General features: G+C 38.2%; 1 protein-coding gene across 2 annotated transcripts; it reads left to right on the top strand.

Annotated features, from left to right (window-relative positions):
* The first annotated feature begins 25,937 nt into the window (after positions 1 to 25,937).
* On the top strand, positions 25,938 to 143,435 carry LOC114666958 (brain-enriched guanylate kinase-associated protein). Of its 2 annotated transcripts, XM_028822011.2 has the most exons (7): positions 25,938 to 26,142; positions 78,183 to 78,308; positions 115,604 to 115,765; positions 119,802 to 119,868; positions 133,190 to 133,297; positions 141,225 to 141,308; positions 142,078 to 143,435. In XM_028822011.2, the coding sequence occupies exons 1-7, from the start codon at positions 26,129 to 26,131 to the stop codon at positions 143,422 to 143,424; spliced, it is 1,908 nt and encodes a 635-aa protein (XP_028677844.1). In that variant the 5' UTR covers positions 25,938 to 26,128; the 3' UTR covers positions 143,425 to 143,435. The 2 variants fall into 2 exon arrangements, with proteins under 2 accessions (XP_028677844.1, XP_028677845.1); XM_028822012.2 differs by lacking the exon at positions 78,183 to 78,308 and having other exon boundaries at positions 25,939 to 26,142.
* The last annotated feature ends 744 nt before the right edge of the window (positions 143,436 to 144,179 follow it).

The raw sequence follows: 144,179 nt of genomic DNA, 5'->3' as shown, positions 1-144,179 counted from the left end.
TTTCTATCTTCCACCAGGTGAGTAGAAAATATTAGATAAATTCATTTTCTATATACTGTAACAAAGGCGCTATATAGGCGCCCGACCCAACACAGATAGACCTAGAGACACGTATAAAACTAATACAGACTTTTATTTTCTTCACCCGTGGGCGCACGTCTTCCCCGTGACCCACAGGCAATACACAGTCCACAAGCACAATTACGACACAGCAACAATCCTTTCTCCTTTTTACCACCACTCCTCCTCAAGCTTCATCTCCTTCCTCCCAACTCTGGCTCCTCGAGTGGTGGTGGCTGGCCCTTTTTATATCCCACCCGGAAGTGTTCCAGGTGCTTGACCACCTGGTCCTAATTGCCCTTCCGGGTAGGGCTGAAGATACGTCCAGCTGGGCTGCTGACTCCATGCAGCTCCCCCTAGCGGCCATCCGAGCCCACAACCAGGCTGTGGAGGACTCCATCTCCCATGGAGCCATGCGAGAGGTTGGGGGATCCCTGTCCACCAGGGAGGCTGCCACCAAGCGTCCCGGGGGGAGTATTGAGCTGCCCATGGTTGCTCCCCTGGAACAGATGCAGAAGGGGCGTCCCTGCTGGGCATGTCCGCAAAGTCCTGAGATCATAAGAAAGAAAATTCAGGCGCTTTCCCACCACAGGGAGCCTATATGATACAAGCCCTGCCTGGCATCTTTTGTGTGTTCTGTTCCCACAGCACAACAGGAACTGTAACCTGAATGCAAAATATGCGACATGCAAAGAAGAGATGAACAAGAATTCACAGGGGACTAACCGCACCTTATTTCTTTAAACCATTTGTGACTTCACAGGGGAAATTATTCCTCCAATGGGGTGAATGACAGAGAACACCAGAGTGGCAGCTAGGAAGAGTGATGCAGTGGAAGTTCGGCACTCCATCTTCACTGACAACTCTCCAAAGTCCAAACTAGTACCAGATTTGTAAGATGGTGCCAAAGCTTGTGGTCAACCAATCAGCACAATTCATCACCCAAGCTCCACATAAGATAGTTCCTGGTTCAACAAAACGTACATACACTGAAGAAGGAGCTAAAAAAGTACCAGGAACTATCTACTAGGATCTACAAATTTCTGCAGTGGGAATGCTACAAAACTTTCTGAGTTTCTAAGAAGTCCTTTATTCCTGAAAAATGGGAAACCACCGGTTCATAATGGCTGCAGGTGCTCCTGCACTTCTGTATTACAGTATAAAAATTTGGACGTGAGCGTCAGTAGGCTTTGTACCCAAGTTACCTGAACTCTTCTAGAACATTTCAGTAATTATTTACTGCTCTGATGCTGATCTTTCTGATCATTAAATAGGTGATTACAATAGCATATGACAAAAGAATTCATAATTAATTGCACAATTACGGTATTTAATGGTTTCTCTGGGGTGTCACTTTCTCTTACACAATTTGGCTCAAAAACTAATCAGCACATCGTCATCTCATAACAGGGTTAGGTTTTGAGTCTGGTATTTTTCTGTGCAGCCATTTTAGCTCTAGAAACTGTCCTCAAGTAACTGTGATACACAGACACACACACACACACAGACAGACACACACCCATCATTGAGGTATCGATGTGTTCATAATCAGGGGACCCTAAAACATCAATGATTTAACAAAATGGATTTATATTAATCACTTTTACTTATTTGGCTGAATCCTTTATCCAAGGCAACTTACACCATTTATGATAGTATTGGTTACATTTCCTTTTGGTTTTTCCAACTGGAGCACAAGCAGGTCATGTGATTTGCTCATGGCCACACAGTGACATAAACCTAAACCTTTCTTGAAAACCACTGATTGAAATTTTTGACAAATCTAAAGCTTTCACTCGTCCCCTATAGACAATAGGTTATGGTGGGGGAGGATGCAAATAGGTTCATAAGCCCATGCACTGTATATCGCAAATAGGGAAGTGCTAACAGTTTAGGAGACTGCAAAATTAAGTCATCCATTGTCTTTGTTCATGTAATTCAAGAGTTCTGACCGATTTTGCTTTTATCTGGTAGTGTTTCAAGTTTGTCATAATGAGGTAAACTGGATACCATGCTCAGTATTTAAGCAGCGTTCACTTTAAAGCTTTTCATGTCCCTCTAACACTGTGCTCAGTAGCCACAAATAACAATGTTCAATCTTTGCCACGCCAGCCACATTTACACCTGGAGAACAACAATAGAAACTGAATGATCAAGGTCAAAACTGTAGCGCTTTGACCACAGACACGCCATATTTCCACACATTCACGGGGAAAGCTGTACAGCCATCTGAAGCAAAATTATCACAAAAGTGTGGATAATTATTGCCTTACGTACGAGTATTTTAAAATTAATTCTAAAGGACATACTGTAGGTGCAGAACAATGGAAACTATAATAAGAAATACAATTAGAAAAGTACTGAAATAAAAGTAATATACTAAAAAGCAGCCTGCATGAGTTTATGAGAGGAAGATCTTGCCATACCAGACTTTTAGATTTTGTCGAACAGGAAACTGCAATAGCTGACAAAGGCAAAGCATGCAACGTAATTGGCTTAGACTTTCAAAAAGTCTTTGATGCAGTCACCCCACACCAGACATTAATTCTAAAACTAGAAACTGGATACATCAGAGGTAACCCATAAAACTGGATCTCAAGTTGGTTACCCAGCAGGAGACAAATAGTACAGATAAGAAAAGACTGCTCCTCTTAGAGTGAGGACCTTAGTAGAGCCCATCAGGGGTATGTCCTTGGTTACGGATTTATATTAATCACGTTTAATTATTTGGCTGAATCCTTTATCCAAGGCAACTTACAACATTTATTTTACAATTGGTTACATTTCCTTTTGGTTTTTCCGATTGGAGTACAGGCAGATCATGTGATTTGCTCATGGCCACACGGTGACAGTGTGGGATTTGAACCCATAGCCTTAGGGTTTGAAGTCCACTACACCACACATTCTGGGTTGGCTTGTGTTAGTTGAGTTGGGAGTCTGCACTAGCAGTGTTGCCACACTCACCACATGATTCTGGTATAGTTAGCAAAAGTTAGCAAACTTTTGAAGGAATGGCAGACATTGTGAAGGCAGCATAAACAATTCAAGAAGACTTGGACAAGGTTCAGTAGTCGGGAACATTTGAAAACACAGTTTATTGTAGAAAAATATAAAGTGCTACATGTGGGCAAAGCAAACATTAGTTATAAATAGAAAATGGGAGACAATGTCCTAAGGGAAGCAGCCTCTGAAAAGGATTTAGGGGTTTAATGTTGACACAATGTTCAGAAACAATTAAAAAGACAAATAAAATGTTAGGTTATACCGTAAAAACTGTTGAATACAAATCAAGGAGCATTATACTCAGACTATACTGTGTGTTGTGTACAGTTCTGGTCACCACACTATAAGAAGGACTGAGCAGCATTTGAATCTGTGCAGAGGAGAGCAACTAAGTGCCTCCCAGGACTTAAGGACGTTTCATACTGTGACAGACTCCAAGAATTCAACCTGCATGGGGACGTAATCCAGGTCTTCAAACTCCTCAAAGTCATTGATAAAGTCGATCTAGAAACATTCTTTTGGCTTAAGGGTGAGTAACGTACTCGAGGACATCAGTTGAAATTAAGGGGAATTGCATTTAGGACTGAAGCCAGGACGCACTTCTTTAATCAGAAAGTTGAGGAATTTAGAATAAACTAAGAAAACATTGTTGAAGCAGAAACCTTGACAACCTTTAAGAAGTACCAGGGTAAGATGCTGGGACAGCTTAGCTATTAGCTAAACAAGCGAGCCAGATGGACTGCATGGCCTCCTCTTGTTTGTCAAATTTTGTAAGTTCTCATGTTCTCTTATTCTCTCTTCTTCCATGGTGCACCTGTCTGATGGCCTTAGAGGGCATCCAATACATGCAAGGACCTCACTGCCCGTTTACTGTCCCTTGCAAGTGTATGCTTGGGTCTTTTTGTTCTCTGCCTTGTGCCATCCTCTCCTGCCGGGCACTCCTTTACCAATAAGTAACCCATCACACTTCGAAATGCAGAGTGTTTGCTAACAGGCTATGCAGAGTAATTGCTGAAGACTAAAAAGGTAAAATTGAAAAAGGCACAGGCAAAATACAGAAGAATGAACTCATTTATTTTACAACTTTAATAGCCAATTGTTGGCTTGAATTAATTCAGAAGTCTAAAGGAAGAGTGTGGCTTAAACCAGAATGATGGCATTAATTTTTAAGACGACCATTGCAAAAGTAACATGATTCTGAACTTTATGTCCATTTCACTAATATAAATGCTGATGCATGTAATATCGCTAGAATAAATGAACTAATTTGACTTTTTTTATTGGAAGAAGAAAAGAGTCCAGCTGTGCACTTCTATTTTAATTGCTATAAGGTTTTCTAATATCACAATATTACAGTTTTGAAAGTTACAACACTACAGAATAATGAGTGCAGACTATAGAAAATAAAACCAGAGGTATGTTTGTTTGAAAGCAAACTGTGCATATTTATGTTATTACTGACCTTTTACATTTCTGTTGAATAGTAGTGCACATGCATATATTACTATTATATACTGTATTTTTAATGCATTGGCCCAAGGCAACTTACAAGTTCCAGATACATTACCCTTGCGACCATACAGGATGAGTCAAAATTATGTTAACATTTGAATAGCGGAAACAATTTATTCACAAAACATACTTCAAATGTGCAAGATGATTTACAGGAATGTCTCAACTTGTTCGCCATTGTGTTCAACATACAAAAAATGACAAGCAACAGTACTATTTAAAGCATGGACACACATTTCACGGGGAAAAGATGATACCACAGTCCGTATTCTGTCCTTCAGGTCATTGATATCAGGAACTCTCCTGCTATACACACTCTCCTTCATTGTACCCCATAACCAGAAATCACAGGGGGTCAAATCAGGAGAATGTGGAGGTCATGGCAATGGTCCATCACGAACTAACAATCGACCTGGAAAGGTGTGGTCGAGATTAAAACAATCCATTAGTGTTAACATAATTTTGACTCACCCTGTATATACAGTATTTTTGTTTTACCACATACCTATTAAGTGACTTGCTCAGGACCACACAGAGAGTCGGGGGCATGCGTTGAACTGGCGGTCTTGTGGTTTAAAGCCCAATTCTTTAACATCTCCACTACTGCACTATATAAACAGCTACAACAAGACATGATCATAATTTTAGAAACTTGTTCATTCATTTTCCAGGCTGCTTATTTCCAAAGAGCACCACAAGCAGACAGAGTTTACTTGAGTCACAAGGCAGGAACTGGCCCTGGGCACTCATTCGCTCACACCACCCACACTGGCTCAAACTGGACCCATAAAAAAGTCTCTAGCAAGCGTAATCTGCAAGTCTGTAGATAGGGAAAAAAGTATAGGCAATGGAAGAACACGCAGACTCCATAATGGACTCTGGTGTTGGGGGGGGGGTGCTGCAGCCTATCCTAGCTAGCATAGAGCACAAGGCAGGGACCAACTCTGGCCAGTGTGCACAGACACTCAATCACACACTAGGGTCCATTTAATATCACCAATCAACATAACATGCCTGTCTTAGGACGATGGAAGGAAACCTGAGTGCCTGGAGGAAACCCTCACAGACATGGGGCAAACATGCAAATTCCATTCAGGATGTGAATGGAATGTGAGGACCCAAGATGTGAACCCCAGTCTCTTTACTTTGGGGCAGTGGCGCTACCACTGTGCCACCCACTATAGATTGTGCCATGTTCTTTTAACTAAGTACATTCTTAAAACACTGGTACAGATGATAGATTAGTGGAGCCAGCATGTAGGCAGAGAATGCCATCAGCAGCAAAGAAAGAAAGCATAATTAGGTAAGCCTGAAATGAAGTCCTCCATACAGTACGTACTTTATTCCTATGCACATCCATCTGTCCTTCTGTTTGCCTGTGGTTATACTGTATAATATTAATACTGATAATATCATATTGATAAAGGTAAATGAAAATGACACAGTTTTATGATTCTCGAAATGCAGGATATTTATCCATTTTTAATCAGAGGGTTGCAGTGGTCCAGTGCACACTCCACCAGGGCTGGGTACAACACAGGAACCAACCCTGCATAGGTGGCTAGTGTATCACAGGGTATGTTTAGACACACACACACACACACGCGCACACACACACATTGATCCTGCACTAATTGGGAGTTTCTGCTTTGTAAAATATACATATCTTTGGAAAGTGAGAGGGAAAAACTCCTCTCAGGCCAGGAGTGAAAGAGGGACACCATGGACCAGCATGCCACTCATTGGTTTTTCAATTCACTTCTTTCATGTGATTTAAGAATTATTTAAGGTGTTACATCTTAAGTTTATACTATTCACATTAAAGTACTTGAACAAACATGACTTTTGATCTGATCTAAGTGGTGAAAGAGAGCTTTTCGTTAGTTTTGTTGGAAAACTCATTGTCCTCAGTTTCATTCTGTCTAATGAGTTTGAATTCTGGTTTGTAATCTGTAATATGCTATCCCTACTGTCCTTCTCTCCTTCTCTCTCCCTCTTTCTCTTGTTTTCTCTTTGTCCTTTAAATTCATGTAAGGTTGCGTGACTGAATGGTCTCATCTCCTTCTGTCGCGTGGCAGGTGCGGTAACGCGCTGTATCAGTGCATACTCCCAACTTCAGCCTCTTATGTTCTACAGCTCTTCAAAATAAAGGTGCCAGAGTGGTTCATCAGAGCGATGCCATAGGGAAACCATTTTTGGTTTCCAAAAGACCCTTCTACGTGAAGGTTCCAGAAAGAACCTTTATTTATTTGGATCCATAACTGGCACCTTACAGAACATAACCATGAACAGTTGGTAACAGATTTGTTAAATACCAATAATCATGAGTTTAAAAGGACTCTCGCTGTGTACAATAACACAGGCTAAGTCCAGGTTTTCTTAATCGGTTCGTGTTCTGTTAGGTAGGACACTAAGTTTTTTTCCCATATTAGGAAGCTTATAAGAGCCAATTTCATATGCAAAGAACTCTTCCCAGAATGAAATGCTGCTTTGTAAAGCAATAGTTCTACGAGAAATCATACAACCCAGTAAAGAACTATAAAGTGCCATTAAAGAACCATACAAAATATTGTGCAAAAATAATTTTAGAAATGCATACAAAATTAAATATTCTCAACTTACTTCAAGTTCAAGTTCAAGCACTTTATTGTCATTGTGTAACACAACAAATTAATTAATTAAATTCAAGGTTATTGGGTGTCCAGGCCTATCCCAGCAGCACTGCAGAAAACAGCCTTTGTAGAAGGGGCTCATTCAGTCAGGGCCAATTTGGAATCATCAGTCAACCAAACCAATTCAGAGGCAGGGAGGACACCAACCTGATGCAGGACTCATACCCAACAGGCTGGATTCTTAAAGTGGAACCAATACCCATAGCAGCACCATGCCACTTAATATACAGTAGTATGCATAGTTAAGGCTCATTATTATTTCTTAGCCAACTATAGTATTTCATTTTGTTTCATACATGCTCTATTTTTATGCCACGTGCCCCACATTAAAGCAAAAAAAAAATTCGGACATGAGCATCAGTAGGCTTTGCGCCCTAGGAACCAAATTACCCAAACTATTCTAGAACATTTCAGTAATTGTTTACCGCTCTGATGCTGATCTTTCTGATCATAAAATAGGTAATTACAATAGCAATTCATGAGAAGAATTCATAATTAATTGCAGAATTATGGTATTTCAGGGTTCCTCTAGAGCGCCTCTTTCTCTTGCATGATTTCGCTCAAAAACTAATCAGCACATCGTCATCTCATAACAGGCTTAAGTTTCAAGTTTGGTATTTTTCTGACCAACCGTTTTAGCTCTAGACCCTTCCTCAAGAAACTGTGACACATAGACGGACACCCATCATCCAGATATTGATGTTTTTGGCATCAGGGGACCCTAAAACATCGAGATCTCTTGCAAACCAGAGATCGAAATTTTTGACAAATCTAAAGCTTTTGCTCATCCCCCATATGATGGGGCAGGGTGGAAAGCCAAAACAAAAAGAAAAAATACATATATATACTGTGCTATATATTGCCTTTGATTCTTGTAAGTCTAAGCATTATCCTCTGATGAAGGCCCCTGGTAGAGGCTGAAAGCTCAGGTATAAAAACTACTTTATGATACGTGATTCATTTTCTCCCTTTGTGGATCTCCAGCTGCAAATATGCAAACCGTATCACAGGCCTTCTCTTCCACTATATATATATATATATATATATATATATATATATATATATATATATATATATATATATATATATATATATATATGTATATATATATATATATATATATATATATATATATATATATATATATATATATATATATATTATACTAGCCATGTGCGCCCAACTACGTTGCGCGTGTTAAAGTTGTCTGTGAAGGGCTCCCTGTTTAAACGCGGCTGCCAGTCGTGAACCGGGCCCTTCGTCGAACAGCATTATGATTTTTTATAAGGGAAACAAAATTACAAAAGAAAACCCTTGGACATTGATTCGATAGGAACGGCCTACTCGGAATCACTGTCCAAATAGTAATTATGTGGTGGTGTAGGAGCATTTCTGCTTCTCTCCGTTCACAGTCCGTCTCGTTTTCACGATGCTGTCGTTTCCTCTCACGATCTCTTCTCAACCTTTCTCCAATCTCGCAGGTTGCTTTGTGGCAATCCAAAGAGTAAGGCAATATACACGGAGCAATGGTTATAAAAGGGGGACACATAGGTATCCAGGCTCTTTAAAGCATAAATAGGGATCACTTCACTGACATGTGAGCAAGCCAGGGTACAACTGTGAGACACGCAGCACTCGCCGGCTACAATGTAACAATAATAATTTCCGGAACGTGCTGTTACGTTGTCATTCATTTTACCCACTGTCTTTCTTTCATTCATATGTTACGTAGGCACGTACCTTTTATCTTCGGCAATCTCATTCTCTAACCAGGCCTCAGGAGCTAACCAGCGTAACACTGTCCACCACCCCTTTCATTATTCCGGCACATTGTTGACATCCATGAGTAACAACAACATACTAAACTGGAAGGTGGTCTATGCATGCATGGAATTTGCGGACAAACAAAGATCAAGATCCAAATGAAAATTATATATAAAGATTAGTTAATTTAAAGCACAACAATTTGTTTAGTTTGAATGTCTGTGTTTTGAGGTGTGACTGGAGTACTACAGTCTTCAGTAGTATAAGCCTGGAGGAGATTCTTAATGCAATGCCTATGTTTTAGCTGTCTCTCCACTGTCATCTAGTGCTTCTTCTTCTAATTCATTCGCGGACAAACAAAGATCAAGATCCAAATGAATATTACATATAGATATATATATATATATATATATATATATATATATATATATATATATATATATATATATATATATTGTGGAACATGCCCTGGACACAGACAGGCAGACACGTTTAGATCACCCCACACACGTTTATTTACAAAGTCCATATTTACAATGAAGTGCTCACAAGCCCAAAGTCTCCAAAGGTCCTGGCCACAACACAAATGCCTTCTCTCTCTTCAGGCTGCCTCCTTGCCTCCTCCCATACCTCGTCCTTCTTCCACCCGACTCAAGTGAATGAAGGGAGGAGGCCCCTATTATAATCACCCGGATGTGCTCCAGGTGCTTCCCGACAATCTTCCATTGGCACTCCCCAGTGTGGCGGAAGTGCCGGCTGCGCACCCAGAAACACTCCGGTTGTCCCTGATCCTCTTCCCCCCAGCACTTCCAGGTGTGGCGGAAGTGCTGAGGTCCAGGGCTCCCAAGGCATTGGGGCGCCCCCTGGCGGTGACCACGGGCCTCTACAGGGTCCCCATAGCCGCCAGGGCGGTCACCCCCACGTGGTCTGGGGAAGGCGTAAGCCCTCTTCCGGTCCTCCGGGCCATCCTGGCTGGGTCGCCCCCCCAGCCACCTGCGACACTGCCCCACTGCCAGCGAAGACCCGTCAGGTGGAGCGGCTCATCCCACGAGGGCAGCTCATCCCTGAAGTGGGTCCTACTCTTCAAGCTCCAGGGTCCGGTCCTGTTAAACAAAGAACAGAAACAGGGGTGGAGATGCTGCCTGGACACCACCACCTGGTGTCCTGTCATGCCTCGCACAGGCAGCGCTCCCCCTCCTACCGGCACCCCGGGGCCTGCTCCTTCGGCACCCCCTCCGAGGTTTCCGTGCCCCTTTGGTTGGAGCTACTCGTGCCTCCATAGCCTCCGCTAGCTGTGACTATATATATATATATATATATATATATATATATATATTCACGGCATTCGTAGTCTGTGTCACAATCTGATTGTATGGGTGGTTACCTACTACATGCTGTCAAATAAACGAACCACACGCCGTGGCGCAACGTTAGGGGCATTGCCTCTGGCGCTGACGTCCGAGGTTCGATTCCCGAGAGGGAGTGCAGTGGAGTGTGTACACCTGATGAGCCCAGAATGAGGGCGAAACACGTGTCGTGTACTCTTTGCATTTATTTGACAGTAAACTATTTCAACCATTCTATGATCTGCTCCTCACAAACTGAGGGCACCGTGGCGGATGTTAGCAGATTGCTGACCAACCACAAGCGTTACCTGGTAGGTAACCACCCATACAATCAGATTGTGACACAGACTATGAATGCCGTGAATGTAATTACCCCGATCTACATGCTGTCAAATAAACGAACCACACGCCGTGGTGCAATGTTAGGGGCATCGCCTCTGGCGCTGACGTCCAAGGTTCGATTCCCGAGAGGGAGTGCAGTGGAGTGTGTACGCCTGATGAGCCCAGAATGAGGGCGAAACACGTGTCGTGTACTCTTTGCATTTATTTGACAGTAAACTATTTCAACCATTCTATGATCTGCTCCTCACAAACTGAGGGCACCGTGGCGGATGTTAGCAGATTGCTGGCCAACCACAAGCGTTACCTGGTAGGTAACCACCCATACAATCAGATTGTGACACAGACTACGAATGCCGTGAATGTAATTACCCCAATCTACATGCTGTCAAATAAACGAACCACACGCCGTGGCGCAACATTAGGGGCATCGCCTCTGGCACTGACGTCCGAGGTTCGATTCCCGAGAGGGAGTGCAGTGGAGTGTGTACACCTGATGAGCCCAGAATGAGGGCGAAACACGTGTCGTGTACTCTTTGCATTTATTTGACAGTAAACTATTTCAACCATATTTCAACCATATATATATATATATATATATATATACTGTATAAGTGTAGCACCCTCCTAGTTGGGTATAGTAGTGAACTCAGAAGTGTTTACTTGATGCTAAGTGCGCGCGTGGCTTTCGGCGCCACAGGAGAGCGGGAAGGGCACTCACACGGCAAGCATGTGGAGGCCTCACCTGTCGAAGAGGAAAACGCAGCCGTGCAGTCAGGTTTTTTTTTTAAGCGATACAGAGCTCGGTGATAAGGACTTTTTGGAGGACCGCCACAGAGGCACAGCTGGCACAAAATAGTCTGACATGATTTATCCCAGAAGGAGAAAATGAAAATAAGCAGTGTCAGAAATATCACAGGAGGCAACAACTAATCAGGGAACGCAAATAAATCCCGCATTAAGACGAAGCTGCTTGCGTCATCTCAGACGGAGCTGTGAGATTCCGTCTTTGTTTTCCTCTTCTACAGGTGAGGCGTCCACCTGCTTGGCGCGCGAGTGCCCTTCCCGCTCTCCTGTGGCGCCGAAAGCCACGCGCGCACTTAGCGTCAAGTAAACACTTCTGAGTTCACTACTATACCCAACTAGGAGGGTGCTACATATATATATATATATATATATATATATATATATATATATATATATATATATATATATATATGGGAGACTGGAATAGATAGGGAAAAACGTATAGGTAATGGAAGAACACACAGACTTCAATGTGTGGTAAATAGTGTGGCCACAGTTTCAGAAGAAAATTACTTAAAGAGAAAATAAAGTAAACATAGCATGTTCTGCATAAGGTCATCACTAATCAATGAATACCTCGTAGAAGACATCTCATTCAGATCTTTTCCAGCCTAATGACTATTTGCTGCCAGAACCAGTTCTAACTTTCATTGACCCTAACTGTGATAAAAACAGGTACTGAAAATGAATGGATGGCTGGAATTCAAAGTAATAAAGCAGGGAGCAGAATCACAACAAAGGAGCAGGGAGCAGAATCACAACAAAGTGACAAATCAGGACAGTAGGATTCCCACTGATTTTACAACATCAGGAGCAGTTCTGCTAGACTGTGCAATAGCTTTTTTCCTCAAAAGTCTGACTCCTGAAGACCATGCTACCTCCTTGGACTGTCTTCACCAAAAACTGCTCTGCCCTATTTAATTCTCCCAGCTGCTTCTTTTACCTACAATGTTATGTTTACATACCAACATTCTTGTCCATATGTACATCCTTACTCTCTAAACTCAATGCATACTTGCAAAATTGTTCATATTTGCACAGTGTAATTGCACTAAAGATTTGCACATATAATACATGTTTACACTATTAATCTGCCATTTTTGCACTATTATTTCTTATAGTCCTTAGTCAATAGTCTGCATTTGTTACAGCCTCCCTGATGTGCCTCCCTCCCTTTTTGATAGATATATTTTCATATTTAGGTATAGGTATTTGTATATTTGTATTTGAATATTTAGTATACATGTGAAGTTATACGGTATGTGTAGATATTATATTATTTATTTCCTCCTCCCATTCATCCTCTTGTGATCTGTCTGAAGTGCTGTCTGATTGTGCTGTTGTCCTGTTGTGTTGTACATTGCACCTTTGGTCCTGGAGGATGTTATTTCGTTTTACTGTGTGCATTAATGTATATGGTTGAGATGACAATAAAGCTCGACTTGACTTGACATGTTTATGTGACAACAGTCAATGAACTTACTTAATCTAATTCAGGATCTCTGTGTAGTGGAGCCTTCCCCAACAGCACTGAATGAAAGACATTAAGCAAATCTAACAAAGCATACTTACACATGGATACCAAAACCTCACTCATAGCAAACAATTTAGACGTGCCAGTCAATACAATCCACATGTGTTTAGGATGAAACCAACAATAAGTCATGAAACAAACAACATGTAGACAAGGAGTGCATGAAAACTCAACGCATGGAATTTGAACACAAGATGTTGGAACTTTGAGGCCATAATACTAAACACTCAACTTGTCACAGCTCTAAGTACTAAGTCACAAACGATTTACACCATATCAGAAGGTGTCGCTTCTGCTCTGTGTGAGAAGAGGTGGTCAATGCTACTTTACTCAAGACATATGATATAGCAGAACCAACATTACTCATGGTACACAATCACCAAACAAATTATTAGGGACACGTGTGCAGCTGTTTATCTGTGCAATTGTAATTACCTAATGACGAAGATACTGGTCAAGATCTTCAGTTCATGTTCATATCAAACACCAGATAGGAGAAAAAATGCGAGTCGGTGGTTTCAGCCAATTGTTGGTGCTAGACGGACTGGTCTGAGTATTTCTGGAACTGTTGATCTCCTGTGATCTTCACACACACCAGTCTCTAGACTTTATGATGTAAAAAAGAAAAAAAAAACATCCAGAGTACAGCATTTCTGTAGATAGAAATGCCTTGTTGAGGTCAGAGGAGAATGACCAGACTAGTTTGAGCTGGCAGAAAAGCTACAGTAGCTCAGATAACCACTCTGTACCACTGTGGTGAGCAGAAAAGGATCTCAGAATATACAACATGTTGAACGTTGAGTCCAATGGGTTACAAAAGCAAAAGAACATGTCAGGTTCCACTTCTGAGGCTGTAGTGGGCATGGGCTCACCAAACCTGGGCAGCTCAAGACTGGAAAAGCCTGGTCTGGTGAATCTCAGTTTCTGCTGAGGCACATAGATGGTACAGTCAGAACTTGGTGCCAATCGTATGAGTCCATGCACCCAACCTACCTTGTGTCAACAGTCAAGGCTGGTGGTGGGGGTTTAATGGTGTGGAGACGGTTTTGGCCCGTTAATTCTAATCAATCATCACTTCAATGCCATGGCCTATTGGAGTATTATTGCTGACCACTTGCATCCCTTCACAGCCACAGTATACCCTTCTTCTAATGGCTACTTCCAGCATGATAATACACCATGTCATAAAGCAAAAGCCATCTCAAAATGGTTTCATGAACATGACAATAAGTTCAGTGTTCGTCAGTGCAGAAGTGCAGAAATTGTGGGATACAATCATGTCAGCATGGACCAGAAACTCAAAGGAATGTTCCCAACATCTTGTGGAACCCATGTCACAAAGAACTATGGCTGTTCTGAGAGCAAAAGGATGCCCTACCAGGCATTAATATGGTCTTCCTAACAATTTGCTCAGTGAGTATATTAGGGTGCAGATGAACCAGAGCAAAACGTTAGTGGCAATGTTGGGACGATATTAGAGATCTCTGTATGTGTTTAGGTCAGCACTCTATAGAATTGTAACGTATATGAGAATGGCTCGCTAGGTCAGTAAATATTAGGGTACATCATGACCTAACACCCTGGTTTACACCAGCTGACAAACTGGGTAATGTTAAGATGAATCTGAATTTAGGCGGGCTACCTGCCTCAGGAGTATCATTATGATAGATGCAAATGGTGCAGGAGGGATGGAGTGATATTATTTACAATAGATTCCCATCAGTTTGTAAGATGGGATGACACTGTTTTATCTAGATGATTCCAAAGGAGAGTAAGACTAAACATCACTGCATACTAATGTTTCACGTCACCATGTCACAAACTCATAGTGGTTTCATAAACATGACAATGAGTTCAGTGTTCTTTAATGGCCTTCCTAGTTACCAGATCTGACTCCAAAAGAATACATTTGGGATCTGTAGCAATAGTAGGGAGCAAGTTAAGGAGACCCTGTAGAGGTGGAGATATGCTCTGGAGAAGAGAGGAATAAAGGTCAGTAGGAACAAGACTGAATACATGTGTGTGAATGAGAGGGAGGTCAATGGAATGGTGGGGATGCAGGGAGTAGAGATGGCGAAGGTGGATAAGTTTAAATACTTGGGATCAACAGTACAGAGTAATGGGAATTGTGCAAGAGAGGTCAAAAAGAGAGTGCAGGCAGGGTGGAATGGGTGGAGAAGAGTGTCAGGAGTAACTGACGGTTATCAGCAAGAGTGAAAGGGAAGGTCTACAGGACGGTACTGAGACCAGCTATGTTATATAGGTTGGAGACGGTGGCACTGACCAGAAAGCAGGAGACAGAGCTGGAGGTGGCAGAGTTAAAGATGCTAAGATTTGCACTGGGTGTGACAAGGATGGATAGGATTAGAAATGAGTACATTAGAGGGTCAGCTCAAGTTGGACGGTTGGGAGACAAAGTTAGAGAGGCAAGATTGCGTTGGTTTGGACATGTGCAGAGGAGAGATGCTGAGTATATTGGGCAAAGGATGTTAAAGATAGAGCTGTCAGGAAAAAGGAAAAGAGGAAGGCCTAAAAGAAGGTTTATGGATGTAGTGAGAAAGGACATGCAGGTGATGAGTGTAACAGAACAAGATGCAGAGGACAGGAAGATATGGAAAAAGATGATCTGCTGTGGCAACCCCTAATGGGAGCAGCTAAAGAAGAAGAAGAAGAACAGGAGACTCACAGCATGAATGTCCTGCTGACAAATCTGTTTAAATTGGGTGATGCAATCATGTCAATTTGGACCAGAATCTCAATAATGTTTCCAGCATATTGTGGAATCCATGCTACAAAGAATTGTGGCTGTTTTGAGAGCAAAAGGAGACCCTACCCAGTATTAGCATTAGTGGTCCTAATTATTTGTTCATTGAGAGTATAGTGTAGCAGAGGGACTCACTAACTCTCAGCTCATGATACCCACTATAGTATTGAGAGTGATTTACACTTTCGTAAGACCTTTACTATAGGGGGAATGAGTCACTCATACTTTAATCCAGGGTTTCTTACACTTTTTTCTTGCAACTCAATCTTACCCTACTCATTTCTCAATGACTGTCAGAAGAACACACGGGTTCACCTGAAGTTTCATTGCTTGGTCATCATAAAGGAGCAAAGTATATTGCTTAATCAACCTGTGGTGACCCACCACGACACATTTCACAAACCACACACAATCCATTCTCTTTAAATACAATGGTGATGCACGCCCCTCCAAGACCCAACAGTGCCAACCTGCAACTCGTAGTTTAAGAAACCCTGCTATATTCAACAGCATATACTGTTATAGAAGGAATCATGAGCACTAAGCTAACATGTTTAATGCCAATGCATCATGACCCCATTGTTTTAGGTTTGAGTCCCTGCCTGCTCACCAAGTTTAGTTTTCACTTTTTCTGCACGTCTCTGTGTTATTTATCTTCAAAGACTTGCATGATAGGTCAGTCAGTCAGTCATTTTCCAACCCGCTATATCCTAACACAGGGTCACGGGGGTCTGCTGGAGCCAATCCCAGCCAACACAGGGCACAAGGCAGGAACAAATCCCGGGCAGGGTGCCAGCCCACCGCAGGACACACACACACACACACACATGCACACTCACACACACACACACACGCACACACACACACACTCACACACCGAGCACACACTAGAGACAATTTAGGATCGCCAATACACCTAACCTGCATGTCTTTGGACTGTGGGAGGAAACTGGAGCACCTGGAGGAAACCCAGGCAGACACGGGGAGACATGCAGGTCTCCTTACTGCGAGGCAGCAGCACTACTACTGCGCCACTGTGCTGCCCCTGCATGATAGGTTTATGAGCAATTCTAATCTTGCTTCATATGGGCTTGTGTCCTGCTGTGGACTGCAAAATTATTCAGAATAGGCTCTGGACCCCTGCAATCTTCAAATGGGCTAAGTACGCATGAAAATATTATGCTATGATTCACTACTACTCTACACAAGACATTCACCTTAGCAGAGGGACTAACTAATATATTGCTTATGACATGTACTATAGCAGGGATAGGTACTAATATATTTCTATGCACATACTACAGAAGAAGGAACCATATTTTACTCAAAAGTAGTAAAAAAGCAAAGGGAAACATTTGCACCCATTGTTTTCATGACACATTCTGCTGAACAAAGAACCACAGTTTTCTGACGACTAACATTGTAATAAAGGCAGTCAATTCATTCTGTTCGTGACATGTAGCAGAGAAAGACACTCATTCAGTGCTAATGATATAAAATACAGCAGAAAGAGTGATTTACATTTTCTCACTCCATACACAGGGAATCAGACATCATTCTACTTAAATTTTTTGCTTTATCAGAAAGAGTCAATCTCAAACTATTTGTTACAAATTATATAACGAGGTGGCCAACTCCGATCCTGGAGAGCCGCAGTGGCTGCAGGTTTTGTTCCAACCCAGTTGTTTAATTAGAAGCCAATCGTCACTATTGACAGATCTTATTTAATTTCACGGCTTATTAATGTTTTAACTTTGCCATGTCAGTTCATTCTTAATCATAGATTTTTTCCCTTTCTAATGATACATGTGTCATCCAAGTGATCTGAAGCCTAAAATGGATGAGTAATTTTCAGTTCTTCAATTTCTCTTCAGTCTTCTTCTGAGTATTTCATTAAACCAAATAGTGAATGATGAATACAGATGGGTTGAAATGGAGAGGTAGAACTGCTGGTTCCTTTGTCATTTGCATCTTATTGCTAATAAGGAGCAGTTAAAACAATGAATACAACTGTTTAAGATTAAAATAAGCAATTAAGGGTTCAAAATCTTAACAAGTGAGACAATAAATATGAAGCAGAAAAATGTCACTTGAGCAATTTCTCATAAAGCAATTGGGTTAGAACAAAAACCTGAAGCCACTGCTCAGCCCTGATTAAAGGGTCAGAGTCTTAAATAGCAAATCAATCAAATGAAGTTCATTAGTAGCAAAAAATAGTCACTAATTAAGAAGATAGTTAGAATAAAACCCTGTAGCCACTGTGGCTCTCCAGGATCGGAGTGGCCACCCCTGTTATATAAGAGACGATAGGTAACTCTGGGTACCAAATATGTCCAATATGGACTAAAATATGGGTGGCCCAAAGGAGGCCGATCAAAGTAAACCATATGGGGCTCATTTGGGTTTCTATACTGTTACTGATTGTCTGGTATAGGTGTGCTGAGAGCAAGGAAAAACCTGGACAATTTCAGCCCCTCAATACCCAAGGTGTGTTTTGAGACCCCTGGTCTTGATAACCTAAGCCTGAAGCAATGATTTAAAATAATAAAACATATTTTAACTTACATTTACTTATTTGGCTTACACCCATAACCAAAGTAACTTACAATTGGTTACATTTGCTTTGTTCCCAATTGGAGCACAGGCAGGTGAAGTGACTTACTCAGGGTCACACAGTGACAGTAACAGCATTTAAATCCATAACCTCAGGATTTGAAGTCCAAAGCCTTTTATCCAATATGTTACACTTAGATGAAAAATTTACTAACAGAATAACAAACATTTTTTAGATTTAACTTTCGTTAAGCTCAAAATGTCATTTAAATTGCACCAAATTTTATACCAAGAAAAAGTCACTCAAGCTAAACTTCCATAGCCTGCGAAGTCATATCTTGTGCAGGAAAAAAAATGTTTTGCTGTTCTTTTAGTAACATTGTAGTGTACTGGTTAAGGCTTTGGATTTCAAAACTTTAAACTGTGGGTTCAAACCCCATCACTGATGCTGTGTCACTTCACCTGCCTGTACCCTAACTGGAAAAACAAAAGAAATGTAACCAATTTTTTTTTCTCAGATGTAGAAAGCTGCCTTGGATAAAGGCATCAGCCAAAATTCTCTATGTAAATTAATAAACCTCTTGTTATTTTAAATGGCGCTTCAGGTTTAAGTACATGGTGTCTAGGCCAGAGACTCACAAACTGTCCAGGTTATTTGCTCACTCCCACTACACCCATTAACAGGGAATCAGTAATAGTGTAGTAAACCCACATGATCCCCATATGATCCTTGGGTACACCATTGATGGGTCACACATATGGGATCCAAATTTTGGCCCATATAGGATCCACATGGGCTTGCTACCTTGGAACCCCATGATGATCTCCAATAAGACATTTAAGAATCACTTTCCGACTAGTGTAGATAAGGAACTCACTCATTCTCTGCACACAACTTAAAATAAAACTGAGTCTCTCATAGCAAAATTCTTTACTGTAGCAATAGAAGTGTTTGAAAATAAAACACATTACATTTCAGAAGTGTTAAATTTACAATATATGTTGACTAGCTTCAGCTCACATCATAACTTTAAATGGCAGAAAGAGATCAATCCTTGTCATTGCCATGCACGCTGCCTCACTGTGAGTGGTACTCATGCTCCTCTAGTACCCACAGCAGCACTCAACTCAAAGCCTACAACCACAATGACATCTGCGTTATCTGCCATCTCACACAGCATTGCCTCTTTGTTGATGACTAAACCTAAAGCTAATTTTTAGTGACTCAGACATAACCTGAGAGGTCACAACAAATTAAAACATTATTTTAGGGTAGTCTTTTTCACTTTATTCGCATTAAAAACAAACAAAGGAGACGATGTAAAAATTACAGCTAGAGGGACTGTTGTAACATTAGCCATTTGTCTTGATTTCCTCTCCACAGATCCGAAAAATGTGGGTAAGTTTAACTAAAAGTGTTGAAAGTTTCTAATCTTATTGTGGATTAGGGCTGAGTCTATAGCATGTAGATGTGACTGTGTTTAGCGAGCATGAAAGGTTCGAGTGTTAGGAAGTGCTTTTTATACTGTTTTAGTTTGTATAGTTTTTGCCTGTGTATGGCATTTAAGCATATGAATTATGCAAAATGTGATTTTTGAGAAGTGGCTCTCATTATGTATTGCTTGTGTATGAGTCTGAATGTGCAGCTACAAAGCATCTAAGTGTTTGTCTGTATGTGATGGGCAGGCAATATATAACCTAAAACCGCAGGATTTATAATTGTGTCTCTGTGTGGAAGATATGTCAGATTAGTATTTTTTGAATAAAATATGTCTGTGTTTTAATGTATCTTGTGTTATGAATTAGAGCCTGGGCTTACTTGTCAAGTGGTAAGGCAAAAAAAAAAGAATGTAGCTCGAAGGAGACTGTTGAAATTAAAGTAGTGTATGTGATTTGTATATGTGTAGGTTTGTGTGCATGATTTGTATACTGCATTTGTATACTTATTCTGTGTCTTATTATTTAGCTTATTGCATGGATTGTATTTTCCCTTATTCATGGAACATGTACACCTTTTGAATTTGCCAGCTTGTGCAGCACTCCAAGATTATCTGCTTAAAAAAAGGTTCAATAAAAGAATCAACTGAATTAAACTGGGTTGGCACAATGATTAGCATTGATTTCTCATCAGCTGTAAAAGCCTAGATTCAAATCTCACTCGGGTCAGTGTCTGAGCGGAGTTTACATCTTCTCTCCACATCTCTCTGCTGTGTGATTTTTTTCTCCACAGCCACATATATGCATATTGTTAGTTTTAAATTGGACTGGTCTGTGTGAGCGAATATGCCCTGTGATAGACTGGCACCCTGTCGAGGATGATATCTGCCATGCACCCAATGCTATAGGCACTGGCACTGTCGCCATGTGATCCTATATTAGAATAACCAAGTTCAGAAAATGAATTAATTAATTGAATTTAATGATAGCTTTTGAGGTTTTGCTCTAAAAATGTGTCATTTCAAAGACTAAATGAATACTTCTTTGTGTATATGCATGTTGTGAGAGGAGATATCTGAAATCTAGATGCCACCTTATATGCAAGTCCGTGACCTGTACTAATAGGATCGACCCTTGTTACAAGGGTACTGCTGCACATTAAATTGCCCCCTGAAATTAATACATACACATCTGATAGAGCAGATATCTGTGAAAATGCACATCCAAAATCAAAGAGTGATTCACAATGGGTCAATTTTTAGGTCAGCAACAAAAACAAGAGCTGAATCCTAAATAAAGATGAAAAAAATCATAACATCAGAAAATAAAACCATAAGAGATACCACAAAATGAGAATATAAAATAGTTCAGGACAAAGTGCCACCTCTGAGTGACTGCAATCACTGGGCTTAGTCAAGGGTGACCTGTCCAGAGAGGGAAATTAGTCCTTTGTCTGTGGTGGGAGGTTCAGTTAACAGGGGGAAAAGTGAACAAAGCTATAAAAATGTCAAAAGGTAAACTTAAACCTAGCTGTTCCCCCCAACCCCCCCCCCCCCCCCCCTCCCCCCACAGCAAGCAATTCTGGCCGCAAGTGTGCTGGTTGCAGAGTTTAATGTAAAGTGAGGCAGTACTGTAAAGCCTGAGCGGGGTATCAGTTCTAGGGTCACCACTTGGAGTAGCCTGAAATCACTAACACCACTGGCGCTGCGAGTAGACAAAAGCATAAAAGGAAAAAAACACACCACATGGAAGCTTAAGAAAATTCTACAATGTAACAGCTGTGGATTATGACAGACCACTCAGACAAAAAATAAAACAATGTGATGGGTGTCCACTGTCTGTATTGTGTGTGACTTAGAGCGACCACCAATAATGTCTAACAAGTGTATATTAATAAATAGTTTGCCAAATTAAAAGTGTGTGTAGGAATCTTGAGCAATAGAAGAATGTGGATTGTGAAAGAAGGCTCTACTCTGTTGACCAGTGCAAATGGCCTAGAACTGCTAAGCCTGTTCAGAGAGTTTTAATATTGCTAATTAACCTAACATGCATGTCTTTGGGGGGGAAACTCAGAGTACCATTTGGAAAATGCTTTCAAACACTGGGAGAATAAAAAAATCGCACTGGCAGGATCTGCATTCTTCAAGAGCTATGAGGAGGGCCTACTCAAGCATTTTGTGCTGCTCTAGATGAAGCTGTAAATTCCACCACCCATTAATCACATGCCATACCATTAGCATTGAGTGTGCTTTGATGAGATAAAGATGAAATTAAATTATTTTAGCATAAGGTTGCAATGTAACAATATGTGGAAAAAGTAATGGGGTCTGAATTATTTTTGAAGGCACTAACACCGATCAGACACAACACTATAACTACTGACTGGTTAAGTGAATAAACATTGATTATGTCATCAGAATGGCACCTGTCAATGGGTAGAATATATGAGGATGAATCAAAAATGATCTGCACTCCGGTAATATGAAAACTTCTGTTGGCAACACTGTCTTATCAGCACTTTCTGTATAAGGTCCCTGTCTCCCCAGTCACTGCTGTGCAGGTGTGAACGTGTTACGTCAGATCATTTGTAACTGTGATGAGTTAAACAATGGTTCCCCCACTTTTAGTTTGCATGAAAGAACAGCAATGTGCAGTGATTCATTTCTTGTGGTCTAAGGTTGTGCCTGGTGCCAATATTTATCAAATACCTTGTGCACAGTATGGAGAAAGTGTTTTGTCGTGAAGAAGTGTATATGAATGGATAGAAAGTTCAAAGAAGGTTGCACAAGTTTCAGCCATGAAGAAGGAGCTGGACGCCCATCCACTTCCACGACTGATGACAACATTGAGTGCGCACATAAAATAATTCTGTTGAATGGATGAGTGACAGTAGATTATGTGGCCAATCATTTACAAATCAGCAATGGCTCTGCCTATGCAATAATCCACTACAGACTTGGATTTCGAAAGAAGCCCTATGAGGACGAAGATTCGCATCTAATGAAGAGGTGAAGACAGTGGTGCAGTTGTGGCTCACAGCTCTGTCTAAAACATTTTTTAATGAAGGAATACAAAAGCTTTTTGACAGATGGACAAAGTGTATTAAAAAGCAGGGAGATTATGTTGAAAAATTATGTATTTGTCTTTTCTGAAAATTTATTAAAATAAATTCCACAGTCAGAGTGCGGATAATTTTTGACTCACCCTCGTATAAGGCAACAAGTGAACAGTCAGTTTCTGAAGATGATGTGTTGGAAGTAGAAAAAAATGGGCAAGCGTAAAGATATGAGTGACTTTGACAAAGGCCAAGTTGTGATGGTTAGAGGACTGGGACAGAGCATCTCCAAAATGGCAGGTCTTGTGGGGTGTCCCCTGTGTGCAGTGTTTAATACCTACCAAATGTGGTCTAAGGAAGAACAACTGGTGAGTCAGCAATTTGGATCATGGATGTCCATGGCTCATTGAGGTGCATGGTGAGTGAGGGCTAGCCCATCTGGTCCAATCCCATGGAAGAACTACTGTAGAACAAATTTTTCAAAAACAATACTGGCCACGAGAGAAAGGTGTCAGAACGAACAGAGCATTGCAGCTTTGCAGCTTGCTACTTATGGAGCTGTGTAGAAGCAGACTGTTCAGAGCACTCATGTTGACCCTGTCCACATCTGAACTGGACCTTGGAGCAATGGAAGAAGGTGGCCTGGTCTAATGAATCGTGTTTTCTTTTAGATCATGTGGAAAACTGGGTGCTTGTGCATTCTTTACCTGGGGAAGAGATGGCAGCAGACTGCACTATAGGAAGAAATTGAGCCAGTGGAGGCAGCATGATGTTCTGGGCAATATTATTCTGTGAAACCTTGGGTCCTGGCATTATGTGGATGTTACTTTGACATGCACAACTTCCATAATGACTGTTTTAGACCACATACAGCCCTTCATGCACTATTCCCTGATAGCAGTGGCTTCTTTCAGCAGGATATCAAATATTTTTAAATGTTTTCTATTACTTGTCTTTGACAGGTAACATTTTTTTATATTATATTCTGTTATTTTACATTATCTAACAAACACACAAATGACTGGTCCATATTATGATGAGGTTTTCTGGATCTTTCACTACTCAAATTATCCATCCAGCCATCCATCCATCCATTTTCCAACCCGCTGAATCCGAACACAGGGTCACGGGGGTCTGCTGGAGCCAATCCCAGCCAACACAGGGCACAAGGCAGGAACCAATCCCGGGCAGGGTGCCAACCCACCGCAGGACACACACAAACACACCCACACACCAAGCACACACTAGGGCCAATGTAGAATCGCCAATCCACCTAACCTGCATGTCTTTGGAATGTGGGAGGAAACCGGAGCGCCCGGAGGAAACCCACGCAGACACGGGGAGAACATGCAAACTCCACGCAGGGAGGACCCGGGAATCGAACCCAGGTCCCCAGATCTCCCAACTGCGAGGCAGCAGCGCTACCCACTGCGCCACCGTGCCGCCCATTACTCAAATTATTCAATTGATTATATCAATATAAAATAACACTATCATAGTAATGTAAAACAGGTATAATATAGATAGTGTTAAATATGCAATTCAAGAGATGTCAAGGTTGTAAAGTGTATGCTGACCAGCTCAGCGATGAAGTAGAACTCCAGCCTTGGTGTACTGTATTTTGATTCTATTAAATACTAGCAGGATAAGTAACAGACACATTAGCGATCCTTCTAAGACCACCCGTAACGGCAATGTACTGCACCTCCAAAATAAAGCAAAAACGCAAAGAAAATATATGTGTGTCCAAAATTTTGCATCAACCCAATGTAGACATATGGATGAAAAAAAGAAAAAGAAAACACTTGTTGAAAGGTGAAACCGTGCTAAAACAAATGTAAAATGGCAAATGTACACCTAAACGATACAAAAGCAAAGACGTTAAATTTAAAGTGGACTGCTGTGAAGATGAGTGTGGTGCGTCCCGGGATGTAGAAGACCACCTATACAGGACTTATGTAGGTTTTCAATTGTTATTAATAATTAATTCAATGTATATAGCGTTTTTCTAACCAACTAAAAGCGATTGATTTAGAAGACCAAACGTTCATACTAAGCGAAAATGTTATAAAATAATACAATCGGGTTAATGGGGTCGTGCAGTTGCGTTGAATCGGACTGTGTCGTACGTCAACGTTAGTATTGTTTAAAAAAAACATAGCCCCTTACCTGCGGTGGGTTGGCACCCTGCCCGGGATTGGTTCCCTGCCTTGTGCCCTGTGTTGGCTGGGATTGGCTCCAGCAGACCCCCGTGACCCTGTGTTCGGATTCAGCGGGTTGGAAAATGGATGGATGGATGGATAGCCCCTTACATTTTGCTGCCATAGACATCCGCCTAGTTGCCCTAAATGTTAAAGACGATCCTGGCTATGAGATAGCAGTGCTTACTATTGTGCCAACGTAAATGAATGCATACATAATTGTATAAGTTGCTCCGGATTTAAGTCTTTATAGATGCAATGCAAATGCAATACATGAACGTCAGATCTGTGAAAAGCATCGTGTATCATTATAAATTCTGCGCCCAATAAATAATTGAATAAATTTTATGCTTGTGACTTTGTGAATGTTGATACTTTCTGGAGCAAGTAAGCCAACACCTTGACAGCAAGTGCGTCTCTTTGTTTTGTGTATTCTAAATGTGGGTATTGTCCCAAAGGCAGGGATAAGTCATGGCAGGATGCATCTAAGCTTGTGTTTGTGATGATTAGGTACGTGAGGGCATAGGCTTATGCGAATTTGGCTTATTGATGAAGTCAGAAATATGGTTTGTAACTCTGGTCTCGTGCTTGACAATCGTTTACTCGATTATGTCAACCTCTTTTGTAAGTCGCTTTGGATAAGCAAATAGATGTAGATGATATGCGTGCCCAGTGGAGCACACCCAACAATATCGATGCTACCAGGACGGGACGCACACTAATTCCTACCTTCTCTCAAGTATCTATTACAGCGTTTTAAATTAAAAGAAGGACTAAACACTAAAATGCTTGCTATATACATGGGGTTGGGGGCGGATCCCTCCAGTAGGATTCAACAGATCTACACACCTGTTACTCGAGGCCACGCCTCCTTTTTCTTGCGCGTAGCGCACCCCTCCAGCTACTTGCCTGCCAGTTGTGTCCCGTGCCGCGCATACTCCGCTGTGTGCGAGAGAGATAGGCGCGCAATGCCGCCGCTGGTCCGAGAGCTTCGGAGGCGCGCGAGGAGTGCGTGCGCCCGCGCAGCTGCTCACTCGCTCATCTAATCTCGTTTGATTCTTTTCAGGCCTCCGACGGCGAGATGCATAAAATAAGGTAAGTCCTGCTTCTTCACTTTTTACTCGTTTACTTTCTGTGTTGAATTGTTTGCTGCCGTGTGTGGGCCATGCCTGATGCGACGTGGTGGCGACTCGTGGACGCTGCAGCCACTCTTGGCTGAGCCAGCACACGCGCCTGGAGGTACGTTGGTGTGTAAGTGGCTGCCGCGCGTGGAAGCGGGCAACGTGTCTACGGCAACCGTGTCCGCATCCATCTCCTTCGCGGCCAGCAGCAGCTGCTCCTTCGCCGCGGTCAGGCGGAGTGCCTGTGTCGGGCTTTCTAGGAGCTGCTTCTCCGCTGCTGGGATACAATTCTCTTATGTGTTCTAAAAGAAAAACTAAGCAGAGCTTAGTCGTGTGCCCATTTAAACAGCAATAATTATTCTCGGCAGACGCGTGAGCTTATACCATCGATCTGATTAGTATTGACACTGCCATTGTTTTTGGCTGCACTGGGATTGGCGCAGTTACAGGTACTCCTTTCAGTTTAGCTGGCATTTAAGCCATTTACGTTGGAAACCACATCAAATATCGTACATATTGTGAAAAGTGCTTTTCTCGGCATTGTCATTCTTAATATTTTAGTTATTAACAGTAGCCAGTCTGATTCGTCTTCTGCAGTTAATGCTGTATTATGTTATCAGCAGCAGGAGTTTTAATTTCGCTGTCACCATTCAAATATATTGTTGTCTCATGCTCGTCTTTTAAACAAGCTGGCTGCCTGTTCCCCCATGTGTTGACACATTTGTTAAGCGATTGCCAGCATTACGTGAGTTAACGGTTCTGCCTTGTGTGCTGAGGGAAATAGGCACATCTGAGCAAAACAGTAGTTTTCCACAAAAATTGTAGAGGAGGGAGTAATCGTTTTCCACGCTATACGAGAAGACAAGATAGAGTGAAGGCTGTTCTTTTGCTTCACGGTAGCACCGACATGACAGGTTTGAATTGTTTCAAGTGTCTATGTCAAGGGAAGATGTTGTTGCATGCCACACAATGCCGTATGCTTTGGCAAGGGCTCTTTCTTTATGAAGTTTACGTGTATTCCCTGTGCTTATGTAAGTTTCCTCCTGCAGTCAAAAGACTTGCTCATGTGATGATTCCTACATTACATTTGCATGGTGTGAACATACCTTGTAATGGACTCCTTTCCATTTCTCAAGAGAGGGGGCCTGGCTACTGTAGATGCAGCTGTGTATTTGGGGTGGGGTGAGGAGTACAACATGTGGGTTTGAAATTATGAATGATTTTTATTTTTTCTTGTCTATATGTTCATTCGTTAATTGTTCTGATGCATGGTCATGGGGATTTGGAGCCTATCCATGCACCTTTAGGTGAAAGAGAGGAAGAAATCCTGGAGGAGTCTACAGGGTAGTACACAAACTCACCACAGACAGAATCCAGGCAAGAATTTGAATCAAAGTCTCTTAAACTATGAGAGAGAATTGCCAACCAGTGCCGCTGCTTGTATGTTTTCCCTGAAAGTAGTTTTTAGTTGCAGTTTGCTATTAGTCTGTCCTTTTTTTTTTGGTCCAGCAACTCTTATTTTTCTGAAACCTTAGCCAAGTAAAAAATACACCCTTCAGTTTTAAACTACTTCTTACTAGTGAGTGTTATGGTAGAAATAAGCTTCAATGGATAGACTAGACTTCACTTTCTCCTGCAGGTGAGCCCATCCCTTCCTAAGGGATTCACTGGCCAGCTGTGAGATATAAAGACTCCATGACTTTGGCAGTGCCTCGAGGTCTCTTTCCAGTGGCTTGTGTCCTATAGACCTATAAGAGGATACCTGGCTGATATCCAGACAGCCTTGCCAGCTTGAAAATCAAAGCCCAAGAGCCCCTCCTTAAACAGTGATAATTGAGACCCGCTGTCAGTCGTTCTGGGGGTGCCGCTAATCTGTGAGACAGACATGACTGGACTGCTGCCATAACCTGATCAGGTGTAATAACAGCTGATGACTGTGACAAGAGATGCAGTTAAAAATGTATTCACATTATTTAAGTGTTTTGCTGTCTTTACATGTTATTAGGATTCAGAATCGGGTCATTAACCTCATTATATGCCCTGGATTATCACAGAGGCTATTAATATTCAACAGCTGCAAAACTGTCAGCATGTGAGAAGTTTAGATTGGGAAATTGTGCAGCTACGCAGACATTTTTCACAACACTTATTATCACCTGAATGCAGTAAGGACAACAGATTGACAAAACCACTAACAACCTCCGTGTGCTGCCAGAATCACATCTTCACTGCCTTCAAACTTTGCTGTTCTGCTTTCTGCTATCACTCCTTTTGTTTCATTTCTGGGTGAGCCTAACCAAGAATATGTGTTTGCAGTTCATGGGTGGAATCACGCTGCCATAAAGCAAAGGGAGAAACAAAAATTACTGAGGTGGCAGAAGCCTGTTGTGTTAAAAGTTTTCAGAAAAGGGTCACTTGTATTTATGTTGGATGGAAATGTCTATAAGGTATATTTTAAATTTTTTGTTGCAATCTGGAAACAGCTTAAAATGAGTTTAAAAAAAAAAAAAAAAAAACTTTTGTGAAGACAAATTACTCCGTTCAATATTGTTTGTCAGTTTTATGTTCTCCTAATGGGTCAAAATTAAAGCAGTGTTTCAGGGCTTAATGAGAAAAAAAACACTACCAGTGCAGAATTGTAGTTGTTGGATGCTAATAACAAGGCTTAGCCTAATTGTTCAGAGGTATATTAAAGAAAATTGTCTATGTCATTGTAAATATCAAATAATACATTATTTGAACTTTAGTAAACAATATTTCAGTTTGAAGTCATTCCAAGAAAAGACAAACAGGTATGGGATTTCATTTGGATTTTTTGAAGCTGTATTATAGATCCATTTATTGTGTTTTCTGGTCTTGAATAGTCATGTCAGCCCATCCTGCCTTGTGGTGTTCTTATATCATGAAGCTGTGAACACAATAAGCACCTTGGTTTTGAACAACTGTTATACCTTAAAAAGAGCTGTAAAACTTACAGCCAAATTTTAGACCGGGGTCACATGAATTGTAAATAAATAAATAAATAAATAAATAACACTATGTGTTTGCTGGTTCAGTCCTTTCTAACTAGCTCTTTGACCCAAAGTGAATCACTTTTGTTACTTTACCAATCATATTATTATTGTCTAACATGTAACACAAGTGTGCATTGTTGTCAAGTACCTGCAAAAAAAAAGTTTCCATTATGTTGCGCACATTTGCACCTGTGCTGTAGGAGTTCCAAGTTGGATTGTTTTAATTACTAATTCCCACTACCAACAATGAATATTCCAATAAGAAAGAGGAACATTTGAATCAGCAGGTTTTTTTTTTTTTTTTTTTTTTTTTTTTAGAATAAGTGGATGTGTGTAGAATCTATATGCTTGCGCATACCAAGAATATGACACAAAATAGCCCAATGTGCAATATACAATTATTGCCATGACTTTTAGTATTTTGAACATTTGTTTAAAGAGAGACAAAAATGTGGATTAACTGACAAATCCCTGCTAGCTAGAGTGGAAACCTGGCTAAGGTCTATACTGTTGCACCACAAGGGTATTTTAATGCCACATAGGTGATATTGGATCTTGGTAAAATGCAAAGATTTTGTTCTATCTGGAATAGTTGTGGCTTTTAAAAATTGAAAATGTTCTTTTGTATGTACATATATTAAAATGTTTCTAATTGCTGATTGGTATGTCTTATTTATTGACTATATTAATTTTGACGTGGAATAAGTGTCTCATTGGCCTGAGTTGGAAAAGGTCTGCTATGTTTTAAATAGAAGAAGAAAATATTGTAGTTATCTTAGGAAGGATTTAATCATTGGTTTATCATTTTATAATTATATCTTTCACCGTTACGCTATTTTAAAATTTTTTAATAAGGCTTGTGTTGTAGAACAGGGGATGGGCAATGTCTGTCCTGGAGGGCTGCAGGTTTTTTTTTTACAACTCAATTGATTGGCAAGGAGTGGTTTCTAATTAATGTCAGACCTTATTCAATTTTATGTCTTGTTAGTTTGCAATGTAGGTTCTTATATCATAGATTTTTTTCCTTTCTAAGGATATCATCAAAATGATTTGTAGCCTAAATCAAATAAATGGAAATAAGTTAGAGAGAGAACTGCTGGCTCCTTTGTCATTTGCATCTTATTAATAATTAATTCTTTGCATTTATATAGCGCTTTTCTCACTACTCAAAGCGCTCAGCAATTGCAGGTTAAGGGACTTGCTTAAGGGCCCAACAGAGCAGAGTCTCAATTGGCATTTACGGGATTCGAACCGGCAACCTTCCGATTGGCAGTGCAGATCCCTAGCCTCAGAGCCACCACTCCACCTTATTGCTAATAAGGAGCAATTAAAATAGTGAGTTTAGCTTTTTAAGACTAAAATAAGCAATTAAGGGTGGGGAACAAGCAATATCACTAAAATGAAGCATCAAACGGTCACTTTAACAATAAGTGCTTTATGAGCAAAAATTGACTTCACGTTAAGAACCTGGGTTAGAACAAAAACCTGCAGCCATTGCAGCCTTCCAGGACCAACAGGGCCCATCCCTGTTCTAGAACCACATTTGTTTTTTAATAATTGACTAATAAAATTATTCTTTATCTCAACAAATTTTATACAGTATAGCTGAGGGATTTGTAACTGAGGTCTTATAAGAGTAGACATTCACACTTTTAGTAAAAAGTAGCACCTTATACGTTTGTCATACCGGTGTATATTTAGTGGTCAGCCTGTTATTGCTGGTTATTTTGTTTTTCTATTTTTTTTGTTTTTGGCATCGGCTTTACTTTTAAATTGTTACCAATGGATAGATTACTCTGCAGGTAGCTTTTCATGTCCGCATCTCAAGATTTCATCTGGGAGAGGCAATAGTTAGTTGTGAGGCATTTGATTAAAACAGTGGAAAACAAAACAAATCCCTTTAGTTCCCATTTTAAAATGGATTTTGTTGTACCTCACTGCTCATTTTAGCATTACTAATTTTACACTTCAAAGCCCAAGTCAAATGTCTTTATTTATACATGAATATTATCAAAGACAGTTGTCACATTTGTATACACTGAGGATACTTCAGTGTTCTCTTAACAACCTAAATGGGAGGTGTTCAAAAGCAGCTGTCACGTGTGTTACATTTTATGTTGTCTGCCTATGCAGCAGTTCCATCTAGCCAGTAAAAAAATTTGGGGAACAGTTTGTCAAAATGGTTTCTGAATTATGTTGTGGAATAACTACAGACTCTTGCAGCTGTCTTAAATGTGTTTGTTGTAGAGTCCATCTACAGATTGAATACTGTTGTACCATGTCTCTTTTTTTTATAGTATTCATTTATACAGTATATTGTATATGAAATACCACATACTGTGGCAAAAAATTGAATTACTTAAATTTTTGAATATATGAATGTAGTTTTCATCGTGTCTGCTTTTACACCATAACTATTATATTATTTAAAAGAACATGATGTAACAATTTATTTTTCTTGCTTTCACAGCAATGGTGAAAAAATAATTTAAATACAAATACATACTGAGCTTTTGAAGAGCTTTTTTTCTGTTACAGACACAAATAGAAGGATAATCTTTGTGTTGCTAGTTAACCTACTCTACGTTTATCTAGTTCTGTCATGGAAAAAAAAAACATCTGAAGAAATTATAGACATTTTGAGGTTATATGTACTTATTTGGGCAGCTGCATTTTGTAGACTCGGGTTGCCATAGATTAAAGGAAATAGGAAATTTCAAACAACGATCAGATTTAGTTCTTATTGGAAAATTAATGTATACAGCTTGTTATCCATTATCCTTAGTTCAGATCAAAAGTGAACAGGCTATATTTTGGAGCATATCCTGCAGCTGTTCCACGCTAAGTTTACAGTCCAAGCTAGGGAAAGCACATTTCTTGCACACATACTTTTAAATGTTATTTGTCAAAGAATTCTACACTGCTGCTTAAAATGAGTTTAGACTAAAGGTCCTGGGTTTGGACTTCTTCTTTTTAAGCAATATCTTGGGCTACTTTTTGTTGCTTTGTACCTTTGAAATGTTTTGTTTGAGCTATTAAGTGTTTTAGATCAATATTGACTCCCAAGGAGAAAAAAAAAATCCTCAACCATTAACCAGTTCTGCCAGATTGGTCTCCTGGACGTGGAAGGAAAGATCCTCTTCAGTGTTGTGGCCCAAAGACTCTCAGCGTTATGGTAGAATAACAACTATGTTGACATCTCAGTACAGAAGGCAGGGATAGGTGGCTTTTCAGAATGTTTGGAACACGCTGACATCATTTAGTACCATGTGTAGACAGCCAAAAATGAATAGAAGGGTCTACATGTGGCTTTCCTAGATCTTGCCCAATGCCTTTGGGTTAGTTCCACATGAGATTCTGTGGGGAGCATTCAACTTCCATGTCCCTGAAGGCATAACAAATCTGGTCAAAGCCTACTTCCGGGGCATACAATTCTGCATTACAACATAGGACAGTAACACTACCTGGCAACAGCTTGAGACTGATATAATGGTGGGTTGCACCATCTCTCCCCTAGCCTTCACCATGGTGATGTAGCTCATCATATGAGCATCACGGTGGGTGGTCAGGGGAACGTCTGAAAAATGGTCTACATCTTCCTCCAATCAAGGCGTACATGGAAGACATGGTGACAGTTACAACAACAAAAGCGTGCACCAAACGTCTGCTGGATAAATTCCATGAAAACATCAAATGGGCATAAATAGAGATAATCCCAGCAAATCCCACATCATTTCCATTGTCAAAGGCCAGCTCACCAACAAGAGGTTCTGCATAAACAATGAGCCAATACCAATGATCCCAGAGAAACCCATCAATATCCTTGGGCATTGGTGCACCATAGACTTCAAAGGTCACAAACGGGTAGAACAAATCGGGCATGGCACAATTAGTGGCCTTAAGAAAATTAACAACACTGTTCTCCCCAGAACATTGAAGCTATGGTGCTTCCAGTTTGGTTTGCTGCCCTGTCTCATGTGGCCAGTTATCTACAAGGTTACACTCTTCCCATACCAAATGGCTGGAGGGATTAGTGAGTGCACAAGTGAGGAAGTGGCTTGGACTATTCAGGTGCCTTAGTAGCATAGGCCCGTATGGAAACGGAGTCCTCTCTCTGCCTATATCAAGCCTTATGGCAGAGAGTAAACGGCCAAACAAGACTGGATATGACACTCGAACAGTCCTGTGACCTAGGGGTGGGCGGTATGACCAAAATTCTATATCACGGTATTTTTCAAAATTATCCCGGTTTCACGGTATTCAACGGTATTTTTTTCCCCATACATGAGTGGATGTTAACCACATTTTCCACTGCAATTACTGGCTAAGAATAACCTATTCCACTGTCAAGAGCACTGTACATTGTACAAAAAAAAACATTTTATTGTGCACAGAAGTATTAATACAGGTTTGCATTGCCCCATAAAGTGATAGTTTTCAAGGGGGTGGCACTAATGAAGAGAAGGAATCACGTTGCATGACAGATGCAGTCAAAATATTGAACAAATTTTGCAAAAACTTAAACTATAATTTTGACAACATATTTTCAACCATCCAAAGAGGCAGTTAGACTTAGTAAAATATCCAGAAGTGCTTTTCAAAAGTTGTATTGCACTGAACATGACTTAGAAAAGGAATAAATAGTAAATATTTTTTGTAAACCAACTACACTTTCTGTTAATGTTAACAATCTCTGTCCACTGACACGTTAAAGTGACTTTTTAAACAACTTCACCATCATTAAACTGCATAATATTTAAACTAATAAATAATAACAATAAAATAAATAATAGTATTATTACTGATAGTTGCACTATTACTTCAAGGCTTCAAGACCAGGTGCATTACACAATATTCACCAAATTAAAATAAAATAAAACAAGTGCAACTTGGTGATGACATCTTTACCAACTAAACCATCATTTAGGCAAACTGCATTAATACGGACTGTAACTTGCATTTATAATGCTATTTGTGGTATAGCCCTATGGAATCATATTAGGGCCATGGTGAAGAAAAAAACATACGGACACGGAAGAAAAAACAAAACTATATGTCGAGAATAAAGTTGACATTTCCACTTTATTCTCGCCGTTTATGTCGAGATTAAAGTCGACATTTCCACTTTATTCTCATAGTTTACTTCATAATTAAAGCAGAATGTCGTAAACTAAACTTCTTCCTAAAATCAATGTTTAATTTACTAGATTTTGTCAAACCCCGTCATAAGTTAATGCAGCACATTAAATGCTTTGTGTTAAGTGTTCCCCGACCCAGTTGTTAATCACTACGCTTCTTAAACTGACTTCCTCCGCACTAAGATGAGACGGCGATCACCACACAGAATCCATTCACTTCATTATATTCTTGCTTTCTGAAAATTTAGAATGCTAAGATAAATACTTGATATCATTTTCATGATGAAATGCATTAAAGCAGGTATTAAACATGCACGGTAGTGAGGCAGTAGTGCTGCTCCCTCGCAGTAAGGGGTCCCCAGGTGTATGTTCAGTGTAGAGAACTTTATGGCAGGTGTGACGAGGCTCCAAAAAACTGGATGTATGACTGGATATCGCACAGGTTTAACTTAAATATTGTGTAAATGTTGGGTTTGTGATCTGGTGGTCGGAGACACGAACACAGAATTCAATGCATGTTCTTCTGAGCGGGCTTTCTTTATTGCACGCGTGCTGTCTCTGTCTGACGTACCAAAACCCCAGTTCCTATCCTTCCTTTTTCTTTCTCCACATAACCAATCAACACAATAAATGTCTTTGTGAAATTAAAACTAGTTGTAAACTTAGCCCATGGAGTGTTCAGAACTTTAAAAATATCTTCATTATATATGTTTAATTATGCCATCCATTCAGGGTTGCGCCCATCCCTGAACGAGTCGCCAGTTCATCGCAGGGTGAATACGAGCAAAACATACACAAGCAGGGTCAATATAGCATAACAAAACCCCACATCATACATGACTTTGAAAGGAAACTGAAGCACGCCGAGTAAATCCACCAGAAAAACATGCAAATGCAAGGCAGGGTACATCCGAGACACCCTTGCTGTGAGGCAGCGGTGCAACCTCCACGCCACCGTGCCCCCACATGATTAATGCATGCTTTAATGCATTTCACCATGAAAATTATATCAAGTATTTATCTTAGCATTCTAAATGTTTAGAGAGCAGGAATATCATGAAGTGAATGTATTCTGTGTGGCGATCGCTGCCGGCGCCTCCTCTTAGTGCAAGAGGAAGTCAGTTTAAGAAGCTCGGGGAACACTTAACACAAAGCATTTAATGTGCTATATAACATGACGGGGTTTGAGAAAATCTAGTAAATTAAATATTCATTTTATGATGAAGTTTAGTTTACGATGTTCTACTTTAATGACAAATTTCGAGAATAAAGTCAACATGTCGACTTTATTCTCGTCATAAGCGTCGAGATTACAGTGGAAATGTCGAGAATAAAGTCAACATGTCATCACACTATTATACAGTACCCAGGTAAATTACACTGTATTGAAAACAAATAAAACAAGTACAACTTGGCTTGCAGTATTATCCAGTAGTATAGAAACAGTATTTACACATTTGAACATAATGGTCCACATCCGACCTTTTAAAACCAAAGTATCTCCAGGAAACGGACGTGATTCCTTTTTTTCGGCAAAAGTTCTTTTGTGTCATTATGTTCAACTTTATCGTCCGCTTCAGTTTCGGAATGTTCTCTGTCCATTTTCACAGCGCAATACCTACACTACCACTACCTATTTAGTGGAGTAGCAGTGAAAAAGAGCCCCTGTGCAACAAATCTGTGTTTAGCGGTGTAGCAGTGAAAAAGGTCCCCACTTGAACAGTTTTCCACTGCGCCACGTTCCGAATGTTGTTTAGGCAATTTAAACCGGTGTTGCGGTATAACAAAAATCCTTATCATAAAAAAAAAAAAACGGTTTTTGGTATGAACCGGTATACCGCCCAGCACTACTGTGACCCCTTCGTAAGAGTTAATCTTAGTGACGGGGAGGAAATAGGACACTGCTTCAGCAGTGGCAGAAGCAAAAGCCATCCTCGGATATTGGGACATTGTGGGGCAAGTCCAACGTGGCAGATGGGGGCTTGGTTTAAGACCAACAACACTCACATGGCAAAAGGCAAAACCAAATGAATGCTGGTATTTGTTGGTAGAGGAGGTGTGCTGCCAGGAGGAAGCAACCAGAAGTGCCAGATCAGTTTCCTAAGCCCAACAACACTTCTGGATGAAGTTGGATGGCATAGAGCCACATAAAATCACATGGAGCAAGCTGTGGAACATGGAAACAAACAGGCTAAATTTCATCGTCAAAGCCACATATGATGTGCTGCCCTCGCCAACAAACCTACATCTTTGGTATAGAGGGGATCCAGCATGTCACCAGTGTGTGGCCCCGGCAACCCTCAAACACATCCTGATGGGTTATATGAACAGCTTAACGCACGGAAGATGCACATGGTGTCATTACCAAGTATTGAGGTTCTTGGCCTCAACACTAGAGAACAAGAGTGTCAACCAACGCCATCCCCCTAAATGCCCAGACTACCTTCATGGAACTAACATCCTTCGTCTGGGAAGGGGAGAAACAGTGAACTGATTCCTCATCTCTTGATTTACAGTATGCATGCTGAATACAGCCAGGGATTGGGAAATGCATGTCGACCTAAATCAGGTACTCTCCTTTCCATCTGAAATTGTATTTACCATTCTGCACCCAGATTCAGTCTTCTGGACTAACTCCTGCAATTATGTTTTCATCATTGAGCTGACAGTCCCTTGGGAGGATGCCATTGATGAGGCATATGAAAGAAGAAAGCGTGGTGTACCAGTCTTTCAGCTGAGGCAGAGGAGCGAGGCTGGAATGTTAAGGATGCACTGAGTCGAGTTGGGCTGCAAGGCTGCTAGAAGAAGTGGGTGTCAGAGGGCAGGCCTAGTGGAAGTTAATTAAGGAACTTGTCACCTACGCTGAAAAAAGCAGTTATTGGCTGTGGCTGAAACGAAAGGAGAGTATGGGCTGCCAAATGACCTCTTATTAGCCATCTGACGCATACCCTGTTCTGATCAGTCTGTGGTGGGCCAGCCTCGGCTTGGGCTATCTTGTAGGAAAAGCCAAAACACCTTATGAGGCATGGGTACTCAAGTGATGATGTGTCGTACTGGTGGAAACAACACTAAGTGGTCATCATCAATGTCATCCTATCAAAGAAGGCATCTTCAACCCCATTCAAGGCAAGTGCTTTGCTGAATTATCTGGGATTGTAACACCAAGTCCTATTAAACAAACTGAAATATGCTGCACTCTGCTCTTTATAATTAATAGATTGAATCTCTACTTTGCTTGACAACATGTCTTACTCACAATTAATCTCATTAGAGGGTATGATTTATTTTTGTATAGATGAACATAGTTTTGCTCAGATCTTCAGAAGTAAACCTACACACCCACTGCTCTAAAGAACTAAAGGAGTACATCAAATGAGCTCAGTAAACTTTGCAAAAGTCATTTACTTGACTGTTAACTTTTTGTCTCCACAACCTTTAATATATAGTTTGCAGATACCATGGTTGTAGGCTGAATTACAGTTTCCAGAAGTTTGCCCATATGCTTTATTCATGTACATTAACGTAGTGCTGGGCGGTATACCGGTTCATACCGAAAACCGTTTTTTATTTTTTTTATGATATGGATTTTTCTTATACCGCAACACCGGTTTAAATTGCCTAAACGACGTTCGTAACGTGGCGCAGCGGGAAACTGTTCAAGTGGGGACCTTTTTCACTGCTACACCGCTAAACACAGATTTGTTGCACTAGGGCTCTTTTTCACTGCTACACCACCAAATAGGTAGCATTCCAAAACTGAAGCCGACGATAAAGTTGAACATGATGAACCGAAGAACTTTTGCCGAAAGAAAGGAGTCACGTCCGTCGCCTGGAGATACTTTAGTTTTAAAAGATCAAATGTGTAAATACTGTTTCTATACTACTGGATAATACTGCAAGCCAAGTTGTACTTGTTTTATTTGAAACTTGGTGGATTATATATAGAAAAGCAGCCGGAACCGAAAAGTACAATGAAAAGTTGACGTGGCTCAGAGGTGCATGTGGACTGTAGCAGAGACGAAAGCGACTGAGGCGGTGTTTGGTGAGGTGTTGCATGCGGGCACATGAGCAGGCAGTGTGCATGCCTTGAGAGCGAGGGTGGATGCAGGAGGAGGGTTAGAGTTGGTGGGCGGGGCTCTGTCGAGCGTATCCCATGGACGTGGGAGGAGGGTTAGAGTTGGCAGGTGGGGCTCTGTCGTGCGTATCCCATGGTCCTAGAGTTGCCAGATAGAGGCATGTCTTTTTGAAAGTTTGGCCCTGAGCCTTATTAATTGTAATTGCAAAGGCTAATCCAACAGGAAATTCTGCATGTAAAAGTAAAAGGCAAATTTGAATCTGATGGGGTCAGGGAAATCCGGGGAATGAGGACAGTTTGTGAGGTAGCAGCTGCAATAGTTTTACACTCCAGTACATTGCGGTGAATGCTGGTAACAGTCAGGCGGGTGGGCAGTCGGGCAAGCCAACAAAAACACTATGCTCTTAGTATGGTATGAATCAGGTTTTTGTAGACAAAGGTTTTCCCTGTTCCTGCAGGACCATCTAAAAAGAAGCATGTTTGTCGCGGATGGGAATCGCTGTATGACGCGTGTAAAACAGTTTGCGAGGGCGGACGCGGTCGTGCGTATCCCATGACACAGGAGGAGGGTTAGAGTTGGCAGGCGGGGCTCTGTCGTGCATATCCCATGGTCTCTGTCTTGCGTGTCATGGTCAGCTGCTTAGTGAATTGTTGGTGGGCGTGGCTCTCTGTCTTGCGTGCCATGGTCGGCTGCTTAGTGAATTATATATATAGATGGTGTCTTTCTCGGGTGTAGAAAGCCGAAAGAGAGTTATGTTTTTGTTACATTTTGTGCATGTGTGTTGTTTACCTGGGGAAGAGATGGCAACAGGGTGCACTATGGGAAGCAGTCAAACCAGCGGAAGAGGTTTTAGTGGTCTGAACAGGGGTTTTTCATGTGGATGTTACATTGACATGTACCACTTATCTGAAGATTATTGCAGACCACATACACCCCTTCTTTACAATATTATTCCCTGATGGCTAATCTCTTTCAGAAGGATAATGTGCCCATGTCACACTCCAAACATTGTTCAGGAATGGTTTGATAACATAACAAGGAGTTCAGGTTGTTGACTTGGCCTCCAAATTCCCCCGATCACAATCCAATCAAACATTTGTGGAATGTGCTGGAAAAACCAGTCTGATCCATGGAGACCCCACCTAGCAACTTACAGGGCCTTAAGGATCTACTGCTGACATCTTGGTGCCAGATACCAGAAGATACTTTTAGAGGTCTGGTGCAGTCCGTGCTTCTATAGGTCACTGATGTTTTGGTGGGGGTGGGGGGACTACAGGGTATTAAGCAGGTGGTTTTAATGTTGTGGCTGTCTGGTGTATAATTCATGATTTTAGGCAATTCCTCCAGCTTTTATATAAGTTGTGTATACATTAAAAATGTACCTGTCTTTTCAGGTATGGTTTTGATTTTAATTGAAATGTTACCTGCCAGTCATGTACTCATCTAGAATGTGTTTGTCTTCTACCTGCTGTTTTCAGGACAGGCTCCAACCAATATACACTAAAATCTTTAAATGGCTTAAGTCATAGGTAGATTATTGGCTGTTTCTTGCCAGCAATTGTTGGCTGATTGCTGTTAAAATGCTATTCTAGTTAAGGTTATTAAAAAAAAAAAAAATCACCAGAAAATTAGTCCATTGTGAGTTTTTGCTGTAGCAACACCTGTGCTATATGCTTCTTTTCACCATTGCCATTTGCTGCTTACCATCACTGACTGCTCATAGCAGCCTGAGTTTACATAGACTGGAATCAAGTTTTCATCAGTGACAAGTCAAAATTCTTGATAGGGCTAATGTTACAAAACAGTACACACACACTGTTTAACATTCTTAAATGGCACATAGCCTGGATAGTGGGATATAGGGTGTAGGGCTGTCTTTGATACCTGGTCTCATTTGTTTGGGTTGCTTGACCCCATCCCATTATAGGCAAAAGCACTTTCTTTCAGCTCTGATGAAGAAACAAAGAATTTCGAAAAAATTCTTAGCCAATAGAGCATCAAGGTATGCATACAAGAATGATGGCTTCATGGAATTTACTGAGCCAGGCATATATAGTAAAGGTCTCTTTTACAAATAAGTGAAGTGTGCATAACCAGCAGTTTGTTTATATTGGAACATTTTTTTAAAATTTGTTTTGTTGTTTTTACCAAAGTACAACACCATGAAAAGATTCAAATGTGGTCCTCTTAGTAGCGTTTGTTGTTCATCAATTAAAAATTAAAAGCAAAATGAAATCTACCCATTTGTTTACTTCATATACAGAGCTCCAATAATCAAAGGGAATTTGTCTATTCTGGCTGCTGTGGCTTCATAGCACAAACCAGTCCGGGTTTGAAGTGCATTGTGGGGTATGCATAAGTACATACCCATACTTGCAACAATTTAGTTTTGCCAATCAAGCCAACAGTGTGGCTTTGGAATAATTAGACTGAAACTGTAGTCGCTGGGGAAAACATACAAATTCTACTCAAAGCGAACCCCAGGTGGTGGTCTAGTTGGGTTCAGTCCTTGTTATTTGGTATCATTCTCTTCAGTGGAATTATGCTTTGGTTTTTGTTTATACAGCAAGTTTAAAAATGCATTTTGAGCATGTGGCAGGGTTTGCATTGTAAATCTTGAGGACTCCACTTTTGACTTCTTAAATGCAAGAGCACACTGCTGTCTCATGTCATTTTGGGATGAAGATAATTTCTTTCTTTAATGAATTACAATGAGAATGTGTTTGTATATCCTTTCCTATGGTAGAACTGAGTAAAGTAGAAATATGCCAACAGTTAAGATAAAGGTGTAGAGTTTTTATTTTTTAAGAATGTATTATATAGTTCATTGAAGTCCTAGACACACGTTTTTCTTCTTTGGGGTAGGCTTGGAAACCTCCTCTACTCTTCACTTTTTATGTCTGTATTCACTAGGGTAATGAGTGTTGTGCAGCTACTGTACCTTTTATTCATTTATTGGGAAGCATTTAGAAAAAAAAACAAGGAGATTACAGACTAGCATGGCCTAGAAACAGATGAGGGAATTTTCTTTCTGTTCATTTTAGAGTACTTTGTCTCTATCTATCTATCTATCTATCTATCTATCTATCTATCTATCTATCTATCTATCTATCTATCTATCTATCTATCTATCTATCTATCTATCTATCTATCTATCTATCTATCTATCTATCTATCTATCTATCTATCTATCTATCTATCTATCGGAAGTACTTGTATTGTGTAGTAGTATTTATTCAAGAATTTATTTTTGTTCTATTTTCCTGGGTGAGGGTTGCAGTAGGTAGATGCTGGGCAAAGTAGTCCTCCCTATCCCATCTCGATCTGTCTTTAGCAAACACCCAGCAGAACTGGCACTTTCTTCATCATTATAGACCTGTGCCGCATTTCTATAATTGATGCCACTGTACAGATTCATTGGACAAGCACATGAATAAGACCCATGCTACTTAAACACCTCCGGTTGAGACAGTTCACCTTTTAACTGCATGGAACAAGTTATTATTTTCCTCAGAGAGGAATGTGACCTGAAGTCCTCTGCTATTTTGAACTTTATTTATTTTATTTTTATTTTATTAACTGTCCCTTGAATGGACAGCCAGTTGGTGAGTGGTGAGTCAGTTTTGTCCATCGAGCTCCTGGAGAGGCATTGCTTTATTCATATAAGTGCCTGCAGCTGTAAACTTGCTGTGTTGTGAATTAACTCAGACTGTTGAAAAAGATTAGCATTTTAATTTAGCAGTGAGCTAAACAACATACACATAGGTTTAATGACTTGCAAAGCTTCATGCTGTTAAAACTTGTAGACCCTGAAAATCATAGATAAGCAGTTTAAGAATTTTAGTTTGGTTGGATTTGGAAATGTAAATTACTTATTTTTGATTTTTGAGTAGGTGATAACTGTTATAAATTGTTTGGTTTTGAAGTGGGGGGATGGGGACTTTGCTTTCTCCAGCAAAAGACTTATAAGCCACATGTCATTTTATAATAGCTTATGAACACACATCATTGGATTCAATTATTAAACACTTTCTCAGAAAATATTTTTTCCTTTTTTTCATTGTGTGGTGGGCGCATGCTCCTAACCTCCCTCCCTCTCTCTCTCTCTCTCTCTGTCTCCCCTAACCAAAGTATTAATATTCAAGTATAATCACATAATACATGTAGCATTGTGGTCTTTGCTGTCCATTAGCATTAATGAATTTATGCTCTAAACATGACTTTTGCATACGGCTACATCTCCCCTAATGATTTTTTTTCTTGTATTGCATGGCTTTTTGGAAAATGCACTATTTTATTAATTGTATTTAAAGCAAATAACTTTCCATATAATCAAGTCAAACTTAACAAACCAAAATTCAATCCCTACCCAAGAGGAAGAGAGGAGAACCAACAACCAGAGTGAATCTTTAAAAGCAGCAAAAAAGGAAGAGTATCATTTTCCCCCGATTATTGACACTAATTCTAAAGTTATTGATTAGATCCTGCCAGATTTTCAAAAAGTTCTCAGCAGATCCTCTATGAAAGAATTTGGTGTTTTCCAGTTTCAAATAGTATAGAACATCAGTTACCCACTGACTTAAGAGGTGCGGTGGGATTGTTCCAATTGAACAAGATAAGTCAACCAGCAAGTAGTAAGGTATAGACAGTTACTGTTTGTCCTTCTCCATTTTAAGCCCATCTGGGAGCAACAACAACATTTATTTATATAGCACATTTTCAAACAAACAATGTATCTCAAAGTGTTTTACAAAATGAAATAAATAGAAGTTAATATAAAACATAAACAAGATTAGGCAATTATGTTATACAGTATTAACAAAAATAAAGGTATGGTTGAATTGCCAGGAGGACAGAAAAAAAAAAAACCTCAGCTCCATTTCTCCTGGCTGGAGGTAAAAAAACAAAATCTACAGGCATTCCAAGGCCAAAAGACTACCCAGTTCCCACTGGGCATTCAACATAGATGCTCTAAATCAGTCCTTATGGTTTTCAGGCCTCACATGGGAAAAATAGTAGATGGTGGTGGTCATGGGCATCTGGGACACTTGCCATTTAATCCATAAACACATGGGGCAGCATTGTATTTTGATCAGGTCGTGGTGATGCAGATTTCCACCACAGAAGTACCGGAAAAGACAGCAGAGACTAGTACAGATTAGTACAGATGTGGATCCTTAAAGAATATGATACTTCTCTAACCATATAGACTAACAGGGATGCAACTAAAATGTAGCTATGAAAAAGCCATTTTAAAACAGTGTTTTTTAGCAGTTTTTTAAATTGTTCTACTGTATTAGCTTGGTGAATTTCTATTGGTAAATTATTCCACATTTTAGGTGCATAACCACCTAAAGCCACCTTGCCATTTCTTTTCAGGTTGGCTCTTGGAATTATAATTAGGCCTTCTTTTGAAGATTTGAGGTTTTGACTTGGCATGCAAGAGGATAAACATTCCAAAATATAGGATGGGGCGAGATTATTTAAGGCTTTGCAAACAATGAGTAGTATTTTAAAGTCGATTCTAAGTGACACAGTTAACCAGTGTAACAACGCTAAAACTGGTGAGATGTGCTTGGAAATTCTTTTTCTAGTTAAGATTCTGGCTGCTGGATTCTGCACTAACTGTAACCGATTGATGTCTTTCGTAGGTAGTCCTGTAAGGAGTGCATTACAGTAATCTAGTAGACTGCAAACAAAAGTGTGAACTAATTTTTCAGTGTCTTGTAAAGTTATAAGAGGATTAACTTTAGGACTACATTTTTCACTTAAGGAATACAGTATACCTAATCTGATTAATATATGATATTAAAATGTAGGGCAGAGTCAATAGTTACCCCTAAATTCTTTAACTCCGACTTCATTTTTAAACCTAAGGGATAAAGTTTATTTCTAAAGCTTCACTTTATCCACTTTTGCCAATCACTAAGATTTCTGTTTTTTGTGTTTTATGTTAATATGGTGCATGCCCAAAGCAAATAACTCAGTGACGCTGGAACTCAATTGCAACGTTCACAAGTTGAATCTTGCCCTGGATACATTTTGGACAATTGTAAACAAGATAAATACACTTGATAAAAGATTATAAGTTGAATTATTGAATATTTTGCACATATGAAGCTAGAATGTATTATATGTAGGAGTGTATTCACTCATTTTCTGAAATATTAAGTGAAAGGTCTTTTCCTCACCATACCATGGGATTTTGAAAGGAAGGGGCTTTAAAAATTTTTATACTGTCATATGAAAAAGTTTGGAAATCCCTCTTAATTCTTTGGATTTTTGTTTATCACTGGCTGAGCTTTCAAAGTAGCAACTTCATTTTAATATGACATGCCTTACGGAAACAGTAGTATTTCAGCAGTGACATTAAGTTTATTGGATTAACAGAAAATATGCAATATGCATCATAACAAAATTAGACCGGTGCATCAATTTGTGCACCCCAACAGAGATATTACATCAATATTTAGTTGAGCCTCCTTTTGCAAATATAACAGCCTCTAGATGCCTCCTATAGCCTTTGATTAGTGTCTGGATTCTGGATGGAGCTATTTTTGACCATTCTTCCATACAAAATCTCTCTCTAGTTCAGTTAAATTTAATGGCTGCCGAGCATGGTAAGCCTGCTTCAAATCATCCCATAGATTTTCGATGATATTCAAGTCAGGGGACTGTGACGGCCATTCCAGAACATTGTACTTCTCTCTCTGCATGAATGCCTTTGTAGATTTCGAACTGTGTTTTTGGTCATTGTCTTGTTGGAATATCCAACTCCTGCGTAACTTCGACTTTGTGACTGATGCTTGAACATTATCCTGAAGAATTTGTTGATATTGGATTGAATTCATCTGACCTTCGACTTTAACAAGGGCCCCAGTCCCTGAACTAGCCACACAGTCCCACAGCATGATGGAACCTCCACCAAATTTGACAGTAGGTAGCAGGTGTTGTTCTTGGAATGCGGTGTTCTTCTTCTGCCATGCAAAGCGCTTTTTGTTAGATAGATAGGTAGATACTTTATTAATCCCAAGGGGAAATTCACATACTCTAGCAGCAGCATACTGATAAAAAACAATATTACATTAAAGAGTGATAAAAATGCAAGTATAACAGAAAATAACTTTGTATAATGTTAACGTTTACTCCCCTGGGTGGAATTGAAGACTTGCATAGTGTGGGGGAGGAATAATCTCCTCAGTCTGTCAGTGGAGCAGGACAGTGACAGCAGTCTGTTGCTGAAGCTGTTCCTCTGTCTGGAGATGATACTGTTCAGTGGATGCAGTGGATTCTCCATGATTGACAGGAGCCTGCTCAGCGCCCGTTGCTCTGCCACGGATTTCAAACTGTCCAGCTCCGTGCCTACATTAGAGCCTGCCTTCCTCACCAGTTTGTCCAGGTGTGAGGCGTCCCTCTTCTTTATGCTGCCTCACCAGCACACCACCGCGTAGAAGAGGGCGCTCGCCACAACCGTCTGATAGAACATCTGCAACATCTTATTTCAGATGTTGAAGGACGCCAGCCTTCTAAGGAAGTATAGTCGGCTCTGTCCTCTCTTGCACAGAGCATCAGTATTGGCAGTCCAGTCCAATTTATCATCCAGCTGCACTCCCAGGTATTTATAGGTCTGTACCCTCACACAGTCACCTCTGATGATTACGGGGTCCATGAGGGGCCTGGTCCTCCTAAAATCCACTACCAGCTCCTTGGTTTTGCTGGTGTTCAGCTGTAGGTGGTTTGAGTCGCACCATTTAACAAAGTCCTTGATTAGGTTCCTATACTCCTCCTCCTGCCCACTCCTGATGCAGCCCACAATAGTGTCGTCAGCGAACTTTTGCACGTGGCAGGACTCCGAGTTGTATTGGAAGTCCGATGTGTATAGGCTGAACAGGACCGGAGAAAGTACAGTCCCCTGCAGCGCTCCTGTGCTGCTGACCACAATGTCAGACCTGCAGTTCCCGAGACGCACATACTGAGGTCTGTCTGTAAGATAGTCCACGATCCATGCCACCAGGTATGAATCTACTCCCATCTCTGTCAGCTTGTCCCTAAGAAGCAGAGGTTGGATGGTGTTGAAGGCGCTAGAGAAGTCCAGAAACATAAATCTTACAGCACCACTGCCTCTGTCCAAGTGGGAGAGGGATCGGTGTAGCATATAGATGATGGCATCCTCCGCTCCTACCTTCTCCTGGTATGCGAACTATAGAGAGTCGAGGACGTGGCGGACCTGTGGCCTCAGGTGGTGAAGCAGCAGCTGCTCCATGGTCTTCCGGCCTGTCGCTCTGACGTCACATGTGATGAAGTCATTCAGCTCACTAGGACGTGATAACTTTGGGACTGGGGTGATGCAAGATGTTTTCCAAAGCCTTAGGACTCTCCCCTGTTCCAGGCTCAGGCTGAAGATACGCTGTAGAGGACTCCCCAGCTCCAACGCACAGGCCTTCAGCAGTCATGGTGTTATGACCAAATAACTAAATTTTTGTCTCATTAGTTCAAAGCACTTTGTTCCAAAATGAATCTGGCTTGTCTAAATGAGCATTTGCATACAACAGGCAACTGTTTGTGGCGTGAGTGCAGAAAGGGCTTCTTTCTCATCACCCTGCCATATAGATGTTCTTTGTGCAAATTGCGCTGACTTGTAGAACGATGTACAGATACACCATCTGCAGCAAGATGTTCTTGCACGTCTTTGGAGGTGATCTGTGTGTTGTCTGTAACCATTCCCACAATCCTGCGCATATGCCGATCCTGTATTTTTTTGGCCTGGCAGACCTGGGTTTAACAGCAACTGTGCCTGTGGCCTTCCATTTCCAGATTACATTCCTTACAGCTGAAACTGACAGTTTAAACCTCTGAGGTAGCTTTTTGTAGCCTTCCCCTAAACCATGAGACTGAACAATCTTTGTTTTCAGATCTTCTGAGAAGAGGATCCCATGCTGTCACTCTTCAGAGGAGAGTCAAAGGGAAGCACAACTTGCAATTGACCACCTTAAATACCCTTTCTCATGATTGGACACACCTGTTTATGAAGTTCAAGGCTTAATGAGCTAATCCAACCAATTTTGTGTTGCAAGTAATCCGTACTGAGCAGTTACATGCATTCAAATCAGCAAAATGACAAGGGGACCCAAATTTTTGCACAGCCAGTTTTTCACATTTGATTTAATTTCATACAACTAAATACTGCTTCACTAAAAATCTTTGTTCGGAAAACACCCCAGTACTCGGATGTTCCTAGGAAATGAAAGACATACCACTGTTATCTTTTTTGTTGAAAGTAAATTATTATGCAGGCTGAGAGGGGTTTCCAAACGTTTTCATTTGACTGTATATTATAGAGATGCTGTCTGAGTCTTCAAAACTGATCAATATTTCTTCTAGAACAGAAATAGGTGGGAGGTGAGTAAAATTGGACCGGTTCCGTTTAGCAAAGTTTCTAATTTGAAAGTAGTGGAAAAATTGTGCTGAGAAGTTAAATTTGAAGCGTAATTGTTCATAGGGTGTAAAGACTTTATATACAGTTCCCTAAGTGTTTTAATCCTGGACATTTTCCAAACATTCAATATTGTGTAGTTTTGAGAGGGTAGAAAAGGTGGTTAACATGTAGAGGTACAACAGTTAAAAGCTTCTCTGTCTTGAAGTGCTTCCAACATTGGTTCCATATTCTAAGTGATTGGAGGACAGTTGGATTATTAGTATATAGTGATGATACTTTGTATGTATACTATTAATGATTAAACATGTGGAGGCACAGTGGCGCGGTGGTAGCGCTGCTGCCTCAAAGTAATGGGATCATGGTCTGTTATTCCCTGCCTGGAGTTTGAATGTTTTCCCCGGTATGTTTCCTCTGCATGCTTCAGTTTCCTTCCAAAGGCATGCAGGGTAAGGGATATGATGATGCTAAATTGAAACTACTAGTGTATTTGTGTGCTCATATACACCCTGCAACGAGCTGTCGCCCTGTCCTGGGATTGCTACTGTGCCCCAACATGTTTAACACTGTACATGCTTTAATGCATTTCATTATGAAAATGATATCTAGTATATACAGTGCATCCGGAAAGTATTCACAGCGCATCACTTTTTCCATATTTTGTTATGTTACAGCCTTATTCCAAAATGGATGAAATTAATTTTTTTCCTCAGAATTCAACACACAACACCCCATAATGACAATGTGAAAAAAGTTTACTTGAGATTTTTGCAAATTTATTAAAAATAAAATAAATTGAGAAAGCACATGTACATAAGTATTCACAGCCTTTGCCATGAAGCTCAAAATTGAGCTCAGATGCATCCTGTTTCCCCTGATCATCCTTGAGATGTTTCTGCAGCTTAATTGCAGCAACATGGATTTGACATAATTTGGAAAGGCACACACCTGTCTATAAGGTCCCACAGTTGACAGTTCATGTCCGAGCACAAACCAAGCATGAAGTCAAAGGAATTGTCTGTAGACCTCCGAGACAGGATTGTCTCGAGGCACAAATCAATTTCTGCTGCTTTGAAGGTCCCAATGAGCACAGTGGCCTCCATCATCCGTAAGTGGAAGAAGTTCGAAACCACCAGGACTCTTCCTAGAGCTGGCCGACCATCTAAACTGAGCGATTGGGGGAGAAAGGCCTTAGTCAGGGAGGTGATCAAGAACCTGATGGTCACTCTGTCAGAGCTCCAGAGGTCCTCTGTGGAGAGAGGAGAACCTTCCAGAAGGTCAACCATCTCTGCAGCAATCCACCAATCAGGCCTGTATGGTAGAGTGGCCAGAAGGAAGCCACTCCTTAGTAAAAGGCACATGGCAGCCCGCCTGGAGTTTGCCAAAAGGCACCTGTAGAACTCTCAGACCATGAGAAAGAAAATTCTCTGGTCTGATGAGACAAAGATTGAACTCTTTGGTGTGAATGCTAGGCGTCACGTTTGGAGGAAACCAGGCACCGCTCATCACCAGGTCAATACCATCCCTACAGTGAAGCATGGTGGTGGCAGCATCATGCTGTTGGGATGTTTTTCAGCGGCAGGGACTGGGAGACTAGTCAGGATAAAGGGAAAGATGACTGCAGCAATGTACAGACACATCCTGGATGAAAATGTGCTCCAGAGCGCTCTTGACCTCAGACTGGGGCGACGGTTCATCTTTCAGCAGGACAACGACCCTAAGCACAAAGCCAAGATATCAAAGGAGTGGCTTCAGGGCAACTCTGTGAATGTCCTTGAGTGGCCCAGCCAGAGCCCAGACTTGAATCCGATTGAACATCTCTGGAGAGATCTTAAAATGGCTGTGCACTGACGCTTCCCATCCAACCTGATGGAGCTTGAGAGGTGCTGCAAAGAGGAATGGGCGAAACTGGCCAAGGATAGGTGTGCCAAGCTTGTGGCATCATATTCAAAAAGACTTGAGGTTGTAATTGCTGCCAAAGGTGCATCAAGAAAGTATTGAGCAAAGGCTGTGAATACTTATGTACATGTGATTTCTCAGTTTTTTTATTTTTAATAAATTTGCAAAAACCAAGTAAACTTTTTTCACGTTGTCATTATGGGGTGTTGTGTGTAGAATTCTGTGGAAAAAATGAATTTAATCCATTTTGGAGTAAGGCTGTAACATAACAAACTGTGGAAAAAGTGATGCGCTGTGAATACTTTCCGGATGCACTATATCATAGTATTCTAAAATGTTCAGAGAGCTGTAATATCATGAATGTAATGTATTCTGTGTGGTGATCACTGCCTGCACACTCCTGTTGGCATAAGAGAAAGCCCATTTAAGAAGTCTATCGCGATTAACGACTGGGACTGGGAACACTTAGAATATGAATCATTTAATGTCCTACATTATTTATGATGGGGTTTGAAAATCTCTCGTAAACTAAACATTGATTTTAAGGTGACGTTTACTTTAATGACAAAATAAACGACAAGAGTAAAGTTGATTGAGTAAAGTTGGAGATTAATGTCAACTTTGATCTCGACATAGACCTTTTTTTTTTCTTCACTGTATCCGTTTTTTTTTTTTTGTCCTCTCTGTGGCTCTAATACGCTTTGTGTGACACTCAGACAGTAGACTGCGAATCACCTTTTAACACCGACCACTTCTTTTTTCAGGCACTGTAAGACTTTCTGAACTTGAGCTTTTCTGTGCCTTTGCCACACTGTTTCACTCCATTAATTTCCTTTTGTTGTTTATAGCACTGCTTAAGTCATCAAATAGTACATTTTTCCTTGAGTCCAATTCACAGAGCAGGAACTCCATTTTGCATTTGCTGAAATTATTGTTTTTTATACATGCTTTTGCCATTGTGTTTTAACAAAACACTGAATGGAAGGGGCTATTTATATTGATTTGCATATTCAAATAGGCACAATTGTGGGAGGAGTCGGGGTGGGGCTGTAGGCACGTGTGTGCGTTTAAAAATTTATATTGATTAGGATTTATAAAGGGAAAGTATGTACAACTTTGCTTACGTATATATGCATCTGAATTTTTTTGGGTGTATGCACGTTTCTAGTTTTGTCCGTACACCAATTTTAAATTTTTTTTCTATACACGGCATTATACATGAGGCCCCAGGTCTTATGGCTTGTGTGTTTGCTATCCAGTAATATAATTGAAAGGTAATGCCATGCCCCCTTTTGCTTTAGATCGTTGTAGAGCCACCCTTTGGATGCATGGATGTTTCTGATTACTTAAAAATGATTTGTTAATGTATATGGGAATGCTCTGAAATAGGGAAAAAAATCTTGTGAAGGATGTTCATCTTGACATTGTTGATTCTCCTTATTAATGTGAGATGGAGGGCAGACCATCTTCTCACATCTTGTTTACTTTTTTCTATGCAGACATCAGAATTTTGTTGAAAAAGAGCTTTATGTTTACTTGTGATGTTTACTCCTAGGTATTTAAACTGATTTGCTAAGATAAATGGGAAGGTGTCCAGTCTAATATTGTGTGCTAGGGAGTTCACTGGAAAAAAACACATTTCTATTCAAAATGGTTTTGAGTCCAGACATCTTTTGAAATTCTGTCAGTGCTTTTAGGACTGCTGGCATGGAATTGTATGGGTCTGATATATACGGTACCATATCACCTGTATGTAGTGATATTTTCTGTTCAAGTCGTCCTCTGGTACTCCCCTTTATCTCTGATGCATTTCAAAAGTAAACAGCCAGTGGTTCAATGGTGATTTCAAAGAGCAGTGGTGATAGATAGATAGATACTTTATTAATCCCAATGGGAAATTCACATTCTTCAGCAGCAGCATACTGATATAATAACTAATATTAAATTAAAGAATGATAACAATGCAGGTGAAAAAAACAGAAAAACAGACAATAACTATGTATAATGTTGAATGTTAACGTTTACCCCTCTGGGTGAAATTAAAGAGTCGCATAGTTTGGGGGAGAAACGATCTCCTCAATCTGTCAGTGGAGCAGGACAGTGACAGCAGTCTGTCGCTGAAGCTGCTCTTCTGTCTGGAGATGATACTATTAAGTGGATGCAGTGGATTCTCCATAATTGATAGGAGCCTGCTGAGCGCCCTTCGCTCTGCCACAGATGTTAAACTGTCCAGCTCCATGCCAACAATAGAGCCTGTCTTCCTCATCAGTTTGTCCAGGCGTGAGGCGTCTTTCCTCTTAATGCTGCCTCCCCAGCACACCACTGCGTAGAAGAAGGCGCTCGCCACAACTGTCTGATAGAACATCTGCAGCATCTTATTGCAGATGTTGAAGGACGCCAGCCTTCTAAGGTAGTATAACCGGCTCTGTCCTTTCTTGCACAGCGCATCAGTATTGGCAGTCCAGTCTAATTTATCATCCAGCTGCACTCCCAGATATTTATAGGTCTGCACCATCTGCACACAGTCACCTTTGATGATCACTGGGTCTATGAGGGGTCTGGGCCTCCTAAAATCCACCACCAGCTCTTTGGTTTTGCTGGTGTTCAGGTGTAGGTGGTTTGAGTCGCACCATTTAACAAAGTCATTGATTAGGTCCCTATACTCCTCCTCCAGCCCATTCCTGATGCAGCCCACGATAGCAGTGTCATCAGCGAACTTTTGCACATGGCAGGACTCCGAGTTGTATTGGAAGTCCGATGTATATAGGCTGAACAGGACTGGAGAAAGTACAGTCCCCTGTGGTGCTCCTGTGTTGCTGACCACAATGTCAGACGTGCAGTTCCCAAGACGCACATACTGAGGTCTGTCTTTAAGATAGTCCACGATCCATGCCACTAGGTATGAATCTAATCCCATCTCTGTCAGCTTGTCCCTAAGGAGCAGAGGTTGGATTGTGTTGAAGGCGCTAGAGAAGTCTAGAAACATAATTCTTACAGCACCACTACCTCTGTCCAAGTGAGATAGGGGGCATCCTTTTCGAGTACCACATTCTGGTTTGAAGTAGTCATGAAATAATGTTGTTAATACAAACTGAGGCTTCTGGACTGGTATAAAGTAGTTTGATACATGCATGTATGTTTGGGCCAAACTCAAATTTGTGCAATGTGTTGAATAGGTGGTCCGATTCAACCATATCAGATGCTTTTTCTGCGTGTTATCGGTGAATATATTACATTATACGTGCGTCGAAGATTAGAAGTGTCTGCCTTTAGTAAATGTGGTTTGGTCGTGTGATATTACTGAAGGAAGCACTTTTGCAATCTTTCTAGCTAGAACTTTGGGGAGATGCACATTGTAATCCTTATTTTTCTTAGGAAAGATAGTAATAAATGCTTGGGAAAATGTTTGAGGTAGAATATTGTCATCTCCAGTTTCTATAAACATTGCTAATAATAGTGGAGCTAACTGTAGCTGTGGTATCTGTAATGCATCAGAAAAACTCATTACATTGTGTCTTATCTTTTTTAAACTAAGTACAATATAAGAACTTGTAGTACTTTCTATATTTGTTGGTTAAATGTTTATGGTCAATGATTTTATCTGTCTGTGTTGGTAATTACTGTTAATGCATTGTGAACTTCCTGCTTCTGGATTTGTTGAGCTAAGATCTTATTAGCCTTCTCTCTATGTTCATAGTAATGATGTTGCAGTTTAAAGATGAGTGTTCCATTTCTTTAGTTGTCAAGAGGTCAAATTCTGATTGCAAAACCGGTCTTTTCCTATAAAGTGTCTCATTTGGAGACCTGGCTTATTCTTGATCTATTCAGGTAATTTTGCTAAATAACTTTGCCATCTTCTTGGTTTCCAGTTTATTTTTGTGAGAAAGATATGAAATCTGTCGTCTTAAAAATGCATTTAGAGTATTCCTACAGAAACCTCTGAGGTTACATTTGTCTCTAAAAATTATCAATTTTCTTGGATATAAATTCTATACAGTTCTCATCAGCTAATGACAGGGGGTTAACCGGCCGCCAACGAGAGGAGTCTGTAGGGCACAGTGATTTAAGCTCCATGATCAGTGGGGCATGGTCGGAGATAACAATAGTGTCATATTTGCAAGATTTAATGGTGGGCAAAAAATTATCTATGAAGAAATAATCAATTCTTGAGTAACAATGATGAACTGGTAAGAAGGAGTATGCTCTTAAATTAAGAATCTCCATGGGTCTTATAAGTTATTTTGCAGTATTGGATGTCATCTCCACTGTAGCTGAAGACCTATCCAGGTCTGGATTTAAAACACAAAATCTCTGTATATTGTAACTTAGGAATAGTAGCAAGTACGTTTTGGATGAAATCTCTATCGTCCACTTTAGGTAGATACCCATCACCATGACATATTACCTTTCAGGATCAGATACGACTTCTGATACTACAAATGGAATTGAGTATTAAGATTCTGACATCTCTATTTTTCTTTGTATAGGTGGAATGAAACATTTGGCCAAACCATTCACTTTGTAACAAAAACTGGTCCTTACTTATTAAGTGAGTCTCCTGTAAAAATATTGTCTTGGCATTTAGACCTGTTAGTTCAGAGAATATTTTTTTTCTCTTTAATTTGTGATTGAGACCTTTGATGTTCCAGCTCACACAGTTCACTGTTTGATCATTGAGACATTGTTTCTGAACTTTTGTTGACATTTTGCTGTCTTTAAATTTAGGTAGCACATTGATACATAAGATATGTAGCTTTGACCTTGATTTCTTATTATTGCCAGGTGTTGGCACTTAGTTATTGGGGTAGAAATAATAAATAAGAAATAACAATGCTCTCTTTTCTGTCCCATCCCCCCCTCCCCATAAACCAAGTTGCCTCCTTAAGTGAGTATAGACCACACTTCATGAAGTCCCAGGCCTTTGACATGCCAGGAAACCGAGCATGTTCAAAACAAAATGAACCCCCACCAGTGGTGTAGAAAAGAATAAAGTTGAGATATCTTATGATAGTACAGTCCAAATACAATAAATCTAGGCTATGAACTTAAAACAGTCCCAATACAGTAAACCTAGGGAATGATGTTAAACAGTTCCCATGGAGACTGAGATAATGTATGATAGTACATTACATACAATAAATGAAGGATATTATGTAAATTTTTTTTTTTGTTTTATAAAGATTACTAATAAGATTGTATTGTGGCACTCAAGTTTTTCTTTTAGTGGGCAGTGTGGCTCTGTTTTAAGGGTGTGAATCTTTTTAATCACTATTTTTCTAGTCAAATTCCTGTCTCGCATGTTTTATTGTCTTGTGCAAATTACTTAATGTACCTATGCCGCAGCCATGAAAAATTATCTTAAACAATTGTAATGCCTTGCTTTTATATTTCAAATGTGTAAAAGGGATCTTCTGAATAATTAAAAAAAAAAAAATATATATATATAAGTGACAGATAGGGGGTGCTGTCGTCTCCTTGAACCCTCAAACCAGACGTCGGACACCAGATAAAAGTCTAAATATTATGTATCTGTACTAATAAAAGGCAAAGCTCTCACTGACTCACTCATCACTAATTCTCCAACTTCCCGTGTAGGTAGAAGGCTGAAATTTGGCGGGCTCATTCCTTACAGCTTACTTACAAAAGTTAAGCAGGTTTCATTTCAAAATTCTATGCATAACGGTCGACAACGTCCGCCATGTTAAACTTTCTTATTTATGGCCCCATCTTCACGAAATTTGGTAGGCGGCTTCCCTGCCGGGTGGGTCCCCCATCCCCACGCCTCCCACATAGTTGGCTGCCTGCCTGTATAAGGCTGTCCGTCGCTCCGGTCTCTTCATTCCCTTCCTTGCTTTGCCACGGTATTCACGTCTCCCTGCTGATAACTGCAGCCTTTTTATTTAATCCATGGCTTCTACGCTGTTTTATTGTTTGTTTGTTATGATTATAGTTATTGTGTAGGTATTTTAGACTTAGTTTACATTGTTCAGATACCCATTTCCTTTATCGTTCCAACCGTACCCCCATTAACATGTCTATCGAGGTGATCACCATCGATCAAAGAACTGTCACTTCCTGAGTGGTTTCCATGCCCGGAGATGGCGCCTGCCTTTTCCATTCTCTGTGTTACATATTGCACGGCCATATCAGGCTCACTCTTGATATCCGGAAGAACATTGTGTCTTATGTATTGAATGACTGGGACAGGTTCAAGGTGTGGACTGATGACGGTACAAGAGATAATTATACTACTCAGGAGCACTATAAGAGTGAAATGCTTAAGCCCTTCACCTATGGTTCTGCATGTGAATTGATGGCTGCCGCTGAATTGTTTGGTTGTCGCTTTCAAGTGTACCGAAATGGCCAAAAATTTTACACCTTTGGACAACCGCCAATGCCTCTTACAAAGCCGCCTTCAAAATGATTACCCCAATCTACGAAATCTCCATGAAAACGACGTGTCATGGTTGAGGGAGAGAGCTATCCTGACACCAAGAAATGACATGACTATGACTATAAACCACATTTTACATCAAGAACTACCTTCATAACCGAAAACCTATCAGTCTGTGGATTCAGTTGTAGAAGTGGAAGACGCGGTGCACTATCCGGTAGAGTTTCTCCACTCTGAATCCTCCAGGCACTCCTGAGCATAATCTAATTTTGAATGTTGGGGCACCAATAATTGTACTGAGAAACTTACAGCCACTGAAACTTTGTAACGGCACGAGACTTCAGGTCACGTGTCTGCAAAGAACCTAATTGAGGCAGCTATTTTTACTGGCTGTGGCTCAGGGGAGAGAGTTTTTATTCCTCGCATCCCTGTTGTACCCTCTGATCTCCCATTTCAATTCAAACGCCTCCAATTTCCAGTAAGTCTCTGCTTCGCAATGACAATAAGTCTCAGGGACAGACCCTACAAAAGGTTGGCATTGATTTGAGGCAAGATTGCTTTTCACATGGCCAACTGTACGTTGCATGCTCAAGAGTAAGCTCAGCGCACAGCTTGGTCATATTACAACCGGAGGGCCGAACTGACAACGTGTTATACAAACAGATCCTTAACAAATAATTATTGGTATATTTTCCCTCAGTTTAAAAAAGGTTTACTTTTCTTCTTAATAAAAATTTTAAGGCAGTACTTCGCCACTGCGAAGCGCGGGTATTTTGCTAGTTATAATAATAAAGTGCACAAAGCACCCTCCAATCCATAATACTCAATAAACAATTAATAAATCAATACAATACACAATCCTCCACTCCTAGCAGCTCAGTCACCCTTCCTCCCAACTCGGCTCCCTGCTGGGATTTCCCAGAGTCCTTTTATACATCTTAACCCAGAAGTGCTTCTGATTCCCCAGTCCATGTGATTTCCCCAGCACTTCTGGGTCAGGTGAAAACTCCTCTTTTTCTTCAGCCCGGAAGTACGTCATTTCCTCTTGCGCTATGACTAGGACATACTTCCGGGTTGTAGTGCAAATATAAATACTTATGCTTCCCTGCAACATCCTCTGGCGGCCCCCATGGTATCCAGCAGGGCTGCAAAGGAAAACTCCAAGGTCCATGAAGCCCTACTGGAATTTGGGGCCCCTCCTTGTTGCAGGGAGGGCTCCATCTGGCGGCTTGGGGGTATTGGCCGGGATAAGCTGCCGGCCATATTCCACAATATATATAATTGTTTTTCCTTTCACTTCAGTTGAATGAGTATCTATGTGGAGTTTATTTTAGTTGTTTCAATGTAATATTTGGTTTAGTTTCAACACTGTATGCACTTGTTTTTAATTAACAATCTAATGCACATATGTGTCAACACTTCCACCTTCAATATTGCAAGAGGTGGGAAACTGTTAAGATTTTTTTTGTATTTTTGTAATTCTTATTTTTGTATGCAGCTGATCCCTCTCCTATTCCTTCTTAATTTTGTACACTACAATAAATTCTGATATACTAACTGAATACAGTGCAGAACCCAACCCCTAATGTATTCTGTATTCAAAATATTTTAAAGTTACACAGAAACAATGTTTGGTAAATTTTCTGTTTGCTTTTAACATTGGGCAGTATCGTGGCATTGTGTTTAGCACTGCTTCTCCACCGCTTCTCTAGTTCCATCTCATTTGGTCTCACAGTAGAAGTTAATTTTTTTTCTTGTGCTTTTGTGGGTTTTCTCAGGGTGCTCTGTATCCCACAAATGCATGTTAAGTTGATTTGAAACTGTACTTCTCACAGGAGTGGTGTTGTGTGTCTGTGATTGTGCCTTGTGCCGGACTCATATCCTGTTTAGAGCCGGTTCCTGCCATGTGTTTGCTGGAGCTTCCTGCAGTCACGTAATGAAATGTGCTGTTTCAGGTAATGGATGGATGGTTTTGCTGTTGATTTGCACAGTAGATTTTGTCATGAAACCGATTATATTTCTAGCATCATTTTAAATATGGCATGCCTTTTTAATAGTACAAAACTTCTTATTTTTGCCTAGTGCTTCATGTATTGTTTATACTGACTTTAGCTGAGGTAAGAGAAGCTTGGATACTGTATATGTAGATTTGAACATACATAGATTGTGACTTCATAAAAACTTCACTATTCTGGCGAGAGTTAGGTTTACAGACTCTCTCCATTTGGATTATATGTCTCTGAGTATGAATTTCCTTAGAAATTACTTTTTAACTGTTTGCAGAATAATGGGCATGAGGCACCTTTTTTGACAGTTTTTTTGCAATCTCTTGATAATGGCATGATATATCAAAAATCATTTTGTTCAGTTTTTAATTCAGTTTATTTTTGTATAGTGCTCATCATGAAGTACTGGCGCAGAGCACTATGACAAGTTCTCAGGCAAAATACAAGTACAAATTTTACATATTACTAAATATAGAATTGGGACACAAAGGCACAGATTTCTTTAAACACACAGGAAAACAGTAGTTGGAAAAGTTTGAAAAAAGTAGTTAACAATAGCAAGATCTTTATTTTGTAGGGCTTTCCTGAATGAAACTTTTTTAAGCAAAATATTCAGTTGGACAATAATTTTATAGTTTTTTTTTTAATTGAGAAAAGTTCACCTGGTGTGTGGATCCGATGAGTGTGAAGAGTCAATAACCTAAAAAAATTGCATATTTGATTGTTTTGCACATTTCTTTTTTTTTGTTTTTATCCTTCTGATTCCCCACCCCCGTGTAGTGAACAACCCACACACACATCTGACCAAATCTACTGTTAAAAATGCACAATAATACACATAATCAGACTGGGAGGAATAATTTGCAATATTTACATCATAATACAAAGATTGGAGAAACTGACCTGTAGCACTTTCATTCAGTTGAGATTAACCTTCATAACATTTCCTTTCCTGCCTGCCAGCACTGCACTGGATTTTTATTTCCTTTCTTCTTAGGTGATATGCCGAGTCAAGTAAAAAATCTCTTTGCTTTTGAAAACTGCTGTGTTTGAAATGTGTCCGGTTTGTTGAAATAAAAATATAAGCTTGATCTTTTGACTCCCCTGTAAATACAGTATATTCTTCAATTACTGCTACATGCATTACTGGAGCTTGCAATTACTTGAAGTAAGCAGTCGGCAAAATTATCAGCTTTTCTGTCTCCTTAGTTTTTGGTTTATGTTACTCCTCTCCTGAGAATGTTACTCCTTCTGAAGTATCTAGTTACTTATAGTTGCTTTATATCTCTAAATTAATTTTTGTTGATATAGCATTCTGATATGTCAGGCTACTCATAACCCCCTACAGCCTTGACTAAACTTGTCTGATTTTTCTGAAATTCTGTAGTAGCGTAGTATATTGCTGGTGCTGCTAATTTAATGCAGCATATTCTTTTCCCTCACTGAGTGCTCAGTGCTATTTTTATTTAAAAGCTGGAAACTGCATTATAGCGGTTCCTGTAGTACAAGGGTATTTAAGCTTGCCACTTACTTTCTCTTCTGTCTTGGACTAAATAGGTATTGGCAGGCTTTGGAAGCATACTAGTTAAAAAGCCTATATTCAACTAATTGGCTGTCATGGATCGTAACCAGAGGTGGGTAGAGTAGCCAAAAATTGTACTCAAGTAAGAGTAGCGTTACTTCAAAATATTACTTAATTAGAAGTAAAAAGTAGTCATCCAAAAAATTACTCGAGTAAAAAAAGTATTTGGTGAAAAGACTGCTCAAGTACTGAGTAACTGTTTGATCATAATAAATGATTCATTTTTTAGAAATGTTGTAATAAGACAGTTGAAAATATAAAATAATGTGCAAATTCTGCTATTTCCAAATAATAAAATAAAAAATGAGTAAAAATAAGTAACATCTTTACAAAATAAAGATGCAAAAATAACACAAAGTTTCAAATCTGTTTTTCACAACAAAGCTTTTGAAGCCAATACCTACAGTAGGTAACATGTATGTTTGAACAATGCAAACTACTTACAGTGACAAGATATACTGACTGTACACTGACAGTATAATACTGCATATTCACTTGCCCTCCAAATAGCACAGCTGATAGAAAATAACATTAGAACAAGGCAGCTTGTGCATGTACAAGAAGTCTCACTTTACCTTGACTGGCCAGTCGCGGATAGTTGACACAGTCACTGTATAATAGATGTAGGATGCTCTTTTTAAAAAAGTTAAAAATTGAGACTGCAGTTAACATGAACAAGTGTCCTTATAACTGTTCTTATTTTTAAGTTCTGTCAGACAGATCACTGAATAATGCACAGACAGAGAAGTTACTAGATAGATAAACTGGGAAGGCACTGTATAATAGAAGATATAAAACTGTCAGGAGAAAAAAAATGGATGGATGGATGGATAGATAGATGTGAAAGGCACTATATGACAAGTGCTGCAGGCAGAGTGGTGGCTCTGAGGCTAGGGATCTGTACTGCCAATCAGAAGGTTGCCGGTTCGAATCCCGCAAATGCCAATAGCGACTCTGCACTATTGGGCCCTTGAGCAAGGCCCTTAACCTGCAATTGCTGAGTGCTTTGTACCATAGAAAATGAATGGGAAACGGTTTAGGGAGTTTTACCTAAAGAATATGCAGCGGCCACCTTCCGCTGTACATGTTTGGAATACAGCGTATATAATGGAAAAAAAGTAACGATTCAAGTGTTACCCAATGTAGTGGTAAGAGTAACGTTTCTTCTTCACAAATGTACTCAAGTAAAAGTAAAAAGTATGGTGCAGTAAAACTACTCTTAGAAGTACAATTTTTTTTTAAAAAGTTACTAAAGTAAATGTACGGAGTAAATATAACTCATTACTACCCACCTCTGATCTTAACACAGGTAGTAACTTCTGAATTGTTACAGTGAACAAACTTTTTTTTTTTCTCTTTTCAGAATTACTTTGCACATTTTGTTTGTTTAATGTCCTCTGTCAGTTCATGTGTTGTAATCCACAGAATTACCAAAACAATGTTTTTTATACCACTGTGAAATTATGAAAATGGCTTAGTGCTTTTGAACTTTTCTATGCATAGAAATGTGCAGTTCCCTTAGCAAAAAGCCCTTAGCAATTCTCCTTTGGCCATGCTCTCCTTCTCAAGGGTGGGGTTTGATTTGTCTTCAATCCTTTTTTGTATAAATTGATCTATTTGTATGGAATGGTTACAATAAAATTAATTTAAAAAAAAATATGTGCAATTCCCTCATTTAATGGCTTTATTTGAGGACTTCAGAAAAAGTTGCGATTTCAAAATTTTTTGCTAGGTGAATGACAATGGGGTGGCGCAGTGGGTAGCTCTGCTGCCTCGCAGTTGGGAGACCTGGGGACCCGGGTTCGCTTCCTGGGTCCTCCCTGCGTGGAGTTTGCATGTTCTCCCCGTGTCTGCGTGGGTTTCCTCCGGGCGCTCCGGTTTCCTCCCACAGTCCAAAGACATGCAGGTTAGGTGGATTGGCGATTCTAAATTGGCCCTAGTGTGTTCTTGGTGTGTGGGTGTGTTTGTGTGTGTCCTGCGGTGGGTTGGCACCCTGCCCAGGATTGTTTCCTGCCTTGTGCCCTGTGTTGGCTGGGATTGGCTCCAGCGGACCCCCGTGACCCTGTGTTCGGATTCAGCGGGTTGGAAAATGGATGGATGGATGAATGACAATGAGTGAGGTGCACATTTTCGGGTTGCCAACCTGTATCTTGGTATATCAGGATCAGAATAATTTGGATCCAAGACTGCTTATTGTATAAAGAAACTGCTTTAATAAATGTTATGTACTGAAGCATAATAATTCACATACATCCAGAGAACAATTATTTTTTCTTGGGAAATTGAAATGCCCACAAACAGTAATTGTTGACATGGCAGGTTGAGAGTAGGGACAAGTCATCTAGTTAAATTATGTGCTCAATCAGCAAGAATGGGCCTATTAAATGGGTTGGAAGAGAACTTGTGCTTATTGTGGTGTTCCAGCACGTTGGATCACCACCCAGTATGCCACTGTTTCACTATAAACTTGGTGTACTATAAACTATAAAATTATATTCATTGGCTTCATGTTTCTTCGTCATCACATTCCATTTGGCATGTTTATAGGTTATAGTTGTCAAAATCTGAGTACTGGTTCTTAAATTGTTTCCTTTGGTTAAAGGAATGGTCCACCAATTTTTTTTTTAATTTGTTAATTACTCCATGTTGTTTGTAGTGATACGGGCTTCAGGAACAACAGGAAACATTAACTGTGCTCAGATGGGATCAAGGTTTTGAAATGAAGGCTGTGCTCTTAATCAGTGAATGAGGGGGAGAGGCAGATCTCAATTCAAAAGCTTAATCTTATTTGAATGAGCTTCACTTTCCTGAACTGCTCATTTTCCGGAAGTGTTTATTTAGCAATATTTTACAAAAAAATGCACTTGCTTTGAACATTGTGAGTATATGATTAAATAACTGGCTTATTTGATACAAGTACGTTACCTGAGATTTTTTTTTCTGGACATTTTGATATTGTTTGCTATTGTTTCCTTTTTTGTACCCAAGCATCCCATATTAACACCCATTGTATAGATGTGGTGAGAGAGGACATGCAGGTGATGGGTGTAACAGAACAAGATACACAGGACAGAAAGATATGGAAGAAGATAAACCGCTGTGGCGACCCCTAACGGGAGCAGCCGAAAGAAGTAGTAGTATCATAAAGTTTTAATGTCCATTTTCCATGGAAACATAAAATTATTTTTTTTTCTCTGCCTTCAGTACAAACAACATACAATAATTTTTGAGTGGAGTAATCATGTAAAGCCAATCAAGCACTTGTATTATTTGTGTGCCTTAATCAATAAATAAGAATGGTATCTCAGATTCTATTAGAAGAAAATCATCTTAATGCTATAGATGGAAGCCCAACTTAATTTTTTTTCCAAAGGACCTCAAGGGGTTTTGCCATCTTTGAGATTAATGTAAAGGCTTGTAAATTAATAGAAAACAGCTTTCACCAATTGACATGAAAACCGATTCATATTCTAAATGCTTAAGGGAACGCTACAAAATATGATTGGACATATGTTTCTTTTCAGTGTTGTTTTTGTCAGTATTTTTTCAATCTTGACACCTTGTTTGCAGTGTTTTGATGCCTTTTTCTCTTGGGCATTTGGTAGCCTTTTTGACTTGAGTCTTTAGACATATGTACTAGAATTTATTGCCCTCTGCTGGACTGACAGTGTTTCTTATGCAAAATGTTTATAGGGCTTTTTTTAGTGAAAGATTCCCATAATCGGTCACTATTGCTGTTCTAGGTATTGGTCTTTGATTGAGTTGAAAGATTGATGTGTCTGTTTTTCCTTGACCTGTTTTGACATTGTGTTTTGTGAAATGGGAAATTTGCTATATAAATAAAATGTTTTATTATTGTTATTATTAAATACAAAAAATAATTTGTAACTAACGGATAAGAGAAACTGAAGATCCATGGCAATTGCCTTTGAGCAGAAAAGCAACTATTGATTAGATTAACTTCATTTATCTGAAACTGGTTTCTAAAGAATATATAATATAATTTTGGGAAGAGGACAAATCAATCATACTTCTCTTGGTGAGAATGTCTCCTCATTGTTAGTTTTCTATTGTAAAAGAATTGCTGAAGATTTCTCCTCCATTTCCCCAGGCTGTCTGCTAGTATTGAAGAGATTTTGGGACTACAGTACTTCTTAATCTGAGAAATTTTGTGATTGTTGAACTTCACTAGCTAGCAGTTTAATTCTATACAGTTGGAAGACCTCAATATGTGCTGATTTAAAACTTGATATGATGCCGCAAACCCAGGGATTAGGTTTGTTTGATAATGGATGAATGAATGTGACCACATTAAGTTGCAACTAACAAAACCATTATGCACTAAAAAAAGTTTCTGATTCTCAGCAATGCTGTTTTGTCTTTGGATGTCATCATGCTGTGAAGACCAATTAATGTTTAAAATCAAGGTCTACCAGTGAAGCTGAGAATGTTTGTGATAAAGTGTATGCAGTTCTTTTGTCAGAAAAATTGGTATTTTCTAACTGAAAAAAGAAATAGTCAGCCTTGGAATCTAATTACATTTGTTAGTATATAGAATGAAAAAAAGATCTGTATCACATGCTACAGTGATTAGAGCTGCTAATTCACAGCTCTGGGATGCTTAGTTTGAATCCTTGTCTAGTCAGTGCTTGTGTGCAGTTTCCGCGTTCTCATGTATGCTTGTCCCCTGCTGCCAGTTCCTGTAATGGATTGCTCCTCTGTCCTGGGATGGTTATTGACGTACTCCATGATAGTGCTGTGCCTACCTGTAACTATGAAATATGTACAGATTGGTGCATGATTTTCATGTGTAACAGAGAGGGGAATAACTTCACCACCTCCCTCCAACAACAAACTTGGGGGATTTAACTGACTTGGGAGGATTTCAGGATATCCATTTTATCGGTTTCACATGAATATTTGAACACCAAGATATTTCAGGACACTTTCTATTATAATGTTTACATCTGTCAGAATATGAAGAGACATTAACTGGTTAATAACACTTTCATGGATAAGTCAAACTAATTCAAATTTCAGTTGTACATTTATTCCAACCTTAAGGGTGCCTTTTATGATATCAAACTTGTCAATTTAAGATTATTATTATGAAGCCACCTTTTTTATCTGGGCTGTTTATAGTGCTTTGTTAAAGAGTTCATAATCTCACCATTATTTCAACTCTCTCAGCTGTGCAACACTACAAGGTAAAAGAATTCCAACTGACAATTGATTCTCTATTTTTATTTCTCAGCTGATTTTATAATGAGAAGTGGTAATACTAAAAAGCTTTTTTTTGCCTTAAAGGTGCTGTAGAATTGTTCACTTTATTAATTTATTTAGGCACCATACTCACTATCCCATGCTGTAAATCAAGCCCTGAGAATGAGTGTATAAAAAACACATCTGGATCACTTTTCTCTTCTTTCTATGGAAAATATATTTTTCCTCCCACCTATGAATCACATCTTTCAGGTCTACAAGTCTTCATTGCACCTGTTGCTTTGAGTGCAGGAACCCAATGACTAAGTCTTGAAAAAAGTAGGTCCATGAAATGAATAAATGGATATTTGGATTCATATTTTAAATAAAAATATAAAAGGCTTATATTATAAAAAAGGCTGGGGCTGTTTCCATTTTTCATTCTGTTTAGTATTTTAGACGATAACCATGCATAATTTATTTTTATGTGTAAACAAAAGACGGTATAGTTCCATAACAAAGTATACAAAATGCTGTTTTTCTGTTGTATGTACATTTGTCACTCATGTGTATTGGTCCTTCTTAACCTGTTAGAAGCTGTACTTTTAGCTGCAACTGAAAATCCGATTCACTAGTTTCTTGGCTCCATGCACTACTTTTGTGCAACTTTATATTTTTTAGTATAGCAAAGTAAAACTTTTTTTTTTTTTTTTTTTTAAACTGAAAAATACAGTGACTCCACCAAAATTCAATGAAAATCAATAACTGTAACTTCTTAGGAAATAAGTATATTTTTACCTGGATGGGCCAAGCTGAGGTTCAAAATTTGCCCCTGTTGAGACGACACATCCACTGTGTTAATTATTATATTATTAACATTGTTGTTTTGATATTTTGTTGTAGTTTGTGCTTGATGTGTTAAAGAATAGAAAATTACTTTCTTCCATAAATAACATGAGATTAGAATTTTCCATACCGTGTTCAGGTTTCTTGCTTAGATATCTACATATATAGTTGTATGGCAGTTCACAGTGCAGATCTGTTTAAATTGAGTATGTGCAGGGAATTCTTTTTCTTGCTGTTGATAAATGATAAATATATCTGCTGCCATGAATAAGGCTGTGGGGTAAAATGCTTGCCCTTTTTAGCTACTTAATGAATGTACCTAAGAGAATAAGAAGTAGTTTTCAGGCAGCAAAAGTATTTTACCAGCAGGCATTTGCCAATACAAACGTTTGGAAAGTTGGTGGACTGTAATCTAATGAAGTGGACTAAAGGTTAACCTGAAAGACATTCTTTAGTATGCATAGGACCATCTAAAATGGAATCTAACCCAAGGTTGTGCTGTTTCTTCTCCTATGTATTCTTTGGACATCATTAGTTGTGGAGCAGTAAGATACTTTTGTAACATGTTTAAATAGTATTAAAATGTTACATTTGAGCTCCTCTATGAACAGCTCTGTACTTGTGTTTCATACAGCTTCCTCCTACACATTCAGTTTGCCTGAAAGGCAGGAATATTGATAGGCTGATAGTCCCTCCTGAACAATATGCTCTCCTTGGTCATTCTCTTTTGCTCTTATATTGTAAACAAAATACTCCTCACTTTGCTCCTTTGCCCCTACCTTCTATACAGATGTATTTACCTGAACTCAAATTGCAATTCTGCCTTTGGAATTGTGCTCAGAATGAGTATGGTGATCCAATTTATTATTTATCTTCTTTTCTTCTTTCGGCTGCTCCCGTTAGGGGTTGCCACAGCGGATCATCTTCTTCCATATCTTTCTGTCCTCTGCATCTTGTTCTGTTACACCCATCACCTGCATGTCCTCTCTCACCACATCCATAAACCTTCTCTTAGGCCTTCCTCTTTTCCTTTTCCCTGGCAGCTCTATCCTTAACATCCTTCTCCCAATATACCCAGCATCTCTCCTCTGCACATGTCCAAACCAACACAATCTCTCCTCTCTGATTTTGTCTCCCAACCGTCCAACTTGAGATTTATAACAGACATAAATGTTGTAGAGCAAAACATAGCCCTGCAACTGATCACCATGACAGTTTAAATCTTCCCTTTATCATTACTATAAATGAATAACATGGAGTGGGTTGCAAGTGAGATTTGTTTCATTCTTTGGTATGTTTTAAGCAAAACTCATAGTGTTAAGCTATACAGTAATTGCATGACAAATAAACTACTGTCTCTTGTTTAATTCATACATTTAAGCATCATGCAATAGGTTGTCTTGTAGCCATCAACTGTGATGAGAGACAATATTGTATGTTAAAGACATGTCGCGCCAACTCATTTAATTACTTTTGGCAAGAGTTGAAAAAAGAATTTGCAAAAAGCAGTAATTTTTAAGGTCAGGTTTGCTTTCTAGCTAGTTGGTACATAACATGAAAATGGTTTCCTGTTGGGTGATCTTTTATCTTCATACAACTATAAGAGGAGGAGTAAGGGTGGTAGTGACGCTTGATTTTTCTTCAGGGAGGTGTTTCAGTAAACTGAGGGCAGAAATGGAAATTTATCCCTGAATAAACTTTATAAGCAGTGCAAAAAAAGTGACTTGTCAAGGTGACATGCATGACACTATACAGCTCTCACTGAGGCCATACAGATGCATCCACACAATCAAACCAAGAAAAACATACCCCAATATTTCTGAAAATTATGGTTCCATTTTTTTGGTAAGGTCCTCCTTTTGTTATGTGTAATTAACATGCATATGATGCCAAACACCGTTTCCTATGCTGAATGTTTTCCCTTTATTAATTTTTATCCTTTTTATTCTTACCAGACAAAACTTCAGAATTTTTTAAATATGAGACTGAGTTCCTCGAGCGTCATTATTGTCCAGGCTCATAGAAAATGGCTTTACCCTAGCCAATTAGCATCACTTCACTCTTGTGTTTCATCACATTGTGCTCATTAGTAATATACAGCCAGGGTTATTTCTAATTATTTCTCACTCCATGAGTTTAGGAATAAATACGTGGTTACTTCAGAATCATTTCTCTCCTCTGAACAAATTGTTTACATTTTAATGATTCAGTGTCACATTATTTATGAAAAACTTAAAACAGCAGGTTTTTCTCAGCTCTGCTAATGAAAACAGTAACTGCTGGAGCCTGGCTGCTCGTCCACTGTGAATGACACTTTTTTGCAGAGCACTGACCTTCTGCCAATAGAAGTGAGATTAAAAGGGAGGAAAAACAAAAAATGTAAATATTTATAACCTAGAGCAGTTCAAATGATGATTTATATTTTGTTTTAAATCCTACACTCTTATGAATCTGTTGTTTTATTAGGTCAATATAGTGTTTTAGCTACATCCTTTACCCATACATGTTTTTTAAGTTGTGGATTACTGCATATACCTGAGTGGATAACAAAAATATATAAACACTTAAAGTGGAAAATCTGTATTCTGAAAGTTACTATCCTTACAATTAATAAATTAATAAATCCGAAATCAGAATTACATTTTCTTTACATCAGATCAGATACTTCCCTCCCTCTCTATTAAGAGAACAGAGAGAGAGAAAATTTAATAAGAAGTAATCCGTCAGAAATACTAAAATATTCAAAAAGGTTAGTAATGGCAAAGAATACTAAATTAAATGTGGATAACACTGATGAAAATTTGACAGTCTAAGTTTGGATCTGTTACTCATTTTTAATTTTTAAGTAAAATAGAACAATTTTCCCATTGGATTATAGAAACTTAGTTAAAATTCTTTGAGTTAACCAAGATAAGACGTGTTAAATTTTTTTCCAATAATGACTATAGAAAGTTAAATTTCCAGAACATGTTACGCAGTGAAGTTCGCGAAAATTAATTTTGAATGGTATAAGTTGCGAGAGATGTATGCTATGTACCGTACTAAGTTAGGCCATTTTTTAAAATCTTTTAGCCAAGTCTACAATTTGACTTTAGTAAAATAATTATTTGAAAAAAGCTTTAGATTTGATTTGGTAAGAGGGCAAGTAAATTCAGTACACAAATCTATAAAAGGTCATAATAATGAGCATATTACATATATAAGCCGTAAGATCTTGCTGTCCATGGAAAGAAAGCTGTATTATGGCTATAAATATAAAAGAATACGAAAATGGACAAAAACTTGTATGATTACATGCTTATATGTATACTTGTATATAATAAGCAATTAAGCATATAAGATACAATATATACATATATGCTTACTGTATGTAACTCCTTATTGAATTAAATAAAATATTTAAGCAGAAATACTTCCTTATACACCATTAGCAGTGCTACCTGTCTAAGATGGATTGAACTGTAAGTAATTAACATTGACTTCTTCATTAATATTTGCAGTTCATCATCTATTTGAATGTATTTTGTAATGCGTGTTGTATTAACTATCATTGTATTCATCATTCTAACAGTTGGTTCATTCTAAACGTTTGTAGTATTAAAATGCATTGCTAAAAATGTTTATGATGTGCCATATGTTAGAATGACAAATACAGTGCATATGTGTCTTATATGCAGTTTGGTAAGGAATTCATAGTAGTAGTAGTGTTCGTGTTGTGCCATCTGTTGGAATCACCGGGGCATAGCAAGTGGGAAGACTCAATACACAGATACTTGTCCTTTTATTATATAGAATATTTTAAGTAAACACTATGTCTTAATTGGAAATCAGTTTTCCTTGCATTTTTGTATTAAGAACTTCAAGGTTTGTTCTTAAGATTGCTCTAAGCAAATGACATACGCTTGTCCAAGTGTGAAAATTGGCAACAATAAAATAAATCCCAAAGATACAGGTAAAATTCCTTTATAACGAATATCTTTGCAATGAAATTTTCATTACAACGAAGTATTTTTATGGTCCCGACAGTTTCCCCATATGACACGAGTCTATAGAAATCTCGTTACTACGAAGTACATTCAGCAGATACTTTCATTACAATGAAGTGCTCAAAAGACCTTGAAATGCCTGAATGAATCATTCCCAGAGCAGTTAATTTTGTAGTCGCAGCTCAGTTGTGCACAATGATCCCCAAACAGAAACCTTGTATATAAAAAAAAAAAAAAAAAAAAAAATTCTTTCTTTGAATCTTTCCTCGTACTGTTTTTGCTGTTTTTGTTTTCGGTGGTTTTCAGTGATACCTTTTGCTTATTGCTCGTCAACATTTGAAAAACGTCCATTGCAATTTAACTTATTGTCACCCTCCTATAGAGACGGCAGACACGAAAAAACGGTAACAGTTCATATTATATCAATCCCAAAAGAGTTCAGAAACCTCAAAATATGAAGAAGAAGAAAAGGATGATTCGGCTTCTGATTGAAAACTCTGCTGCCCACAACATGCTTCCGCATTTAGATAATGTTCGCGTTGAATTCCTCCCACCTAGTTGCACAGCAGTGCTTCAGCCATTTGATTTGGGCATCATTCGCACCCTGAAAGCGTATTATCGCAAGGAAATGCAGAGAAAAATTCTAGTCAGCATAACTTGTAGACAGGAGAAGTTTTAAAATTAACGCGAAAGAAGCTATTGAAATAATTGCAAACGCCTGTAGGCAAGTTAAAGAAAGCACTATAGTGACAAATACAGAATCTCATTACAACAAAATTTTCATTACAATGAAATATTCTTTAGGTCCCTGGCAGTTCGTTGTAACGGAATTTTACCTGTATGTAATGTATGCTAAGCGATAGAGATGGAGGAAATAGTACATGTGCTGACATACCGAAATGTAGTACTCAAATGAATGCAACAATGCCGTTAATACACACGTTTGCATTAGCCTTAAAATCTATTTTTTACGCAAGTTACCCAAATAACACTTTCTGATGTATGATTATTACTATCTACATGTACACTAAATTCATTTCTGCATGTTGCACACTGCATTCATTTCTGAATATTGCATAGCTTTATGCTGTTCTTTTTTTTTGGGAATATATGCGGAAAGTTCAAATTTGTGGAATCTAAAGGGTCATACGTGGATATTAGTATTGTGAACTTTAGTGCAAGGGCAATTGTTAGCTTTGTAAGGATGAAGCTGATAGTATAGCCTTCAAGTATCTCCTACAATGGTGCCAGATTTCAAATGAGTATTGAACTGCCAAATGTATACTTCATTGGCAGTAATTATTGATAATTACTATCAATAGGGTGCAGAACAAAACATTCAGGAAGAACTGGCTCCGTACTTGTATCATTTGAAGAATGGCATTAAAATGATAAGTTTGGTAATTTTTAAAGTCAGTTATTTCTTCACATTCGTGGTTCATGTTAGTTTTACCACATAAAATTGCATTCTAAAGTGAAACCGACCCCTCCTGCATTTTTATAATGGAGGTAATGGATACTGGGTTCCCATTAGGTAGAAACGCCTTAAAGCCTACCAAATATGACCATTTTTCAACCTGTAATTGTTGCTGAGTATTAAGACATGTCTCAAGATTACATACATATTGCAAAAATGCGTATCCATTTCATTTTAAGAAGGAAAAAAAGGGCAAAAAGCAAACCATTGTGTGGGATTCAGCCATTTTAAAAGGAGACTGTGTCTCATTTTGCTCCACGGCACCTTTCAGGGTCACGGTGGTGTTTCACTTTGGAAAGTCATCACTAAGCACCATTATAACATTGCATGCTGATGCCCAGATGTGATTGCGGCTTCAGTTGTGTAGAAAACAATGTGTGAAAAAAGTCAAATTATACACTTTTTACTATACAGAAGCTTATTTCGATATTTTTTCACAATATATTGCTTGCTGCCACTGGACAGATGAAGCACATGGGTGCTACGGTGAGAGAGGGAATATTGAGCAGGCATGTAGCATGCAATCAAATAACAAGAACTGAGTAGATTTTATAAGCATACATCCAGCCATCCATCTTCCTAACCTGCTTATCCAGGGCAAGGTTGTGGATCAGCTGAAACCTATCCCAGCAAGCATCCAACACAAGGCAGGAGCAATCCCCAGGCAGGGCGCCAGTCCATTGCAGTGCTAACACACACACATACACACAGGCCAATTCTCTTAAGTTCACTCTAATCAGATTGAAGTTCATTACCAATATTTTAGCATAGGCAGAGTGGCAGTGCAGAGCTGTAATTCCTGCCTCACAGCATCAAGTTGTAAATGGAGTCTGCATGTTCTCAGCATGTATTTATGTATTGATTGGTATCAGTAAGTGTCTGTGTCTCATATGTGCTCTTCATGCTATTATCTTTAAAATAAAATTGCAACAAAACTGAACTCCTGCAAATTGGCAGCTACTTAAGCGCTACTTAAGAAAATGAGCTCCTTTTCAGTCACTCTTGACAGTGATCTCATCAGACCTTCTTCTGATGAAAGGAACCTTGGTGTCATTTTTGATTCCTCCCTTTTTTATCCTGCCCACATAAACCACATTAAGAAACTTTCTTACTTTCACCACCATAACATATCCCATATTCGCTCATTCCTCTCCTTTTCTATTGCTGAGAAACTTGTCCATGCTTTTATCGCATCCTGCATCGCTTCTGGCAGATGCCCCTTCTAATCTGATATCACAGCTCCAGTTGATTCAAAACTGTGCTGCAAGAGTCCTTAAACAAATTAGCAACAGTGAGCACATCACACCCATCCTGTTCTGCCTTCACTTGCTCCCTGTGTCTTACAGGATTGAATATAAAATTCTATTAACAACCTACAAAGCTTTAAATGGCCTTGCACCGGACTACATCAGTAGCCTTCTAAATCACTATGCTCCTGTTCGCCTACTAAGGTCCTCTGATTCTGGTACTCTTGTTGTGCCTCACACTAACCTGCACACGATGGGTGACAGGGCCTTCAGCTCCATAGCACCCAGACTTTGGAATGACATCCCGAAATTAATTAGATCAGCTGACTGCATTCATTCTTTTAAAAAACAACTTAAAACTCATCTATTTAGGAAGGCTTTTAATTTAACATTCTGTCCTTTCTTTCAGTTTACCTCTATGTCCAGGTGCTCAGGATAATTTGTGTGTCTGTTATTTCACAAATTAGATTATTTGTTAGGTTTTTCTTTTAGTATTGAATTTAGTATTTTACTCTGGTTTATTGTCCTTTATTCTATTTAATGCTTTATCTGTTTCATTGTTCTATTCAGGAAAACGTTTGTATCCAATGTTACATATACCCTGCTGTTTTTTTCTCTGAAGCGCCTTGAGCATGGGAAAGGCGCTATATAAATAAAATGTATTATCATTATTCTCATTATAAATCTTGCTTTGATAAAATAGTACCAAGAATCTGTAATAAAATGGGTAATAAGTTACATTTACATTTTATGTTTATGTTAAAGATTACAAACCTTTAATGCATTTTATAAAGGCCGGAGCGCTGCTTCTTAGCACACATCAATGAATCTTGATCATAGTTCTCTGATCTAGTATTTAAAATGTTAGAAGGAAAAATAAAAAAGTAAAATTAGGGGCATGTTTATGGCATTGGCTTACTGCTAGTATTTTTTTTTAATGAATACAAATGAACAAAAAAAAAAAAATTCCTTTGGATTGCCACAATTATAAATTAATCATTTGCACAATTTCAGGAACTTCATTTTACCACATCAAGATCCAATTAATTTGCCAGCAAGAGAAGTAAAGTGGTTTGGAGCCAGGGACACAGACTCTTGTCTTTGAAGAAAGGATGTTTATATGTTTGTGTTTTTGGGTTTGCCACCTAGAAGCACTAAATTGGGATCCTTTCTAACTTTGATTACACTGTTGCACTACAAAGTGCCGAGCTTTTTTATTTATTTGTTTTAATATTATTGGACCTAATTCTGAGCTGCTTGCTTGTGGACAGTTGAGCTTTATTTTACTGCCACTTAACCTGAAATGCACCAAAATATATATTGTTTTAATTGCACTGTTCCTTAATATTTTTAACATTTTATTTAGTGACCATTCAAAGTTAGAGTAAAATAATAATTTTAAAGATATGCAGGAAACGTAAGCTTAAAGTGTTTTCTCTTGAAATAACCAAGAGAATAAAGCAAACAGTAAAAAGTAATGAAACAACCGACTGTCACAAAAGCTCTTGATTTATCGGCCCGCGTGTACTTATCTGTGTAGATCACCAAGCTTGTTTAGCATGAAGAGCCAACGGAACAGACTTTAGCTCCATAGCATAATTGGCCAACTCAATCCCAGCAAATACAAGAATGCTTCTACCTGATAAGTGAGAACTTAAATAATTTTTTGTTTGTTTGCCAAAAAGAAAAATCAACAAGAAATATGTATGCATTTTGTTTTCTTTTTGACAGCAGTAATCAATATTTGACATGAAGATGACAGTCTCAATTATTATGTAGCTGAATTGCAAACTGACTGTTATAAGCTTACATTACATCTCGAATCAGTGTTACAGCTTGTAATCTGTTCAGTTAGCCAATAAAAAGTGTCATTTTGCTTGACTTCTCATTGCATCCATAATGGCTAACACAGTACAACACCCTACTACTACTACTACTACAGTGTTTTAAAAGGAATATCCTAATATCAAAAATTAGGGATCCTACAACACGTTTTCTGGTTCTGACAAAGTTCAGACTTTAATGTTCTTCATTTTTAACAGAGTTACGGTTTTAAAAGCAGTGTAGAAATAAATTAAAATGTTATAGAAACAACATAACAAAATTGAACCAATACTTTCAGTGCATTCCCCCTTAATGAAGCAAGCCATTGTAATTTGACCTTTAGTTAAAGCATAAGAAAAATTAGTCTTGCAGAAAATCTGCAAAAAAATATAGGAATAAAGTAAAATATAGATTTAACATAAATGCCAACTAGTTTTATTCCACTTGGTCAATGGAGAATATTTAAAAAAAAAAAAAAATCAATAAATCTGAAGATTGCAATAGTTATGCGAGATGATTAAGATGTTTTAAGCATGGTAAATTAGCCTTACCCCATTTTTTTGCTCTTAAAGGGAGAAGCAGAGGAAAAATTTTGCATTTCACATTTTAATCCATTTTGTAATATCACTAATGCAGTACCATAATTAATTAGTCAGTGGTGTATCTAAAATTGTCAGTCTTAATAGTGTCAAAATCAGACATGATGTTAGTGCTGAGCGGTATGACCAAAATTCTATATCACGGTATTTTTCAAAATTATACCGATTTCACGGTATTGGATGGTATTTTTTTTTTTCCCCATGCATGAGTGGATGTTAACCACATTTTCCACTGCTATTACTGGCTAAGAATAATCTATTCCACTGTCATGAGAATTGTACATTGTACAAAAAAACATTTTAATGTGCACACAAGTATCAGTACAGGTTTGCACGGTCCCATAAAATGATAGTTTTCAAGGGGGTGGCACTAATGAAGAGAAGGAATCACATTGCATGACAGTTGCAGTCAAAATATAGAACCTTTTTGAACAAATTGCAAACAATTGAACAAATTTTGCAAACAACTTAAACTAAAATTTTGACAACATATTTTCAACCATCCAAAGAGGCATTTAGACTTAGTAAAATATTCAGAGGTGCTTGTCAAAAGTTGTACTGCACTGAATATGTCTTAGAAAAGGAATAAAGAGTCAATATTTTTTGTAAACCAAGTACACTTTCTGTTAATGTTAACAATCTCTGTTAAACTGCATAATATTTAAACTAATAAATAATAACGATAAAATAAATAATAGTGCAACTTCCAGTAATAATACTATTCAACACTTCAAGCCCAGGTGCATTACACAGTACAGTATTCACCAAATTAAAATAAAATAAGTGCAACTTGGTGATGACATCTTTACCAACTGAACCATCATTAAGGCAAACTGCATTAATATGGACCTTGCTTCAAGCTAAGCTATATACATAAATAAGAAAACTGCAACTTGCATTTATAATGCTATTTGTGGTATAGCACTACAGAAGCGTATTAGGGCCACAGTGAAGAAAAAAAAACTATATGTCGAGAATAAAGTTGACAGGTTGACTTTATTCTCGACATTTCCACTTTATTCTCATAGTTTATTTTGTAATTAAAGTAGAATGTCGTAAACTAAACTTCATCCTAAAATCAGTGTTTAATTTACTAGATTTTCTCAAACCCCATCATAAGTTAATGTAGCACATTAAATGCTTTGTGTTAAGTGTTCCCCGACCCAGTTGTTAATCGCTGTATGCGCTTCTTAAACTGACTTCCTCTACACTAAGAGGATGCACAAGCAGCGATCGCCGCACAGAATCCGTTCACTTCATGATATTCCTGCTCTCTGAACATTTTGAATGCTAAGATAAATACTTGATATCATTTTCAGGATGAAATCCATTAAAGCAGGTATTAAACATGCACGGTAGTGTGGCGGTAGTGCTGCTCCCTCGCAGTAAGGGGTCCCCAGGTCTACGTTCAGTGTAGAGAACTTTATGGCAGGTGTGACTAGACTCCAAAAAACTGGATGTATGAATGGCTATCGCACAGGTTTAACTGAAATATTGTGTAAATGTTGGGTTCGTGATCTGGTGTTTGGAGACATGAACACAGAATTCAATGAATGTTCTTCTGAGTGGGCTTTTTTTTATTGCATGCGTGCTATCTGTCTGACATAACAAACCTCCAGTTCCTATCTTTCCTTTTTCTTTCTCCACATAACCACCACAAGATAAACGTCTTTGTGAAATTAAAACTACTGTAGTTATAAACTTAGACCACGGAGTGTTCAGAACTTAAACATGCATAACGAGGATTTTTTTTTTTTTTAAATTATGCTGTCCATTCAGGGTTGAACCCATCCCAGCAAGCATTGTGTTAACGTACTGCAAGAAAACCTAACTTGCCTCTCGTACTTTACTGCGGTCACTCTTGAAAGGTGCTCACTTTTATTTGCCTCCTTAATTATTATTTATCCCCTCATTTTTGTTACAAAGAAAGATTCAAAATGTTTCACTATCATTTACAGTTTATGTTTAAAAATGAAGATAGCAGTGACTTGGAGCCTTTTCATTTACAATGCTATGTTTACGTCTGCCTCTTTAAACCACATGTTGGATCACATTAGGTGCTTTTATAGTTTGTACTTCAGGGTGTGAAACCAAATATTCCTTGAAAATCATCTTATATAGCTTGCTCTTCTTTAACTCGATTTTTCTTAGTTTTGGCTTGGATAGGGTAAACTTTCTTCAAATTATTTCTATGGGTAGAATACATTAATCAGTGCATTTTCATTTTCCTGACTTGTGTCTGTGCGTGGATGAAACTTGCGTTGTAACAAAGTGCAGTTTTCTCTCTCTCTCTCTCTCACCCTCACCCTTTTCCTAAAGGGGTGATTTCACAGCAGTTGTGTTAGTCAGTGATAAGCTTGTATCCTCCTAGTTTTCCACTTGCTTTGAAAACAATAGCTATAATAGCAAAACCATGTTTGATTCTGGTCACGTTTGTTTTCACATTTATTTTATGATTTTTAATTTAATGTGTCAAATAAAAAAACGATTTGTTTGCAAATGCAGATCCACAGATTCTATGTATAGCTGAATCGGGTCTACTGGAAATTTAGTGCCCAGTGATTAAGGAATTTGTTGTCAGGAGACTCTTGTAAATATGTGAATTTAAGCCATGATTTAGGTTTATTGATTTATAGGTTGAAAATGTTTTTAACTTGCCCTGAGCTAGGGATTTCCATGTTCATTTTTAAGCATTCACAAAAAATGAGTGATGAAGCAGTCATCATGTTTAAAGATGGTTAGATAGTGTGATTATTAAAAATGCCAATGAGGAAAGAATAGACTAAAATGGCTACCATGACTTGAACCCTAAAAGGGGTTTTGACTAGCATTTGATGGTAGGTTAATAATGATGGAGAAAGTGAATATCTGTGTTTATAAATGGTCATAGAACCTCTCTTTACTCCTGACAGCTTCTGTTATTTTTGCTTTTTTAACTGAATTATCCTGGAGTAGCTCACTTACAGAATACACCAAAATCAGCAAACACTTAAAACTGTCAGGTAATCCAAGTCAACTTATTAACCTGCTTTAGTACTCTTAAGAAATGTAACTGTAATTTATAACTGAATGATTATGTACACTAATGTGGCATACATGGAATAGCTGCTTAATCTGCCACCATGCCAGATAATAAAACATGTGCATTGATCCTTTAGGGCTATTTTTAAATTAAATGTAGTGTTTTGCATTGACACCAACAAAGACACTATAGTTTGATTTTTGTCTAAAGAATTTTTTTTTTCTTTTTTATACGTGGAACTTGTGTAAAAAATCTCTTTGTTTCCATAGCTTGTTTGCCAGTTTGACATCAAACCTTCAGCCAGTGAAAGATAATCGAGCTCCCTCTAGAGCAGGGTTGTCAAACCCATTTCCTGGAGGTTTCTGCGGTTTGGATTTGCGCGGCTGCCGAACGTGGTGAGTTGTTTCACGGCTGATGTATCATGCAGTGTGTTGTTTTGTCTTGTAAGCATTAAAGTGCCAATTTCAGATCGCGTTTATTCTGTGCTCTTGCTTTTACTCCTAGCCTTGCCCCCGTCTAAAATTCTGTGCTCTGCTTGTGTGGCTTTCATATTCCAAGTATCCATCTATTTTTATAGGGAAATCTTGCTTGTATTTTCCATGCTAGAATGAGATTCTGCTTATTGACCAAGTGGGCCTAATACAAGAGAAGAATAAATTTCTGAAAAATAATATAAATGGAGTTGAAGATTTAGATCTGTAATTGCAATAGTTCAATAAAATCTTGGTTATAAATCTAGTAAGTAATCCTCACTGATAAATTTTGACCTGTTTATTAAATCTACACCCATTGACTTAGGTGTTATGTCTGCGACTACTAATATGTGCAATTCTCAATTCATTATATAGCTCCTAATCATCTATTGGAAAATGCAAGTATGCACTGATCTTTTATAATTAATTATATGGATTCAATTGCTTTTAAGCATTGTGTGAGAGTGGCACATCAAAAGTGTAGAAATGCACAGGTGATTGTTTGACTTCATTTGATTTTCCAAAAGGTATGCTACGTGGAACTTAAGATGTATTTTTAATGAAGATGAGTTTTTAGCTAGCTGTGTTGATATCAAGAGTCAAGTGTATCAAAAATGTGCATAACTTTTTCTGGGTCTTGGCAGATCACCGTATAAGAGAGTTTTCAGTGTTACAGAATTCTTTAGTAATTTTCAAGAACTTTAAAAAAGACAAGATATCATATGTTCAGCAAAGGACAGACTGTGACTATGCAGAAGGGGAAACTAATATTGGTTTTTGAATTCAAATTCATAGAATTCTAGGAGAGAAGAGGCAAATCCTCCTGTTTTAGAAATGTTTTCATAATGAAGCACCTGAATGATAATTGGCTTTGCTTCAATTGCAGCAATAGTCAATGCCTACTGCAATGCTTTTCATATTAAGAGCAGATTTTATTGGAACAGAAAATATACATGGTTTAATTTCATGCTTTTATTACTTGGGAAGGAAATTGACAAAAATGTATTTGAGTTCTACACTGGTGTTTATGTTTATCATAATAAAGACACTTGGATCTGCACTGGCAATCGGAAGGTTGCCGGTTCCAATCCCGTAAATGCCAATAGGGACTCTGCTCTGTTTGGTCCTTGAGCAAGGCCCTTAAAATGCAATTGCAGAGCGCTTTGAGTAGTGAGAAAAGCGCTATATAAATGTAAAGAATTATTAATAAAGAGGTTGGATACAGTTTAAACCAACAAACAAGTGGATCAGTAGGGTTTTCGGATTGCAAAATTTCAGTTTCTCTGAGGGTCATTTCACCTCTGTGGCGAAGTGTATTGTGTTATGCATAATGAATTTCTTACTCTTGTGCTGAATGATTATCCTCTGTTTTTTTAGTTCTACGTTTATCTGAATACTATTTTAAATTGACTATACGGTATATGGTTTATTCAGATCCACAACACATTTCTGTGACTCTAAATCACACCAAATCACATTTATGCCTGAAAAGTGCTTTTTATCTTACAAGTGACTGTGAAGCAGGTAAGGCTTCAACTAGGGAAGGATGCAACATAATTCTGAATTTAGGGAGTATTTTTGGAAACGGAAAAAGAGAGCTCTAAAGGATTTGATGATAATGAATGCCATGAGTCCTGCATTGCTAAGTTGGGGGAATGGCTAGACATACAATTTGTGTTAGTACATTATGTAGCAGTATGAGGTTAATGAGGTAGTCATGGTAGCAGACTTGTCTCTTATCCCAGCTACTGGCTCTGTAGAGTTTGCACATTCATTCCTTTAACATCCCAAAGGCGAGTCTGTTAAGATCAGTGGTCTCTCTAATTTGGTCCATTCTGTTGATCTGTGTGCATATTCGTGTGAGTGTGACCTGCATTGACCATGCAGCGATATTATCCTTTGGGAATGTTCTGGTCATGCATCCAATATTTCCAGGGTACACTATGGTCCTGTATGAACCTGTAATGGATAAATTGTCTTCAAAAGGTTATGGATAAATCGTTGGGAACTAAATTACAGAATCAGTTTATTTATATGTAGCCATGAGCAGCTTTCCTAATATGATTTTTGTACTAAAGATAGTTGTGTGCCTAGCGCAACTCTTAATTTTACTGACTTTAATAGATTGATGGGTAACGCAGTATTTTGTTATGATGCCTACATATTTGTGGATTCTTCTTACAGTATGTATATTGAAATACATTTAAATGGGGTCACATTTGCAAACTTATGATGGCAATTTTGTTTACTTTTTTAGAAATCCCAAATATTAAAATGCATAGACATTAACAAGCCAGTTATACTCTTGTAGCGATTGCCTTTGTTTTTCTAATTTTGTAACTGCTATTTCAGCATTATGATACCCCAAGGTCCACTACAGTTCAACTATTTTGGTTTAAGTCATGTAGTGTAACTAATGCCATACAATATCAAATGCTCATCAGCAATAATTGCAGCAATAGCCTTTCGGTAGAAGGAGTGAAGAAAAAATTGTTTCATGTCTCTAATGTATCAGCAAATGAAGCATTAAAATCCTGGATCCTGCTGGTAGCAAGGCTTCTATAAATAATGGCGGGGTTCAATTTTTCTGTTTTATTGAACCTCTTTTGCTTGACCACCGTTAACAAGTAATTTTGTTTTTGATGCAGAATCAATATGGTTTGAACACTGATTACAGTGACATATTGCTGCTGCATTGGATTACTAAGGGAGTGGATCTGAGACATGACTAAAGTAGTATAGAATTGTTCTGCAAAAGTAAAAATAATTCCATATACTAAATTGCTGATTCGCTAATACCAATTTATGTGTGTGAAATTCAAAGTAGAAAGCAGTGATCCACACTGAATAGTGTGGATCAGTGAAATTTGGCAAGTGCTTTCACAGTGAGTATGCGGTGTTAGCCAAATATTTTCCTGGAAATTCTGTCCCCCCCCCCCCCCCTTTTCTAGCACTTCATGATGCATTACAAGACCAGTGTGACATCACAGAACTGTGGCAGCAATTCACAGAACTTTCAACAATTACAATTGTTACAGTGCAAAAAAATTGGCACACCTGCAGTTCTATCAGGCTTTAATCTACAATGAAAAAACAGAGTGTGGTAGTACAATAGTGAATATTGTAAGATCTGTGCATATACTCCACTTCTCGTTTTACATCATTGACTGATCTGCTTTGCGCATTCATGTCACCGCTACAGCTGGATTATTCCGTGTGTGTTTATATTAAAAAAAGGCAGTACTTTTATTTGAAGGGTACTTTAGTTGACTACACTGAGAATATTATGAAAATACTTAATTGTTCTGTATAGATTTATTGTACATTGTATCTTCTTTGTTGTATTAAGCATGTTATGCATTTCACAATGTAGTGTAGATCAGGTACAGACATAGCCCCCTTGTATATGTATATAACAATGATCTATACCAGAACAAATACATTATCTGTTGGTACACCCATGCTGAAACAGGAAAGTGCCAGTACAGAGTAGCATAAACTGATTAGAATAAAGATTATTTATCCCATGGGGAAATTCAGATGCACACGGCAGCATAAACATAAAGGACAAATAATACAGCCAATCTATTAATCAATTGAGAAGTAAATATAAATAATATAAATAAATAAATTAAATGTGTATTGGGCAGATATTTCAAGAAGTGACAAGAAAAGACCCCCCAGAGGTGCATCTTGGCACACAATGGTGAAATGAGCCTGTGGCTAAAAGTGCTCCAAGAGAGTGCCTACTGGAGGGGATTTTTCATTGTGGCATCTATATTGCCACCATCCTTTTTTCTACAACAGCTTCTAGAGTGTCCAGCATTCGCCCTGTGATAGACCAGGCTTTCCTGATAAGTTTGCTAAGGTAGTGTGTTTATTTTGAGCTCAGGCTCTTTCCCCAGGAGACTGTAGCAAAGAACAATGCAAAGGCTAATATGGATTGATAGAACATTTCAGGCAGCTTGCTGCATGCATCAAAAGATCTGAATCTCCTTAGCAAGTGCGGTCTGCTCTGGCCCTTCTTGATCTTCGAATCCTTGCGGCTGGAGCCATAGCCTGCTCATTGATCTCACCCAAAGTCCCATATAAGGGAAGGGAGCACCTGCTGAGTGCATGCACAATTAGCCATGGGTGCACAAAGTCAAAACCACCCATTAAAGATTTATTAATATTTACATGCCGTCTCTGTTTTTATGAAAGAAAAATGTATGAAGAATCTTCCCAGATAGATCAGTTTGAACGTGCATCATATAATACCCGTAGAAGCATAGTTAACAAACAAAAATGTTCACTATTGTACTACCACTCTGTTATTGTCATTGTGGGTGAAAGCTTGATAGAACTGTAGATGTGCCAGTTTTTTTGCCTGGTAATAATTGTAATTGTTGTTATTTATATATCCTCTTACATGCATAAAAATTGAGCTCTAACTGCGTTCTACTGATTGTAAAAATGAATAAATATAACAATAAAATATAACACATTTTTAAAAAAATAATAAATCAAACACTGAATTAAATAACATATTAGAATATGTTAAAAACAATAAAGACATCATCATATCTTAAGAAGTAGGATGGAAGAAAATAAATGTTTAGTTCCTTTTAACATGTCCTATGGTGAAATGACCAAGGAGAGGAGTAAACAACATGTGGAAAACAAACTCTGCGGGTTCCAAGGCCAAAAGGCCATGTTGCCCGCCTCTGGGTATTCTGTTGTACACGTACGGGTGCGCAATACTGGCAAAAAATTTATATCTCAGTATTTTCTGAGACTTTGATTGTAGTGATAATTGGACAATATTTTGCATCCTTTAAAAACGTTTTTGTTAAAGTCTTATTGATCTAGCTTGGTCTTATTAATGCGGTATTGATTGTAGCTTACTAATGAGAGTAATAAAATCAACAGATAAGGAAAACAGATCTTATTTAATTACTTGAAACTGAAGTAAAATAACAGAAAAACATTAAAATCACCAGTCTAAGTATTACAGAGATCAAACAGTGCAAGTATGAGTAAACCATTTCAAAGTGGCCTACAGGATTTGCATAAAAAATTGCACGAAGACCAACAAAACTATTATATTTTTTATATAATTATGGGTTAAAGAAATGCCTGAGGTATGCTTGTCTATCTTTTGTTACTTTTCAAGATTGCCTTGTGAATTTTATAAAAACCAAAATGATGCCTTTTTATGACCTAAACAGTTTTGTTAAAGGAATGGAGGTGGTGCTTGCTTTAAATAGTATTTTTTGCTTATGTATCCACAATGCCTCCCAAATATAGGAAACATGTAAGATTAAGCAGATCAACAGATGGCAAAAAGATAATGTATAATTACTTTTTATTTTTGACAACTTGCTTGCTATTTTGGTTGTCTAGAGGGTATGATACTCTCTTAAGCACAGTAGGAACCTCCTTGGGAAACAAGCAGGTAACTTTTTTTTTTTTTTTTTTTTTTTTAAATTTGGGTGGATACATGTAATTCAATTAAGCTGATTCATGTGCTGCTTTGTTGTAATAGAGAAGCCTGAAGCTGGAGTTCCTGTGAAGGAAGATTGAACATCCCCCCACAGGTTATTGTTTTGTGATAAGTGTGTGTAATTAGCCACTACAACTAACAATTACACAGTTATGCGAGTGCTGATGAATAATTAAACCACTTCTTGTGCTTGGAAACTGTTAGAAGTGATGTTTTTGTTTGGTATGATTCTTTTAAGAGCCACACCTGGTATACTGTAAATTTACTTACTGTGTAAATATTAGAGATATACCAACAGTTTTAATAGAGGGCCATCTAGCTTGGTTGAGGAAGGAAAGTTAACATATTCCAGATAACAAATGTGTAAGAAGTATTTATAGAGGAACAACACTGTAAAGACATTTTTTCATGTTTTATTAATGCGAGTATACGGTAACTGAAAATGTATTTCTGAAGTTAATTTCAGCAAGTATTAATTTGTTTTGTTCTTTCTTTGTGTTTTTAAAGGCAGCAAAGCACATTAAGTGAGTAAATACACTTTATTAGGCCTTTATTTGATTCTCACTGACACTTTTTCCCCATAATGCCCATAATTGAGGGCAACTCCCAAATCAAAGATTTTGCATAATTTTGTTTATTTAGTTATGATGTGTTTATAAGAGTGTACATCATGCTGGCTTATCACTGGGTTTCCTTTATAAGAATGCACTTAATTAAATGGAATAAGTATGAATCTGAATAGTGTAATTTATATTTATTAATACAATTATACTGTACGTCTCCATATGCCTCTGTGCAGAATTGCAGTTGGAGAAAGGAGAGTTAACTTTATTAGTTTTCATTTTGTAATTATTCCTAAGGGAATGACAGTGAATTCATTGGTCAGCATAAAGTCTGATTTATTGTGCTGCTGAATTTCTGTCATTAAATACATTTGTCTAAATATAAGCTCCATACATTTTTTTCCAGTTGAACATATACGGTCTCATTATTACAACTGGATCCAAGACTCTTGTGTTTCAGAAAGGCAAAAGAAAATTGCAGGAAAGAATTTGTGTTAAAGACTAAATCTAGACCTTCCCTTAACAATGCACCTTTCATCAATTTTATAAATATAATTTTTATTTGCTTTTAACATTGTTTAGGACTTTGGGATGCTGCTGCATATGGATGAAAGATATGTTCTATTACGATATGTGCTTATTGTTCAAGTCTTTCTGTCTTGTAATAGCATTGTTTAGTTGTAGAAATGACAGTGACTGTCTGAATGAGACAAAATAAATCTGTTCAGTCCACCTGAGGCATGTAGGCCATTTTCTCTTGCAGCCTAATGACTTTGGATTGGTAGAAAGAGTTGCATCACAAAGCTTGAATAACTTAGATTAGTGATGTGTTTCATTTTATATTTTTCTTGGTGATTCATATATAGCCATACTTGAAACTGAATTCTTTCATATTAACTAACTTGGTTGTGTTATCTTTTGAAATTTGATCATATCCTTTTGTTTTTTTTTAATCTTTAATCATTAAACTGCCTTGTTACTTGATTCTAGTAAGGTTTTCCTTTCATGTCTCAAATGTGTGGTGAGATAATTTAGAATAACTGAGAAACTTGTACTGTAATGCAGAAGTACCCAGTCCAGTATTGGTTCCTTGTGTTCAGTGCTACCAGGATAGGTTTTGGGAACACCAAGCTTCACGATTTTTTTTAAAAGGGTTTGAGGGTTTTGATAGCTTGTATATGTTTTCTTGCAGTTTGATTGATTTTATCTGTCAGTGGAAAAAAAGTCTGTCTGTCTGTCTCTGTCTGCCTATCTGACCGAATGCAAGCAAATCACATGTGTGAGGCTGGTTGCTGAGACAAAGTTTTTAGTTCAGCATTTCTATACTAAAGTGTAAATATTTGCAAAATGTAACTTGTATAATAAAGTTGTGTGTGTGTGTGGTTATGGTGGTAAAAGAAAAAAATGATTACTCTTACTGATACAAAAAAATTCAGCAAAATGACTTTCACACATGTCATAGTCCAGTTTTGCAGATGCATATGATGGTGGTGTAGTTATGAAATGAAATCCCCTGTGAACAGGTTCCTGAAAGTTATGTATAGATATGTCCTACCGTGATGCTGATGTAAATGATGATTTGTAGAAGTTGGGAGCTCTCCCCAGACAAACACGTTTTCCAACCCAGACAAAATTGCACAAACAAGCGTAGGAAGGACATAAATCAAGATAAAACTGTAATCAGATGGATGTTTTGTTATCCATTTCTACAGTGAAGCATTGGGGGGAAAAAAAGAATTGATTGCAATCCTGATGTCATCTTATGAGACACTTTTAAAGCTAGTGCCCTCATCTTGTTTCACCAAGCAGCCCACGCAGCAGCCAGCGAAGATACCCATTGGTGCAGTACTCCCATTGGATTTGCAATCCTTTTTAGTAACGGTATCAACTGTGATTTTCAGCAATAGGTACAAAACTCACAAAATTTCTATTTAATCACTGAAAACAAATCCATGAATGGATAGGTCCGTGAATAGTAAACCTGCAAATCGCAAGGGTTGACGTGTATATCTCCTCTTGCACTGTGGTTCAATAGGAACATTATTTCATGCCACAGTATACTATTTCAGAAGCAGAGATTTCTTTATAGGAAAAGGCTAGTGCACCTGGAGAATACCTAAGCACATATTAGCCATTAAATTTTATATGGTCTATATTAGCTTGACATTTTGATATTTTAGATCACTTGATCAGATGTATATTAAGTAATGTTTTTCAGTATTTCAGTTTTTTCCTCATTTAGCTTGATGAAATTACTACTGTTCCATTAAGAAATAACAGATAGACATAGGGTCAGAGAGCCCAGAGTGTCAGAGTCATCAGCTGCAGCTGCTATAGATAGGTAATGGTATGTGTCCTCTGCATAACAGTAGTAGTACATCTTTTGTTTTGAGATAATCTGACCTAATGGGAGCGTATAGATTGAAATTAACAGCAGGCCCAGAATTATGCCATATACCATATATGGTATTCCATATATGATATCATGGATCTCTGAACTACAATCACCACAAGTAACAAAGATTTTTCTACTTGTTAAATAAGACTGAAAACAATTTAAGACAATGTCCAAGAGGCTCACTCATTCATTAAGGCAATTTATTAGAATAGTGTGGTCTGTGCACTCAAATCCTGCACTCAGGTCTAGTAGAGCAATAACAGATATGTGACCTCTGTCTGTCTTAACTCCTAAGTCATTTACTACTTTAAGCAGTTCAGTTGCTGTACTATGATTTGTTCTAAAACCTATCGAGAATAGAATGTTTATTTAGAAAGCCATGTAATTCCTTAAAAACAACTTTTTCTACAAATTTACTTAAAGTGCAGAGGAGTTGAGATTATTTTTCTTAAGCAGGTTTTTCAACTATATAAATGTAATGAATTATTATTATTATTACTGCAGTCTTTAGACAATCTGGGTAAACTTTGGTATCTAATGAAGAGTTGACTATCAAACATCTGAGATTTCTTTGAAAGGTTTTAATTGAGGAATTTTTCTACGGAGCTCATGAAAACCTATTTTAGTGAGGGAATTTAATTCTCGAAAAATAGCATACTGATGATCAACATTACTTATTTTAGATGAATGTATTGTATTATATTATTTCTAGTATCATTTGTTTTGTGCTTATAACATGAAGCAAAAGCCTCAAAAGTTTTGCTAGAAATTTCATGGTTTGATTCTACTTTTCTTCAGCCAGAACAAGTGTTTTATTTATGGTGGAGAGAATTGTGAATAACTCCAAATTCCATTTGATTTTGGCACCAAACCTTCAGGCATCTGTTTGAAAGCTGAAGATGAATTTTATCTTTTAGCATGACAACAACCCTAAGTTTATGTCCAAATCAACAAAGGAATGGCTTCACCAAAAGATGATCAGAATTCTGGAATGGTTCAGCCAAAGCCCAGACCTGAATCGAACTGAAAATCTGCAGATTGACCTGAAGATGGTTGTGCACAGGAGATGCCCTTGCAAGCTGACGGATATACAGTAATCCCTCCTCCATCGCGGGGGTTGTGTTCCAGAGCCACCCGCGAAATAAGAAAATCCGCGAAGTAGAAACTATATGTTTATATGGTTATTTTTATATTGTCATGCTTGGGTCACAGATTTGCGCAGAAACACAGGAGGTTGTAGAGAGACAGGAACGTTATTCAAACACTGCAAACAAACATTTGTCTCTTTTTCAAAAGTTTAAACTGTGCTGCATGACAAGACAGAGATGACAGTTCCGTCTCACAGACATATCTTCCTCTTCAAAGGAGTGCGTGTCAGGAGCACAGAATGTCACATAGATAGAGAAAACAATCTCTAGCAAACAAATCAATAGGGCTGTTTGGCTTTTAAGTATGCAAAGCACCGCGGCACAAAGCTGTTGAAGGCGGCAGCTCACACCCCCTCCGTCAGGAGCAGGGAGAGTGAGAGAGATAGAGAGAGACAGAGTTTGTTTTTCAGTCAAAAATCAATATGTGCCCTTCGAGCTTTTAAGTATGCGAAGCACCGTGCAGCATGTCGTTTCAGGAAGCAACTGCACAAAAGATAGCAATGTGAAGATAATCTTTCAGCATTTTTAGACGAGCGTCCGTATCGTCTAGGTGTGCGAACAGCCCCCCTGCTCAATCCCCCTACGTCAGGATCAGAGAAAGTCAGCGCAAGAGAGACAGAGAAAAGTAAGTTGGGTAGCTTCTCAGCCATCTGCCAATAGCGTCCCTTGTATGAAATCAACTGGGCAAACCAACTGAGGAAGCATGTACCAGAAATTAAAAGACCCATTGTCCGCAGAAATCCGCGAACCAGCAAAAAATCCACGATATATATTTAAATATGCTTACATATAAAATCCGCGATGGAGTGAAGCCGCGAAAGGCGAAGCGCGATATAGCGAGGGATCACTGTAGAACATTTTTGCACAGAAGAGTGGGAAAATTTTGCTAAGTCAGGATGTGCCAAGCTGATAGACTGTTACCCAAATAGATTGAGTGCTGTAATGAAATTGGAAGGTGCTTCAACAAAGTGTTTGTTTAGAGATATGCACACTTATACAACCAGGGTTTTATAAGTTGATTTATATTTTTTATTAAACAGTTTCTGATTTGTTTTTCTGTTTTGTATAGGTTACTGTTTCACAATAAAGGTGGAAGAAGCTATGCCATGATTTATCTTGGTTTCATTTTGTACTTCACAAACACCTGTCATTTTAACAGGAGTTTGTAGATGTTTTATATCCACAATATATAAAATATGGTGCAAAACAAGGCATTACACATTAGGGGATTAACTGCAAACTACACAAAATGCAAAGTAAAACACTTGGTATTGAGAAGCCTGTCAGCCTATGGAAAGAACCTGATGCACAGTCTGGAAGAGCTGACCCAGATTCTGTGGTTCTACTGGAAGGCAGATGGGCAAAGAGTCTATGAAAGGGATGGGAAACACTGTTGTACCTTCTAAGCTAACGAGGTGGAAATAAGGATGTAGATAATGTTGTCCTCCAGGTGTACCCTGAGGAATTTAGTGCTTTTGATTGAATCTGCACAGAGGCCTCAATGTGCAGTGAAAAATGGATGGAATGGATTTGTTAAAGTCAGCAGTACTTTCTTTGTGTTGTTTCCTGTATTGAGCAACAGATTGTTGATTTTGTATCAGTTCATTGTCTGTACTACTTCCAGTGTCTACACCATCTCATCACTGTTTCAGATGAGACCAACCACTTTTGTGTCTTTGCTGAAGATGATGCTGTTTCACCTATACTTTGTAGCAGAGTTGTTAGTCAACTGGATACACAGAACTGGGCTGGGCACACAGTCCTGGGTTAAACCACTGCTCAGTGTTGAGGTGCTGTAAATATTTTTCCCAATGTGGACTTTCTGTTGTGTCCTAGTCAGGAAGTCCAGAATCCAGTTGTAAAGAAAAGTGTTAAAGCCCAGCATGCTCAGTTTCTCTATCTGCTGTCCTTTTTTCTAGGTTGACCAGGTAAAACGTATAGGATATGAGTCTCTTCGGTAGACCATTTGGAGCGGTAAGCAAAATGGAGAAGGCAGTATCAGCTTGGAAGAACAGTTTAAATGTGCTTCAGTTAGCCTCTTGAAGCACTTCGATAACAGATGTGAGTGAGAAATGATAGGTATTGAGACAAGAAATGGTAGGTTTCCTCGGTACTCGTATTATGGTGATAGCTTTGATGCACTGGAAGACCACCAACTTAGGGAAGGTTTTTCTCTTCAAAAATGTATTAAATCTGATAACTAGAAACACAAAAGAAAACATGAAAATGTTTTTTAATGTTATTAGTGGAAAAAGGCCACCCATCCAAATACCCTCTTCCTGAAATATTAATTAAAGGAAACAAAACCAAAGAGGACGGTAGTCTATTAGTCTTTTAGCAAACACAGTGAATTAAAAAACAGTAGGGAAAAAAGAGAGAGGAAGTTACTTAATCGGGCAACCCACTTCCAGCTCCTGAACAGCATTGATATATTTCTGAATTGTATAACTAGATGAGAAGGAGGACTTGTGGTGATAAGGGATGGCCTGGGTAATTGTTAAAGATATCAGTGTGGACATCTGCCAATTGTCTTGGACATGTCCTGATAAAACAACCATGTATGTCATCCAGTCCAGCAGCAGCTGCAATATCTGATCATCAGGAGAAGAAGTGGTCTTCTTCATAGGCACATCATTCAGTGCATTGAGCTGTGCATAGTACTTTAGCTCATCTAGGAGGGAGGCATCATTGTTACAGGTGTGTGGTGTGTTCTTAGTGATGTCCTGATTTTCCCTGCGACATGTTGATAACGTTTGGGCAGAGTTGTCCAAGTCAAATTGTAACGGCCGACCCCTTTACCCAGCCGGCAGCTACACTCCCAAGACCTGTGGCTTGGATAATTGACTGAGAAATAATCTTACTATCAAGCCGTACTTCTTACCAATTAAACTTTCCCCCCACAATCGATGGTGAAAAATATAAGCACACAAAAACAGGATGTAAAATTTAAACGGATTAAATGTATTAAGTAAAATAAGACATGCAAAAAATAGAAACATATATAAATATAAATATCCCTTCACCCCAGCAATAACAAGACACCACCAAATATATATATATATATATATATATATACACACAACAAAAACCCTCCCTTGTCCCTGTAACAAATAAACACACAACACGAATAACAATGAATGATAAACTGAAAATGAATGAGAACGTGAGTCTGGTAATAAAGAAACTGTCCTGAAAGCGGATGACTGAATTAGTGATATTGAGTTGTTTGATTCTCCCCGGAAAAAATGGAACAGCCTCACCGTGAATCCTTGTGTGTGTGGTGGATGATTAAGTCCTACCCCGGGGTCTCTCGTGGTGAGGTCCTTGAAGTAAATCCGGCAGATGGTGAAAAAAAAATCTCCTTCTCTCCTCCCTTCCTTCTCCTCCTGATGGCTTAAATAATCCTGTGATGGCTGTGATTGATTGATTGTAAACAGGTGTTTTCCAGGTTTGTGGCTGTGGTCTCCTTCCAGGGGACGGCATTAACTGATGCACAAACAGTAAACGGGACAATGAAACGAGACGCACTCAGAACTGACATTTAAACACTATGTGGCCCCGCTACAAAATTTTAATTATTAAAATCCTCAACAACAATAAACAACCCATCATGATGTGCAGTTTGCACCTCACAGAAGCCTTGTAGAGAACACACAGTGCCTCCCTAGCATTTCAGTGGGAAAGAATGTAAACTGCTACTATAATAACAGCAGTGAATTCCCAAAGCAGGTTGGGAAGTATGGTATTTCAGTGTTTAAAGCTCCAGCAGTGAGCCCTGGGTTGTGACGAGCACCATTCTTTATTAAAATAAATACAAAAACCACCACCACCACGTGCCTTACTGGGTCCTGAGGCATTTCTGTCTATGTGGAATGTGATTAGTCCATTTGGTTGAATGGCTTTGCCTGTTACCATATTTTTTGCTCCATAAGACGCACCTGACCATTAGACGCACCTAAGTTTAGAGGAGGAAAACAAGAAAAAAAATATTCTGAACCAAATGGTGTACTAATATGTTTAATAAAGTATAGCAGAATAATATTTCAACCATGTAAATTCAACAGCGGTATTAAGAAACATCATCACTGTCATTAACAAATAAGGAAAGACTTTAAGGTTCAAGCACTCTTCTAGTTTTATGGAAACCCCAAGAACTCCTCATCGCTAGTGTCAGAATTTATGAAGCTCAGTTGCTCACAATCAGTTTGCAGGAGCACGTACCTATCATCACGCGACATAACCTGTCCAAAGCCACCAGGGGACAAAGCATGTTTGGACCAATGCTCCCTGAAGTTATATCGCCAGTCTAGTCCCATCTATATTTGTAATGCCACAAAGCCCTTCATCTCGTGTTTTGTTGTGGGTTTCCAGTTTGAAAAACGAGAATGCGGTGCAAGCACAGCCCTCGATTCAAAAAATTGCTCTGCACACCTGTTTGTCTCGTCTGACAGTAGCTGAAAGGCAGCTTCAGGAAAGAACTGCCTGAAGTAGTCCAGCGGCTGGTAATCTGTCGAGTCCAACAGCAAGCCATACTGTCTTGTGAAGTCCGGTAGCCAGTTTGGCTCCCACGGATCAATGTCTAGGTATTCCTCCCACACGAACCTTGCCGTAGGTGCATGGCTGCACGAATGCGCTCAGCTGGGGTGGCATCGGCTGGTGTCCTGATCAGCTGATGCCAGTTCCTCACTCTCTTGTTCGATCTCCTGATCACTCTCAACAAAATCAGATTCTGAAAAATCAGAGTCCGACTCAGTGATAATGCGCAAAACATTGTCTGCTGAGTATTTTGTTTTCTGCACTCGCTTCGCTCTCTCGTGAGATGTCGATGCCATCTTGCCTTTGTTTACATTTCGCAACTCACGCACACGCAAGGATTAGATGCCGAGTCAATGAGTCTAACATTCCTCCAAGCACAGAGGGAATGCCTGTAACGTAACAGTGAGTTTTGTCGCCCTCTACCCCTGGATGTCGACTTTTGTCAGGTAATACACATCATGGTCTGTGACTCAATATTCGCTCCATAAGACGCACAGACATTTCCAGCCTTCTTTTGGGGGAAAAAGAAGTGCGTCTTATGGTGCGAGAAATACGGTATGTTGTGGTGCCACATATCAACAAAAATAAATATGCAGCAATCCCTCATTTCACGCTGAGTAGTTTACTATATACGGATGTAGTCCAAATTGGTATCCATTTAGCTGATATGGAAAAGTAGATTGGACAGGAGAACTACAATGGTTGGGTTAGCCAGTCGCTCTCTTGTGGGATGCCAGCCTGCTTGGCATGACTTGGAAGACTTGGATATCATTGTTAGTTGATACTGAAATCTTGTTGCTTTGTCTGTGGAGCATGCTAGGGTTGCATAGCTTCTCTATCACTGTTGTATTCAAGTGACTTCTGCTTATTGTCACTGGTTTGATTGGGTGAAGGGAGCCTTGTAAACTGTTTTGGATATGAGTATTTTGAGTGAGAGGGGTTGCAAGGATGGAGAGATGCCCTGGTGCTTCCTGCCTGTTCATTTACTTTATTCTGCTTCATCTCCTGATGTCTCCTCTTCTATGTTCATAGGAGGATATGTGCCTCTAGGACCACCTAGGGACTTGGGGTGAATACCAAACGTGCAAATGTCTTTGATTACTTGTGGTGTAAGGGCTCATTTATACTTCAAGCTCAGAACGCGTATGCGCCCGCATCATGGCTGCCACGCATTCCCAGCGTTCATTTGATGCATTCTCTGAGCAGGTCCTCAGAAATTAACGTGACGCGTGTGCGAGTTGCAGTACCAGCAAAAAGTCAGGGGGTGTAGTGTGCTAAACGTTGGAATGTGACATTAGAGTCTCTGGTTACTGTCTACATGTGACAGAAAGCCGCTTTGTGGATCCTACGAGATTGGTAAAAGCGCTTCGATGTTTGATGAATGGTTCGATGTGGTGAAGCAAAATGCCGACATACAGATGCATTCGTGGTGCTTTTATATTCAAGCGTTGCATATTCCCGATCGTAATGACACAATACATTTTAAAAGTCTCACATACCATCTTCTGTGCCGTCTTTTTTTTCTAGGGCTTCCACTGGTACTGACAGCAGTGGCAAACAGCAATAGATCGCCACACTGAGCACATTAAATGTATGATATTCTAACTCTCTGCACATTTAGAATCTTTATATTTATACTTGATATCACTTTCATGATGAAATGCATTGAAGTATGTATGTTACATTTTACAGATAAATCGGTAATTTCGTTTAAATAATATGACACATGGCGGTTAGCGCTGCTGTCTTGCAGGGAGTCACGTCGCTGATATTCCCTGCCTGGAGTTTACATGTTTTCCTTCTGGGTTTCCACAGTGTGCTCCGGTGTTCTTCCAAAAATATGCAGATTTGGTTACACTAAAATGATGCCAGCATGTATGTGTGTGCTTGTATTAACCTTGCGATGAGCTGATGCCTCGTCCAGGGATTGTTTTAGCCTTGTGCCCAATACTAGCTGAAATGGACAAATCCCTGGACAGATGGATTTAATCATTAAACATCCTTTTCAGAGATATTGCGGTAAGGTGTAATTGGAGTTTAATGGGTGTTCCAGGCAATTCACAACACAGTGAAGTCTTTGATGCAAAGCTGCTGGTAAACATCTTGCATATTATATATAGCCTTTACATTGCCCCAGCCCACAGCTCTTGGAGTGTTTGATTCAGAGAAGTCTTTTGACCACATCAATTGGAAATTTCTGTGGAACATTTTGTACTTGGTGGGTTTTGGTGAAAGAGATATTAAATTGATTACTTTTTCATACATCTATTGAGCCCTTACAGCTCATGTCATAAAGTTTCTGTTTTCTTAATGTGAATGGTATTTTGCTTTTTCTTGGTAATAGTTCTTCTAATCTTACTCATTTACATAGTTTGTTCAGTTCATTTAAGCATCTCTCGGACTGTAAATTTAATCTATATTTTTGCTCTCCTTCTGTTAAATTCTCAGTGCCATCAGCCTGTTTTGCTTCTGTGTTTTCTGTTAATTTGTTTGTTTTAAATACTTGGGTTTTGACATTTCTCATTTCTTGTAGGAAATTGTTAAACCCAATTTGTATCTATAAGAATTTTGAGGAATCTTTTGCTTTGTATTCCTTTCTTACTCTTGTCATTTTGTTTCAGACTGCCAAATATCAAAATGAGCATAGTCCTTACCGTAATTTTAATTATATTGATAACATGTATCTGCCCCATTAAAATAATGGTCACATGTTAGATCTCTTCTCGGTCTTCCTTTAGAATGATGAAAGATCTTCAAGTAAGCGCTCTGTTGTGATGTATAATACAACAACATTTATTTATATAGCACATTTTCATACAAAAAGTAGCTCAAAGTGCTTTACATAATGAAGAGAAGAAAAATAAAAGACAAAATAAGAAATTAAAATAAGACAACATTAGTTAACATAGAAAGGAGTAAGTTCCGATGGCCAGGGTGGACAGAAAAAACAAAAAAAAACTCCAGAAGGCTGGAGAAAAAAATAAAATCTGTAGGGGTTCCAGGCCACGAGACCGCCCAGTCCCCTCTGGGCATAGGTCAGAAGGGGGTTACCCTTACCTGATTTAGAATTATATTGTTGCAGATTTATTCCTTGTATATAGAGCTGGCTAAACCATATAATTCATCTGCTGTCCTGGTTTCTTACTGAATTCAACCATGTTCTCTCCAAATTGCCTTTCTGTTCTCCCCTTAATTTGAAATTAAAGTTGCATCCCCATTGTTTCTTATAGTCTTTAGATTAAATAAGAGATCAAGAAACATCTTGACTCTTCTGTAGTCTGGTACAGACATTCTTCCATAAATGTTGTTCTTTGTTTTGGTGGCAAAGCAATCCCTTTCCCACCCTGAACAGGTCACGGTAATATGACACTTGATGATCTTTATAACCAATTTGGACTCGGAGCATTCTAATTACTGAGGTCCAAGTTTTCTGTCCCTTCTTCTTTCTCTTTCTATCTCGGTGTTTAATGCAAATGGTGTTCCACTATCCCCTCTGTTTTTTCCCCACCCACTTTATAACATTTAAAGGTAGTGGTGTTATTGTTTGCAACTTTGCATAAATTGTCTGGTAGAACTGTACTTTATCAGCTTGGTAGTGTGACCTCCTCCCCATGCCACCTCCCATTTTGTCAAAAGCTGCATTTAATAGCATTCCTGTATCTTCTAAAATCTCAGATTTAACAGCATGTTCCATTTAAAATTACATATTCCCTATACTGGAGATTGAACTGGGTCTTGAAGACACTTAGATGGTCAAGATTAGGATGCAAGAGGAAAAAAGTTTAAGAAGCACTGCCCTGTACCTTACCACTTAGAAACATTATGCTATGCCACCAATCACATTTGCCACCTTTGTCTCTTTTATATGTCCCTGACACTTCATAGGTTTTTTTCAGATTGTCTCACAGTTATTGATTTTTGGTCTGGTGCCCCATACCCATTGAATTAACAGATATGCCTTCATTGTTGAGACCCTTAATACTGAGTCTACAATACTTTTCGGTTGGGATCTCTCTGGCTGATGGTCAGCATTTCATTGCCAGTTTTTGTTTCTAATTTGTCTCTTCCTGTGTCCCTAGTCTGCTTTCAGGCTTGTTGTGTCCATCTTAATTTTTTACCTGGCCTTCATGTGCATCGGAGACTTTTAATCCTTTAAGGCGGTATAAGTGGTGTGGATGGAGGGGCATTTGTTTTGCTGTTTGTTGCTTATTTTGATCACTTTTACATTGGTTTACATGGCTCTTGTTTAAATTCAGTAACCATTGCAAAAAATGACAATCTGATTATGTAAATCCCAGTGCACTATTGCTATAATTGAGGGGAAAATAGGGTTCTCTCAAGATGATGTGTGTATCACTAGACTTACAGTCAAATGTCACTAATAATCATGAAGTATGTTTGATATAAAAGCATCTTATACTGAAACACTAGCTTGAAAAATATGCTTCACCCTCATTTTGATCACTGCATTGACACAGAGAAGCTCAAACTCTTTTTTTTTTACGTGTGTTTGTAAGCATGCAGGAAAAACTCAAAGTTGTAAAGCTATTGCTTCTTTGCTTCTTATTTTCAGCAGTGTGTTCTTTCATCCACCTGGTGCAAGGCAAGCTTCATTTTGTCACATTATAGTGATTAAATATTACTTATTTTGCAAATTAGACTCGACAATTTCTTTAATTTGCAATATTTAATGGTTATAATATTTAAATGATTTGCAAAGACTTTCTAACAGATGCCTGAAGGGCCCCAAGAGTGTTCTTATTGTCCATTTATTTCCTCTATCTAACCTGCAATTCTAGTTCAGCATCACAAATGCCTATACTTGGAGTATCAAACACACAGTAAGAACCAAACCTGATTGGATCATCAGTCCATTGCAGATGTTATAATTTATATTAGTTGTTGTATTTATAGTATTTTGAAATGGAAAGTCTGATGATTTGGCTGTATGATTTATCTTTCTCTTCCAATTATTTTTTCATTTTATTAAGACTACTTTAGGACTTTCCCTTGGTAGATTTATGAGGAATAATAACTCAAGTTCATTCAGTTCTAGTTTTGCACAGGTTGCTAAATTTTAGTATGAACCCCAATTCCCAATAATATCCTATTATTCAGTCAGAAATATTGCCTTTGATATTATTGTTGAGTGGGCATACATTTATAGATTTGGATTAAAGAGTAATTGGAGAGTTGAATGAATGTTTGTGTAGTGCCTTGGTTTTTAATTTACAGGTTGACACAGAAGACTGAGATCTGGGCAATCGTGTCTTTGCCCTCTCTAATCATGGAGCAACAAGCAAAAGTAACCATCTAAAGAAAGGTGTGTTTAAAGGAGTGAAGGATACTCATGGAAACACTTTGTCCTTGTGGCAGACTTGACTTGAACTGTTATTTTTGTAGCCAACAGTACAAAATAAAAATTGGTATTTTAGTGCAGTTTTCAAATACAGTATTGTGACTTTGGTGCAATCTGTTTTTGAAGCAACATACTTCTTTTTGAAGTTTCACATACTAGAAAGTAGCAAGAGACTTAATTAATCTGGTTTCAAGCTTGTTGCACAAGCGCTATACATTATATAGAGAATTTAATGTACTTTGATTAGTTTTGTTTACTTTGTCTAAGTCAAGTGGAGGTTAAATGTGATTTCCCATCCTCCCACCAATTGCAATGAAAAGTCTTTTTTTTCCAATTATGCTATAGTTTGCTTATATAATTCTAAAAAAAACCCCCAAAAAACAGGATTATTAAGTAGCATGCTCTCTTGCAACAGCCAATGCCCTGACTGACTCTGATGTCTTAAACATTGAGCAGTGAAACTTAATGCAGAAAATGAACAGCTAGCTTTTTAAACTAATTCATTGAGATGGCCGATGTTTTTTTTTTTTTTTTTGTGATAAAAGTATAGTTTTGTAACTCCTTTCATTGTATGCTGCCTGTTGAGAGTCACGTTTTTGATCACTCTAATTTATATCCATATTGAATAATTTGCCGATACATTGTGATAGCTGAAAAGTGCATATTGAATATTGCACCACCCTTTTTGAAGGTAACAGCATTTAAAATTAAGTGTGCCTTTATCTAATTTAAAATACGGTAGTTCAGTTTTGAAATAACAAAGATTTATCTTCCAAGTCCTCCACTATGTGCTTGTCAACTACAGAAGAATTAATGTTCTTTGGGTGAATGGTTCTGAAAGTAAGGGATTTCAAAGGCATTCTATTACCTGGATTTTGACATCATGTGTTGCTGTTATTCATCTTGCCTTATCCTACTTTGTTGTTCATTAGCTCTGAAGAAAACCCATTTGCAAATTTTCTCTTTGTTGATTACATTATTATAACTGTAATTAGTGAGGCACATCCCTAAATCACAGATTTTATTAAAAGTTGACTAGATATTAAACCAATAAGAATTGCTGTAGTTTTACAAAAGATACAGTTTAATAAATACAGTTTGAGGATATTGTGAGGAATTGCTCACTCTGTCAGCTCTGTGGTATTCCTCTTCCATCAATGACCAAGTGTTTTCCCTCAATAATATTTAACAGTTGGAAACTGAAGATTGACTCTTTTGCATGTTCAAAAACCTTGCAGTAACAGGAAAAAGAAAGGGATTCAGATCTCCCTAGCAATCTGGTTAGCAGGCATTGTCTCTCCTACCACTGAAATGTGTGGGAGAGCCACCTAATAATCCAATGGCACTTGCACCAGGGTGTATGGGAGTGAGGGGTAAAAGTCATTGCAAATTAATATATTAAATTGCTGTGAATTTTCTTAGAGGTGCAAACTGCAAACAAGTTGTCTATAGTGAGTGTTTATTTACTTCTGTCTGGTGGCCTTATTCTTATTCTGGCATTTATCACACTGATCGGATGACAAAATTACCTTAATGATCTGAAATAATTTTGCAATTATTCATTTTCTGCAGTTCACTTAAGGTGACGGCTTCCGCCATGGAGAAGAGACAAGATTTTAGCATTTGCAGCTCTTAAATGTGACCAGCCTTCCTTTTTATGTCAAGTTGTTTCAGGGTGTAAATGTGACACCTTTAGGCAATAACATGAACCCAACCCCCCCCAGTTCTCAAGAGACATGCATTCCCATAACTCTCACCCCTTTTAGTAATTTAACTTACAATCAGGGATAGCTCCATCATTTAGGCAAAATAGGTGGTCATCTATAGAAGCATTTTGTTTTGGTTTTTTTAAACAATACAGACCCTGACTTATAAATATTCAAACTCCATACAACTGCATGATTCCAAGATTATACTGTTTCTGTGTACTAGGATTCCCTTTGTACTGTAGGTTGTCTTCCAAATCTGAGGATGTACCACACTCATCTTCACTGATTCTTTAACACTGAATGTCCTTCCTTTTATATTTTCTTTAGGTGCAAATGCACAGTTGTACTTTTGTGTTGGCACTGTTTCCCTTTCTTTTACTTTGTTCTTTTATCCTGTTTTCCATCCTTTGTTTGAGTTGGGTTAATGCAGATTTTTGGATGCATACATATATTTTTCTTTCCATTTTTTCCCTTTTCTAGCTGTGCTACACATCTAAAATGGGTTGGAATGTAAGTGACCAATGCAGACCTCAGCATTAACATTTGTAGTGCACCATGCAGTGCATATGTCTGTTATATTCCATGTACTATGGGATTTGTAAAAGCAGTGTTAATGTTTGTGATGGTTCCATCTGTTGGAATGACATGGGCAATGCATTTTATTGCTAAAAGTATTTGTTTGTGATGCACCATGATTTGGAATGACAGAGGCATAGCAACTGGATGGACACACAGCCACTCATCCTTTTAATAAGGTGAATTATAGAAGCGCAGTGCATTGCTATTATGGGTGGTTTTAGAAGGTTCATGTATGATATGTGCCTGCTCTGAATTCTGCCAGTATTTAACTGTGGCAGATAAGAAACAAAAATACTCCAAGGCTGGAGTTCTGCCTAATCACTGAACTGGTCACCATACGCTTTACAACCTTGGCATATCTTGAATTGCATATTTAATACAGCATATATTATGCCTGTTGTATATTACTATTGTAGTAATTGCTATTCTTTATTGATATAAATAAGAAACGTGTGAAATCTGTGACAATTATAAAATGATTATAATTTTATGTCCTTCTGATTCAGTATTCAGAACTTTTTTTGTTAGGTGGGATGGAGTACCTCGGTGGTTGAAGAAGAAAGTCTGCAGGATTTTTTTAATTATCAGTTAATGAAAGCTTTTTAATGCTCAGTGATTACTGAGTTTAAATTTCACATATTAATTCTTCTTTGCTTAAAATCCCAGGTATTTGCAGCCTTTTCATAACCAAAATCGTATGGATCTGGTCACTCCAAAAATGTAGCACTGGATTATTTAGCGTGTTCCGACTCGTATGATTCCTCAACCATGTTTATTTATTTATTTTTTTGCAGAAAATTATCTTTGACATTCAGCTGTGCTTAGAGGTATGACTAGTCCAACAGCTATTTTTGCTAAATGTGAAAAACTGTAACTCAGATGTTGTTGCTAATTCTAGCAGTATTTTCTTTGAATTTAAATTTTTGTACGACTGTCTTTTAATCATTTTTTATGCAAGTGTCCATTCCTGTTTAGTACAGTCATAGTTTAAAACTGCAGGATTGCCATTTTTAATAACTTTAAACATGACTTGCAGCATTGAATTCTTGAAAAGTAGGAAATGATTGGCATATTGGGAAGTCTTGCATACTGTATAGGTGGTTAAAAACTGAGCTTATGTATTTAACATAAATTGTAGCCTTGAATGTAATAACATTAGCATATGAATAATCATTGTGAAGGTCTCTTGGTGAATATTTTGAAAATGTCTGCCAGAGGTGTCCTTAAATTCTATGATGGATAGTTTTTCAACTTGAAAGACTGGCTGTGTTTTTGTTAAGTTAAAATATTGCCTTTGCCATGCTCTAGACAAGGCAACAGCTCTGAAAGCATCATTAACGAAGCACTGATATTGTATGCAATTAATATGTCTACTTAAACCTTTAGTTGCATTATTTGGCAGCTTCTCTCTCAAGCACTATTGTGCATTCTCTTAGAGACTACTAAAAAGTCATGAGATATCCTTCTAGTGTCACTATTCATTTTAAGTTTAATCTGAAGAATGATTAGTATATTTTAGATCAGAGTAAAATCAGACACCTTGATAGAAGAACTTTGAAAGAAGAAAAACAGTTGCTTTAGGATAGCATTAAATCTCACTAAATAATGCATTTCAGCAACCGCTTGAGCACTAAGAAGAGCCAGTTGGTGGCTTATACAATTACAGTTGACCATAAGTGCATTTATTCTACTATCTTTGAGCTGTTTCGCAACTCCCTTTTTGTTTCCCATTAACAGCCGCTGCCCCATCAGATCCTAGGTTAACCAGCTTACAAGTTTTATACATAGACTGCCAAGTAATGTATTAGTAATAGTCTTAGCTTTGCTATCAGTCATATTGCAGATTGCAACAAAACAAACCGTAACCTCTTTATTTAAATAATATATTTAATATACATAAATCAACTGGTTTAAAGTTGAGATGTTTGTAGTTTGATCATGCAGAACACTGAAATAAGCTTCAGAAGGTGCATTTTTCAGCATTACAGATATAATTTTTGATGCTAAAGTTTCAAGCAATTCTTTCATTACTTTTTCTGGGTACAAGACATATTTTGACAAGTTTTAAAGTGTTTTAAGAAGGTACAACCAATAGCCTTGTGATGTTTAAGCAATTTTTAAAATAGTGTTACATGTGGTAACTCTTTTTTGCTAAATAATACATAAATATTAAAGCTCCCGGAAAAACAATGCTTTGCAAGTCTTTCAAAGCTCATTTATTTTTCAATTATGACAATCTCAGTTTGATCTAGGATATGTTTTTCCTTTTTAACTAAACACGTATCAATGTGCATGAACCTAGCTTTCTTTTACGAGTCCTTTGCATGAGTTATCCAAGTTGTTTCCTTGTTTGAGAGTAATCTCTGAGTATTACACACAGTTCCATTATCTTTCACCAATTGCCAATCAATTTTTTTGAAATCGTTCATTGTCAATGTCTTATAAGCAGCATTTGGATGATTGTTTTTCATTTGAAAGTGACTGTGTAGAAGGTAATATACCAATGCACCCGCCTTCACAGTGTTCTCTGTCAGAGACAAATAATTCTGCAATAGATTCACCACTATGCTTATGTTTAATCTCTTTTAAAAATAATGAAATAGTATAATTTTCTGAGATAAATTTTAAAATTATGATTTAATATGATAGTATTTTGAATATGAAGAGTCAATGTCTTAGACTAAACTAATTTTAAGGTGTTTAACTTTAATCACTGCAGAATACCCAGCAATTCACTTCTCACACTAGCAGTAATTTTCAGCCATTATTTTGAACCTCTTTGCAAAGAATATTAGCAGTGAGTTCCATCTCATGCACAAGGAGAATTTTCATTTAGAGTTTGTTCTCTCCTTATGTTGTTCTCAGAGTTTGAACTCCTTTATATGCTGACTTTTTTTGTACAATTACTTTATGATCTTTTTGTAAGATTGCAGCCCTTGTTTTTTAACCTATAGCCTCTGCACTCCTTTCCTAATACTTATAGGCAACTTTCCACCCACTCAGTGCTGAGTTTGTGTGTATGTATATATATAAATCATTGTCTGATTTTTGAAGAATTTATTTGCAAATTATGGTGGGAAAAAAGTATTTGGTCACCTACAAACAAGCAAGATTTCTGGCTCTCACAGACCTGTAACTTCTTCTGTAAGAGGCTCCTCTATCCTCCACTCGTTACCTGTATTAATGGCACCTGTTTGAACTCGTTATCAATATAAAAGACACCTGTCCACAACCTCAAACAGTCACACTCAAAACTCCACTATGGCCAAGACCAAAGAGCTGTCAAAGGACACCAGAAACAAAATTGTAGACCTGCACCAGGCTGGGAAGACTGAATCTGCAATAGGTAAGCAGCTTGGTGTGAAGAAATCAACTGTGGGAGCAATTATTAGAAAATGGAAGACATACAAGACCACTGATAATCTCCCTCGATCTGGGGCTCCACGCAAGATCTCACCCCGTGGGGTCAAAATGATCACAAGAACGGTGAGCAAAAATCCCAGAACCACACGGGGGGACCTAGTGAATGACCTGCAGAGAGCTGGAACCAAAGTAACAAAGGTTGCCATCAGTAACACACTACGCCGCTAGGGACTCAAACCCTGCAGTGCCAGACGTGTCCCCCTGCTTAAGCCAGTACATGTGCAGGCCCATCTGAAGTTTGCTAGAGAGCATTTGGATGATCCAGAAGAGGATTGGGAGAATGTCATATGGTTAGATGAAACCAAAATAGAACTTTTTGGTAAAAACTCTACTCGTCGTGTTTGGAGGTGAAAGAATGCTGAGTTGCATCCAAAGAACACCATACCTACTGTAAAGCATGGGGGTGGAAACATCATGCATTGGGGCTGTTTTTCTGCAAAGGGACCAGGACGACTGATCCGTGTAAAGGAAAGAATGAATGGGGCCATGTATCATCAGATTTTGAGTGAAAACCTCCTTCCATCAGCAAGGACATTGAAGATGAAACATGGCTGGGTCTTTCAGCATGACAATGATCCCAAACACACCGCCCGGGTAATGAAGGAGTGGCTTCATAAGAAGCATTTCATGGTCCTGGAGTGCCCTAGCCAGTCTCCAGATCTCAACCCCATAGAAAATCTTTGGAGGGACAGCCCCAAAACATCACTGCTCTAGAGGAGATCTGCATGGAGGAATGGGCCAAAATACCAGCAACAGTGTGTGAAAACCTTGTGAAGACTTACAGAAAACGTTTGAGCTCTGTCATTGCCAACAAAGGGTATATAACAAAGTATTGACATGAACTTTTGTTATTGACCAAATACTTTTTTTCCACCATAATTTGAAAATAAATTCTTCAAAAATCAGACAATGTGATTTTCTGGATTTTTTTTCTCATTTTGTCTTTCATAGTTGAGGTATACTTATGATGAAAATGACAGGCCTCTCTCATCTTTTTAAGTGGGAGAACTTGCACAATTGCTGGCTGACTAAATACTTTTTTTGCCCCACTGTGTGTGTATGTATATATATATATATATATATATATATATATATATATATATATATACACATACAGTGGGTACGGAAAGTATTCTGACCCCCTTCAATTTTTCACTCTTTGTCATATTGCAGCCATTTGCTAAAATCATTTAAATTAATTTTTTCCCTCATTAATGTACACACAGCACCCCATATTGACAGACAAAAAAAAGAATTTTTGAAATTGTTGCAGATTTATTAACAAAGAAAAACTGAAATATCACATGGTCCTAAGTATTCAGACCCTTTGCTCAGTATTTAGTAGAAGCACCCTTTTGAGCTAATACAGCCATGAGTCTTCTTGGGAAAGATGCAACAAGTTTTTCACACCTGGATTTGGGGATCCTCTGCCATTCCTCCTTGCAGATCCTCTCCAGTTCTGTCAGGTTGGATGGTAAACGTTGGTGGACAGCCATTTTTAGGTCTCTCCAGAGATGCTCAATTGGGTTTAAGTCAGGGCTCTGGCTGGGCCATTCAAGAACAGTCACAGAGTTGTTGTGAAGCCACTCCTTCGTTATTTTAGCTGTGTGCTTAGGGTCTTTGTCTTGTTGGAAGGTAAACCTTCGGCCCAGTCTGAGGTCCTTAGCACTCTGGAGAAGGTTTTTGTCCAGGATATCCCTGTACTTGGCCGCATTCATCTTTCCCTCGATTGCAACCAAAATGTACCTAGCTAAATTGAAATGTAGCACTTTTAGTTTATATATGTTAAGCAAAAACACAGTGGAACTTAAGATCACTGTAAAATTGTGTGATTACTTATACCAATTAGATTCTACACGGATTATGAAGAGAATAAAAAGTTAGATCAGTCTCCTTTGTATTTTTACCATGCTGAGATAACAAAAGGAGGATAGTATACAGTAATTCTTTTTTTAAACTGTCCCCCATTATTATATCCTTCCTGTAAACCTGCTTTTTTAATCTTATTAAAAAGGTGCATGTTAACGGTGACCTTGTTGCCTACACTTGGGTGATCTATAACACACTCTTAATATCAGGCCTCTACCATTGCCACTTTCTAGTTCAATTCACATTTCTTCACAAAGATGTGACTCATCGCCTATTTGAAACAGTCTCATTTTAAATACTTCTTATGTAAGTGTGCCCTCACCGTTTTGATTTTGTCTATCTTTTCTAAATATTCATTTATATGATAGTCATTCTTATACCTATGACTTAACCAGATTTCAGCTGCTGCTATTTTAGGTTTAGTTATGAATTTTTTTTTTCTGGTTTATCTATTGAACAAGATTTTGTTTCATGACTCAATTTATAAGATGTCCCATGACTTGGATTTTGCTACAAATCAGAAAGATGTGGGATTAAAGAGAGTTTGTGATTTTAAGATCGCAAAGCTCTGGCCTATATGGTGCTGTGACTAGTCGGCTAGGCATTTTTGATACCAAATGTTAGGGTAAACTAAAAGATCCACACCAATTAGGAGAAGACCGTCTCACAAAAATCATTGCACTTTTATTTCCCCACAAGGTCTCTAACCAGTAGCAAAGAGAACACAATGTGCTCAAGACCTTATCCCCTCTATATAATTTTGGGAAAGAGTCAGGCACAATTAAGTTGCAACATTTTCTTTTAGCTTTGGTGCACAAATATATGAAAATCATCGTCAATGACTCAGATTGCTGCAAAAAAATTATAGTTAGTACTTCTATGTAGAAATAAAGTGGATACTTCTTTGTCAGCCAGGAAGTCCAATTTAGTCTCAATGTCAGATACTTTTGCCCCTGGGAGGCATTTTACTTTAGCAGTTGGGTTGACATAGCTTGGAATTCTAACACTCTGTACTATGTAATGACAGTTATGAGCACTTTATTGTTCTCAGCCCAAAGGTGCCAAGTATCAGTTATGGGTCTGAATTGGTGACCTGGTTGCCTAGGGGACTACATTTTAATTTCTTAGACCACCATCTCACTGTTACCCACTGACCCTGTGGTCAAGGTGGTGCTCCTAATTTTGGCTATGCATTGACTACAGTGGGGCCTAGAGAGAGAGAAAAGCTGAATTAAAAGTTACTTAATTGTCTAAGCACACCATTCAATCAAATATTATTCTGCCGTGTCCATTGGGTATATATTTTTGGCAGATAAAGGTATTTGTACTGCCTGCAGGAAAATCTAAGCTATACATACTACAGGGCACACAATGTACAAATTTGCTCTTGACAAGCGGAGAACAGATCAAACTTGATGTTTATGACTAAGTTCACAATCTGTTTCTATTCAGAGGAAACATCAAAAGTACCACTGTTGTTGGAGAGTTGGCTGTGTGACACCCATCTTGTCTGATAGTTTCTTGTCTAGTCAAGTGTTGGTTTTTTGCTCTACCTGGATTTTTTTCACTAGGCTTGGATTAGTTTCCCCACAGCTTGTAAATTATCAAATAATTTCAGCTGTTGCTGTTAAAGACTCATTCATTTGTCTTAATGCATGCATGGGGCATTCCCATACTTCCTGCTTCAATCATCTCTTCCACTTCAAATAACTGCTTCTATATACCGAGGCAATTATAGGCAAAAATTATTAACTTTTATTACTCTTACAAAGATACAATTACAGATCTGGGAAAAGCATGATTCTGCATTTAAAACTACTTGGCCAAATGATAATTTATTGAACAAACAGAACCATGCAGACCTCTCTCAAGTTTATATAGGCAGTGAATAACAGTACTACTTACCTCTGTCTATTCTTCAATATGTGGGAAACATTTTAAATACATACCATATCATGAATAGTAAAGATGTACTAGGTCATAAAGGAAGAATTAAAAATGAGGAGATGAAGACATTGTTTTAGGCCACCTATTGAAACAAGTGTCCTGCTAGTAGTCGGGACCAGCTGAGGCCGAGGGTGTCAAAGAGAGGCAATGAACATGCCAGATGTTATGTAAAACAAAAAACACAAAGAAACCACAGTTCTGATGGCAATTTGCAGTTACAGTGAAAACATCTCCAGCTCATAAAAGGGAAAAAAAATATTCTTCTAATGTGGCAAGACAATAATCAAAATAATCAAAACAGAACTCCAAGGCCCCTACCCAGATTTTAGACTGAGTCCTTGGATAATGTCTCTTCCTTAAAATAAATAACAGTATGGGTCTGATGCACTCCTCTCCAACTCATTGCTTTATTACTTCAAATATTCAAGAGCATCAAGGCTTACAGGAACTTGTTTCCACCTCCTGCTCTGCCACCTCTTCAGATTCACGGGCCCTCCCATGCAACATGCTCCTAGCCTGCTTGCTCTCTTTTCCATCCTCCATTGACTGACAACGACAATCAAAAAAAAAAAACACATTTGGCTACTGCAGGCTTTTAAAAAACTTGAATTATTACTCCTCCAAGGTTCTTGGGTACGACTGTACCCCCTAACTATATAAAAAAAAAAAACTTGCACAAAAACAATAACGCTTTCACAATAAAATGAAGCTGAATGGTGGGAAGACAATCTAATTACAATAAGCCAAATCTGACAGTGAAACCCAGTAATGAACTCTCCTCTTCTGCAACTGCATTACAATCAATTTTGGGTCTCAGATTACCATATGTGCATGAGACACTTGCCCGTCACCCACGATGGAAAACAGGATCCCTAGAAAATACACCACAGTAAGTTTACTACTTTTCAAAAGTTGTTTCTGTCCAAATAGCTACAGCACACATAGTGCCATAACTATCAACTTGTAATCCAAGAAGAAAGTCTGAAATGCCTAGTAATACCTAGTGGCTATGTGTATATTCTTAAGCACAGGAACACTTGAAAATATTTTTGTATCCACAACCTTGGATGCCAACAGACTCCTGCTGTTGATTTAAATAGTTTTTTAATTGATGACATCACATATCACACATGGCAATCATGTATTGTGGATGTTTGATGACAGCAGGCATGCACCAATAACCATAAAACAGCCAACAATGTGGTACAGTAATCCCTCGCTACTTCGCGGTTCACTTTTCGCGGATTCACGACTTCGCGGATTTTATATGTAAGCATATCTAAATATACAGTATAACGCGGATTTTTCGCTGCTTCGCCGGTTTCTGCGGACAATGGGTCTTTTTACTTCTGGTATTTGCTTCCTCAGTTGGTTTGCCCAGTTGATTTCATACAAGAGATGCTATTGGCGGATGGCTGAGAAGCTACCCAATCAGAGCACGCAGTGAAGTTCCTGTGTGCTGCTGATTGGCTCAGCGACGGAGTGCTGCATTAACCAGGAAGTCTCATCTCACTCATTCAGCATTAACGTGCTCTTGCTACTGCATTCAGGGGATTATCACCTTCATCGTCGTCATTTTTACTGCGCAGCATATTCATCACCATCATCACGTCATATATAGCTACGTGTACTTCGCTATACAGTAAGTGTAAACTTATCTACCGATTTCATATTGCTTAGCAGTTGTCCCTGTTATTAATAGAGTAAAGGGTGGGTTGTAAACAATACAGGGAGGGTTTAAAAACGTCCAAATACACGTTAAATTATTAAATAAATATGGTGTCCCTACTTCGCGGAAATTCAGTTATCGCGGTCGGCCTTAGAACCTATCTCCCGCGATAAGTGAGGGATTACTGTACAATTGAAAATAGCAGGGCTCGTGCTTGAAAACTGACACAAAATGGCAGTGTGGTGTCATCACAAAATCAACTCTAACAAATAACAAGATCAAAACGAATATAAAAGTAGAAAGTAATAAAATCATAGTGGCTAATGTTATATAAAATCTTGCATAAAAATATTGTCTAGAAATATACATTTTCTCCTGAAACCAATTATAAGCAGTAGGCAAAACCAATACATGTGCCAGCAAACCAGTCAAGCTGTGAGTAAACTACTGCATAAACCAGATAACCCACAGAGATGCAACTCACTTTAACCAGTCTTTTTTCACAAAATGAGTATGTGCCTAAGGAATAATGATTGCAACTGCCTTTGAATCCGAGTATGTATAATTTGGTATGTATGCCAGCATTGCAATATGTGTTTTGAAATGCTTTTTGAAGTACTTTTTTTTTTTTTTAAATGGCTATGCCAATTTTATGTCTGTTTACTTGTGTCTGCCACCAGTACATGTTCAAGATAATCAAAATGTTTCCCAATTATGATCATCATCATTCACCTGATTTTCATTTCTCCCTAAAAGACACATTTGGTGTTTCTTAAAAATAACACGGCACTTCTTATTGTTCATTTTCTTTTTCCAGGTTGACCTGCTAATGCAGTTTCTGTCTGGATTAGAGGTTGTTGTTTCTGAAAATATAATTCAGTCTGCCTAACATTACTAACACCAGCAAATGTACGTTTGCCATCTTTGCAGGCACTGCTAATTTCAGTTGCAGGATTCTTTGCATATACCATATTCTTATTCCTCAGGCTTGTATTTTATTCTGTCACACTGGCTATCTTCATTTTAAGAAATTTTGCATACTACAGCTTGGACCTTGTCACATTACACAGCTTTAATATTGCACTGGTGTGGGGTGATTTCTATTTCAGTTTTCCTATTCACCCTACACTATGTGCTTCATTCCTCTCCTCTCTAGAGCATATCTCCACCTCTCCAGAGTCTCCTTAACCTGCTCCCTACTATCGCTACAGATCATAATGTCATCAGCCAACATCATAGTCCATGGGGAATCCTATCTAATCGTTTTGTCAACCTGTCCATCACCATTGCAAATAAGAAAGGGCTCAGAGCCGATCCCTGATGTAATCCCACCTCCAACTTGAATGCATCTGTTACTCCTACCGCAGACCTCACCACTGTCACACTTCCCTGGTACATATCCTGTACAACTCTTACGTACTTCTCTGCCACTCCCGACTTCCTCATACAATGCCACAGCTCCTCTCGAGGCACCCTGTCATATGCTTTCTCCAGGTCCACAAAGACGCAATGCAACTCCTTCTGGCCTTCTATAAACTTCTCCATCAACATCCTCAGAGCAAACATTGCATCTGTGGTGCTCGTTCTTGGCATGAAACCATACTGCTGCTCACTAATCATCACTTCACTTCTTAACCTAGCTTCCACTACTCTTTCCCATAACTTCATGCTGTGGCTCATCAATTTTATTCCCCTGTAGTTACTGCTGTCCTGCACATTCCCCTTATTCTTAAATATCGGCACCAGTACATTTCTTCTCCACTTCTCAGTTATCCTCCCAATTTCCAAGATTCCATTAAACAATCTGGTTAAAAACTCCACTCCATGCTTCCATAGGTATGTCATCTGGACCAACGGCCTTTCCATTTTTCATCCTCTTCATAGCTGTCCTTACTTCCTCCTTGCTAATCCGTTGCACTTCCTGATTCACTATCTCCGCATCATCCAACCTCTTCTCTCTCTCTCTCTCTCGTTCTCTTCATTCATCAGCCTCTCAAAGTACTCTTTCCATCTGCTCAACACACTCTCCTCACTTGTGAGTACATTTCCATCTTTATCCTTTATCACCCTAACCTGTTGCACGTCTTTCCCAGCTCGGTCCCTCTGTCTAGCCAATCGGTACAGGTCCTTTTCTCCCTCCTTAGTGTCCAGCCTCTCATAGAACTCATCGTACGCATTTTCTTTAGCCTTCTCCACCTCTCTCTTCACCTTGTGCCTTATCTCCTTGTACTCTTGTCTACTTTCTGCATCTCTCTGACTATCCCACTTCTTCTTTGCTATCCTCTTCCTCTGTATACTCTCCTGTATTTCCTCATTCCACCACCAGGTTTCCTTTTCCTCCTTCCTCTTTCCAGATGTCATGCCAAGCACCATTCTTGCTGTCCACCTTACTACATCTGGTGTAGTTTCCTAGCTGTCTGGTAACTCTTCACTGCCACCCAGTGCATGTCTCACCTCCTCCCTAAACTCAACCTCGCAGTCTTCCTTTTTCAACTTCCACCATTTGATCCTTGGCTCTAACCTCACTCTCTTCCTCTTCTTGATCTCCAACGTCATCCTACAGACCACCATCTTATGCTGTTTAACTACACTTTCCCCTGCCACTACTTTGCAGTCTTCACTCTCCTTCAGATCAACTCTTCTGCATAGGATGTAATCTACCTGTGTGCATCTTCCTCCACTCTTGTATGTAACCCTATGTTCCCCCCTCTTCTTAAAATACGTATTCACCACAGCCATGTCCATCCTTTTGGCAAAATCCACTATCCTCTGACCTTCTTCATTCCTCTCCTTGACACCATACCTACCCATCACCTCCTTGTCTCCACTGTTCCCTTCACCAACATGCCCATTGCAATCCACTCCAATCAGCACTTTCTGTCCCTTGGGTACACTGTTCATCACTTCCTCCAACTCACTCCAAAAATCTTCTTTCTCACCCATTGCACGCTTAACTTGTGGTGTATATGCACTAACAACATTCATAATCACACCTCCAATTTCCAGCTTCATAATTATTACTCTGCCTGACATTCTTTTCACCTCCAGAACACTTTTGACATACTGTTCCTTCAGAATAACTCCTACCCCATTTCTCCTCCCATCTACACCATGATAGAACAATTTGAATCCACTTCCGATCCACCTGGCCTTACTCCCCTTCCATTTAGTCTCTTGCACGCACAATATATCAACCTTCCTTCTCTCCATCATATCTGCTAACTCTTTCCCCTTGCCAGTCATACTGCCAACATTCAAAGTTCCTACCTTCAGTTCCACTCTCTTTACTTTCCTCTTCTCCTCCTGCCTCCAGACATGTACCGCATCCCGCCCCCCCCCCCCCCCCCCCCCCTTCTCCTTCTTCGGCCAGCAGTAGCTCAATTTCCGCCAGCACCCTGTTGGCTAACAGTACTGGTGGCGGTCATTGTTAACCCAGGGCTTGACCGATCCAATATGGAAATTTGTATTGTTGTCCGCATATTGATATATCTATAGGTCATAAGGCTACTCAAAAGTCCGGCATTCTAAATTAAATGAGCAGATGTTTCAGGTGTGCTGTGTATTTGTTTAATTTTACATCATAAATTTATTCACTACTTTGGATTGATTTAAAGTTGTTGGTATTGTAATACTGTCACAAGTCTGGGGGTATATGCAAGTTAGGAATTTCATTGTACTGTGTACTATGGCAATAAACTAACTTGAATATCTAGTGTAGGGCAACAGAGCTAGACATGGAAAGGTATGTAAACAAAATTTCATGAATTTCTTGAGACCTAGTGTTTTAATCTCCTCAAACCTAGAGGATGACTTAACAATATCACTAATAGATATAGATATATAGATAAAAATTTTTTTTTTTTATTTTATTCTTTTTTTATTTAAACTACTTTGTCCTCTTCCTTTAAGGTGGGAGGGAGAAGCACAATGAAAAACTGTAAGGGCGCTGAAGCATACCTGTATCTTAACAATATTAAAGTACATGAGCACTTCTCCAGAAACCGTGTGGAATGAGTTTTGTGTTTCTGACTGTCAAAAAAAAAAAAAAAAGTCAAAACCACTCTGCCTGTATGCTTGTGTAGTCATTGGTTGTTGTGGAAACAGCTCAAGCAATAATCTAAAGCATTCTTGATACTGTTATAAAAAAAGGCCCTGTAACACTATGCTATACCAGAAAAAAATATAACAATATTTCTTTGTAAAAATTGTTTTAGTGGACTTGGCAGGAGTATTGCTGTGGAATAAGTAGATTTCATGATAGGCAGCAGGGGGATTGCTGAAGAGTAAAGAGAGTCTCATAAGGGCCAGCAGGAGATTGTTGCTGAATAAAGTGGCTACTCTGTGTTTTGCCTTGCTGCTGTGTTACCAAAGACAAATCGTGCCTGTTAAAGTAATAGAAAAAATACTTTTCACAAATTAATTTTTAAATTCAAGTGAAAGTTGAAACAAATCACTGTCTTATACACCATACACACCAGCAGTACAGCAACTAAATAATTATTTGGATAAACAGAAAGACATGAAGAATTGAAATTACTAATTAAACCATTAGGCAAAAGAGATTAGCAGACATTAGCATCTAGCTATCTTAAAGTCTGCTCTTGGTTATTGTTGTGCATGGCCTACAACCCAAGCAGGGTAGGATTTTTTTTTGTTTGTTTGTTTGTATAGGAGAAATATTTATCCTCAATGTTGAAATTCAGGAGCATTTTATAAACAAATATTTTGCAAAATATCCAACATACCAGTTTACTTAATCAAAACCATGAAAGCACTTTATCAGTTGCAGAATACTATGTACTGTATAGATTCAGCTTTCTTTCTTTTTTATGTAAAACACTGTTAAAACATTTACTATATAATGAAACTGTAAGGTCTGTGTCTGGTCCCTCTGATCAATCTGATTGGTCAGTTTACCTTTGGTGATATGATCGGAAGAGAAAGTGAATGTGAGTCACACATGGACAAGTAAAGATGTAGGAGCCAAGCTAAGATGGCGCTTTGAAATGTTGGAGTCTGAGAAGCAAGCTCAATGGAAATACTCTCAATGAATGGAGCACTGGTCAAGAGAGGTTCAGACACGAGGATACCAAGGACAGGCACTGAAGTTACACAGTGGGCAAGAGATATCAAGTATTTTTAAATTATTCTACCTGTCTTTGACACATAACATGGCTAGAGAGCATTATAATTACAAACAGTCATTAGATTATTTTTCCATTCCTTTTTTATGAAAGAATTATTATTATTAAAACAAGGAAATATATTGATCCAATCAACCGAAAACATTTTCATATATATCAATCGTACTTAGTGTTTGGACCAAAGACCAATTTACTAAAGCCAAAAATACAAGCTATGGCCAACAGGTTCAAGTTATTGTAATTCGACACAACTACCACATTTGTTTTATTCAAGGTAACTATTTTTGAAAAATATGATTTTTTTTGTTTTGTATTAGAAAGCCTTGATTTTCAACCAATAATCCATAATAACCATTCAGAAAGAAAAGCGGTATAACATAAGGCAACCTGACAGCACAGATGCAGCAGAATTTTGGCCACATGGGTATTAAAGGATTGCAGTGCCAAGAGGTGGCCTCTCCAGGCTGACAATAAGTTGAATTTAAAAGAGAGTGACCTGCATAGTGACCAATGAAGGTTGGAAAGAGACAGAGTTTGAAGAAATTTTGAATGCAAGCAAAAAGAAACAGCATCTAAGTAAAAGTGGCTACTGCAGTGTATGATATGGCATGCCCATAAACTACTAGCAACATAACAGTGGGCATCTTACTAAAGGGACTGCAGTAAAGCAAAATGGTGGTGGAAATGAATGGAGGAGACTCTGGGTAAAAAGCAGTAAAGGAAGGGCCCACATACTGTTGTTCGTTAATAATGTTGCCACTTGTTCTCATTCATTAATCCTATTGGCTTACTGTGAATGTGCTCATGCATGGCAAACTTAATGAAACTCTGCAGGTACTGTCCACTGTACAGTTTGGGTAGTGTGCTTCATTGGAGTAGATTTAGATCTGTTATTCATGCACTGTACTGTAGTTGACATATCTGCCAAATGCACTGCATTGTGTGGACACCATGAGCCAAAAACTGACATCATTCTCAGATAAGTTGGTTGATACACAGTACCAGGGTTCATCTTGAGATATGAATTGTACTCCAATATGCGTATTAACACAATATTTTGTTTTCTTGCTTTTCAGTGTTTGCATGGCATAAGTGAAATAGGCAGAGTTTTATTTCAAAGACAAAGCAGTATAATAATAATAATGAGCATGTAAACTATGATTTTTATGTGAAACAAATATTACTACTTCAATTTGATCAGAATTACTTTTTTGTGTAAATTTGACCTGCCTGCAATAGACGGTTTTAATTTCTTAGAGACTGTGTAGCATTTTTTTTTTTTTTTCAAATAAGTGTAAAAACAAAAAAGTGCTGCTCTTATTATATTGCTTGATTGGGTGAAAGAATTTAAGTTTCTCGAACATCTCTTATTTCGACTGGAATTGCAGTTCCCTGCAGGAGCAGAAGGAGGATCTGCGGAAGCGCCTGACCTATACTACACACAAGTTAGAAATGTTAGAGTCCGAGTTTGATTCAACTCGTCAGTACTTGGAGACTGAACTACGAAGAGCTCAGGAAGAGCTGGAGAAGCTGACAGAAAAACTGCGTCGGTGAGTACAGTCAGCTATTGAGCGTGACACAAAATGAATTCTTAATAATTTATACTCTTGTGATACAGTGGAAGCATCTTTTTTTATTTATAGTCAATGAAACAATTTTGTTAACGATGCCTTTTGTGTCTTAGAGAAGTACATGTTTATAAGAGCCTACAGAGAATAGATGTATTCAAGCTGGGAAAATGGATTGATTTGTTATTCTTATTATTGACCTGCAAAGTAATAACTACTTCTTACGAGTTGGGTTGTTAGAGGTTGTGGTCTAGTCACAGAGTTTTTCTCAAAGTAATTTTCAATTCATGCTTGTATCTGTTGGTATGTAAGCAGATTGCTATGGAAACAGTTTAAACTGATTCAGCATCTTAACTACTCTTCATTACTGGGAGATGCAAAAAAAATTTTAAAAACATTGGGAGCAATCAATGTGCAATGGATTGTCTAAATTTTAACTAAGAATAGTTCCATTGTACCCACATGTGTTAAGAAACAGTTGATCACAGTGTTGCATAAATAAATGTAAATATAGGATTATCATGTTTGAATAAAATGAAAACATAAAAAGAAAATGTTTTGAGTTATTTGTTTTTTGCATAACCTGTACCTTTTCACTAGATTATATAATGCATGCAGCATTAATAATCAAAGCCTATTGTTAACCCCTACCAATGCACATGTACTTTTTTGCATCATGTCCTTTCTGGCAATTCTAATATGACTGGTCAAAGCTCATTTCTTAGAATTCTGTGAAACCTCTCATCTTTTCCCTTGTGAAGTGTTTCGTTCTTTGCCTCAAATATTTCTCCCCTAAACATCAGAGCAGTAAGTTAATTAAGAGCTGTTATAATCTTGTCTTGATTCCAGCCTCAGTAAGAAAAGGATTAGAGGGATGAAGCAAGCTGCATTAATTAAAAAAAAAAAAAAAAAACTCCCCCTCTCTCAAAGAGGCTGTTAGGCCCCGAGGCTGAAATTACCAATTCACTTGCACTTGGGTTTTTATTTATTTATTTTTTCTTCCTCCTCTGTTCTTGCTCATCCTCTCAATAGCTCCTGGGTACTTGGTTTGCAGCAGCAATGGAGGAAACATCAAAATGACCTATTTTATTAATTCAGCAACTTATTTATGCAGTATAGATATTTGTTACACCCCCAATCTCTATTCTCCCACTTTATGGATCAATAGTAAACATGTCTGAAGTTGTTATAGTTAGGCCCCTGAAAGCACGGAAAGTATGAAGTTTGTGTTCAGTTTGGTACAGATGACAAGAAGAGGAAAAATGTGATCCAGTGCACCCGGACTGGACTTGTAGTCACCAGTAACTGATCATATTTCTTCAAAGTTTCCATTTCTTACACTTTGTCAATGCTTATAATATTAAAAATAGAGATTGAGACATATTTTAGTCAAAGATCTTTGACAATGATGATTATTACAGCTGCTTACAGGTTCAGATAGACATAGTATTTGATATGTATTCCTATAAAGTATAACAATAGCTAGCTGACTTGCTAATTTAATCACTTTTAGTTTAATTAATTTTGTCTTCTGATTCACATTATAACTAGGTTATTATGGACTAAATAGCTTACCAGAAGTATAATATTTGACTTTAGTAGAATTTTTATTTATTTATTTATTTTTTTTTTAACTCTTTTATTGCAGCACTCGGCATCTAAACGATTTGCACGATGAAAACCAAAGAACATCTCGGCCTTGATATTGTTCAGTATGTAACAAAATGTGATTTTTTTTTAGAAAAACTTCCTTAGTGTTGTGCAAATCTCTAGGAGATATAGACAAGCATGAATAAACTGTCTAATGAGAGATATATATTTTTAGTGCCATGCTAGTTCAAAGGCAACCCACAACTACATGCTTTTTCAGGAAATGGTCATACTTCTACTGACTGGAGTGTTCTGCAGGGATCACATGGAGAGGATACTGAGAGCATTACAAACTTTGTGATTAGACTATCTAAACTTTATGGACACTGTTGTTCCTGTTAAAACTGTATGCTGCTTTGCTAATAAGTCCTGGATTACCAGTGATGTTAAGCACCTTCTTAACAAGAAGAAGATAGCATTCAAAAACAAGGACCCGGCAGAGCGGAGGAATGTACAAAAGGAACTTGAGGGTAGACTAAGAGAGGATAAGGAGTCCTACAGGAAGAAGGTAGAGCATAAGCTGCAACAAAATAACATTAGGGAGGTATGGGATGGTATGAAGTAGAGGAACATGTGCAGCTACAACCAGTTCGACTGTCCTGTTCTTGCTTTAACTGCCACAAACTCACCACTTATCACCCGCTTCTTCACAGCTGCTCATCCACACCTCACCCAAGCTGTCAGCTTAGACCATGCAGCCTCCATCAACCCATCAACATAGCAGCAAATCAGAAGGTGCTAATAACCCCCCTGCTTCTCTGCCCCTTGTTCTTCATACCATCACTGCTGACCAGGTTAGAGGAAGCTGTGCCCTAGGAAGGCAGGTGGTCCAGATAAGGTGTGTCCAAGACTTCTAAGGGCCTGTGCTGCTGAATTGGCAGAACCCCTTCAGCATATCTTCAGCCTGAGCCAGTGATGGCAGGGTCTCCAAACTGGAAGACCTCATGTTTCATCCCAGTTCCCAAGAAAGTGAGATCCAGTGAACTCAATGACTTCAGTCCCTATGGCCTTAACATCACATATCATGAAGACCCTGGAGCGGCTACTTCTTCATCTCCTCAGACCATAGGTGAATCACACAGTAGACCCCCTGCAGTTTGCCTACTGAGAGAAGGTGGATGTTGATGTTCCCAATTTCTTCCTCCTCCACCATACCCACTCGCATCAGGACAAACGTTGTAGTGCTGTGAGGATCATATTCTTTGACTTTTTCAGTGCCTGTAACACCATGCAGCCCCTCCTACTGAGGGACAAGATGTGCAGGATTGGAGTGGACTCACAACAGGTGACCACCTGAGATCTGTCTCCATTGAAGAGATTAAAGCTGGGCTCCTTTATCATATGTAAGAAACTCCTGCAGATGTTCTATCAGTCAGTGGTTGCCAGTACTATCTTCTATGATGTGGTGTGCTTTTATGGGGAGGGGGTACTGCTTGAAGAAGAGAGGTGCTGATGGTATTGACAAGCTGATTAGGCATGCAGGATCTATGTTGGCATGGAAATAGACTGTGGTAACAGAGGCAGAGAGGAGGACACTATAGAAGCTACTATCTATTATGGACAATGAACATCACTCACTATACACCACCATAATTAAGCAGAGGAGTTTATTTAGTGGTAGGCTGCAATCACAGAACTGCAATACGGACAGATACAAAAGATCTTTTCCCCTCAGTCTTTAGACTCTTCCCAGACGAGGTTTGGTCAGTGATTGAGTTCAGGCCCTGATGCTCCTTCTCTGCTCATAAGCTACTTTATGTTAGCTATATGAGCTCTGCACTGCATCTGATCTCTCACTTCTTGGTCACTACTTTATAACCTTTTTTCATAATGAGTCACTTTAAACATGTTATCCTATCAGCATAAACCATGTCACCTTATTTTACTTTTACTTTATGTCACTTTAGTAACTGTCACTTTATTATTATGTGCCACCTGTCATCTTGGTAGTAATGTTATTTGCACAATTCCCATTGCACTGTAATGTTATTTGTATAGTGTGTACTTAAATGTATGCATCTAACTTGGTACAATCCATGGCTACTGGTACTTTTCCCTCGTGATCAATAAAGTGCCTGTTTGTCTGTCTGTCTCTCTTTTTATGCAGGCAAGTAGTATCTAACCAAGTTTGTTTGACTCTCTTTTTCCAGAAGATGTGTGCAGATTATCTGTCTGTCTTAGTGAAGTCCACTCTTTTTTTTGTGTGTTAACAGGAGGAACAGAACACCAAAAATGTTGTTTTCTGGCTTATCAGTTTAAGATTACAATTAAAAAAAAAAAAAAAAAAAGTTAATTTAAATAAACTATTAATGTATCACCTCATTTTTTTTTTCTTCTAAAATATCACCTTTTAAAATGTTATTTTTAGCATACAGAGCAGTTATGCATCCCTGCAGAGGATCAACCAGGAACTTGAAGAGAAAATTCAAAGAACGGTAGGTATCTGAATAATTTAGGAGCCTTTACCAAGTGTTTTGTGTGAGTTATTTTAACTTTAACTGCAATGTGTTTTGAAAAAAAGAGAAGCACTGTATTTCAAATGAGGGGAGGACAAAAGACATTTTCGAAAAACTGTTCACAAGAAGGGAAAGGTACAATTGAAATTTAAATGTAGGAAACAAAAAAACCTAGTGATTTATTCCATATATGCTAATAGATGGTGTTATTACCTTAAATAACCTAATAAAATGTGGAGTTATAATGGCCTTGTTCAGCATTGTACACCTTTAAACCTAGCAATTTCTCACAACAAAGCTAAACTCACACTCCCAAGCTCCAAAATTCCTGTCGGTTAGAGGGCTGGTACCGGTTTCAAATACAGCTGTTCAGAGTTGAATCTGCCATGTTCTGTATACTTAAGATACTTTTTCTAAAAAGTGAGTATATATAAATTCAGAAATTGAAATCATTAATTCCTATCGCATTTATCTTTACCCTGTAGCAGCAATTACGGATGCTTTTTCAAACACTGCATTATCTTTATATCTATACTCTATAGACAAATCCATTTAAAAAGCACTTTCACAATTTTGATTGTGGGTGAATGTGCAAGAATATCGCTTCATAATGCTTGTAAACCCAATCTCCAGGTCAGTGCATCTGTACTCTTTGGTATCATCTGTCATCTGGATTACAAGGCAATTTTATGTAGAGATAAAGAGAGAAATTTCTTCAACAGTGGTACAGATTGTAGACATTTCCTCGTGGTACCTTAGTGAATCACGACACTTATTGTGCTAGCTGAAGTTTTTAGTACAGAACATTTCTTGATTTCATCCAATTCACTATGATTGTCTGATTTTCAATGTGCCCTCATTCATCTCATTTATTCTTTGTTCCCAGAAAGAGATGTGTACATTTGTTAATTAAGAAATCAAAAAAATACTACCTTTGATTATTTGTTCCACTGTAAGCAAGTTTAGTGTTCTTTAATTTAGTTTATAAATCATACATAGTGCATGGCATTAATCTTCTAGAATTACATATTCAGTATCTTGGGATTCAGTGAGAATATATCTGAATATCAGCTCGCTCTTTATTTCGCCTTCTATCTCTCTGTTTTTTTCCACATAAAAAATTTTTACTAATGTTCTATTGTGGATTTCTAAAAGTCTTAAAACCATTAATAAGGCATCCTTTTAATATATATGAATGGAGTTCTGTAAATCAGGCCCAACTTTGAGTTATAACCATATACAGTACTTTGTTAAAACAGTAAGCTAGTGGAAGAAGAATGGCAGATAGAGGGTGGGAACTGAATCCAAGTTTAACTACTGCACACTGAATTTCACTTTTTATCAGTTTATAACTTAGAATAGTTTATCGGATTAATACAATTTTATTGTTCAAAAATTTCATGTGACATTTGCTTGGGTGGTGCACTGGGATCTTTCAGATATTACACGTATATGAAAACAATTTTGTGTTTTAATTGGTATAATTTTAATAATTTAACTTAAAATTACAAATTTGAAAATCTGCCTGATCTGGTACATTCAGGCTAAATAAAATTCTTTTGGATGCTGCTCTGACAACTGTTTGTCACTTGAGGAGGTTTAAGTTTCATTTTGCAGGTTTTTAGATTTGACTTTCAAAAAATATAAATTTATGTAGAATACCAGCAGATTTATGTACTTTTCTAATTAGATTATATACATATGCCAGCTATAAATTCCTCAATTAACCTGTAACCTCCATAGTTGCATACACATTTTTTGCTACAGATTTCAAGTTTGGGGCATTGGTTGTTCTAACTAAACTTTTTAACTCCAAATGTACAGAATGCCTGTAGCTGCAGAATTACTCTTCCTGCTCTAGCTTGAGGTTCATGACTGTAAAGTATGCATACTTTTATGGGCCTTTTTGTTATCCTTAACAATGTATTAATCCTTTCACTCTTTCCTAGCAAGAGTTAACTTCTATTTCATTTACCTTGAAGGCTCCTCCTCTTCATGAATATTAAAGAGTTACCTTAGTGTGACAAAACTCATAAAAATAGTCATGGCTTTTTGCAGCATAATGTTATTTTATCCCTTGGCATTAATTGGCAGTAATCTCAATAGTAATTTGGGCTTTAAACTGTAAAGTGAATCATTAAATATCACCTCGAGTATGACTTAGGGTTGACAATAATAACTTAGAATTCCAAGCCCAAGTCATACTGAGGTGGTTAAAGCAGGGTGAAAATGCTCACTTTCAAGTCTGAGGTCATGGCTGTCTTCCTGGAAATGTGACTTTGTCTTCATAGATAAGTGGTCATGTTCTCAATAATTTTATACTTTGTGATTTTGTTCAGGTGTGAAAGCAGAAGGCATTGTGACATTAATCAGTGTATTTGTGCAGCAGCTGCAGCAAAGGATCAGTATGATGTACAACAGTGGTTAAGTGAGAGTTACTTCTTCAGACAAAGCAATTAATTTATCAGTCATTAAAATCCCCCTCCATATCTGTGACCGAGTGTAAGAAGTGGATAAAATGGTTATCAGCTCTAGAATCTCTATTGAGGTTCTCTGCGATTATAGTTTTCTCTGCATTCAAGAAGACCTCAATGTTGTGCCCTTATTGTTCTGAATTAAAATTGGTCAAATAAGGTGATTTGGCCATCTACTGTAAGTTTCACAAGCAACTACCAAACTAAAAATTTTGGAAAATCCACGGACAGATTGAGGACATAGTAGAAGGATTAAATTACTCATGTTGGGGATCAAGTTCTGTGTTTGCATGCTTGGTGTTGCAAAAGATGTGCCTCATCTGATAACAATCCCAGAGGAAAATAGAAATGTTTTTCACAGGCTGGAGAAGTTCATATAGACACTACTTAATTACTGCTAGCAGGGACAGACAACCCTCATATTATATAGTACAAACCAAAATGCAAACTTACCCAACTCCTGTTTTATAGCATAGAAAGGCAAAAATTAACTTGGCAAAAGGAAAGAATCCTCATATTTTTACCTATTTCAGATGCACTTGGCAGAATTGAATTCTTGTATTCAAAGAAATATATTAGAACAGCTAACTTTAAAATTGTTGCTAATATTTATCTTAATTAGCTCGTGCATCCTCATATACACACAGTTCAATTTTTAATTCAAAACTCACTTTTTGCCTTATATTTTAGCCTGCATTAATTAATTTTGTTTTCTCTGATCATGCAACCATCTTGATTATTGATTTAGATTACGGTTTATCCCAATGCTCAGTTGCCCTGGGAGTTTCTGGGAATGTCCCCTCTTGGAAATCCTGTTAGAGATAGGAAACTCTGGTTTTCCCAGCCAATTACCACCATGACCTTCTCCAATGGACAGAAAATGAAATAAAGAATTAATTGAGAAAATGGTGAAACTTTTTTTTTCCATCATATAGTATTTATTAATGACATGGGAGAGTTATCCCAATTATTTTTTTTCATAAGGAATTAGTATATCATTTAACTAGCATTTACCGCAAGAGAGACATAATTAAAGACATCTTGAGACTCCTGCTAAACGAATATATAACTCACTATGGTCCTGTAAGTAGCGTTTTTCATCACTACATATAAAAGTTTACGTCTTTATATTTCTTGGATAAAATTGCTGACGTTCTCTAAAATTTTATGATTTTTTTCAGATGAGACCAAGAGTCATTTGCCTATGAACTCTGTGCATGGCATCTCCACAACGCCTGGCATTCTAAAGCATTCTGGAACAAGAAAGCATTATTTTAGCAAAATAAAATATGTTCTGATACAGTATTCAGTTAGCGTCTCGTCTTTTATTTGGCCTAAAAGTTAAATTAAATGCAGTTAGTTGTGGTTTTAAACTGTTTTTTTTCCTGAAATGCATACAGATTTTATTAATGAAATGTAAAGGAACAAGCAGTGTCTTGCTGGCCTGAAAAATAAATGCTTTCGCATTTGTTAGAGGAGACGTAACAAGTGGTATCAGAAATCAATTAAAGGTTAATAAGACACTATGGAGTATGAAATGAAAAAACACAAAAATTTATTTTTTTAACTGATACTAGAAACAGAAAACCTAGTGTTTTGTAAATACTGGTATACAGTAATGATGACTCAAAGTATGAAAGCACTATGTATCTAACAATGTTATATCTGCTTGGCTTTTAGCATTCTCCAGGTCATCTACATATGCAGATCTCCTCAGGGAGTAGAGAGTGCTACATCTAAAAACAAAAGAATTACCTTCTTTTGCCTCACACTCTGTGAATACTGCTAGCTAGTAAGATAGGAGTGAGCTGGCAGCAAGCTCAGAATTGTTGTGATACACACATTGTATATATATTTAATAGCGGGTGGAGATTAATTCATTTATCTTTTGAGGAATACTTCAAACAGCATAATAAACCTGCAGGCGATTCTTTTGCATTTACTAGGCACATCTAAATTTGCTTTAAAATCTCCTAGAAGCTAATAGCAATGGAAGCAAAGTGCTGGGTTGCACTAAATAGCAATGCAGGTTTGTGATTTGGAAGTATAGAGTTTACATGGAAACCCTTAGGTATTGTATATAATCTATTTCATATAACTCTAATATAAAACTGAAAAAATTTAAATTATCAGTTTGGTTAGTTGTACATACTTGCTCAAAGAATGCAGTATTGCTGTAAAGTGGTCCAGGAAGTTGAAGGCAGCAGTCTTATCAGATTTTAACTTGTAAAGCATTTTCTTGACCCTGAAAATGCAATTTATTGTGTCTGTGAAAAGCAGCCAGAGTAAAAAGGACTCTTAGGAATTTTAGCTGTTAAACATGAGCACAAGCAGAATAAACCCAGTAATCTCTGGACAGACACAACTGCTTCTATTTTGGGCCATTGGTGCAAATTATAGGCTTAATACTTGTAGCGGCCATGCTGAGAAGGATCCTAATTAGTGTGGATTGATGATTAATTGATGTGTTTGGAGAAAGTGCCATGAAAAATAAAATTGAATAACAGAAGACCAAGAGCTAACTTAGTATTGATCCTTTCTTTCAGGCCTTGATGATGTCTCATCATAGCATTGCTTATCAGTTAAAATGGTAACCTCCCAACACTGGTAGCCAATTTACAAGCTCAAGCAGAGAGACGATCAATATTACAAGCAGTTGGCTTTTCCAGAATACTTGTGAAGATGCGATTAATTTGAATCATGCTATCATCTAAAGCTTCCCTATTTAGGTAATTTGAGAGGGTATATCTATAAATAATTGAAAGAGAAAGTTGAGCAGAGATATTGGAAACAGGGGAATTCCTTTCTTAAAATCTACGATGCCAACTATACTATTAAAAGTACTTTTTTTTTATTTTATAATATGAAAATGTTTTATTAAATGTATAAATGGGCTTTATTAACTTAAGGAATTCAATGAGAACATTTATTTTTTTCAAGAATATCTCTGTAAAGACTTGAAATTTAATTGCCATCATTTTGCGCCACCATTGTGTATTTTTGTGGTGTTTGCTGTCATTAAAGCCTTTCCTAAAAAGACCCAGGGATGCTCTTTATGTGTGTCAGTGGAGATACCATATAAAGGTCGGCACACACATTCCTTAATTATCCAACATTGATTGAACTATTTTGGTGGCAGCTCCAGTTCAAATTAAATAGGTTTCTACAGAGTCTGTTAGCAGTCAGAGGTCACAGGTAATAAGGAATAGGAGGAGCAAACCCTCAATCCAACATATGTGATATGTAGTTAACACAGTGAAGAATAATAGCACATCTTTCTGGGAAAACAAGTCCCAAAGGTAATGAAGTATTTGTATATTTACTAAGTGTAGGTAGTCAGTAAGGTGTATTGACTAATATATTGGACTATAAAACACAAGGCTGAATATTCTGTCCCCAATTTCCAGTTGCTCTGTGTTGCTTAGTGTGTTACTTAACCTGTCAGTTCCAAAACGGTAGAAATATCTAAACAGGTAGCATATAAGAGTATAGGTGTGTGGGTGTGTGTGTGTACAATAATGTACTCGTAGACTGGTGCCTGACTTGCGCTCATGCTTCCTAGATCAGCAGGTTTGATAAATAAATAGATATAAAAAATGGTAGTGTGAACATAAGATTTTTAAGTTTTTTTGGATAGGAATTGTTGACTAAACACTTTAAACACTTTAATGGGCTCAGATCAGAGATACAGTAACTAGTAGTAATTTTTAAATCAGTGCTGCTTATCACACATGTATGCATAAATCTACAGATAACACTGCCTACTTGGTTGCTCATCTCACTACTGCTGATTTGATTTCAAACTAAAGTTGATAACGACCTCTACAGTGTAGCCTAATGACTTTTAAAATTCTTCTTCTCTAGTTATTGCTTTAAACTGACTTCCTGCATGGTGTCTGCTACTGCCTCACAACTGAAGAGACCTATCACTACCTGTGCATTTGTTGTATGGACACACACAATTTTCTGTTTGTTTTTGTTTTTGTATTTTTTTTCCCTCATGCCAAAGATGTACTGTAACTCAACATTTTCAAACCCACTTAATCCAAAATGGGGTTGTGAGGGTCACAGCCTATCCATTCAGCCCCAACTCGTGTAAGGTTGATTTGCATCTTTGAGTTTGTTGTAAATGAATGTTGGATGCATGTAATGGGAGCTACATTTTAGTATTTATGTTCATGTGTATTGCTTTTACATACAAGAATAGTAAATGATAGCAAACAGAGCAGTTAATAAAAATGTCTCATGAAGTTTCCTCAGCTGTAGTCTGAATACAGAAATGATTATAAAAAGAAGGCACAGGAAGTGGATAAGGAGAGATCAAGGTGTGAGGAAGTGTGTTGAGTAACTGGTGGAGTCAAAGCCAAGAAAAGATTGCGCATTTATTTTTCTATCTTTACCTGCTGAGCATTAGCTTCACTTGGAAAGGGTCTTTTAAATTATGATTCTTCAATTGGAAGGATCTCCCCCAGGGTAGGAGCAAGACTATGACCCATATTGTTTGTAGTTTTTGGGATAATTTTTTGAGACCAAATTCAAGATACTTCACGGATCTTAAAACCAACTGCCATTAACAATGTGTAAAATAATTATTAGAATTGTGTCTACTTTCTCTGTTTATATTTGTATATGTCTGAATGAATGTTCACTGTTTGTAGCACTTATATTAGCTATTAGCTAAAAACACAGACTTGATGGACTGAATGGTCTCCTCTTATCTGTCAAATTTCTTATATTCTTATATACAGTGTATGCATTTGTGCTATTGTGATATGGGGAATACTAGTGGGGTGAACATTAGTGGGTATTTAACTTAGGTTTGGTGAATTAAACTGAAATACAGCTGTGGTAGATGTAATAAATTAAAAATTATGAATTACTTAGAGTACACTTCAAGGTTGGTTTCTGCTTCACATCAGATGGTCCCCATTCCAGAAATTGTATTTTTAAGTATAACAGATGACAAGACAAGACCACGTCTGTCATTGTCTTGGATATCCCATATTAGCAGATATTTCTGTAAAGATTATTGTGCAGCATCCTCAGATTAGCTATCAAAACAGGTGGTTTATTTTGGGTGGAAACTAAATTTTTGTTGTTCAATAAACTAATTTGAGCTGATTAATTTAAAATCATGCTATAGGAAAGGGTTTAAAAAATAATTTCCTTGCAAATTATTTTATTTAATTAATCTGGAGTATCCCAAAATTTGTGATTTGTACAAAGCCATAACTATGCAGGCTCAGGTGCAATTAATGTACCAAAGATGTTCACTAAATCTCTATTACTTGCTGGTATGGAGTAGAGAAATACTGGAATTGCCCTGATCATAAATGAAATGCAGACTGATCTTGTAATATTGGCTGCTAGTTCCAGTTATTCACTGTCAACTATTGGAAACACAATTAAGTGCATAGTATTCTAAATGTTTAATATTTTTCCTTTCAAGATGGGTGTATCTGAAGTGTGCTTTTTCTGCTCGTGATGTTGTAGCAGATAGTGGTCATGTTTGCAATAGTTTTTTTTTTAATTAAAATGACTAGTAAATGTCCACAGAACAGAGGTTCAAATGAGATTGAAATGTACTGCAGCAGATATGCAAATATGTTAAAAAAAAAAAAAAAATCAAGATTCTTTAGTTTCCATGGAAATAAAACTCAAATGAACTGTATGTTTTAAGTTAACTCTTTGATGGGCGTGATTGGAATTTTGTTTAAATACGAAGCTTTGGATTTTTATAGTGTTCTTGTTAATCCACATTTGGCTGCCTATTGTATTCAAGGTGATGTTCAAGATCAGGATATGTTGCTGTTGTTTATATTTTTGCCCATGCACATATGCAGTAAGTGAGATGCTTAAGGTTGCACAATAATTCAGAAATAAGAAGTGTACCAATAATCTTAAAGTGCCAATGTCATTCTGAATTCCCTACCAGTCTTGATGCTGTATTTAGTTATCATTTGCTGTTTCTGCAGACAGAGGTGTCCAGTGCAAAAAGCAGCAGCACAGTAGATAGTGTTGTTGTTTCACAGATCCAGCATACTGTGTTTAAATCCATCACTCAGTCATTGTCCCTGTGATGTTTGCATATTCTTCCCATGTTCGTATGAGTGTTACTCCTCATCCCCAAAGATGTGCAACATAAGTTTATAATTTTTTTCAAACTGACCCTTTTGTGAGTGTGAGCATGGGTTTATATGCGAGTGGCCAATATAATGGATTGTTACCCCATCCTGGCCTATGTCTTGTCTTGTACCCAGTGCTGCCAGGTTAGACACCAGCCCTTTGCCACTCTGAACTGGAGCTTGAGAAGGTTAGGTTTTATTATGAGATGCAGGATATGAAAGGAAAAACACTGGATAAATAAAAAACAAAATCCAAAGCCTAATAATATCCAAATACTTTGATTTTTTTTTTCCTCCCAAATTCCAAAGAAATGCATATTAGGTTGATTTGGTAATTTAAAATGGCCTAATGTGAGTGTAGGTGCAAGCATGAGTGGGTTCAGGGAATGACTGGCACCTCATCCTGGGATGTTTCCTGCCTTGTACATGATGCTGCTGGGATATGCAGTGCCTCCATGTGACCTTAAATTGAATTTATCAGGTCTGAATATATTTCATGTTACAAAAAACTTTTCATAAACTGTTAGTGAAATTATCTTTCTTATTGTGACAGTACTAAAGATGAGAGGTAGAATATATCAATTCCATATGCTTTTTACTCAAATTATTGTTTTCTTGTTTCCAAGCTGAAGAGTGGAAGGTTTGGAGTTTGTCTCCAGTAATTTCTGTTATTATCACATCCGCTGAAGATTTCTATACTGCTAGAAGCAGCCCTGCAATTAATGGGCTTGTATCTCCCAGGACATGTTTAGAAAGGCTCAAACCGCAGGGTTAGCAGCAGTAACAACACACTAGTAGTTTAGCTTGCAAATGATATTGCAGTTTTTGTTATTAAAATGTGACTTTTTCAGAGTGGAATCATACACTTCTTTCAAGGTCATAAACAGTGTAAACACTTTACATAAAAAGTAAGAATTATCTAGGGAAGTGATGCAACCAACTACAGTGCTTCTTATCAAAAGAAGGAGTAATGCATTTACAGCCGTGATACCTGCATGGCAAAATTTACCTGTTTTAAAATCTTTCCCATTTTTGAAAAAAACATGTTTTACATTTACTGTGTTTTAATCACCATAACAGGGAAGACCTCAGAACATCATTTTATAAGGTATATGATTCTATTATATGTATAACTAAATTGTGATTCTTGGATAAAAAATCCATCTGAACATTTACAATCTTTCTAAGCACTTGTACATGATAGTTCCTTAACCCATGCTGAAACTATTTCTATCATTAAAAACCTTTTCCTGACAACTGGATACACAGTATGAGCCTGATTTTGGTTACATGGTGAATACCATGTGCACTGGAGTTATTTGTCTGAAGGAGGAAATATACATTGACTTTTCTGCAACATCAGTGAAATAGAAAGATTTACTGCAATTGGTGTCCTAATAACATTTGGTCATTGAAATTGGACAAGAAGAGGGTTGGGACTTTGTTGACTTAAAACATTGTCTAAGCTGAAATAATGGAGATTTAGTGATCAGCCCTGTTGCATTTATTAAAAATAAAATTAAATTAACTATTGTCTGAAATTTGAATATTTGTAGTTTATCTCTAACATCCATAAAAAAATAAACTGTTTAGAGCAGCATGGAGTTCAGGTTAGGGATCATTTCTTTGTGATGTTGTTTGGATTAAAAACACACAAACTTATTCTTGTTCGCAAAAACAAAGCCACACATTTCAGCCTCTAAGATATTAGAAGTAATTATCTTTTCTGTGTGGCTCATCCACATGCTATATTGTGGACTTCTTACAGCTTGCATGAGAAAAGTTAAAAGCACTTATCTCTAATAATCTTCTTGCGCTTTCATACCCCCTAATTTCCCTTTGAATTATTACCAAAGGTGTGAACCAATATTGGATTTTATTCTAGTAGCTGTTAGCAAAATTGATTATAATAATATGTGAATTGTGCCTAAAACATAATTAAGTGGTGCTTACATTAACTTAAAATGACATTTGAATAAAATATATAATTTATTAATATTTCTCATCCAGATGCTACTCTGTGGCTAACAATCTTTCCAAATCTCTGCAGCTGGGACTTATCTGTGCTTGCCTTGTCTCAGCTGTTAGTGTAAACAAATGTAATTTAAGTGCAATTATTTTAATAACTGCAAATTGCATTTATTCACTATAAATAATAATTTACTTTCAAAGGAAAACAGTTTTCAGAGTACCATGCCATTGATTGAAGATTTGTTCTGCTGGACCTAAAATGTTAAGGAGTTTTAATCACACTTTAGGTTTACCAAAGAATTTTTCACTTACAGGCTTGCCATGAATTTTAGGTCTGTATGTAACATTACAAAGCTTGGATCCCACAAAACTGTGTGCTCCAACTTGACAGATTCACACATCTGTAGTGAAGGTCTTGTTGTTTTCTCCGCTAGACAGGTTCTAGATTTTGGATCCAAAAAAAGATGAACTTGCATTAGATGCATAGTGAAACTTCCAATTAAATTTTGTGTAAGTTTTGGTGTAATTTTTACGATATTGAATACCAATCTATGTAATGATACCTAGAATGTGCTGCAAGTATTCCAAACATTTATACATTTTCCGAGTGTGCATAGTCAAATTCAGGGTTATAAGAAGTTGGATCCTGTCTTGGAAAAATCGGGATAGAACAGCAATCGACGGAAGCACATAAGCACACACTCAAGTTAACTCATGCAGGTTCAAATTAAAATAACCTGCACATCACTGAGATGTTGAAAGAAACGAGAAGATCCATACTATGTAGTGCTCCAGCTGGAGTTTTAAGTGGGATCTCAAGAAGCCAGGAAGCAGCAGTACTAACCCCTGCACCACTGCAGTGATTAGTAGAATTGTTGGCATCACTAAAACCCAGAGGTGCAAGCTGCAGCCAAAAGCTGTATGTGACAAGGTATAATTCAGAGTTTGGAGGGGAGGCAGTGAAAAGTGCACTCCAATAATGGCAAACCATACCTGAAGATATGAAAAACATACTTGTGTCATGTTGGAAAAGGGCTGCATTGTTAATATTTGTGAAACTAAAGAATGTTAAAATAATAGTATTCCTAGCCATTAACATAGGCTAGCTTCATGACTGTTGAGTCACTGATTTCTGTCTCTTCGTTTTAGGCTTAACTGTTGATCTAACGTAATTATTTAGTTTAAATTTGTACATATGTAGCTCTATAGGTTGTGCTGTTTTGAGTTGTTTTTTTTCCCACCAACTTTAGGAATTCAAATAATAACAAAATAAAGAACTCATGAACTGAACAGAGATTGTTTATTATTATTTGTAGCTGATTTACTGTTAGATTTCTTTCAATAGCTGATGCATTAGTTTTATGTAGATTACCATTAGTAGCTTTGTTGCAAGTGTAGAGTGTGTCATTTTTATACATGTGAGCCCACCTTCTGTTTTAGACATTATGAAACACAAGTTCTTAGACAATTGCAGTTGAATTGGGCTCTGGATTGCATTACTAGGGCAACTAAGATCAATCTAGCTGAACTGCATCTTTTGTTTGTTTCTTGTGATAGTGCCATGTGAAACGCTGCTTTTTAAAATGTAATATTTAAATAACTAATTTGGTTAACAAAAATAAAATGTATAAATGTTGTGTACAGTGTGCTAATAATAATCTTAGATTCATTATACAGTACATCATAGTTTAGTTCTTGTTAGATAAATATTTTAAAATATAAATAGATGTATAATGTTTACGATGCAGTATTACTGCCTGTCACTACTTATCTTGGATATGTCAGGCCAAGAAGGAAGTGCAAAGCATTATGATATTTGCTTGCTAGTGTTGTCCACTCTTTGGGGATGGATTTATTCTGCTTGATGAGGTTGTTTAGTGTTGGCAAACATCTGAAAAGTTTGACAGGAGAAAGGTGGTAACAGCTTGCTGCAGATCATCTTATCTAAAGTGCTACAAAATGCTGACTATGTGTGCCGAGTTAAGGGTAAGAGCCATCCAGAGTGAACAAAAGCACCATGTACAAAATTACTTTGTGCAATTTGAATATGAATGCTTTGCCTGTGATAATAAATTATAGGCTGTTCATCTTGAGTGTGTTTAACTCTAGAGAGAAAGCAGTCTTCCTAAGTAGTGTGGGCTAGTGGCTAAGGTACAGAGCTTTGAACAACAAGGTTTATGATTTAATCCCAATGTAAGTAATTGGGTAAATCTGAGCAGGTTGTATAACCTGTCAAGCACACATTTATTTAAAATAATATATACTGTATGTAAATCATTTTATTTGAAATCTGCCCATTTAAGAATTTTGGGACAGTGTGCATTACAATAAAATTTTATAGTAATATGAAAAAAGATTTGCCTCCTTCCTGATTTCCTTTGTTATACCAAAGTTTTGACACTCTGTCCATTCAGATCTTTATCCAAAGTGTACCATTAGGGTAAAAGGCACCTGGATGAAGAAGTAGTACCTTTTAATGAAGAAATTCATTCAATATCAAATGGCACTAAGTGAAAAGTAATTGCATTGCTATACTTAGTGAGTAGTTGTTTGTTGGTATTCAACAACTTTAGTCATCAAAGGCCAATATTCTGCACATCATTGTTATGATGAATGTTCATTTTGTGAAATTTGTAGTTGAAGTGTTATTTTTACCAAAAAAGGAGGTGTGTCATTGTTGGTCCATAATACCTATTTGGATAATCAAGTTGTTCCTTTCAACCCATACAGTCTCAGCACCATGATGATGAGAAGAGAGCTCTAAGCCATGAGATAATTGTCTTGAACAATCACTTAATGGAGGCCAAGATAACAATAGAAAAACTTCGAGAGGATAATGTGAGTATGATGCCTGCAAATGCTAATTGATTCTCAATTATTTGTGTGGGGAGAATCTAAAGCTGTTTTTCAGTTTTCTGACTTTGATAACCAAGCCCTCAATAAAAACTTTCATTATTGCTATTCCTGATGCAGACTTATCTAATTTATGTAACTAATTTATGGAAAACACAGAGAAACTAAAATAGGATTAGTGTTTTATATAAATTTAATTGATATAAAGAGGAACAAATTAATGTAAAGAAACTTAATTACTTTGAGTGTCAAACGGAAAGACTCTGTGAAAACACATGAACCATAGGGACCAGGATGTAAAAACTCATAGGTTTCAGTTGTTAAAAGATGCAGTTTTGCCTTCCTGTCATCTTCTATAACCAAGCTTTATACTCTTTGTCAGCGGTAACTGCAAAACGTAGGACAGACATTTCCGTGTGCATCAGTTTATCCATTCATTTTCAGATCTTACTTTTTTCCAGTAGAGTATCATAGTGATTTAGAATCTGTTTCAGCAGCATTGGATGCAAGGCAACCATGGACGTTGCAAATCACACTTGCATGTATATACTTACTCATGCTAGGCCAGGATAGACCACCAATTAACCCCAGCTATAGGTCTTGAAATATGGGAAAAAAATCAATTACCTGAAAGAACATGCGCAAATGGCACACAGTGACTAAGAAGGTAATTAGTCCGTGGTCTGTGGAGTTGTGAAGCAGCACTGCTAATTACTGTACCACCGAGTCACCACAGACTGCATAGGTACCTTCAGTAATTTCAAATAAATAATAAAGCAGCAAAATGGCCTTATAGAAAATGACAGGAGACTGTGCCCATTTCATTCAGCACTGTCAAGCAGTGAGTGTGTGCTTTAGCATGCACAATCAGCTGGATTCTCACTCCAGGGACTTACGTTTAGGCTTTAATCATAGTTCCAGTCTCCAGGGATTCTAGACTCCTTAGTGGTACAGTCTCTGTGTACCACATGGCAGTTTACAAAGGATTCTGCATTTAATACAGACACACAGCTCCCTCTAGAGGATGAACATCACAACACGTTTGACTCCTTTCACAGGTATTTTACATTGTACCTTGTAGTATCTCTGCTTCTTTGAGCAAATAAATACACTAACTTATAGAGGTGTCAGTTTCTGAGTAATTGGTATAAATAATGGCATCCATAAGTGTGGCAGATAAATGTTCACTGATGGATCAGCTGAGTTAGTTATTAGAGACACATGAGATAGCAAAGCATGGAAATCAGAGGCACTGAAAAGACTTTTTTTCGAAAAACAACAAAATGTGCCACACTATTAACTGTTAGTTGAACTCTTCTGATGCTTTCTTTCTAAGCTTCTCATTTTAAGTGAGCGGTAAAATACAAAATAATGTGTAGGATGTGTACAGAGTAAAATGTGATTCTTACTTGCATGTCATCCACATCCTAGTGATAGCAGTATAATAAAAGTAACAGACAATGATACTAGTCACATTCATTTAATATAAATTTGGAAGATGTACTGTACAGTACAAAACACACAAAAGGGCTGTGCTCATGCAGCCATCAGTATGAGAGGTAGTTTTAGTACCGAAGGATAAAGACCTTTTCTAAACCTAGTGATATGTATATTTATGATTCTGTACCATTTGTCAGAATGTAAGGGGGAGAAAAGTAACTATGCGGAATGGCTGAGGTCTTTAATAACACACTTTGCCTTAAAGCTTGTAATAAATGTAAAGGACGATAAAATGGCCAGATGCCCCAATCAATCGGTAAGGGGATTCATCAGAGAAAATGACTTCACCCCAGTCCTCAACAGTCTAATCCATGTACCTTTTGCAGAATATCAGTCTGTTCCTGATGGTTTTTCTTAGAGAGAAGTGGCTTCTTTGCTGCCCTTCTTGACACCAAGCCATCCTCCAAAAGTCTTCACCTCATTGTACATGCAGATGTACTCACACCTACAGTTAGGCCCATAAATATTTGAACAGAGACAACTTTTTTTCTAATTTTGGTTCTGTACATTACCACAATGAATTTTAAATAAAACAACTCAGATGCAGTTGAAGTGCAGACTTTCAGCTTTAATTCAGTGGGGTGAACAAAACGATTACATAAAAATGTGAGGCAACTAAAGCATTTTTTTAACACAATTCCTTCATTTCAGGGGCTCAAAAGTAATTGGACAATTGACTCAAAGGCTATTTCATGGGCAGGTGTGGACAAGTCTGTCGTTATGTCATTATCAATTAAGCAGATAAAAGGCCTGCAGTTGATTTGAGGTGTGGTGCTTGCATGTGGAAGATTTTACTGTGAACAGACAACATGCGGTCAAAGGAGCTCTCCATGCAGGTGAAAGAAGCCATCCTTAAGCTGCGAAAACAGAAAAAACCCATCTGAGAAATTGCTACAATATTACGAGTGGCAAAATCTACAGTTTGCTACATCCTCAGAAAGAAAGCAAGCACTGGTGAACTTGGCAACGCAAAAAGACCTGGACGTCCACGAAAGACAACTGTGGTGGATGATTGCAGAATCCTTTCCATGGTGAAGAGAAACCCCTTCACAACAGCCAACCAAGTGAACAACACTCTCCAATCTCTCGATATCCAGTCTACCATAAAGAGAAGACTGCATGAAAGTAAATACAGAGGGTGCACTGCGAGGTGCAAGCCACTCATAAGCCTCAAGAATAGAAAGGCGAGATTGGACTTTGCTAAAGAACATCTAAAAAAGCCAGCACAGTTCTGGAAAAACATTCTTTGGACAGATGAAACCAAGATCAACCTCTACCAGAATGATGGCAAGAAAAAAGTATGGAGAAGGCGTGGAACAGCTCATTATCCAAAGCATACTACATCATCTGTAAAACATGGTGGAGGCAGTGTGATGGCTTGGGCGTGCAAGGCTGCCAGTGGCACTGGGGACACAAGTGTTTATTGATGATGTGACACAGGACAGAAGCAGCCGAATGAATTCTGAGGTGTTCAGAGACATACTGTCTGCTCAAATCCAGCTATATGCAGTCAAATTGATTGGGTGGCATTTCATGATACAGATGGACAATGACCCAAAACATACAGCCAAAGCAACCCAGGAGTTTATTAAAGCAAAGAAGTGGATAATTCTTGAATGGCCAAGTCAGTCACCTGATCTTAACCCAATTGAGCAGGGATTTCACTTGTTGAAGACTAAACTTCAGACAGAAAGGCCCACAAACGAACAGCAACTGAAAGCCGCTGCAGTAAAGGCCTGGCAGAGCATTAAAAAGGAGGAAACCCAACATCTGGTGATGTCCATGAGTTCAAAACGTCAGGCTGTCATTGCCAGCAAAGGGTTTTCAACCAAGTATTAGAAATGAACATTTTATTTCCAGTTATTTAATTTGTCCAATTACTTTTGAGCCCCTGAAATGAAGGGATTGTGTTAACAAAATGCTTTAGTTGCCTCACATTTTTATGCAATCGTTTTGTTCACCCCACTGGATTAAAGCTGAAAGTCTGCACTTCAACTTCATCTGAGTTATTTCATTTAAAATTCATTGTGGTAATGTACAGAACCAAAATTAGAAAAAAGGTGTCTGTGTCCAAATATTTATGGATCTAACTGGTACCTGCTGCCATTCCTGAGCAAGTTCTGCACTGGTGGTGACCTGATCACGTAGCTCAATCAAATTTAGGAGACTGTCCTGATGCTGCTTGGACTTTCTTGGGCGCCCCGAAGCCTTCTTCACAACAGCAGTGGAAGTTTTTTTTTTTGGGGATTAAACTCATTTTCATGGCAAAGAGGGACTTTGCAGCTAATTGCAATTCATCTGATCACTCTTCATAACGTTCTGGAGTATATGCAAATTGCCATCATAAAAAGTGAGGCAGCAAACTTTGTGAAAATTAATATTTGTGTCATTCTGAAAACTTTTGGCCATGACTGTAATTCATTAAATAGGAGATGCTTTCACAATAACAGCCAACCAGTCACATAGTTGCTTTTCAATATGGCCTGTTCTGTGAGAGTTAAAACAATGTAGCGTTAAGCCCTGATTCGTGTGCTTTTTTCCCCTGTTTCTTTACAGTTATTGCACAGCTACTATTTTTCATTTGAACGTCCAAATTAATTGCTTCCTCTGAACAACTCTTTTTAATAATAAAAAAGAAATTATAGCATTGTATGTTGTTAGTATTGTTTGTTTCGTTTAAATAGAATATATGTGCTGCTCTGGGCTAATGCCTATAATTGCCACTTAAAGATAAAACGGATTTCTGTATACTTTTAACATGGAGTCTCTCTACATTTCATGCATCCTTACATCTCCTGCCACATCTCACTTTGCCTGCCTTCACTTCTGTAATGTTGCCTTCAAAGCTGACTTTAAATTTCCTTGTGATTCACATGAATATCTATATTGGCTTTTGGAGTTACTGGTTAAGTGTGTTTTTGGGAACCTAGTTACCTACAGTTAATTGTGAGAGTATGCTCTGCTCCTGAGGTCAGATTTATAAAACTTGCATACTCGTTAAAAAAGGCCCAAAATGAGCATGTGCAGTTTTCCATGCAAAAGTCAGAATTTATAATAGAAAACTTGTGTATATTTACAGCAACACTGGCCCATGTGTATGCAACATTTTGGAGAAAGTGGGAAATGACAACACCCTTGATTAAATAGAGAAATGCATCCAAACCAGCTAAATGATGATACATATATTCATATCACTTATGTGTGTTTACGTGACGAATATGGTGTATAGGCTCTATGGTAGTTGCCTTTGAAGAGGGCCACTGCTGCATATTTTCACTTAAAAACTTTCATGAGTAGCATTAGAAGACAGGCTGCCTGAAATCAGGCTTTATCTGTTCATATCCAGGTTTTAATAGTTGGCTACCAGGCAACAGGTACCTACCAGAGGGAACAGGCAGACAGGTCAGGAATATGTCAGCCAAGTTTCCACTCAGTCATGCCCGCCTTGCTGGAAGCATAAACTATTTGAAGAGGCGCTACATTCAGTTTTCATATGGTGTGGGTATTCAGACCAACATAAAATGGTAATTTGCATCAGTGTCCTGTTTTCCCAACATAATCTGTGCAATTGACTGTACTCGTTACAATAAGGGCACCTAGCGAGAATGAAAATGATTTTGTTAACTAAAAAGAATTGACATTCCATTAACATACAAGTTATCTGTGCCCCTAAGAGAGGCTGATACATGTCATGGTTTGGTGCCCAGATCAACCCATGATTAATTTATGTTGAGGCAAAGTAGAATTGGCAGACAACCTGCTGATGTGTTTGTACCTGATGGCTGACTTTGAACTGCCTGAACCCTAAGTTTTGCATTTGATTTATACTATTAATTGTAACAGGAATCATGTCATTACATGTGACAGGTGAGGGTGGCTACCTGCTTTGGTGCTGGTGATGTACGCCTTTTCCGGATCAAAGAGCGCAGAGGAGAGGTGCTACAATATCCATATGTAGGTGGCAGTATCTGAATGGGTCATGTGAGAGGTTGCTCTACCAGCCAATGAAGGTCTGCCATATTGAGATTGCATATGTATGAGTTTGATTAGCATAGTCCTATATTGTTTGAGTGTGGCAACCAGGTGGAGTTTGAGGCACATTCACATACAAATATCTACAAGATGATTGTGGTTTATAAAGGCTAAATTACCTATAAATATGCATATGCCAGGCTTTGTAAATAATTTTGTTTTGTATACATAGTTTCTTGCTTTACGTATACTTTCACAGTCAAATTCATGCAAGATTTTATAAGTGAGACTCCTGGACTATACTTGAAAGCAGCATCTAAATCAATACAAAATAACTTCTGCATAACATACATTTTTTTTTTTTTGTTGCACATGTATTGATTTGTTTTGTACAGCTTTTGTGAAGTGTTCAGGTTATTTGTAAGTGTGCACATCTTTCTTTTTGCTACAGTTGGCAAGTTTTGAGCAAGTTTTTTTGTTCTTGAAAAAGTTAGATAACTTCGTTAAAGAAAATATGGGTGATTCTGCCTAGAGAGAGAATTTCTGGGCTATTAGAAGCACCTCCATAATAATTATTTTCTTGTTGTAATGAGACTTCATCAGATTTTCTGTCTGACTAAGCAAAAAATTATTGTAAGACAAAGAGCAAATGTACAACGCTTTCAAGTGATTTCTGATTCAGAACCTTAGTTAAGAGTTCATGAAATTATCCTCCAGCTATACAACAATGAAGCAATCGGGCACACACGCCATTCTAAGAAGTTCAGAATTTAGACTTTGTCAAGTTGTGACGTCACACTTTCCAGTGTCACATTTTACCTTGACAGGTTATATCTCTATAGCATGCACATTTTTTAACTTGATATACTTCATGTTTCAGGATTTTACTTAATTGCCATAACAGCTGCAGTTGCATGGATGCTGATTTAGGGAAGCTCATGCAGATTATACCTCAAAAAACTTGAAACTTTAAGACAGCAGTAATCCTCATTTTGCAACATCCCAAAACCAAAACAAGCAAGTGTGAAAACAACCATCATATTACTGCAGATGATTGCATATGTGACATATTTTTAGCAAAGTTCTCTTTACTTTTCAAATCACTTTAGACTTTTTTTGTTAAACATATAAATAACCATGAGAATTTTTAATCTTATGCAAAGGAAAGCAAACCCACAGTTCCAAATATGTGTTTATTCTTTGCTCTGTACTGTAAAGAAAATGTTTTAATGCACATACAGATTTAATTTTCTTTACGTTTTGAAAAGGTATTGTGCTTTGTAATGACTGCTTCTAAAAAGTATGGAAGATATCCAGTAAGATTACTTATTTAGCAGTATGATGGCAATGTAAAGTTAAAAAGGCAGATTAGCACATGAAAGAAGGGAATGTGATGACTCCATTTGGTGCAAAAAATACATTTTATTTAAATAAGCCATTTTTCTCATAGTAATACCAAGGGAGTTTTTTATGAAAAGCAGGGAATGTCATCTGGATCAGATACAATTCAAATTTCATAACAAAAATTCAAATGTAAGACTAAAATAATTGCCATATGTATAATATCAGAGTGAAAACCATCATCAGTGTTGACAGCAGAAAGTATTTTTTCTTTCTGCATTCTTTATAACTGCTGCACATGCAATGGATATAAAAGTTCAACCTGCATGAAATCTGTGCATCAATAAGATGATGTTGTACACCTCTGAAGCAACCTCAGACTAATTCTTGTTTTTTTTTTTTTTTTGTTCATTTGGGGGTGATTAATGTTACAACAAGAGGATTATGGGTGTTCTTTGACACATTTGTACTGGTAACAACTCATCTGCTTCAGGTTTTACTATGAATAATGAGACAGGTAGCAAGTCATCTCTGTTGTGTTTGCAGGTTTTTATTTACAAAATGAGCTCTTTCACACATCATGACATTTGTAAGAGAGGTAGGGGGGTCGGAGAGGGTTGCAGGTTTACCTTACTGGGCATAACACTTTTGAGTTGCATTTTTGTTGTTGATTAGTAGTGTACAATATAATACAAAGCTTATTTTTGTATAGCCCAAAATTACACAAGGAGTGCCCCAATGGGCTTTAACAGGCCTTGTCTTTCAACGCCCTCACCCCCCCAGCCTCGACTCCCTTAGAAGACGAGGAAAAACTTCCAAAAACCCTAGTAGGGAAAAAATGGAAGAAACCTTGGGAAAGGCAGTTCAAAGAGAGACCCCTTTCCAGGTAGGTTGGGATGTGCAGTGGGTGTCAAATAAAAAAGCGGGGTCAATACAATACACAGAACAGAACACAAGTGATCCTCAATACAATATAACAATGCAATAGAAATATTACAAGTACAGAGCAGAATTCAACAGTAGATATTACATAATATGATGTGGATTTGGTATATTATTTGGATTTAGTATATTAATGTCGCATCTCCTTCTCTTCCAGGAACTCTACAGGAAGGACTGCAATTTGGCTGCTCAGTTGCTCCAGTGCAGCAAGTCTCATTACAGGGCTCACAAGCTCTCGGAGGTGATTGCCTGCTCTCCCTTTTTGCTCTATATATTTTTATGTGATGTGGAGAGCTGCCTTTGCAACTTCTCTTCCCCTTGTGTACATTAGGCTAAAAGAACACACCACTTTAGTTATTTGTCATAGGCATGTCTAAAATTTGGGGACAGCATGTCGTGGTGCTGGTCAGAGATACCAGGGAGATTTTGAGATTTCAAATAAATATCCATTTTGCGAATTTCTGTAATGATAAAGGCAGGTTTTTTGAAAGTCTAGGAAACATCTGAAGTTAATCAACATTGAATATTCAGTTTTTTTGAAGGAGCACTAATGTGGAAAAATCTTACTTGAATTCCCTTACACTTACAAGAGGATGGAAGTTTGTCACTGTATGCTGTAACTCTTCAGTTATGAAGTTTGCTTATCCATTCTTGAAAACCCGGGAGTGGGGTCTGCCACATACACATTCATATATCATGGTCCTTGACAATAGGACACAACCGTTCACTCTTTAATATCTTTCTGACACATTTTGAGGTTACCTATTGAAAGGAAAGAATACTTTAGAATGAAGATGACTCAGTATACATTGAATCTTTTGTATTTTCCAAAAACACTACAGTCCCTTACATGTGCTAAGTACTAGATAGCCATGTTTGTTCTTTTAAGTACAACCTGCCTACTCAGGAGGAAAATGCTTACAGGCCCAGTGAAATCATGCATGCTTCCATATTTATTGTGCATCCTATTTAAGCTTGTTCACTTACTTGCTGTTATGTTTCTTTCAAAGCTCCCTGTAGACTTCCAAGAGCGTGTGAGCCATCACATGGAGAAGCATGGCTGTGGCATCTCACTTCCACTCTGCCATTCCCCCTACTCTGACACTGTGCCTACTTCAGTCATTGCCAAGTTACTAGAGAAACCAGAGCCCAGCAGTGCACCTGGCTCACACACCTCCAGTCCTTTGTCCAGGGACACAAACCCATCCCACAACCATATGGGCAGCTCAGAGAAGCTGAGTCGCAGGCCTGTTTACAAGTCAGACTTGTACTGCAGTGACACAGCTCTCTACTGTCCTGATGAACGAAGGAGGGAAAGGCGACAGAGTGTGGATTTGCATGTGAAAGAGCCTGCAATATTCAGGCCACAGAACTCTACAGACAGCAACACTGAAGAGGATGGCTTCCATTCCAGCTTCTCCCATGAACCTTTTACTGAATTCATCACATCACTGCCTGCTTCTAGCTCTTACTCCAGCTTTAGTGTGGGCTCTGATGAGAAAGGGAATGCTCCTAGCAGCACGGTCTCCTCATCTCACCAAGCCATCTACATGGATTGGAGAGATGAGAATTATGAAAGGAAAAGCAACTCTTCATATGAGAAGGAGAGCCCTCTTTTTCCCAAGTCCAGAAGCTTCCAGCAAATACTGCATGACCACCAGAGTGGCACATCTCCAGTTTACATGAGGACTATCCCTGTGAGCTTCAGCGAATCTTTTCCTTCACCAAGTATACGTTCCTCGCATGTGTTAGGACATACAAAGATTTATAGTGACAGCAGGAACAGTGTCAACAGTCCAGAGGAGGACCTGTCCAGCTGCTGGAGGCAGTTGAGTGTTGAAGACATTAATGCATATTCTTACAGGAATCCTGGAAGGATTTCCCCCTACAGCTTTTCAGAGCAGCACTTTGCCATGGGTCCTATGAAAAACAGGTTGGGCCACCTGTATAGTAGCTTCCAAGAGGGTGATGACGTCTATCAAAACAGGCTAATTGACCCTTGCCTGCTACCTGCCAGTCCCAGTCCAGAGCATGGCAAAGCACTCATGTACCAGGCAAAAGACGATGAGCAGAAATCTGAGAGAAGCCTCTTCCACTCCGGCTCCCAGGAGAAGGGGAGCAGTAGCAGCAGTGGTGGCGCCAAGAAAGAGTATGTGGATGTCAGCCCCAACAGCTCAGCCGAGTCCCTAAACCAAAGTTCTTTAGAGGCTTCAGACCTTTTAAATTATTCAGTGGAGCTGGAAACATCTTCCCTGGTGAGCAGCAAACCAGCACTGTACCAAAAATTTGGCAGCACAGGACTCTGCAGGAAGGACAGTCTCACCAAGGCACAACTGTATGGGACTTTGCTAAATTAAATTTTCCTTTTAATTGCTGCATTTAAATTGGGCTTCATGCCAGCTAAGCACCGCACTAGGGATTCTAGAGGTGGGAATGGGAAGTTCACTTTCTAAAGAAATCCTTCCTTTATATTTCTGCTCCCCTCTTGCTCTTCAGTCTATTTGATTTGATTACACTGTGTGAATGAAGCAGGATGGTGAAAGAATGGGCACTTTGAGAGCAATAACAAACTTGCTGCATAGAGAGGGACAATCGATTGTAGGCACAGAGCTGTGAGCCAGCTTTAAAAATGACTTGACTGTTATATCTAGAGGGCTGGGGGGCCACGTTGGAAAAGGTGTTGTCTGAGAATGACACATTATGGTTAAGCTGACCCCCAATTTCATACAAATGGTATAACAAGTATTTTTGTAAAAAAAAAAAGCGAGTGGTTTTAAAATTATATATTCATATGAATAACAGTCTAAGCTGAGAGTCAAATTGACTGAACTCAGGAGAACAGAAAAGGAAAAGGGTAGAAAAGCACCCACTCCTGGTTCTGATTCTGTTCCTCTTTTCCAATGAGAAATTGTACAAGAGAGGGGCCCTGCATGAAAGGAAAGCTACTTTCTTTGAAGTAATTAGTCCCAGGAGCTCACTGTGGCTGCATGTTTTTTGTTATATTCCTGATTAGAAGCTATTAATGAACATGCTATTTATTTAGTTAGCTTGCTTCTGCTGTATTCTGAAGTCTTTATTTTAGTAACTTGGAAAATGTTTTTGGACCCATGTG

This window comes from Erpetoichthys calabaricus, chromosome 16 (genome assembly GCF_900747795.2).
Source record: "Erpetoichthys calabaricus chromosome 16, fErpCal1.3, whole genome shotgun sequence".
Classification (NCBI taxonomy): domain Eukaryota; kingdom Metazoa; phylum Chordata; class Cladistia; order Polypteriformes; family Polypteridae; genus Erpetoichthys; species Erpetoichthys calabaricus.
The sequence above is the reverse complement of the archived record's forward strand: the minus strand, read 5'-3'. Positions and strand labels throughout refer to the sequence as shown.

Bases quoted from the DNA above. Each gene is read 5' to 3' on its own strand.
- LOC114666958 (XM_028822011.2), top strand. The intron at 119,869-133,189 runs GTAGGTATCTGA...CAACCCATACAG, and splicing joins AAGAGAAAATTCAAAGAACG to TCTCAGCACCATGATGATGA. The intron at 133,298-141,224 runs GTGAGTATGATG...CTTCTCTTCCAG, and splicing joins AAAAACTTCGAGAGGATAAT to GAACTCTACAGGAAGGACTG.